Source organism: Melospiza georgiana, chromosome 11 (genome assembly GCF_028018845.1).
Source record: "Melospiza georgiana isolate bMelGeo1 chromosome 11, bMelGeo1.pri, whole genome shotgun sequence".
In the NCBI taxonomy this organism is placed as follows: Eukaryota; Metazoa; Chordata; class Aves; order Passeriformes; family Passerellidae; genus Melospiza; species Melospiza georgiana.
In genome coordinates this window covers 14,261,399-14,396,207 of record NC_080440.1, presented here as the reverse complement: position 1 = coordinate 14,396,207, position 134,809 = coordinate 14,261,399, and the positions used below count along the sequence as shown (strand labels likewise).

General features: G+C 57.1%; 11 protein-coding genes across 14 annotated transcripts in view; 4 read left to right on the top strand and 7 right to left on the bottom strand.

Annotated features, from left to right (window-relative positions):
• The window catches only part of SLC38A3 (solute carrier family 38 member 3), a 13,364-nt gene extending 5,827 nt beyond the window's left edge, over window positions 1–7,537 (bottom strand). Inside the window, exons 1-2 of one of the 2 annotated variants that reach the window (XM_058031857.1) lie at window positions 7,415–7,537; window positions 120–271 (exon numbers count right to left, since the gene is read on the bottom strand). In XM_058031857.1, the coding sequence (XP_057887840.1) occupies window positions 120–229 (110 nt within the window). In that variant the 5' untranslated portion in view covers window positions 230–271; window positions 7,415–7,537. Of the gene's footprint in view, window positions 1–119; window positions 272–628; window positions 691–7,414 lie in introns of those variants that run through there. The other variant, XM_058031856.1, reaches the window with a different exon arrangement.
• A 14,783-nt stretch (window positions 7,538–22,320) lies between these two features.
• SEMA3B (semaphorin 3B) lies at window positions 22,321–27,064 on the top strand. Its single transcript, XM_058031846.1, has 17 exons — window positions 22,321–22,423; window positions 23,254–23,411; window positions 23,492–23,554; window positions 23,643–23,762; window positions 23,836–23,929; window positions 24,018–24,137; window positions 24,450–24,595; window positions 24,696–24,810; window positions 24,896–24,965; window positions 25,051–25,195; window positions 25,304–25,523; window positions 25,613–25,704; window positions 25,855–25,896; window positions 25,989–26,146; window positions 26,261–26,316; window positions 26,391–26,530; window positions 26,624–27,064. Exons 1-17 carry the CDS (start codon window positions 22,324–22,326, stop codon window positions 27,062–27,064), a joined length of 2,280 nt encoding a protein of 759 aa, XP_057887829.1. The 5' UTR covers window positions 22,321–22,323.
• A 1,202-nt stretch (window positions 27,065–28,266) lies between these two features.
• On the bottom strand, window positions 28,267–30,464 carry LOC131088162 (2'-5'-oligoadenylate synthase 1-like). The gene is made up of 6 exons (XM_058032005.1): window positions 30,207–30,464; window positions 29,743–30,037; window positions 29,476–29,651; window positions 29,154–29,395; window positions 28,933–29,068; window positions 28,267–28,849 (listed from the first exon to the last, which is right to left on the bottom strand). The coding sequence occupies exons 1-6, from the start codon at window positions 30,399–30,401 to the stop codon at window positions 28,304–28,306; spliced, it is 1,590 nt and encodes a 529-aa protein (XP_057887988.1). The 5' UTR covers window positions 30,402–30,464; the 3' UTR covers window positions 28,267–28,303.
• A 3,070-nt stretch (window positions 30,465–33,534) lies between these two features.
• On the top strand, window positions 33,535–37,025 carry IFRD2 (interferon related developmental regulator 2). Its single transcript, XM_058031999.1, has 10 exons — window positions 33,535–33,793; window positions 33,908–34,032; window positions 34,111–34,268; window positions 34,495–34,545; window positions 34,882–35,051; window positions 35,164–35,269; window positions 35,486–35,623; window positions 35,751–35,879; window positions 35,953–36,048; window positions 36,190–37,025. The coding sequence occupies exons 1-10, from the start codon at window positions 33,633–33,635 to the stop codon at window positions 36,268–36,270; spliced, it is 1,215 nt and encodes a 404-aa protein (XP_057887982.1). The 5' UTR covers window positions 33,535–33,632; the 3' UTR covers window positions 36,271–37,025.
• Window positions 37,026–37,229: 204 nt separating this feature from the next.
• LSMEM2 (leucine rich single-pass membrane protein 2) lies at window positions 37,230–39,063 on the bottom strand. Its single transcript, XM_058031697.1, has 4 exons — window positions 39,042–39,063; window positions 37,743–37,883; window positions 37,452–37,661; window positions 37,230–37,366 (listed from the first exon to the last, which is right to left on the bottom strand). Exons 1-4 carry the CDS (start codon window positions 39,061–39,063, stop codon window positions 37,230–37,232), a joined length of 510 nt encoding a protein of 169 aa, XP_057887680.1.
• A 435-nt stretch (window positions 39,064–39,498) lies between these two features.
• HYAL3 (hyaluronidase 3) lies at window positions 39,499–41,168 on the bottom strand. The gene is made up of 3 exons (XM_058031859.1): window positions 40,259–41,168; window positions 40,062–40,151; window positions 39,499–39,933 (listed from the first exon to the last, which is right to left on the bottom strand). Exons 1-3 carry the CDS (start codon window positions 41,153–41,155, stop codon window positions 39,580–39,582), a joined length of 1,341 nt encoding a protein of 446 aa, XP_057887842.1. The 5' UTR covers window positions 41,156–41,168; the 3' UTR covers window positions 39,499–39,579.
• Window positions 41,169–42,361: 1,193 nt separating this feature from the next.
• Window positions 42,362–45,114, bottom strand: NAA80 (N-alpha-acetyltransferase 80, NatH catalytic subunit). The gene is made up of 3 exons (XM_058032241.1): window positions 45,011–45,114; window positions 44,838–44,896; window positions 42,362–43,093 (listed from the first exon to the last, which is right to left on the bottom strand). Exons 1-3 carry the CDS (start codon window positions 45,112–45,114, stop codon window positions 42,372–42,374), a joined length of 885 nt encoding a protein of 294 aa, XP_057888224.1. The 3' UTR covers window positions 42,362–42,371.
• Window positions 45,115–45,830: 716 nt separating this feature from the next.
• Window positions 45,831–49,341, top strand: RRP9 (ribosomal RNA processing 9, U3 small nucleolar RNA binding protein). Its single transcript, XM_058032240.1, has 15 exons — window positions 45,831–45,905; window positions 46,042–46,124; window positions 46,413–46,525; window positions 46,605–46,678; window positions 46,797–46,838; window positions 46,997–47,123; window positions 47,317–47,441; window positions 47,666–47,758; window positions 47,858–47,958; window positions 48,073–48,207; window positions 48,339–48,401; window positions 48,478–48,623; window positions 48,710–48,789; window positions 48,931–49,004; window positions 49,100–49,341. Exons 1-15 carry the CDS (start codon window positions 45,831–45,833, stop codon window positions 49,203–49,205), a joined length of 1,437 nt encoding a protein of 478 aa, XP_057888223.1. The 3' UTR covers window positions 49,206–49,341.
• Window positions 49,342–49,434: 93 nt separating this feature from the next.
• GRM2 (glutamate metabotropic receptor 2) lies at window positions 49,435–59,945 on the bottom strand. Its single transcript, XM_058031909.1, has 6 exons — window positions 59,848–59,945; window positions 56,324–56,943; window positions 53,764–54,601; window positions 51,996–53,059; window positions 50,971–51,145; window positions 49,435–50,524 (listed from the first exon to the last, which is right to left on the bottom strand). The coding sequence occupies exons 2-6, from the start codon at window positions 56,780–56,782 to the stop codon at window positions 50,451–50,453; spliced, it is 2,610 nt and encodes an 869-aa protein (XP_057887892.1). The 5' UTR covers window positions 56,783–56,943; window positions 59,848–59,945; the 3' UTR covers window positions 49,435–50,450.
• Window positions 59,946–62,190: 2,245 nt separating this feature from the next.
• Window positions 62,191–101,358, bottom strand: TEX264 (testis expressed 264, ER-phagy receptor). Its single transcript, XM_058032217.1, has 6 exons — window positions 101,300–101,358; window positions 100,281–100,348; window positions 98,859–99,150; window positions 93,099–93,320; window positions 69,633–69,804; window positions 62,191–63,031 (listed from the first exon to the last, which is right to left on the bottom strand). Exons 3-6 carry the CDS (start codon window positions 99,135–99,137, stop codon window positions 62,727–62,729), a joined length of 978 nt encoding a protein of 325 aa, XP_057888200.1. The 5' UTR covers window positions 99,138–99,150; window positions 100,281–100,348; window positions 101,300–101,358; the 3' UTR covers window positions 62,191–62,726.
• Window positions 101,359–114,398: 13,040 nt separating this feature from the next.
• The window catches only part of RHOA (ras homolog family member A), a 22,824-nt gene continuing 2,413 nt past the window's right edge, over window positions 114,399–134,809 (top strand). Inside the window, exons 1-5 of one of the 3 annotated variants that reach the window (XM_058031746.1) lie at window positions 114,429–114,492; window positions 115,511–115,597; window positions 121,543–121,672; window positions 131,216–131,373; window positions 134,045–134,165. In XM_058031746.1, coding sequence (XP_057887729.1) covers window positions 131,218–131,373; window positions 134,045–134,165 — 277 coding nt within the window. In that variant the 5' untranslated portion in view covers window positions 114,429–114,492; window positions 115,511–115,597; window positions 121,543–121,672; window positions 131,216–131,217. Of the gene's footprint in view, window positions 114,493–115,510; window positions 115,598–121,542; window positions 121,673–131,215; window positions 131,374–134,044; window positions 134,166–134,809 lie in introns of all 3 variants that reach the window. The other 2 variants (XM_058031745.1, XM_058031747.1) reach the window with 2 other exon arrangements.

Below are 134,809 nucleotides of genomic sequence, written 5' to 3'. Positions count from 1 at the left end.
AGAGGAGTGAAGGCAAAGCAGAGACAGGGACCATCCGCCCTGGCTGGTATCTCACGGGCAGGGAGCAGCTCGGGGGACCCCCCAAGTCCCTGCACCACCCCTTGCCCTGAGTGCCCTACCTGTCACCCGCCAGTGAGGGGACAGTGGAGGCGGTGAGTGCAGCCGTGTGCTTCCCGTTGGGCACCAGCTCCACCATCTCAGCCTGCAGGGGCACGTCCGTGGTATCCATGGCTGGGAGACAGCTGGGATTGCTATGGGCTCTGCTCAGGCTCTGCAAGAGGGAGGCAACAGCGGTCCAGCTCTGGGCAGGAGCAGCGGAGGGGCTGGCCTGGAGCCTCACAAGTCCTGCCTCCACCAGGGACTCTGGAGCTGGGCTCAGCACCAGCGCTGGTGGCACGGCAGGGATGGGAGGGTCACTGAGCCAGGCATCACGGTGGTGTGCTTCTTCTCCTCCCTTCTGCCTGCTCAGCACACGATGTCCCACGGAACTCAGCCCCAGCTCCAGTGCCCCACCAGAGCCCCAGTGTGCGGGTGCCCTCTCGCCCAGCCAGACATCCCACAGCCCACCCCGTCCCCTTGCTCACAGCACCGCCCAGCCCCAGAGTCCCCATGCACACCGCCCGCCCACCTCCACTCCCCTGCCCGCAGCTCTCGGCTCCATGACTCAGTTTCCCCTCCTGCAGGCGAGTGAGTGGGGGCGTTTGGGAGGGCGGCTGAGGACGGGGCAGGGAGCTCAGGGACCCCCCGGCCGCCGTTATGTAAAGCCCGTGGCGCTGCCCGGCGCGAAGGGCTCACCCGCGTCCCGCCGCTGCCGGGGTGCCAAGGCGGGGGGCTCGGGGGCACGTCAGGGCTGGACAAACGGAGCAGGAAAGAGCGCGGGGCCGGGAGACAGCTCCTTGGCAGGGGAAGGCGGCCGGGCTGCCGAGCGCGGGACGCCTTGGCACGCCGCACAAAGCCGCCTCTGTGCGAGCCCCGGCCCTCCCCGCCCCGCTGGGAAACGGCACAGGGTGGCTTTCTGGGGCAGGCTGGCAGCCGGGGCAGGGTCCCGCCACCCCCCACTGCCCCGAGGGGCTGGGGTCTTGTCCGGCTGGCCAGGGGGCTCCACACTGGGGCTATGTCCAGCCGAGGGCCGCTGCCACCCAGCTGGAGGTTAGGCCTGGCTGGGATGCAGCGTGGTCCCCAGTACCGGGAGGATGCTGCTGCCCCACCACCCCGCTGCCGGGGGTCGCCATGGGGTGAGCAGGGGACATGCCCATCTTTATGCTCCCAGGGGACTGGTGTCCCCAGAAATCTGAGGAGCCTTCCCACAGCACAGTCGGGTCCAGCAGTCCTGCTGGCACGCAAGGGAAGGATGACACGTCAGGGTGTGGGTGCCAGCACCTCCGGTCTCCTGAGCTGCTGCCCTGCTTGTCCCTGCCCATCCAGGCCACAAAGACCTGGCAGGGTCATCCCAGGCCACACACTGGCTGCTGGCACTGCCAGGGGGGCCGAACCCCTGCGGTTGGCCCGGGGTGGTGGGCACATATTTGGGCCACCCTACCTGCAGCACCCAGCCAGGTGGGGAGGCTGAGGCAGGACACAGGCCAGCAGGAACCAAAATGAGAAGGTTCAGCTATGCGGGGGACGAGAGGGAAGCGCAGGGCGGGTTCTGGGTGATGATTTATCCCCTCCACTAGGCCTCCGCTTGGGATGGATCCAGGCATGAACAAGGCTGCCAGCACGTCCAAAAGCCACCGTTAACTCTGCGCCTTCCCACCACCACGGGCAGGCATCGCCGAACCCACCGCTCACCCAGCGTGGGGTTGAGTGGGGGCACCAGACCTGTGAGGTTCCAACACCTCCCTAAGCCCCCCAGTGCCGCTGGGTTGCCTGCGGGCAGGGCTTCACCGCATCCCGCTGGTGGCACGCAGCATCTGCCCACTCCCCTGCCCGCTCCCCCACGGGCGCCAGCAAGGCTGGGCACTCTCGTCTGCAGCCCCTTTCTTCTCCCAGGTTATAATTACACCTCTCTGGGCAGCTCAGGAAATACCAACTTCTTCCCCCAAGCGTCTCTCGGAATAGCAAGCGGCACGACCGGGCTCATTCAGCATGCACCGGGCTTCGTGCTGCCACCCAGACGCTTCCTCCCGCCGGGCAGCCTGGCACAGCCCTGGCACAGCCCTGGCACGGGCCCAGCACCACTCACTGCCACTTCCCCAGCTGGCCCTGGCCTTTGCCCCCCGGCCAGGCTCTCCTGGTGGCAGTAGCCAGGGCAAGGGGGAGATGAAAGAGGAGGGAGCATGAGACGATTCGATCGGGCAGTGTGAGCCCTGCCTGCTGCTGTTTGCCTTGCGATAAGGCAGAACAGCAAATACAGAGTGACGGGCGGCCCTGAAGGGGTGGCTTGGTTCCCCTCCAGGTAGGGTTGGTGGGTTCACCACCTCACTGTGTGCCCCCCTTAGCTGGGAACTCTCTGCTCTGGGCAAGGAGCATCTCCTCAGGGATCTCCTCCCTCAGGGTGCCACCATGCAGATGGGATGCTGCCATCCCATCTTCCCTGCCATGTTGGGTAGCCACATGCTGCCCGGCATAATCCCACTCCTGACCAGCATCTCCAGTGCCCACTCACCCAGCTGATGGTGTGGACCTGGCCACATGCATGGGCACAGAACCCTGCAGGCTGTGGCACCCAGGGCAGCGTTCCTGGGGGTGCTGGGCAAGCTGCATCGATTTCCCAGCATGTGCCTCTCTGCTGCCTGCCGGGCTTTGGGACACAAGGACAGCGCTGCAGCCAGACCTCCCACCTCTGCCAGGCTGCTCCCTGGTGACACCCCACAACACTGCGGGGTGGCCAGGCAGCCTGGGCCGGGCCCCGGTGCTGTCCCGCAGCCCCGGCAGAAGAACACGGAGCCGGATGCGTGGGACGGCACGTCCCGTCCCGCCGGCCACGTCTGCGCTCCCGGGCAGGCTGCGCTCGGTCTGCACGCTCGTCCCGGCCAGCACGCAGCCTGCCCGCCCTCCCTGCCATGGGGACACGTGTGTGGGGCGGCCCGGCTCCCAAATCCCGGCCCTGCTCTGGCACACGGGCAGTCCTGGGCTCACCTCGGCCCCCGGCCAGCCTTCCTCGGGGACCAGGGCACCACGGGGAGGGTTTGGGTCCTGGAAGGGACCGCATCCCTCTCTCTGCCTCACACCTCGCTTCCACGCACCTCATTGAAAAGGTGGAAAATCCCCGCGGGAGGCGGGAGCTGGGGGCTGGGCAGGGGAGCTCTGTCGGCAGTGCCAGCAGATACGCAGGATGGGAGGTCCATTGCATCAGGCAACGCGGCCAGCAGGATGTGTATGACCCTGGGCCAGCCTGGCTCCTGCGCTGTGCCCGTTCCCCCGGTCAGAGCCCGGCACAGTCCCCAGCAGCACACACGGTCCCCAGCAGCACACACGGTGCCGGTGGGAGTGCAGCACACGTGGGGACAGGCAGCCAGTCCTGCCAGCCCTGCCTGTGCCACACAGTGACAGCCTGAGTGTCCCCACGGCCCGCAGCACCCACCTGCGAGCACCCACGGCTCCCACCTGTGCCCAGCGAGGGCACAGGGTGTCCCTGGCAGCAGGTGGGTGCTCCCCCAGGCCGGGGACCCCCACAGGGCACAGAGTCCCTCCCCATCTCCTCTCCTTGTAGATGAATCCTTGTTAATCCGGCCCAGCTGGAGCCGTGGGACTATTCCGGGTGGTAATCCGGCTTTAGCGGCAGCTGCCGGCCTGCCCTGCGTGCTGGCAGCCAGGTATCCCTCCCATCCCGCCGCTGTGCGCCGGGCACCGCAGCCCCCCCGGCCCAGGTGGCCGTTCGGGTTTCAGCAGAGCTGGCACACCGGTCTCATGTTCCCTGAGGCTGTGCTGGCGAGCGAGCCCTGCCAGAGAGATGGGCAGCAAGGGCAATGGGCAGGGATGGAACCAGCCGTGTTCCCCCGGTGCCATCAGCCCCAGCCCTGGGGTTCCCCCCAGCACTGAGCCCAGGGTGAGCCCAGCCTGGGGTCCCTGGTCAGCCTCTGGCACCGCTGTGGGCACAGGGGGGGTGTGGGCACAGCTGGGCAACAGCCCAAACTGGGGAGTCCCTGGGCAACCCCTACCCAGGGAAATTGACCCCAGCAGGGCACACAGCAGAGAAACCCCTCTCTCCTTGCCTTCCACTGAGAGCTGCTCTCCAGAGCTGCCCTGGGAATATCTTTGCCTTTCCCCTGAAGCACACACAAGCAAAGCTTTCCTCCCAGCCTGTCTTCCTAAAATTAGTAACCCAAACCTGGATTTAACCTGTGCTGTTCCACCCCCCACCTACCAGCCAAGCAAAGGCAGTGCCAGGGTGCCACCTCCCACAGAGGAAAGGGGCACCCAAAGGGGCAAATCCAGTCATTCAGGGGATGGCCAGGCACCCCACTTTGGGGCAAAAGTTCTGGGGGGTGCCCATGTGGGCATGGGATCCCCAGTAGCTGTGGGAAAAGACAACTGGAGGCAAAACCTGCCTGGTGCATGGCTGGAGAACCTCTCTGGGTAGCCCTGCTGTAGACCTTCCCCAAACAGATCTGTGGAGATTCTCCTGAGATAGATCCACCTGGGATCCTCTGGAGATGACAGCCCCACCAGCTGGTCATGCCAGCCAGCCCCACTCATGCCCCCAGCACAAGGTAGGTACAGTAGGCACTGGGCTCACCTCACCTCTTTCACCCCAAACACCACATCACGGCTCAGCCTCGGGGCAGGCAATCCCCCCAGTGCTCCAGCCAGGGCAGGACTGGCAGTAGCAAGTAGGAACAAGTGGCTCTGAAGGTGCTGTCCTGGCTAGCAGGGCTCTGGCAGCTGCCTGGGCACTTCTGGCCATCTCTGTTGCATCTCTGTCCATCCAGGTTCTTACCTCTAAGAGCACAAGTGGCATCTCTTTCCTGGGGGACAGCTGTACCTGAGCCTGGGAATGGGGTCTGGGACACATCAGGGAAGGGAAAGGCAGTTCCAGGAAGCCAAACATCATGGTGGGGCCATGGAGAGGGTTTCCAGTGCCAGAGCCATGGTGCAGCTCAGCCATGGCATCACCTGCCAGGCACACAACCCAGGATGGCTGCAGGTGTCAGCCATCACCATCCTGCCACATCCTCCAACATCCAAGCACCAGGACAAGGCAAGCTGGGAAAAGCAGTGAGGAAGCTGAGGCCAGGCAAGGGGAGTCATGTCCAGCACTGGGACAGCCCGGGCTGTTGCTGTCACCTGCCAGCTTGAGTCCATGTGGTACAAGGTCAGGTGGCAGGTACAGCTGGCAGCACGGGGATGGGGACAGGGTGGGCACAGCACGGGGCCGATGGCACTCAGTGTGGCTCTTGGGGAGGCTGGGTGAGACACCAGCTTGAGCCCAAAGCATCTCAGGCAGTGCTAGGCTGTATGATGAGTTTTGCTATAAACTTCAAACTCTCCCCTCCAGAAACACAGGGCCGCCCAGGGAAGGTGGTGGCACAGGTAGTGGCACTGCAGAGACTGATGGACAGACAGTGCCTGGAAAAGGACACGTCAGGTTTCCTACCACACCTCTGGAGGTCTGTTTTGCCTTGGAAGCAAGATGCTTTATAGGAGTTCACACTCTCCAAAACACAACCGGCCTGAGTGGGATGACACGGAGGGGTCAACAGCAAAACCTCCAAGGTTCCATTTGCTGCTGGCAGTGCTGGGGACTGTCCCTCCATCAGGAGGAACTGGCCTCAGCCACAGCCTCACGTGCCTCTGGCACCTCCAGCACAGCCTCCTGTGGCAATCAGGAGCCACGATTCGCCCAAGCCCCGTGGCACCACCGCTGTGCCTGCCCATGGCACTCTCACCATTGGACCAGCCGGACATTTGCTCCACAGGGCCAGCGGAACCGGGCTGGCCGTGCCCCGCTGGCATGGGGGACCCAGCCGGTCCCAGAGCTGCGTCAGCAGCTGGGGAGGCACGCGGCGGCCGAGACCCACGCGGCGAGGAGAGCCGGGGCACGGGGGTCCGTTCTGGCCCCGACCCGCCTCTGTTTTCTCAAGGGTTGCACTTCCAAAGGAGCCCGTGGGATTCCGCTCCTTCCCCCGTCCCCACGCGCCAAGGAAAATAGGCTCTGCCGGCCTTGTTTGTTTGCCGTGGCCGCGGCCCCGGCGTGTGATTACAGCTGCAGCACGGCCGGGTGCTGTGGGGCCCTTTGCGCCCCAGCCAGGGTCCAGCAGTGCCAGCACCCCCGTGCCACCCCCCAGTGGAACGGAGCGTCCCACTGCTCCTGAGCATCCCTGGCACCTGGGCCAAGGCACACGGGCACTCTGTTCTGGGATACGGGGCAGTGCTGCCAGGCAAAGGCGCCTTTCTCTGGGGTACCCCCTTGAAGCCACAGGGACCAGACAGGTCTAACACCTCATCTTGGGCCTGGTCCAGCACCAGTGGAAAATTCCCCATCTCCTGTGCGTCAGCTCAGTGCAGCCATGCCCTCCGCAGCCAGTCAGGGTTCTGCGTCCCTGCCATCCCACCTGTTGGGGACTTGCCAGGTCCCCTGTCTCACCTGTGCCACCACACGGCTTGGGGGGCACAAGTCCAGCAACCACCTGCCGTGGTTCAGTTTCCCTTGGGGACGGTTTCTCTCCAGTGGGACTTTCAGAGCTGACACGGCAGAGAGAGCCACCACACCACGCCGGCTGGCCCAGGACACGCGTGGCCGACAGGAACACAGTGTGCTGCCCGCCTTTCCACGCTGCGGGCCCGGCCAGCCAGGCTCTATTAATACCCCAGCCCGTGGAATCGCCGCACGCAGGCACGCACGCACGGCCGGCACCGCTCTCCCTGCCCGTGCCCCCCGCCCCGGCACCCCGGCACCCTGACACCCGATCCTGCCCACAGCCGCTTCCAGCCTTCAGAAACATATGTCATTCCCACGGGCGATTAAAAATTAAAGCAGAAAACAGGGAAAGTGAAGGGAGTTTGGGGGTTGGTGCCACTGTGAGGATCAGCGGAACGATGCACGCCGAAGCCCCCACACCGCGCTCCGGGCAGGGGCAGTGTCGGGGCGCTGGGCTCTGCCTCCCCCGGCACCCGCGGGATCTGTCACCCACCCGTGGGAAGGTGCCAGCCGCTGGCAAGCGGCAGGAGTACAGCAAAGCAAACAGCCCCGGGGCGTTAGCACCTGCCAGAGCTGCCGGGCCCCGGAGCCTTCCCCGTGCTGCCCGGAGCCGGGAGGAGGAGGAGGAGGAGGAAACGCAGGAGGAGAGAGAGACGGGCTGTGAGAGGAAAGCGGGGCCGGCGAGAGAGAGATGAGAGAAAGGACTGGATGGGGTGCGGAGGAGAATTAGGGGAGGTGAGGGGTCCGAGCGCCCGGCAGCCTCCAACCACGGAGCTGCAGGGAGGAGCGAGCCCGGGAGTGCGAGCGGCAGGGGAGAGCCGAGAGACCTACCTGCCCCTCTCCGCCGTGCCTCTGCTGCGGGCTGGGGCGAGCAGCCCCCGGTGGCCGGTGCCGCGGATTAGAGACTATCCTGCGACCGTAATCCGGCGGAGCCCGAGATTAAACCGGACCCGATCCCGCCCCCAGTGCGAAGGCTCCCAATCTGCTCTCCGCCGGGGCACGGGAGGAGCGCTGGGGAGCGACCGCCCCGCATCGACCGACCCCTGGCCCGCCCCGCCCCGCCCCGCTCCGGCGGGACCACCGCTCCCGGGCACGGCCGCCCCCCGGGCATCGCCCCCGCCGGGCGTCGGCGTCCCTGGGCATCGCCTCCCGCCAGTGAATCACCCCGCACCCCGCATCATCCCCTTCGGGCTGTCAGCGTCCAAGCAGCGCTGGCCTGTCTGGAACAGGGCAGTCACCAACATCCCCACGCACCGCACACGGCACCCGGTGACTGTGCCCCTCACGGCACCAGGTGCCTGTGCCCCTCACGGCACCCGGTGACTGTGCCCCTCACGGCACCAGGTGCCTGTGCCCCTCACGGCACCCGGTGACTGTGCCCCTCACGGCACCAGGTGTCTGTGCCCCTCACGGCACCAGGTGTCTGTGCCCCTCACGGCACCATCACTGTATGGGGCACCCCTATCCTGCCAGGTATTGACACCCCACCGGGCACCCCTGCCTACAGCAGCGAGGCTCCTGCAGGAGGCCAGGGGCCGCTTCCAAAGAAGCAGGGCTGGGGCAGCTGCTCTAATCTACCTGAAGGGATAAATCCAGTACATGCTGAGTGTGGGGACAGGGTTTTCCCCGTCCTTCAGTCAGATTCTCTCCCTGGCCTGGGACGCTCAGGCTGCTCCCACGTTGAGCCAGCCCAGCTGCCCGCCCTGCTCATGGTGCCTGCTGCCCCCAGAGTTCTCACCCCAGCATCTCAGCACACTGGGAGGAAACAACCCATGTGGACTCATCCCAACAAGACCCAGAGTAACTGGGCCAGCCCCCTTCCCCAGTCTCCATCAAACCTCCCCACCTGAGCTGAAAGATGTCTATTTTCATGAAGAAACAAACCCCCAGTTCCCCAAAGCAGAAATTTCTCCCAAGTGCATCCCATATGCTTCAGGGGGAGCCATGAGCTCTGGAGAGTCACCAGCTGTGTCCCCAAAGATTCCCTGTACCTTTACAAGGTCTGCCCCCCCTAAACTACCTCCTGCTCCTCTGTCCTGCCCAGCTTTTACTTCAGAGGAACATTTTGGGGCTCCACGCTTGGGAGTCCCCCCAGCTGCCATGCCGAGCTGCAAACCCTGCCCGGCTGCTGTGCTTGGGCAGAATGGCTCCTCACGCTGCTGGAAGGTTTTATTTGTGTTATGCATATCTTTCATAAATCCTTGCGGAGCCTCGGGCAGCCTGGGATGGAAACGGCTTTGCCAGCCAGCAGCGAGCGTCGCCATCGGGAGAAGAGGCACCCTCCCTCTCGCCTGGACATCGAGGGATGTTAAAAATTCAGTGGCAGCTCTGCCCTCCCGCTCCCGGCAATCCCGCGGCTCCTGTTACTGCCGCTCTCCTTTGGCTGCAGACATACATCCATTAACTAATTTCTAATAACAGCAGCATGCGTAAGTGCTGAACCAGCGCTGGCTGGCACGCCGGGGGACTGGAGGCAGCCAGGTTTGGCAGTGTGACGGGGGAGCCAGAGGCACCCAGAGGATGGGCATGGCTGGCCTCAGGCCATCACTTTAACCCTTTCCCTGCTCGGCTGAAGGCGGGTGCAGCCACGTGGCACCTGCGGAGAAGCGTCCCGGGCTGGGCGGCCACGCGTCCCAGCGGGGCTGGAAAAGGCGGCGGGAGCTCCCGCCCTGTGAGCAAACACAGCACAGGTGCTGGGCCTGGGGACAGCACTGTGGGCCCGTGGCACTGGGCGCAGCCACTGTTCTGGGGCTGCGTGCTGGAGGAGCTGTGGGAAGTGATTTGGAGGCTGTGTGCTCCTTCCCAGCCTCCAATGCCCTTCCCCTGCTATTGGCACAAATGCAGCCATGTCTGCTTTGTCCTGTCCCCTCTCTTGTCCGGCATGTGACAGCCTCACTGGTGTTCCCACTTTCCAGGTGGGCAGAGGACAAGGGCTCCACCGTGTCAAGCTGAAGCTTTGTGAAGAATCAAAGCAGTGAGGAGAGGGGGGAAAGAGAGTGAAGATGTCCCCAGAACCTGCCAAAGCCTGTCCCAGCACTCGGCACACGGTAGCTGCAGGCTCCTGCAGCCGGGCTGGCAGCACAGAGAGGAGCCATGAGAGGGGGGAGCTAAGACCCTGTCTCGACCCCTGAGCCCTCTGGTCACCAGGGCTGCCCCAGTGCAGCTCTGGCCAGTCCCACCAATGGCTCTGCTGGTGTCAGGGCTCCAGTGGATTGCAAAATTGCAGCCGTGTGGTTTTCTCCAGCTGGCTGGAAAGTTTGACGCCGGATTCCCGTATGTGAGGAGCCTTCAGGGGAGCACGGCCCAGCACGGCTCATCTCTCCAGCAGCCTCACCAATGGCAGGGAGCCGAGTGCTGTGCCAGAGCCTTGCCCTCAGCACAGCCCCGTGGGCTTTGCCTTCTCACCACTTCCCCCAGCCAAAAGCTGCCCAGTTTCTTATCCTTCAGCAGCGCTTCGAGATCAGAGATTAAAGGGAACCCATAAAACCCCGGGCCTCAAATGTCACAGCAGGGACAAGGCCAGCCCAGGAGCCGGGCACAGAGCAGTGGGTGCTGGGTATGGCCAGGACACGCTCTCCTTGTCACGCTCGGCTTCCTCCCCAGCCCTGAGCCCGCTGCTGCCTGCCGCCGCCCGCTGCTCCCAGGGCCCAGATGGCAGGAAGATAGGGCAGAGATAATGCTGACATTTGCAGCCCAAGCAGCTCCCCTCACCGCCACTGTGACCTCTCGAGCAAGAAGTGTTCTGGAGATTGCCCTTTCCAGGAACGTTCCAGAGGGTGCCTCTGTCCCCATCCCTGGGCATCCCACAGACACAGCGCCAGCACACACAGGGGCTCCAAGAGGGACCAGTTGCAGAGGGTTTGGCATCCTGGAGCATGAAGAAGTGAGGCAGAAAAGGAATGCTGACTGTAAGGGGAGAGGGATGCCTGTGGCCAGCAGCACGGGCTGGGTGGGCTCCAGAGTGACCCCAGGCCATGTCCAGGGCTGCAGCCTTGCTCCCCCAGCCCTCGCAGCTCAGAAAGAGCCCAGTGCTGGTGCCTGTGCCTGCACACAGAGGGGCAGGGGAGCAGCTGGTGCCCCCTGCCTCGCCCTTGGCCGCCTCCCTCGCGGCACATGCTGTCATGTGGCAGGGCACAACAACAACACGGGCTAATTGGTTAATGTGATTTCAAAACATGATTTGCAATTATAACTCACCAGAGAGCATTCAATGATCCCGCACATCGCAGAGTGGGTTTTTCTCCTTCGTTTGTTCCTGGAACCTCGAAACCAATTAACTTTACAGAAGCCAGAAGCAAAGCACTGCTCAGCAGACCTGAAGGGTGGGTTATCTCTGTGCTCAATCGCTCAATCTGGGAACCAAGGGCTGCAGGACGAGCCCCGGGGTAACCCCAGTGCTTCTCCCTGCACCACTGAGGGGTTTGGAGGGATCTACACAGGCTCCCCCAGCTCCAACCCATCAGGCACCATGGCTGCTTGGGAGCACTTGGGGACAGGAGGATGCCCTGAGCCATCAGGTGTGGGAATGAACTGCTCCTGTTGGCACGGGGACGCTGTCCCTTCAGTTCCCTCCAGAGGTGCTGGCACCTGCTGGCAGCCTGCTCGTCTCTGCCACCCACCCTGGGCAGCCGTGTCCCCACCATCCCCACAGGCAGCACCCACAGCCCCACCAGGGCCAGGGGCTTGGCTTCTGAGGCTTGACAATCCTGCAGCAAAGGCTTAAATGCTGTTAAGGTAATTAAGCAAGGATTTAGCAAGGACTTGGATGCCTTCAAATGCCTTTCAGGCCAAACAAACCCAAGTAGCCATGATGCTCCTGAAACATCCAGCACCCAGCTCCCCTGAGTCTTGGCTTGTTTCCCCAGTGACCCCAGTTGCTGGGCTCTGTTGCTCCCCACATCCCCCTGGAAAGGCAGACATGGGGCCAGCAGTACTTTCTCTTGGGTGGGCAAAGAGATGTTGGGTTCCATCAGCCTCTGGAGGGGTGATCTGGCAATTATCCCCCAGGATGGTGACCTGGCTCCACTCTGCAGGGGGACCCCTGCTCACAGGGGAACCCCCCCATGTGCACAGGGCCTGAGTCTCTCCGGGCTGGGAGCTGCCTTCCATCAGCTCCCCAAGCCTCAGGGAGCTCAGCATTGCACCCTGCAGCCACCCAGGCCTCCTGAGGACAGGGAGGGAGCTCAGGCAGCTGCCAGAACCTCTGGGGAGGCACAAGGTGATGGCCACAGTGCAGCATGGGGCAGTGGAAGGAAGCATGGGGCAGTGTTGGGGGGTCTCCAGTCCCTGGGGAGGGGCTCTCCTGCTCATCTCCAAGCTCCCTGCAAGCTGCCAGGAGTGTGCGAGCCCCTGGGGGATGCCAGGCACAGTGCCCAGGGCCTGGGCAGCAGGGTGGCAGATGGCTGGGGAGCTGGGGACCAGGGAGCAGGGGAGGAGCAGGGACACCTTTCAGCCCACACAACTGTAGCATCCTTGTTTAGAGTTATAAATAACTGGGCCAAAAATGGAGCTGTGGCCACAGCCGTGTCCCTCCTCTCCCCAGGGCGCTGTGGTCAGTCCAGAGCTGACCAAGGAGCAGATCTGGTCCCTGCAGCCCCAGTGAAAGGGCAGCCTGCTCTGGCTCCCTGCACAGGCACCCACAGGGCTGTCCTGAACCCCCTCCCCGGCTGGGGTGACTGTCAGTGCCAGGGCTAGACAGCCCACCACAGGCTCCTGCCTGGTGAGATCCAGCAGGAGAGGGGATAAAGGCCCTTTCATGGCCCTTTCGTGGCCCATCAGGGGAAAGGATTCAGAGAAAAGCACAAAAGCAGGTGCTGGCACTCAGGACTGAGGCTGCCATGTCCCACAGCACCGGGGCTCCTGAGCTGCCCCAGGGTGGATGTGGGTGCCAGCCGGGGAGCTGGGTCTGGCAGGCACCCCTGGGCCCCTGCTGGCACCACCCAGCCTTGTGTTTGGGTGGACTAAACGTGGTGCTGTTTCAGGCTGGGCAGTGCTGGCATGGTGGCCCTCTCTGGGGTTGGGAAAGCCCAGGGGCAGCTGCCCCTCTCCCTCCCCTCCGAGCTGTACAACAATTGGCTGCCCGAAGGACGCCGGCCTTGATCCGCGTTGCTGGCCGTCCCCAGGGCCGAGCAAACAGAGAGCAAAACAGCCCCGGCCGCTCCTGCCACCGCCGGCAGGCGGCCAGCCCGGCACCCCGGCCAGGGCTGCTGTCCCCGGAGCTCTGCCACGCTGCCCTGGCACCCTGCTCTGCCACCCTGCTCTGCCACACTGCTCTGCCACACTGCTCTGCCACACTGCTCTGGCACCCTGCTCTGCCACACTGCTCTGCCACCCAGCTCTGCCACCCGGAGCTCTGCCACGCTGCCCTGGCACCCTGCTCTGCCATGCTGCTCTGCCACGCTGCCCTGGCACCCCGCTCTGCCACCCTGCTCTGCCACACTGCTCTGCCACACTGCTCTGCCACCCTGCTCTGCCTGGTGCTGCCGAGGGGCAATGGTTACCGACCCACCCGCCCCACAGCCAGGAGTGAGCCCGGGGCTGCAGGGCTTGAGCCAGGAGGAGGAAACAGAAACCGGGATCAGCAGGCACGGCGCTGGCAGAGGGGCTGTCCCCAGCGGGGGAAGTGAGGCACAGCCAGGGTGGCGCTGTGACCGCTGGCCCTGGGCGCGGGGTCGTCCCTGCTCGCCCAGTCCAAGGGTCAGCTCGCCCACCTGAGCCCTGTTTGCCGTGGGGCTGGGCCAGTCCCGGGGCTGCAGGCTGGCCGGGGCAGCTGCTGGGCGGCAGGAGGCCCGCACAAGCCCAGGGCACGTGCCATGGCCTTGCCCAGCCGCCTCACATGTTTCCCCCACAGCCCAGCTCCCTGAAGCCTTTTCCCACCCGCAGAGCACGGTGCTTCACAGAAGTCCCCCTGGCACCCTTCCCAGAGCTCCCCCGCAGGAGAACCAGCCCAGCCCCACCAGATGCCAGGGGGATACCTGAGGCCAGCTCCAGTCCCATGTCCCTGGGCACATCCCACACCTTCCAAAGTCCTACCACCCACTCCGTGGCACTGCTGGGACCCCCACCGGCCTGTGAGCAGCAGGAGCCACGCTCCACCGGCCTGGTGGGCGGCAGGAAGTTCGGATGAGCGCTGGGATGGGACGGGGAATGGCATCACCAGCAGGAGCAGCCACCGTGGCGCAACGGTGACACAACGGTGACACCATAGCGGCGTGGGATGGGGATACAGGCCCCCAGCTGCCCCTGGGAAGGTCAGGCCATGGGTGCCAGGCCACGGGCGGCTGCTCCAGCTCCGCCGGTTCTGCCCTGAGCGCTGCCGCCGGCAAGGTCAGCGCGGTGCTACGGCAGCACCGGCCCCGCCATCCCCATCACCGGCCAGCCGCTCCCGGTTCCCACCGGCTGCAAGGACGGGCATGGCGTCGGTGACCCCACACCACCTACGCGGCACATGGCGGTCCCGTGACTCTGTGGGCTGGCGATGCCCTGCCTGGGAGCGCCGGGAGCAGCAGGAAGCGCCGGGGGCACCGGGGGCACCGGGGGCACCGGGGGCACCGGGGGCAGCGGCAGCGAGCGCGGGCGGAGCAGCAGGGCCGGCACCGCTGCGCCACCGCCCTCTGGCGGCCACCGGCGGCACAGCCGGGCCCGGCCCCGCCCCGCTCCGGCCCCTGCCCGGTGCCCGCACTCCGCCCACTGCCCATGCCCTGCCCACCGCCCGTGCCCTGCCTGCCCACCGCCCGTGCCCTGCCTGCCCACCGCCCGTGCCCTGCCTGCCCGCCCGCTGCCTGCCCACCCGCTGCCTGCCCCCTCCCACCCCCTGCCTGCCCACCGCCCGTGCCCTGCCCACCGCCCGTGCCCTGCCTGCCCACCCGCTGCCTGCCCCCTCCCACCCCCTGCCTGCCCACTGCCCGCACCCTGCCCACTTCTGCCCGCTCCGTGCCTGGGGCTTCCCCAGCACCCCCTGCGCTGTCACACCCATGTGACTCCAGCCCATGTTCCCCCAGATGTGTGTCCCAACAAGCCCTCTCGCCCCACTTGCACCCCAAAACTCTGGCTGCCCCTGTGTGGGACAGCCCCAGTCCTTCAATCTATCCCATGGGCGGTGGTGGCCGTCCTGCCTTGCACATCTCCAGTGTGTGTCATCTGTTTCCTGAGGCCTTTGGCCACCCCAGTGCTTTCCACGGAGCTCAACGCTGAGAGGTGCTCTGGGGTTTCACCCGGTACCACATGGCACAGCACAGTGATCCACTGTCATTTCTGCTCAGTCCTGTGGTGGCACTGACATGCCAGGATCATGTGCCCCAGCCCCTCTCCACCGGCATGGCCACAGCTGCCAGGAGGGAGGCTGGGGCTGGCACAGTTCAGGCAGAGTCCCTGGCTGTCCTGAGCCCACCCCAGTGCAGGAGGGGCTCAGCTGGTGCCGACTGCTTGCTTGGGCACAGATCCTCGTGGCTGGATGCTCTGCAGCCTCTGGCACAGCCGTGTCAGCACCTGGCCACTGCCACAGAAGAAAAACACATTCCCTTGCCTCCAGATGGAATTTCCTGTTTTGTTTTTTTTATTAGAATGGTGCCCATTGCTTCCCGTGCTGGGAGGCACTGCTGAACAAAGCCTTGCTCCCTTGCTCTCTCACCTCATGCCCTCTTGGAGGGCACATGGGCTGAGATCATCGTGTCCCTGCAGCAATGTGCTTGTGCCCAGCCCAGCGCTGCCCACTGCGTTCCGCCCAGCCAGCTCTGGGCACCCCAGCGTGTCCAGCCACGACGCGGACTCTCCTCCTCCCTCCTGCCCTGCCTGAGCGGCTCTTACTGCGGTAGAGCAGCAAAGAGCCGTAAGAGCCACTCGATCCCCTGCTCCCAGGATGCCGGGAAGGCAGGAGAAGTCATGCGGCTCAAACAGCCCCAGCCCAGCCGAGAACTTGTTACACATTTACCCCGCACTAATGAGGCGTCGCCGGCTGCTCGGCCTTCGGACCGCAGGGGCGCTTCCCCCGGCCCCACGGCAGCTATGGGGGTTCCGGGGTGTGAGTCCCCCCAGAACCGGCACCATGGCAGCAGCCGCATCCCCTTCCTCCCCCTGCAGCCCGGCTGGGCTGGACTTTGCAGGAGCAGCTGAGGCGCTGGGACGGTGATGAGTGCCCTCACCCTGGCGCTGCTCCAAGGCAGGAACGGGACCGAGCAGGCAGGAGCGGGAGCGTGGGGACATCGGGATGTAGCGCGGCTGTGATCGGGATTCCTGGGCTTGCTCGCACCTCTCCTCCCTTCCCAGGGCAGGCAGACGGGGTGGCAGCGCCCCGAGAGCCCCGCGCTCCCGAGGGGCTGTTCCCAGGCAGGTCCTTGGGTGCAGAGGGAGGACACGCGACACAGTCGCCTTTTGTTGGTGGCGGCCCCGGGAGCGGGACCGGGGCTCTGCATCCCCTCCCTCCACCCCCGCCGGCGGCGGGACTGGCTCCCAGCGCCGGGATTTGGGGTTTAAGGAGCCGGCGGCAGGCAGAGCCCAGCTGAACCGCGGGCGAGGAGGCAGAGGCACCGCTGCACACAGCAGGTGAGATGGGTTTGGGGAGCCGGGCCGGCCCGATGAGGGGGGCTGCGGCATTGGGGACCTGGGACAACGGGGCTCCCTGGGAAGCTGTGAGGTCCCTGAGTCCCCACAGCGGGTGCCAGCGGGCTCGGACGTGGTGCTGAGAGGGAAGTGAAGGCATCGCTGGGCAGGTGCCACCTCCTTGTTCCCGTCACCCCACAGCCGGGCAGGAACCCCCAAGCCCTGTCCCAGCGGGGGTGGCAGGGGTGAGCAGCAGCACGCTGGGAAGTTTCCCAAGCCGTGCTCCTTCCCTGGCACTGGTTTATGGAAGGGGAGCTGCCCTGCTGGCCTCCCACCTGCTGCTCATTCGCGGCACTCAGTGGCTCGGCCGAGGCAGGGGCTGGCACCTGGGCGAGCCCCGGGGCGATGGGCAAAGGGGGTGTCCTGCGGCTGGGCACGGGCTGGGCAGGAGCGGAGCGGGGCCAGCGCACAAGGCCCCATTGTGCCGTGCCGGCTCGGCCCTCAATGGTCCCATTATGCTCGGTGGCGGCCCCCGCAGCCTTCCCAGCCGGCACAGCCCCCCGGGAGCACCGTGGGAGGCAGGCTGAAGTGCCTGTTGTGCTGGGCTCCGGGGTGAGAGGAGCAGGGTGAGAGGAGAGGGCAGGGTGCCGGCACTGCTCCACGGCTGCCTGTCCGGGTGCTGCTGGGTGCCAGGAGTGCTGTGCTCCCTGCTGCCACCAGCTCTGGGGGCAATAAGCCCACGATAGGGAGCAGGCAGGCTCGGGGGGCAGCTGGACACCCCTGTCCTCTCTTCCCCACCCTCACCATCCCTCCAGGGCATTGCCTGTGCCCGAGGAGGCCGTGGCTGGGCTGCTTTGCCCCGGGGCGGGGAGGAGCAATGGGCAGCGAGGGGCTGACATCAGCCCTGTGTCCGTGGATGCAGCGGGGCCAGCAGGAGAAGATGAATGGATCAGCATGCTTCCCAACAAGACACACCCTGGCTAAAATTACTGACCCCATGGCAGGGACACCATCCTATTTTTAAAGCCTAAGGAGCTGGATGCCGCTGGTTGGTGTGGCTCAGGGCAGGGCCAAAGGGACGTGGGCAGGACAGCAGGCGGGGGGACTCAGCCAGCATCTCCCACTGCCCTCCTGCTGGGGTGGGAAGAGTGCTTGCATGGCGGCAGAAAGCCTGGGTGTCCTGCTCCTGCCCCACGTATGGCTTTGAGGAGCTTTGGTGGTTTTCAGTGCAGGGCAATGGCCCCTCTGCCTGTCCCAGAGCCTGGCTGCTGGCAGACACCAAGGCAAGGGCAAATGGTCACCTTGGTTAGGAGGATAGGATCCTATAAGACCAGGATCCCTCCCTTTCCCTTTCCCTTTCCAAAAAGCCACTGCCCTGCACCTGGAGGAGGGACACCCCCTTCTTCATCACCACCCCAAAGGTTCATCATGCACCCCATGGCTTGGTGCCACAGAAGGGACACACGATGGCAGCACCCCACAGGTGCTCAGGCACTGGGGTGCACACAAGGCCCCCATTCCCTGGGCAGCCCAGATCAGTCCAGAACAGGGTTGGGACAATTAAAAAGGGATTAGCTGGGCTACACCAGCATGGCACTGCCGGGAGCCGGCACCTAATCCCGGCAGGAATGCACTGGGGCCACTGGGCTCCCTGAGGCTGGGGTCTCACCAGCCTGCTGTGATGGGGGTGGACATAAGGTCAGGGTGTATCCACAGACAGGGTGTGAGCCCAGAGCTGGTGTCGCCCTGGGGCATTGCTGCATGCTGTGCTGCAAGGATGCAGCTGTCTCAGGCACGTTTGCTTGCTGCCAGCCAAGCCCTCACGATGGCCCACTTGGGATGCCATGAGCTCTGTCCCCTGCCTAGCACATCCTTCCCCTGTACCAGGAATGTGGCAGCCGTGCAAGGCCTGATGCCATCTCATGGCCCAACATTATGGATGTGGGCCACCACAGACAGACTCCCAAAGAAGTCCTAAAGCCACATCTTTAGTGCCATCACAAAGCACCAGCAGGTTTTTGGGGTGTCCAGACCCAGGGAGACTAGTTTGAGCAGCATATCCCTGTGCTTGGGTATGGGTGTAGGCTGGGGTGAGGATGCCACCACTCTCCTGCCCTGTGACGAGTTGGCAGTGTCACTAGCAGTGCTGGCAAGGCCACCCTGCTGCACAAACACATCTCCTGGCTGGGGAGCAGCGCCGTGCCCAGCCCATGTGTCACAGGGATGCCTATGGCACCAGCTGTCATGGCACAGCTCACCCTGACCCTTGGACCCAGGGATTGCTACGTCCCAGCCGTGATGGCTCCACCAGGCCTGAGGGAAGCGCTTTAGGCCCCAGGGACATGGGGAACCACCCTGCAGCACCCCTAGGGGAGTCACCCCACAGAATCAGGAGGGTTCCTCTGGTGAGGTACCATTCCTGTTCGGGATGCAGGATTGGTACCCATCCTCAGGGCTAGTGGATGCCAGTCCCAGCCCTCCTCCCTGCATGCAGGGCATCCAGCAGCTCCCGGTCACCCCGGGCACCTCCCGTGCCCTGCTGGCTCAGCCCGGCACGGGAGATGCCGGAGCCTCTGCGTGCCGCCGCCGGGCCCTGCGGGGGTGCGGGGGAGCCGTTTCCTCCCGCTGACACCTCCGCGGGCCCGGGCGCTGCCGGCCGAGCCGCAGATGCTCTCCGGAGCCGGAACCGCCGGGGGAGACTTGGCCGAGGCAGCGATCCCCGGGCGCGGATGTGCCAGCGGCAGGGTCGGGATCAAAGAGCGAGAGCGGCAGCACCTGCAGGTGCCGTGGGCAGCGACACCCCCGCGCTGGCGGGGAGCCAGGCCGCCGGCACCGGGCTGCGAAACCCTCGGCGGGCTGCGGAGCGCGGGGATGGGGGCGGGATGCCAGCGGCCGTGCCCGTTCCACACGGGCACCGCCACCGTGCCAGCGGCTCCCGGGCTGGCCAGGAACACCCCGTGGGGCGGGCAGGGGTGGCCGGCGGGCGACGTGGCGCATCCCTCCCGCGCCGCTTGTTCCGGGATGGAAGCCCGGCCCTCCTGACGCTTGATGGTTTCTCCAGGCGGAGCCGCTGCCAGCAAGGTCCCCTCAGGGCTCCGGGCGATGGTGACGTCACCCGGTCACCTCGCCACGCTTGCCGGGAGCGGCGGTAGCTGGAAAGGTCCCAACTGGGTGAAGGGAAACTGAGGCACGGCGCTGGAATAGGAAGGTGCCCACTGTGCAGGGCTGCGCACGACATCCCTGTCCCCACCATCTCAGCGCCGTGCTGTAACAGCGGGCACAGGGACGCAATGCCCGTGTGGGGCCACCCAGCCCAGAGTCCTGCCGGTGCCTGGTCAAAGTCTGACAGCAGAGTAACCCCTGCCGTACCGGTGCCAGCTCCCCTGCTGCCCCACCCGTCCCCTCGCTGTCTCTGTCCTCCTTGCTGCCATAAAGCTGGGCTGGGCTGGGCTGGGCTGAATGCCACTCAGCACCGCGGCACAGCCAGGAGAGGAACAAGATGTGGTGCTGGAACAGAGCCTGCCAGCACGCCAGAGTACCAGGGCTGGCAGCACGAGGGTTACTGGCAGCGGGACAGAAGGGCATTTCCCGGGCACCCTGCCTGGCACAGCTTCTGCCTACTGCATGGCTCTGGCTTCCTGCTGAACTCACTGCCTGCCTGTGCCAGCTGCCTGCCTGCACCTGCACCTGACCTGCCCGCACCCGCTGCCGGCCGCCCGCACTCCCTGCCAGCCCACCTGCGCTCGCTGCCTGCTGGCACCCACTGCCCGCACCTGTCCGCACCCGCTGCTGCCCGCGCTGCTGCTCCCCCTGCACCTGCCGGCACAGCCTGCTGCCCGCACCCCTGCCCGCCCGCAGCCCTGCCCGCCCGCCTGCAGCTCTGCCTCCCCACGCCTTCCGGACCCGCCTCCCTGCACCCCGCAGCCGCAGGTAGGGACAGTCGGGGGCACGGGGAGAGCGAGGCAGGTGCGGCCCCCGGGGCAGCTCCCGTTCCCCGCCCCGAGCCCTGCCCGCCGAGGCACGCGTGGCCCCGCTGCCGGCACCGCTCGGCACTTGCTATTCTTGGCAGCGGCAGCTGGAAAATGGGAGGCAGCGGAGGAATTTTGTTTGCTGCGGGCTGGGCCCGGGCCAGACATCTGGGCTGCAGCTGAGCGGGGCGCGGGACCGGCCCCCGGTACCCCCGGTACGGCCCCGGCACCCCCGGCACGGCCCCCACGCTCGGGCAGGCAAGTGCCTGTCCCGGAGAGGAGGGAGCCCCGGCACCGCTCGTGGGCTGGGCCACGCGTGTGCGGAGCCGGGCACCCTCAGCTCTGCCCCGGGGCGGCGGGTGTGCCCGTGGGTGTCCCCGTGGGTGTCACCCCGGGCCGCTGGGGGGTGGCAGCACGGCTGTGTGCGTCTCTGTCTGTGTGTGTGTGTGAGGGGCCGTGGGTGTTTGCCTGTGCGTGTGTGTGCGCACATGTGTGAGGTGCCCGCTCGTGAGCGTGTGCTCGCACACTCGTGTGCGTGTCCCTGTGCGCGCCCCCGGCCCCGCCCCGCCCCGCCCCGCGGGGCCGCCCCGCTCGCTCCCGGCGGACGCGGGCGGGGCCGGGCCGGACCGAGCCGAGCCGGGACACAGGTGGGTGCCGGGGCCGCGGGCCGGCGGGGTACGGGGGTGAGCGGGGAGTGTCCCGGGGTGACGGGGCCTCTGCGCTGCCGTCGGGGGGGCGGCCCGTGCTGGTGTTGGGGGGCTCGCGGCGGGGTTCGTGACCCCTCCGGCACCGGCGGGCACCGGCGGGCTGGCGTCGGGGTTGGCACGAGGAGTTTCGCGGGCTGGATGTGCCAGGGTTGGCACCGAGGGTCCGTGGTGCTGCCGCTGCTGCCCGCCCCCCGCCCGACCCCCGCGCCAGGCGGGTCGGAGCCACGCGGGTCCGTGCCCGGGGGTCTGCCCCGGCCGCTCCGTGAGTGAGGGCAGGCGGCAGCTCCCCCGTGCCCCGGCACGGCCCCGGCTGGCGGCAGAGCCCGGCGGGTCCCGCGCCTCATCCCGGCGCCTCTGTAAATGCCATTAGCGCCGATCGCCTCCGTGCCGGGACACCGGGCAGCCGTAGCCGGCACTGCGCCCAGCCAGGCCCTGCCCGCTGCCCGCTGCCCGCTGCCCGCCCCGGGCTCACCGGCCAGCCCAGAGGGGCTGCCCTGCCCGCAGGAGCCCCTTCCGTGCCGCGTGTGTGTGCGACCCTCCCGGCCAGCATCCACCAGCTCCCAGCTCAGGCAGGGCAGCAGAGCCTGGGGTGATTGCACCGAGCCCCGGGCTGTGGTGGGGCTTTGGCTGTCACCGGTGTCCTGGTGAGACCCCAGTGGCTGTGCCATGATCGGCATGGCTCAGTGTGTGCCTTGCACAAGGCACCGCAGCATGGCCGGGAGGCAAGGTGGGATCTGTGTTCTGGCACAGTGCCCTGATAACCATCGCCTCCCACTCCCCAGGGGAGAGCTGCTGCTGCCGGAGTCAGAGGAGGAGTTTCCTACCTCGTGGTGAGCACCCATCAGAGTGGCAGACACACCAGCACGGGTCCCTCTGGGTGCTGTGGGCACTTGCTCAGCCAGAGCCCCCAAATCCTGCTCTCATTTCTATGGTGGTACAAGAAAGGCCAAGGGCTAATGGTGGGGCTGTAGCAGCGGGGGAAACTGAGGCATGGGACCCCATGACTACCATCATGGACAGCTTGCCCAGTGCTCAGGAGCCCACTGACTGCCCAGCGTACCCTATTTGGTTGTCACCACTTCGGTGCTTGCTCTGTCCTTGTCCCCATTCCTAGCACAGCTCCGTGCGTGCAGGCAGGAATGAGCAGAGCCCGGCACACTCTGCTGATGGGCTCAGACAGGCATGGGCAGGGCTGGATGCTGCTCGGCTGGGCTGCCTCTGTTTCCCCACGGGCAGGAGCAGGAGGGGTGTTTCTGAAGCCCATTATGTTTGGGATTAGATTAATGGGGACTTTAACATAGGGAGGGACGTGGCTGGCTCACATCCCCTCCGACTACGAGGCCGAGCCCAGTGGGGGATCCCCTTGTGCCGTGCCTGGAGTTGCCCCGCGCTGATGCTCAGGGCTCTGCAGACACTCGGCAGCATCGGGGAGGGATCGTGGTCTGGGGGCTGTGGGGAGGGGGCTGTAACCCGAGCTGAGGTGTTGTTTCTGTGCCCCAGCCGCGGCGCCACCAGCCAGAGCCCGGCCATGAGCCGCACGCTGCTCCTGCTCCTGCTCCTGCTGCGCGGGCTCTCCGCGGGCCGGCCCCCGGCCGCTGCCACCCCCCGCCTCAAGCTGTCCTTCCCCGGTGAGCGCGGGACACGGGCAGGGCGGGGGTGCGGGGTCAGCTCTGGGTGCGCTGGTTCCGTGTCAGCACAGCCAGCACCATCACAGGGACGGGAGGGTCCGGGCCGGGGGCAGCACCGTGCCGTGGGTGCAAGCCAAGCAGTGGCACATCCCTGGCACTGCTGCCGCCCTCCCCGCGGGCTATCAGGTGTTGGAACTGCTCCTGACCTCATGCCAGCCCCTGCAGGGCCACCTGCCCGTCCTTAGGGCCACGCCGGTGCTTGGGACCTCGCTCCCATCCCCCGGCATGTGCAGGCGCAGGTGCCCCTTCCCTGTGTGCACCGTGGTGGCACTCCCTGGCCTCCGCTGTGCCATACCTGTCGGGAATGTTGTGCCAGCCGGAGAGCTGCTGCCGTGTCCCGACCGGCCGCTCCAGGGGCTCCAGCACGGCGCAGGGGGCTTTGTCCAGCGGCGGGGCTCAGCGAGAGCTCTCCTCGCAGCCTGACAAAGGGCTGTTTGTTCCCGCCACGGTGGGATTAGCTCCGCGGGGCAGGGAATGGCCCCTTCTCCCCCGCTGCCGGGTGAGCGGTGCAGGGATGGGTGCCGAGGGCATGGGAATCACTGCTGAGCGGTTTGGGGACACGGGGGTGGGTGTGGGGCTGGCATGGGGATGAATGCTGGGCAGGCAAGGGCTTGGTGAACCTGGTCGAGCCAGTGGGACAGGTTTGGGGGAGGGGATGGCAGGGCAGGGGGCCGTGGCCTGACCCGGGCTGCCTCGGAGCGTGTCCGGGGCAGCGGGGATGGACGGGCAGTGGCGGGGCCGGGCTGAGCAGCGCCGCTGGCTCCCGGCAGAGCTGCGGGCTCGCCATGGGCTGCACCTCTTCTCGCTGGAGCACTCCTGCTGCTACGAGGCCCTGCTGCTGGACGAGGAGCGCGGCCGTCTCTTCGTGGGCGCCAAGAACCACCTCCTCTCTCTGGCCCTGGATGACATCAGCCAGCGGGGCAGGAAGGTAACGGGGCAGGGGGGACAGGCTGGCAGGACAGTGCTGGGTGCTCCAGGTGTGGTGAGCATCCCCTTCTCCACCCGCAGATCTACTGGCCGGCTCCCGTGGAGTGGAGGGAAGAATGCAACTGGGCCGGCAAGGACATCACTGTGAGTTATGGGGAGTGTTGTGGGATGCCAGGACTGTGCCAGGGATCTGCCCCGGCACTACCTCACCCTTCATTCCCTCCATCCTCAGGCTGAGTGCATGAACTTTGTGAAGATCCTGCACCCCTACAACCGGACCCACCTATACGCCTGCGGCACTGGTGCCTTCCACCCAGTCTGTGCCTTCATCGAGGCTGGCCAGCATGCAGAAGTGAGCCTCCCCTGGCACCACCACAGCCTCCAGCTGCTGCCACCTGCCCACCTCCCATCCTTACCCTCTCCAGGAGCCCGTTTTCAAGCTGGACCCCCACCACACTGAGGACGGCAAGGGGAAGAGCCCGTATGACCCCCGGCACACAGCCGCCTCTGTCCTTGTGGGTAAGGGCATTCTGAGCCTGGTGCTGGGTGCAGCGTGGCACAGGGGTGCCAGGGGGGCCCCTATAACACTTCCCTCGGTGCCTGTCAGGCGAGGAGCTCTACTCTGGGGTGGCCACCGATCTGATGGGCCGTGACTTTACCATCTTCCGCAGCCTGGGCCGGCGTCCCTCCATCCGCACGGAGCAGCACGACTCTCGCTGGCTCAACGGTCAGTGCTGGGCACTGGGAGGGTGGGGGACAGGGAGGCCACTGGCACAGCAGTGCTGCTGCCTGGAGGCATCAGGGCAAGGACTCCTCCAGGCTCAGATATGTCTTTACTGCCTCCAGAGGGTGATTTCAGGGCTTCGTGTGCTGCCTCCAGACCCTCAATGTCTGGTGGAGTCCCATCCTCACTATGCCTCTACTCTGCAGCTGGGCAGGGTTGGTTCTGCACCCTCCCCTGGGACCCCAACAGTTGCTCCAGGGTCCCTGGGGAGCACAGCCAGTGGAGGCATTGGAAGCACCACCCCTCTGTCCCCAGAGCCCAAGTTCGTGGCTGTTTTTCTGGTGCCGGAGAGCGAGGACCCCGACGATGACAAGATCTACTTCTTCTTCCGTGAGACGGCGGTGGAACGGCAGCAGGGGCTGGGCAAGACCAGCTTCGCCCGCATCGGCCAAATCTGCCGGGTGAGAGCGGGCACGGGCAGGGGGGCTGGGGCCAGGGTGCCCAGGGGTGCCACCTGCTGCTGCTGCTGCTGCTGACACCGGTGTCCCCCTTGCCCTGCAGAACGACATGGGCGGGCAGCGCAGCCTGGTGAACAAGTGGACGACATTCCTGAAGGCTCGGCTGGTGTGCGCTGTGCCAGGGCCCGACGGGGCAGACACCCACTTTGATGAGCTCCGTGAGTGAACGGGGATGCGGCCCCAGCAGTGCAGCTTGGGCAGCACTGGCAGCACTGGCAGCACTGATGCCTTCCCTGCTTGCAGGGGATGTTTTCCTGTTGCAGACAAGAGACAAGCGCAACCCTCTGATCTACGCCATCTTCTCCACCTCCAGGTCAAGCCCCTTCCCCAGCACCCTGCACATACCCAGCGGTGCCCCCCCTTGCCCCCTCACATCTTTCCCCTCTCTCTCCCATCAGCTCTGTTTTCCAAGGCTCAGCTGTCTGTGTCTACACCATGGCTGACATCCGCCGGGCTTTCCTGGGCCCCTTTGCACACAAGGAAGGTCCCAACTACCAGTGGGTGTCATACCAGGGCCGGGTGCCATACCCCCGCCCAGGCATGGTACGTGGAGTAGGGGTGTCCTGGCTGCTGCCACCACTGGGATGCCACTACGTGGGGTGGGGACAGTGGGCTGTGAGACCCTGCTTAGCCACTGCTGTCTCCCTGCAGTGCCCCAGCAAAACCTTCGGCACCTTTGGCTCCACCAAGGACTTCCCAGACGAGGTGATTCAGTTTGCCCGTCACCACCCACTGATGTACAACCCTGTCCTGCCCCATGGCCAGCGCCCCCTGCTCCTGCAAGCCACTGTGCCCTACACTTTCACCCGCATAGCTGTGGACCGTGTCACCGCTGCCGATGGCCACTACGACGTCCTCTTCATTGGCACAGGCACGTGGTGACCCTAGGGATGGGGCAGTGAGGGAGAGCGGGGAGATGCTGGGGCTGGGACCTGTGGCCTCACCCCTCCCTGCCTGCAGATGTGGGCACAGTGCTGAAGGTGGTCTCAGTGCCCAAGGAGAGCTGGCACCGCATGGAGCCGCTGCTGCTGGAGGAGCTGCAGGTCTTCCAGGTGAGGGTCAGGGTTCCACATCCCACCTGTCAGACTTCCCTGCAGCATCCCCATGTGCTGTCCATGCTCTGGGTTGCATGTGGGAGCCAGGATGCTGCATCCCTAGGCTGCCCCATTCACCCTTAACTCCTGCCCATGCTCTGCCCACAGGATTCCTCCCCCATCATCAGCCTGCAGCTCTCCTCCAAGCGGGTAAGGGGGACCCCTGGGCATTCCCAGGTCCACCATGGCTCTGCCTAGCCCCGTGCCACAGCACGGGGTGCTCAGCTCTGCTCTTCCCCCAGCATCAGCTCTACGCTGGCTCAAGCACAGCGCTGGCCCAGCTGCCCCTGCACCGCTGCAGCGCCTATGGCAAAGCCTGTGCCGAGTGCTGCCTGGCCCGGGACCCGTACTGCGCCTGGGATGGCAACACCTGCACCCGCTACGTGCCCAACACCAAGAGGTAGGTGCCATGCCGTGCCGGGACGCAGTGCTGGGGCAGCCAGCCTGCTCCCAGGCCATGGCGAGGAGCACGGTCAGGCTGTGCAGCCCCTGCTCCTCCCTCGCCCTCCCACAGGCGTTTCCGCCGGCAGGACGTCCGCAACGGGGACCCCAACGTGCTCTGCTCTGAAGGTGAGCTGGGACCAGCCCGAGTCTGGGGCTGCCCTGCCGTGGTGGGGGCTGACAGCCAGGCTGTGTCCCCACAGATCCCAGGCGGGACACCGTGCCCCAGAAGCAGCTCTACGGGGTGGAGGGAAGCACCGTCTTTCTGGAGTGCATCCCCAAATCCCTGCAAGCCCACATCCTCTGGACATACCAGCGCACCCTGAATGATCCCCAGCGAGAGGTAGGCTCTCCCCGGCCAGGTACCGCCGGTGGGGCCGTGCCGTGCCGTGCCGTGCCGTGCCGAGCTGACCGCCCGTCCCCGCGGGTACTGCAGGTGCAGATGGACGAGCGGGTGGTGCGGACGGAGCGGGGTGTCTTGCTGCGCAGCGTGCAGCGCTCCGACGCCGGCCTCTACCTCTGCCACGCCACGGAGCACGGCTTCACGCAGCCCCTGCTGCGGCTCTCCCTGGAGGTGATCGGCGCCGGACAGGCCACGGGCGCGGCGTCTGCCGGGGACCCCCAGCTCGCCGCCGGGATCCCCGGCCGCAAGGTCTGGTACCGGGACTTCCTCCAGCTGGTGGAGCGCCCGCCGCTGGGAGCCGCGGACAAGGCGTGCCAGAGGCTGTGGAGCCGGGGCAGACCCCCGGCGCCGGCCCGCAGCCCCGCCGGGCCCCCCGGCCGCGGGCAGGGCTCGGAGCCGCGCAGGGCCCGCCGCCGGCGCACCCACGAGGGGCCGCGGGCAGAGCGGGGGCCCCGCAGCGCATCCCCCTGGTGACCCGGGCGCCGGCCCCGGGCGCCGGGCTCTGCCTAGGAGCGGGGCCGCGGGGGCACTGCCGGGGGCTGGCAGCGGCTCCGGGGCCGCAGGAGGGCAGCCGGGCTGAGCCGCCCCCCGAGGGGCTGCCGAGCGCCCTTGCCACCGGCTGCAACACCGGTGGGGACCCAGCCGGCTGCCGGCATCGCAGAGTCACCGAAATATTTATTAACGACTGTTACTATGAATGTAAACTGCGGGGCCAGGCGGTGCCCCCCCAGCACGGCACTGCGGGAGGACGGCACAGCAGGGTCACGCTCGGGTCCCGAAAGGGCCACGGGCAGCAGTGGGGGCACGGAGGGGCAGCACAGGCACTGGTGGGACGCAGGAGGAGGGGGGCATAAAGGGGAGATGTTGGGGGGCATAAAGGTGGCACCCACAGCTCTGGGTGTAGAACAGTGGCACAGGGGACCTTGTACTAATTGAGCACAATAAAGCAGATTCAGCCGCCCAGGCTCCCGCGTCTGACCCAGAGCCCCAGAAGCGCTCAGGGGCAGCCCGGTGCCCCACGGCACAGACCCACTCTGGCACCCCAGCCTGGAGGGGTGGGATGCCTGGCAACACTGGAGGGCTGAGGGGAGACAAGACCTGCAGGGACATTGCCAAGATTGATGGGTTTTCCCCAGACTTCCAGCTGCCCATGCTTTCAGCTCCACTTTGCTTTCTGGAAGATGAAAACCAAACTTCCCCGGTGCCAGCAGGCAGCAATTAAGGCAGTGACCGAAGGTGACCTCGGAGTCTGCTGCCTCCTGCTGTCTGTGCTGGCATCAGGACCCCTGGTGGCACTGGCCACGTCCCACGGCCTGCAGTGACACCATGCTACCAGCACAAACCATGTCCCAGCGCTGGTTGCCCCCCAGCCTGAGCACAGGCAGGCAGTGGTGCAGGCAGGAGCAGGCAGATAAAGCAGATGGTTTTTTCTCCTGAGGTCCAGCTGGCAGCAGGCTGGCATCCTTCACCCCACCAAGCACCCTGGGGTCAGGGAGCACTGCTTTACTGCACCTCTGTGTCCCTGTGCCATCCCGGCAGCTTGTGGCATTGAGGTCCCCCCTCAAAGTGTTGGCGACCCCAACCCCTTTGACTACCCCACGTGACACTTGTCACTGTCCCCAACAGAGCAAGCAGCACAAGGATCTAGTAAGTATTTATTTCCAGCATGACAGGAGGGTACACAGGGGCATGGGCTGGTGCTGAGGGCAGTGCTCAGGAGGTCAAGCAGGCAGGGAGCTGGGGGAGCTGGGGGAGCTGGGGGAGCTGGGGGCCTGCGCCCCCCCGGAGCCGCAGGAGCATGTAGATTGTGCTCATGGGCCTGATGTCGTAGTGCTGCAGCGTGTGCTGGTCCTGCAGCTCCCTGGAGCCGTAGGTCAGGCGCTGCTCGTTGGCAGAGGGCCCCTGCCGGGCCTGGATCTGCTCCTTCAGCTGTCGCACGGTGTCAGTGGGCAGCACCGTGTAGGTCGTGGTCCGGTTCCTATCGTCCTTGACCAGGACCTGCATCTTCTGGGGCTCAGTCTGCAGCAGCACCAGCGTGGTGTTGTAGAAGATGCTGTGCGTGGCCAGGGTATCGCTGTCCTGCAGGGTGATGTTGTTCCTGCCTGGCTCCTGCTGTGCCAGGCGCTGTTGGTATGGGGAGATGCCCCAGCTCTGGTGGATCATGTCCTTCAGCTGCCCGATGGTGGTGTAGGGGCTGACACGCTGCGTCAGCCTGGTGCCTGACAGCTGCATCACCTCAATGGTCACGGGCCGGGCTGGCTGCAGGGACGGGAGAGTGGGTGGGCAAAGACAGCAGGGACAGGGGTGGGGGACAAGATGCTCACAGGGTCAAGCAGCCTTACCTGCACATTCCAGGGCTGGACGTTTGCAAGGCAGGGCAGTGAGCGGCAGTAGCTGGCAGCTGCCTGCGCCATCAAGTTCCAGTCCTTGTCTTGGCCCAGGATCCCCGTGGGGTCAGCAGGGTCCAGGATGACAGGGCTGCAAACACAGAGTGGGCATTGCTGTCAGCCCTGGGCAGTACCATGGGGCCAGCAGGCACAATCCCACTGGGCACGGTCCTCACCGGGGACTGCTCAGCAAGCCCTTGACGTGGGCACCGATGTCTCCGTGCTGCAGTGAGTAGTACTTCTCCCAGTAGATGCAGATGTCCCGGTGCCGGCCCAGCAGCTCCAGCACTGTGCGGAAGCCCTGAGCCATGTCAAAGATGCAGGAGGAGCCTGTGCCCTCCTCCCAGGCATAGATGGTCAGCAGCTCCAGGGCATACTTAGGGGGCAGGTGTGCATCGGGGTACTGTGGCTTCAGCAGCTGGGGAGAAGAACAGATGGAGGTGAGAGCTGGCTGGGATGGGTGTCTGTTGGGAACTGGGAAAGCTGGGCAGCCCTCACCTTCTTGTACCAGTACTTGACCAGGCGCAGGAGGTCCTTCAGCTTGGCAGGGCGATGCTTCACAAACAGCTTCTGCAGCTCAGTGAAGCAGGGGGAAAACTCCCCGGGCTGGCTGTCGGCATGCAGGAGCCTCACATACACTTCTGGCTTTGGTGGGGCATCCTGGGTCACCTGCCCTGTGGGGTGAGAAGGAGGGTGAGAAGAAGGGTGAGAGCCATCCCAGCACTGACACCACTGCCTGTCCCTGTGCCAGCCTGCAGCCCTTACCCAAAGCATCATAGGCAGGCAGGATGTCCACATCAATGGACTCTCCAGTCTCCAGGGAGGACAGAGAAAGGCTGAGGGAGCGCGGTGTGCTGTCAGGACCTTTGTACCTGGGCTCACCAATGCACACATCGAACTGCAAGCTCTCCCTGCAGTCCTTCAGCCTTATCATGATCAAATCCAGGATAACCCTTCTGTTGTTCCTCTGGTCCTCGTAGCTGGGTAAGCAGCTGAGGAAGAGCACCACATCAGCATCAGAGCTGTTCTTCAGAGCTGTGCCCTTTCCTGCTGATCCACCCTGCAGAGAGAGGCCCTGCTTGCTCAGCACCACTGCCAGCACCAGGATCGGCTGCCACCACTCCTGGAGCTGCCAAGGGAAACTGAGGCAGGGCAGGAGCTGGAGCATGGAGCAGTGGGAAGGGTGGCAGCAGGGGTGTCAGCTAGCCCCCAAGTCAGGCAGCACTCACCTTGACGGTCTTTTGGACGTGGATATTATCCTCAAAGCACTTCCTTTTCAGGAATTCACAGATTTTCCACACTGTCCCCTTCACCTGCGCAGAGAACTCCGGGCTGGGCTGCAGGGTTCTGGCGATCCAGCCATCCAGCTCCCTGGCAGTTACTGTTCTCAGTCCGTCCATGGATGCCGCCGGGTCCACATCCATCCTGACAGGTGTATCGCTCCCTTTGCCCTCTTCTGATTTGCTGCCTCTTACCTCTACTCCTGCCCGCAGCACTCCACCCTCAGAGGCAGCTTCTGCCTGCAGCAGCTTTTAAACCTTCCCGGGCCGCCGCCCCGATGCGTCACCGCGGGGAACTTAAGGTGGCCCCTGGTCGTTTCCCCGGGATGCTCCGGGTGTCTCCGGTGCCACCCTGCGGGGGCTGGGAGGGGACTGCGGTCACCCTGACACCCAGCTCGGCTGGCCGTGGCAGAGAGGCAGCAGCCTGCAGGCTGGCCCTGGGGTGCCGTGGGGCTCATGGGCCGGTGCCTTCGGTGACACAGGGTCTCACAGCCCCGTGCCTTCGGTGACACAGGGTCTCACAGCCCCGTGCCTTCGGTGACATAGGGTCTCACAGCCCCTTCGGTGACACAGGGACTCACAGCCCCGTGCAGTGTCCAGGCTGGGGCACAGCCAGCGCTGGGACACGGCTCACGCTGTGCCATGGTGTGAGCAGGGCCAAGGGATGTGGCAGTGCCACCACGGGCAATGGAATGAGGCTGTCCCCAGTGCCAGCAGATGCCCGGCACTGCTGCAGGCAATGAGATGCAGACATAGCCAGTTTCTCCGAGGCTCCTGGTGGCAGCACCGTCGGTGGGACACGGCTGATGCCGGCATCCCCAGGGAGGCTGTGCCGTCCCCTGCAGGGGGATGCGGCCGGTGCAGCGCCAGCAGAGCCCCCGGAGCCCCTCGATGCCGGGAGCAGGCAGTACGTGTGGGATGTTTCAGCCCGTGCTGCCTTAAACCGGGAGATCGGGAGTTTCGGTTTCTGTTCCCGACGCAATTTTCAGTTTCTGGCTCTGCCAAGCTGGAAACGAAAGTGCGAAGGAGCCCGCGAGTGCCCCCGTGGTCCAAATAAACAAGGAAGAGCAAAATGACAGAAACACACCTGGGAGCTCGGCTCGGGGCCAGGCGGATGGGCGGGGGCTGTAACAGAGCGGGAAAGAGCAAAAAGGGGCAGGGAGTCGGGACATGGGCAGGAGACAGGCAGAGGCTGGGGAGAGGGAGGCAGGGAGGGAGGAGGACAAGGATGGGGCAGCAGCAGGGGCAGGGATATGAAGAAGAGTGAGATAGGGTCCATTTTGGGTCAGGGATTGGGACAGGGGTACAGATAGAACAGAGGGGAGATGGGCAGGGTTACAGGGATACAGTCAGGAGAAGGGACAAGGACAGGAGTAGAGATCCTGGATATTAGGAGAAAGTTTTTTACAGAAAGAGTGATAAAGTACTGGGGACATGGTGGAGTCACCATCCCTGGATGTGTTTAAAAAAAGGCTGGATGTGCCATGGTTTAGTTGAGGTGTTAGGGCTGGGTAGGACTTGGTGATATCAAAGGTCTCTTCCAACCCTGTGATTCTGTGGTTGGCAGCAGCAGCAAATGGCCAGGTCAGGGATGCAAGCAGGAGCAGGGAGGAGCGTCCCTGAGTATTGGGTGACAACAAGGCAGGAATACAGGCAGGGGCAGGGATATTAGGAGGAGAGGCAGGGAGGGGACCAGCACTGGGGACAGGGTTACAGGCAGGGGCAGAGCTGTGGGCAGGGACAGGTGTCATGAGCATTTCACACCTGAGGAGCAAGGCCAGGACACCAAGGTGAGCATGACAAGAGATGTTCTTTATTCACACCCAGGGGGTGTCCCAGCCAAACAGAGGCACCCGAATGTGGTTCACATGTGGGTCTCACACCCCTCAAGTGTTGGGGTACAACAAGGCTCCACAGATTGCCTGCTTGTCCCCATGGCTTTGTAAAGCCAGTGCAATTTGTGGCTTTGGCATCCTCCTTTCCTCGTTCTGGAGTCAGTATCACTATGCCAAGGGGTGCCTATCTGTGAGGCCAGATGGTGGGAGGACCCAGGGTGTGGGCCTTATCTGCCTGCCTACCCAACCACAGCAATGCAGTGTACAGCAGTACAGGGGATGTATAGATCTTAGTAAGGGCCAAACCATTTCATACTAGAAAGGCTAATTGGTACTTTACTTAGGGAATGAGATTTTCCTAATGAGATGCAAGCAGGGACAGGGACAGAAGAAGGGATACAGGCAGGGATAGTGAGTAGCTAGAGATGAAGATAGAGTAAGGACACAGACAGGGCAGGGATGTGCAGAAAATCACATTAGGAGATGCCAGTGTCCATAAAGGAGAGAGGAGTCCTGCAACTTTATTCAAATAAAGGGAGAGACTCCATTGGGCCATATCCCCACGGAATTTCTCTTCCGACGTTCACGATGCAGCATGCTTTTATCCTAACTCCCAGCTGCTTGTTGTCCTCTTCCTTTCCCCATTGGCTGAGGTACTAGGAAGGTACAGCCTTCCCGGACCGCCTACCACGTGTTCCGCCCCTAAACCTGTCATTTGCCCCTGAAGTTCAGAAGTTCAGGCTGAGTTCTGCAAGAGACTTTGTGCTGACCCAATTGTCTATTGCCTTAAAGTTCAGGAATTCGAGCTGTAGTCAGACTGTCTGGGTTCTGTACCAAACCTGTGTGGCTTGAGCTTAGAAGAGACATTAAGACCCATTTCAAATACATGAACACCGATTTCTCCTAAAGACCCGCACCCATCAAATTGTTTTAAAGACATCAGTAGGCACCTTTCTTATCAGGGACCAGGGATGAAGATAGCGTCAGGACAGGAGAGGGGCAGGGATGCTGAGGGAGCAGGGATGAACATAGCGCCTGGACAGGGAGAAGGGCAGGTAGAGTGTCAGAGAAAAGGGCAGGGAGGCGACCAAGGACAAGGAGAGGGACCAGGACAGGGACAGGGGACTCGGGCAGGTCCCGCGGCGCATGCGCAGATAGCGGGGGCGCTCTCGGGGGCGGGGCGTGGGCGGGGCGTGGGCGGGGCTCTCCCGGCGGGGGCGGGGCGCGGGGTCCGCGCGCGCCGGCCATGCCGCGCTCCCGCCGCGCCGCGCGCCGTGAGTGAGGGGGCCCGGGACAGGGGACCGGGGGTCGGGTCTGAGTGTGACATGGCCGGGCTGGCAGCGCCGGGCTCACAGCGCCGGGCTGGCAGCGCCGGGCTCACACGAGTCTGCTCCCAACCCCGCAGGCGGCACCGGCGGCGCCCGGGCGAGCTCGCCCGGCAGCGAGGAGGAGGCCGGCAGCGAGGTGCTGAGCCACTGCAGCAGTGCCAGCGAGAGCGCCGGCCCCGCTGAGGAGGGAGCAGGTGAGGCACGCGGAGCCCATGGTGACCCCCACGTGGGTCGCGGTGTGCCCGCCCTCGGCCTTCCCGGCTTCACGTGGTGCCGCCCGGGCAGGGAGCGAGGCGGCGAGTGAGCACGGCCAGGAGGAGGAGGAGGCGGAGGACAGGCTGAAGGAGCACATGGACACCCTCCTGGACAAGAGGTGAGGAGCGGTGTCCCCCCGCGGGCGGGCGCTCCGGGCGCGCTGCCAGCCGCGGGCAGGGACGTGCCCGGTGCCGGGACAGCCCAGCCCGTGACGTGCCGCGGTGTCTCGCAGCGCCAAGGCGCGGCAGGCGGCCCTGCAGGGCCTGCGCCTGGCCCTGTCCTCCAGAACCCTGTCCGAGTTCCTGCTGGAGCGCCGCCTCACGCTCACCGACTCCCTGGAGAAGTGCCTCAAGAAAGGTCAGGGGCCGGGCGGCCGGGCGGGGGCGGCGGGGCCGCTGGGCCGTGTCTGAGGCAGGTCTCTGGTGCTGCCCACAGGTAAAGGGGAAGAACAGGCGCTGGCGGGCAGCGTCCTCACCCTCCTCTGCCTCCAGATGGGCTCCGGCCCGGAGGGAGAAGAGTTGTTCCGCAGCCTGAAGCCTCTGCTCGTCAGCGTCCTGACAGACAGCACAGCCAGCCCCAGCGCCCGGCAGAGCGTAAGCCTGGCCCCTTTCCTCCTGGGGACACCTCCGTGCTGGGGAGAGCTCAGGCAATGCCTTTGGGAGCCCCTGCAGTGCCGGGAGGGTGACAGGATTGGGTGCTGTGGAGTGCGCTGGGGCAAAGCAGGGGCAGTCCAACCCGGCTGCCCCTTGGCTGGGTGCTGGATCAGGCCTGGCATGATCCTGGGCCCGATCTAACTGTTTCCCTGACTTCTCTTGCCAGTGTGCCATGGCCCTGGGCATGTGCTGCTACATTGCTGCTGCTGACCTCGAGGTAACTGCGCCTGGGTGTTGTCTGTACCCCTGCAAGAGGGCACCCTGGGGCTGCCATGCCACCCGCCCTCAGCCCACAGTGCCAGAGCAGCCTGGAGCTGAGCTGGAGTAGGGGTACGGGGACATGAGTGACAGCCCAGCCCCCTTCCCTGGGCAGCCTGGAGCTGAGCTGGGGGGAGCCAGCAGGTGGGGTGTTGTGGGTGGAGTAGCCTCCCCTGTCCCAAGGGGCTCCTGGCACCTCTTGGTATAGTGTGTCCCCCTTTGGTCTCCAGTGCACAGCTCAGTGTGGCATCTCCATGGCAGCTGTGGTCTGACTGGCACAGTTTCTCTCCTCCAGGACCTGGTTTCATGCCTGTCCTGCTTGGAGGGCATCTTCAGCACCCCCAGCACAGGCGAAGGGGGCTCAGCACCTGCCCAGCACGGGCCTCTGCACTGCAGCGCGCTCCAGTCATGGTCCCTGCTCCTCACCATCTGCCCCCCCTCCCACCTCAGGAGCATTTTGGACAAGTGAGTGGGGTGTGAAGTGAGTGGAGGCTGGTGTGGGGCAGCCAGCTGTGGAGCACACAGCCCTTGGGGCAGTGCTTGGCCTCTCTGATGCCCTCTTGCCTCCCTGTCCCAGTCGCTGGCTGCAGCTGCCCCCACTGCTGACCAGCAGCAGCGTTGCCCTGCGCATCCTGGCTGGAGAAACCATTGCGCTGCTCTTCGAGCTGGCCCAGGACCTGGAGGTAAGGCATGGGCTCTGGCATGGAGCAGTGGGTGGGCACGAAGCAGGCAGCAGGGAGGGAGCTGCTGTGACACCCTGACGTGCCCCGGCTGAGCTGGCATTGACCAGCAGGCACCCAGGCAGAGGGGCTGGCCCCAGTGATCCCCCAGCCCTGCCCTGGCCATGGCAGTGGGCAGTGCCTGGAGGTCATCCCTCTAAATCCCCTGCTTTTTGGCAGGAGGACTTGTGCCACCAAGATACAGAGTTCCTGTGTACCCAGCTCAAGGTCCTGGCTACTGAGAGCAACAAGTACCGAGCCAAGACAGACCGACGGAGGCAGCGATCCATCTTCCGGGACATCCTGCGTTTCATCGAGGTACCGGAGCCTGGGGCTGCCCTGCTCTGCCCCTGCTTCCCAGCTGCCTGATGGTTCCTCTCTGGAGAGCCAGGGGACACACAGGGCTGGTGCCCAGGTTATTGCTGATGCCCCTCTCTCTGCTCAGACTGGAGAGTACCAGGAGGAGACCGTCCGATTTGGCCTGGAGTGCATGTACCTGGACAGCTGGGCACGCCAGCGCACCTACCAAGCCTTTAAGGAGGTGCTGGGCTCCGGCATCCACCACCACCTCCAGGTATGGGCTGGCAGATGCACCAGGGAGTGCTGGGCTGGTGCTGGTGGGCGTTGACAGACCCCTGCTTTCACAGAACAATGAGCTGCTACGGGAGATCTTCGGCCTCGGGCCCCCCTTGGTGCTGGATGCGGCTGCTCTGAAAGCCAGCAAGGTCTCCCGCTTCGAGAAGGTGCGTGCCGCCTCCCACATTTGTGCCCACAGTCCCCTCCTCTGCCACCAGGGGTTCCAGCTGAGTGCCTGTGTGGGTGCTGCTGGGGAGGTGAGCAGAGGGGCATTCCCAACCCTCATCTCTCCTTCCCTCTCCTTGCAGCACCTCTACAACTCAGCTGCCTTCAAAGCGCGCACGAAAGCGCGGAGCCGCGTGCGGGACAAGCGGGCGGATGTGCTGTGATGGGCACGGGGGGCAGAGCCCCCAGCCCACCTGGACTGCAGACCCTGCACTGTGAGGGGCAGGTGCCCCCAGCCCTCGGGCTTTTATTCATGTACAGCAGAGTATTTAATGCCTGGAGCTGCCCCAAGGGGGGGCTGCCCCCTCTTTTATTTTTTTAACCAAAAATAGGAAGGATAAAAGAAGAGCAGAGGGAGGTGGTGGCCTGCTGCCGTGTGCCTGCTCTGTGGCTGGGCATCCATGTGGCACAGTGGGAGGGGGTCTCACCCAGGCTTCTGCAGCCACTTTCAGTGGCAGGGCTTGTGTATACTCTCCCTAGACCTGCAGGGGCACCAGGGTGGCTTGGCACAGCCTGAAGAGTGGGTGGGAGGGCAGAGCTGTGCAGGGCTGCAGAGCAGCTGGTCCTGGTGTCTGTGCCTGTGGCAGGAGCGTTCTCCCCACCCTGCCATGCTGGGTACAGCCCCTACCTCCCCAGCCAGCCTGGCATCAGTGATGGTGGCGGAGCAGTGTGGAGTGGGAAGCTCTGCCCAGTCCTGCCAGCTGCCTACTCTCAATCCTTTTGCAGCCAAATGCTTTATATGAAATAGTAATCTTGTGGGAAATTAATTACGGGGGGGCCACTGCCCAGGCGGACATGGGGCCATGCCAGTTGGCAGTGCCTGCCACCCTGGGAATGTATCTATCATGGTGATTTTCTAAGACTTTGATTGTAAGAGGTAATTAAAAGGCTAAAAAAAGTATGCCTTCTGCCTTGTTGAGAGGAAGGGCTGTCACTGGGGCGGATGAAGGTCCTTACAGCCCAGTTTCTTTCTCTCACAGCCTGGGGCAGGGTCTGGGATTGCCTCTATGCCCCAAGGGGTAATGCTGCCAGGTCTCAGTGGGTAAGGCTGCCGCTCCCCCCTCCTGCCCTTCGGTGCCCCTTCCCGCGGCGGCCCAGAGCCCGTGGCGGGGCCAGGGGCAGCTCAGCGGTGCCCGCCCGGCTGGGCACTGGCGTTGAGGCGAGCCCAGAGCTGCCTGCTGGCTGCCCGCAGCTGGTGCACGGCGTCCTCCTGGCTCTGCAGCCACTGGGCCAGCGCCCTCACCGACTGGCTCTGCAGGACTGCGGGGACAGGACGGGAGCGTGTTGAGCGGGGGCACTTTGGTGCCCCACATTCCCTGTCTCCCACCCTGCCGGTGCCACGTACCACTCAGGTAGATGGCCAGCGTGGCCAGGACCAGGCTGGACAGTGCCAGGAGCGCCAGCAGGGCCAGCAGCAGGGGGTGGCCGGGGCCGAGGCAGGGGCAGGGGCTGGCGGGGGGCACGGGGCGCAGGGTGGGCAGGAGCGGCGGGGGCACGGGGGACACGGGCCGAGCTGGGGGCCACTGCAGGCTGCTGGAGGGAGCCGGCCCATTGCCTGCAGCAGGGGAGAGAAGGGGTCAGAGCCTGGCCACGGGCACAGCCCGGCCTTGCACAGCCCCCCTGCCCCTCCTCTCACCCTCTGTGCCCTTGTGCCCGCCCGAGGCCCAGTACAGATCGCTGATGGACTCCACGGGGCGCAGGCTGATGGCTCCAGACTCGCTGCTCTCGGGGTCCCCAGGCTCTGCTGGTGCAGCACCCTCAGCCCTTCCCATGGTGTCTGCTGGAACAGAGGCAAAGGGTCAGCCTGTGCCCTGCCCTGGGCACCCCTGTGGGACCAGAGCCCTGCTGGGGGGATCTCGGCCACAGCAGCCCGGTGCTGTACAGGGCGGGCAGCCAAGGCTGGTGCTCCCTTGGCCCAGCCCCGCAGCCACCGTGGGCAAGCCCTGGCTGTGCCCCCCCGGCCCCACCGCTGTCATCGCAGCAGTTAGCGGGTGCCTGGTGGCCACGATCCCGGAGCCTTGTTAGTGGGGCTGGAATCTGGCCCTGGCTTGGGGGCAGGAATGTGCCACCCCCCAGCCAGGATAGCCCAGGCACTGTGGGACTGGCTGGGGCTCCAAGGGCCAGCTGGAAGCCGGTGGGCAGGTGCAGGGCAGTGCCAGTCTGCCATGTGGCCCGGCTTGCCCTGCAGGTACCTGTGCTGCTTGGGGTGCACAGATGGAGATGTTGGGTATATGCTGTGCCAGGAGGCCCTGGTGCCCATTGCCCTAGTGAGCATGTCACACGGGACTGAGAGGGCTTTTTGGAAGTAGGCATTCCTCCAGCACTGTTTTGGGAAGCAACCATGCCTGCATTGGGGTAGAGGGAAAAGACTATTTTCTAGGTGTTTGTGTATTTTTGAGTGGTGTGCAGGGCCCACGCACTGTGCCCTTGGCAGAGCATGGCAGGCTGGCAGTGTGCCCACCCCCAATCCCTCCCGGGAGTGGCGTGTCGCAGGGCAGCGTGGCGCCGTGCTGCTGCTGTCCAGACTGTGTGTCACCCACAGGCTGGCAGGCATCAGGGTTGGGGGGCCTCAGCCGGTACCCAGGGCCCCCTCAGACCCTCCCCACAGCCCTACCCTTGGCCAGGGACTGCTGCACACATACCCACATCACCCCTGCACCCACTTGCCCCAGGTATGGGGGCACAGCTGGTCACGTAGGTTTGCTGCATGGGGCTGTGTGTGCCAGCTGCCTGTACCCTCCCTAAACCCTGCCGCCCTACACCTGCAGCCCTCCAGGACCCCTTTCTTCCCTGGGCAGGCATCTCTGCCCACAGCCCCCATGGCAGAGGGCACCATCTGTCCACTGCTCCCATGCCAACCCCACAGCCTTGCATCGCCCAGTATCCCCTGGGGTGCCAGAGCCCCTGCCAGCCCCAAGCCCACTCCCCTGAGTACCTTCTGCAGCCTCCCTGGGCATGGCTGCCTGTGCTGGGCAGCGTGAGCGGGCAGTGAGGTGGTGCAGGGCCCCCAGGAGCCGGGCACTGGGCTCCCGGTGCGCCAACTGCGCCGCTTAAAATAGGACAGTGAGAAACACGGTTGGGGGGCGATAAAAATAGCTGTGGGGAGGGGGGCCTGGTGGCGTGGACAGAGCTGCGGGCAGCACAGTGCCAGTGGCAAAGGGACAGCAGGTTGTGGCAGTGCCCCATGCCCCCTTTCCCAGGGTAAAGCTGCTGCCAGCTCACGGGATCAGGGCAGAGCCCATGCAGGAAAACTGATGCACTGTTGGACCCATCCAGAGCCAAACTGGGGGCTGTGCTGCCTCTCAGCAGCAATGGCAACTGTGCCCAGCGTGGGGACACCACAGAGTCCCCCAGCTTTGCCCACAAAGACCATGCCAGCTGTGCCAGGAGAATTTATTTATGTTAATGGGACCAGAGGAAGTGCCAGCAGCAGCACTGCCGGGGTAGGGGACCGTGGTGGCCCCTGGCCTTTGTCACCAGCCCCACGTGCCCCGTGGCAGGCAGGTGTCAGAGGATGTGAGATCCTTGTGCCCATAGAGGCTGTGAGCGTGGGCGGGCACCTGGCAGGAGGTGGGAGGGCTGAGCCATACCCGCTGGGCACAGCCCTCCCCTGCCCAGCCACGGTAGCAGTGGCAGCGGAAAGCAGCCCACGGGCTGGCACCGGGGCCGAGGTGCAGGAGGGTGCCCAGCTCATGGGGCTGCCGGCGCACACAGCGCCCGTGCCCGTGGCACTGCCCGTAGCTGCACTCTCGGGCTGCTGCCGTCACGTTGGCCACGTAGGGACCCAGGGTGGACACGAGGTAGTGGTGCAGGCTGGCACAGCTTTCCTGGCGAGGAAGCACCAGTGAGAACCCATCCCAGCCACAGAGACCTGGGCAGCCCACCCTGGTGGGCACGGGGGATGTGGCCACCCCATACATCCCGCAGCCTCTGGCGCTGCAGGGGCCATACTCACAGCCGAGTGGGAGTAGGACAGGTCTCCCCAGAGCACGAGTCCAGCCGCTCCCAGCGCCGCGCTCTCCCCGATGGTGTGCACCAGGTCAGCCTGCCAGGAACACAGACGTGACCCATCTGGGGGACACGGCCTGTGTCCCTGCGCCAAGCAGAACCCCGCGTGGCACCCGCAGCCAGCTCCGGCCCCACAGTGCTCACCAGCTGCAGGAAGCGCGCGGAGCGGCGGAAGGAGAGGCGGGAGTAGGGGATCACGGGCAGGAGGCCGCGGGCCCCGCGGGTAGCCACGCGCAGGGCCTCGCGCAGCCGGTGGTGCACGAAGCGGCGGCGCAGCGCGGGCGGCAGCGCCAGCGGCAGGTAGATGCTGGGGTACAGGGCAGAAGAGGCGGCCCAGAGCCAGCCCAGACGGTTGTTCCGCTGCACCTCCGCCGGCTGGCACTGCCCGGTGTAGTTTGCCTCCTTGGCCCAGTTGCCATTGAGGCAGTCGGGAAAGCGGTAGAAACCCCAGAGCCCCCTGGGGCGCAGGGCTCGGCCCACCAGAAGCGTCTCCTCCATCAGAGCCTGTGCCGCCTGCTCGAACTCCAGCTGGGCCAGCCGGAGCTGCTGCCGTGCCGGCAGGAAGCCGTGCTGCTCCCGCACCCACTGCTCCGAGGCTGTCCGGTATATCCTTTTGGCTCCCCAGTTCTGGGCCCACAGGGGCCTCCACTCCTCCCAGTCCACCACAGCCAGGCCATGGAAAGCAGGTCGCAGGAGGAGGTGGATGTCCTCAGCCACCCTGTTGATGTGGGCGTTGAGGGAGACACGCTGGGGGAGGCCCCCGTTATGGGGCACACCGTGCTGTGACAGGTAGGGGTACAGCCCAAACTTGTTCTTGTAGAAGATGGTGATGTTCTGGCCGGCAAAGTGGCCACCCTGGTTCTCCACGATGCCGTAGTCGCCGAGGGGCAGCCCTATGCCAAAGCGGCGCTGGCAGCGCTCGGTGGGGACGTTCCACACCACGGCAAAGGGCTGCCCGCCTGCCAGGGGCTCGGGTGCCGGGCTCTCCTCGCTGGCTGTGCCCAGTGCCAGGCAGGCCCACAGTGCCAGCACCAGCACCATCCCGCCTCACCAGCTGCTTGCGGGGCCGGCACCCTGCGAGGAAAGGAGAGCCGTGGGGATGAGGCTGTGGGATGCAGTGGGCATTCCAGCAATGCAGGCACTGCCCCCCGGCACATGGTGGACTAGGACTGGCCACAGGGGCTGGGCTGTCCTGCAAGCACATGCTGCCCCCCCAAAACCTGACAGGACTGGGTACACTTGGGGCTTTGAGATCCCTCCTGCCTCAGCACTGCCAGTGTTACCCTATGCCTGCTGCTCTCTGGTGCTGTGATCCTACTTGCACCACCACAGCCATGGCACAGCTCTGGAGTGGCACTGCAAGCCACTGACCCTTGTGCCTCAATTTCCCTGCTGGCTCCCAGTCCTGCCTGTAGTGGAGGCACCAAGACTTCCTGGTCCCCATTTCAGCACAGTGCTGAGCCAGGCTGGCTGACCTGCTGAAGGACCGAGTCCCACCAAGAGGCATGGTGTGGGGCCAAAGGGACAGCTCTGTCCCTCACAGCCCAGGCAGGGCCAGAGGGGTCTGGTGCCCCTGCCCAGCACTGGCCAGCTGCCCAGAATGAGGGGATTAGGCGGGGAATGGGCCCAGGGCCGCGTGACACAGCAAGGACAGCGCTAATCCCTCGCTGCCAGGCCGGACACTCTCTCTGACCTTCCCGCTCCCATGCCTGTCCCTCACTGACACCCGCTGCCTTAGCGGGGTTTGGCCACCTGCCCCCCTCGCTGTGCAGTGCAGGGGACCCAATTCTGCAGCCCCACCACCATGCCCTACTCCCACAGTGCCCCCCCAGCCATCCTGTGCCTCAGTTTCCCCAGACTGCTCAGTGAGGACAGCTGTGGCCATGCTGGAGGCCACCACTTCCATCAGCCCCAGCTGCCCCACAGCAAATCCTGAGTGGAGGACACAACTGGTGGGACTGGGCAGTGCTCCTGGGGACTAGTGCCAACCCCACAGCCTGCGGTGGGCCTGGCTCCCCACCATGCTGGTGGTCCCAGAGCCCCAGCCAGGCGAGCTGGGGGCCAGGCAGGAGCAGAGGTAGCGTGCCCAGGTAGGGCAGAGTACGGGAACTCTGCCCATTCCCTGCCCCAGCAATGGGGCCAGGGTGAACCACAGAGGCTGGAGGAGCTGGTGCCAGCCCTGAAGAATGGCAGCAGTCAGGCAGGGCTGCGGCGGGCAGCTCCCACCCGCACTGCTTTAATCACTGCTCGGGGCCCCTCAGATGTCCTTCTTCATCCAGAAGATGGGGAGCCCTTTGGCATCGCGGTGCGGGGTCTGCAGGAGGCTCTGCTGCTCGCCGCCCTCAGCCAGGACACCCCTCGCCCAGATCACAGTGGGTGGGGGAGGCGGCGGGGGCACAGCGAGGGGCGGCGGGGGGACCGCGGGTACCCACGGCCTGGCGCTGGTGGCAGCGGCAGCCCCAGAAGGGGCGGAGAAGAGCCGCAGCACCTCAGAGGATATCGCCGGGCTGAGAAAGGCCACGCTCTGCACCGGCTCGCCCAGGACATAGCCCAGGTGCGCATAGAAATGCTGCTTGTCGTGGGTGGTGAGGCGCAGGCAGCGAAAGCCCCGGGCCCGGGCCCACTGCTCAGCGGCCTCCATCAGCCGGCGCCCGTAGCCCCGGCCCCGCAGCGCCCGCGCCACCACCACGCTCTCCACGAAGAGGTCACGGGGACGGCTGAGCACGCGCGACAGTCGCACGTGGCCCACGAGCTCGCAGGGCCCCTGCCGGGTGGCAGGGCTGTCGCTGGGGCCGCGGCTCCGCAGCAGCAGCAGGCAGGCGGGAAAGGCGTCCGAGGAGCGCTGCAGCGAGTGCAGCCGCGACGCACGGCTCTTCCCCCACTCCTCGCCCAGCAGCTCCGCACAGGCTTCCAGCAGCTCCGGCCTCTGGTGCAAGGGGACCAAGCTGAGCTCCTCTGACACAGAACCCATTCTTCTCACTGACAGGAAACCAAGCAGGTCACAGCTTAGAGGCAGTAAGGCACAGACCGTGTGTGTGTGTGTTCCCCCCGGCCTGCCACTGGCCCCAGTACAGGCACAGTGAGAGCCCCAGCAGCACAGCCAGATGAGTTCATGGAGGTTTGGCAGGTCCAAGAACAAACAAGAGACTCATGACAGGGAAGTGGCACATGGTGCCAGCTCCAGGAAATCATGCCATGAGACCTACAGAAAGGTCTAGCACTGCCAAATCAGCTGCGCGGCAGGAGGCACAGTGCTTCCTCCCCAGCCCCTGCCACTACGTCCTGCCACCTTGGCACCCATCAGACCAGCTAGCTCATCACACATGTCCTCAGTCAGGGTTCTGAGGAGCCCAAATAGCCTCTGAGGGGTCAGAAAACCCCTATCCTACACCATGCCGTGGGGTCCCCTCTCTCAGCCTGGCAGTTCCCCTTGCAAACAAGCCACAGGCAGAAGGCAGGAGCAACCACCACGCCAGTTGATTAACTAGGATTGAGCAAACTGCCCCACTTCCTCTCTGGGGGTTGGGGAGGGCCTGAGTCTGCCCTCCCACACCCAAGGTTCTTCTAGGAGACATGGTGGGGTCACCCTCCTAGCTCCAAGACTCCTGACTCACAGCCCAGCCTGCACTGTCCCCTTCAGAGGCCAGACCCCACCAGCACTCCTGAGGAGGTGATGGTTTCCTTCTGCCTGCCCAGCAAAGCCACGCCATGACCTCAACAGCATCTGCCTGCCACCCACCTGCCCACATCACCCTGCCTTCACCCACCCACCCTGTCTGCACCCACCCTGCTCACATTCACCCTGCTCAGTCACTGCTCACACCCACCCTGCTCACGCTCACCCTGCTCACACTCACCCTGCCCGCTGCTGCTGGCTCCTTTGCCCTGGGTGCCAGCGCAGCAGGAAGCAGCCCAGGCTCATGACCAACCACAGCGCCTCGTTCTGCTTCCCCGGTGTGAATGACACGTCTGTCCAGGGCCCCACAGAGCACCCCCCACTTCCCACGCTGCACCCCCACACGGGGCACTCAGCCTGCCTGCACCCCGATTGCTCCACACCACACAGCACTCACACACAGACAGCAGCTGATCGCTGCTCCCACCTCATGGCTGCACCTCCTGAACACGGGTCCCCACCCCACCACTGACCCAACAGTCACCTCACTACTGACCTGTCGTTTGACCTGCCATTGACCCCATCGCTGACCCCACCACTGACCTCGCACCAACCCGTCATTGACCCTATCATTGACCCTATCAGGGACCGCAGCATTGACCCATCACTGACCCATCACTGACCCCTTCACTGAACCATCACTGACCCCCATCACTGACCCTCCACCAACCTGTCATTGACCCTGCCAGTGACCGCAGAATTGACCCACCACTGACCCCATCACTGACCCCCACGCTCACCCATCACTGTCGCATCAGTGACCCCCCCACCAACCCGTCATTGACGCCAGCATTGACCCAGCACTGACCCACCTATGACTCCACCACTCACCCAACACGGACCCACCACTGACCCCACCACTGACCCCTCACCAACCCGTCATTGACCCCACCACTGACCCCACCACTGACCCCTCACCAACCCGTCATTGACCCTACCAGTGACCCCATCACTGACCCATCACTGGCCCATCCCTGGGGCACGGCCGAGCCCCCGTCCCTGCCCGTCTCCCCGCTCTGTCCCTGCCCAGCCCGGTCCCGCCCGTACCGCTCTCCGGCCCCGCCGCCGCCGTCACTTCCTGGGCCCGGCCGGCCCGCCCGCGCCCTCTGGCGGCCGGAGGGCGCACGGCCCGTGCCCCAGCGCTGCCGCCCGGCTCCGGCCGCTCCCGCACGGACACACCGACCCACCCCGGGCCGCGGCAGGACGGCGGCACATCCTACCCCGACTTGGCTGGGGACACCCAGCCCCACTGGGCAGACGTGCGGTGCTGCATCTCCGCTCCCTTCTGGAGCTGGGCGGCCCGAGGCTGTTTTGGGATGTCCATCTTTACGCTCCCCTCTCCCCAAGGAGTGATACACTGCACGGGAGCTCTCCATCCCGCTCCTTCACGTCGCGATGGGGCTTACAGAGGGCAGCACCTAGAAGATTTCTGCACAAAAGCGGTTTTTAGCTCTTCAGAGCACTATCCATCCCCAACAGAGAGACGCTACCCCAGCATGGCCAAGGACGGGTCCCTGGCACTCCACAAAGGACATGGGAAGGGAGCAGAGGCCATGCCCGGCAGTGGAGGCTGGTTAAGGGTCCCTGAGGGGCAGGACGAGCTGATCATGGTTTCGGAAGCACCAACCCACTGCCACTGTCACCACGGGGGCTGCCAGCTGCGGGACGGGGCCCGAAGGGCCATGGGGGCAGAGGAGCCAGCCTGGGGGCCCGGGGGCTCTGACAGCCGCTCCGAGCTGCGGGTCCCCGGCACGAGTGGCCGGTCCCGGCAGCAGGGACCGCCGGTACCGGTACTGGAGGGACAGGCGGCCAAACCATGGAGGCGTGGTTATGTCAGAGGGCGGAGCTAACACGTGACGTCACGCTGGAGTGACAGCGCGGCCGTCGGACGGGGACAGGGCGGGGCGCGCTTCCGGGACCGGGAGGCGGTGCCGCGGGACCGATAGGAGGCGGGATCCTGCCGGCCACAGCCAATAGGCGCTGTCGGGGGCGTGGCCTGGGTCCCGGTGGCGGCCGGGGGCGCCCACGTGCGGCGGCAGCATGGCGGCGGCGGCGGGCGGCAGGCGGGCCAAGGCCCCGCGCGGGGCGGCGGCGCGGCGGCGGCCACGGCCGGCGGTAAGGACCGGGCCGGACGGAGATAGCGAGGCCGGCGAGGAAGGGCTGCCCCGCTGGGGTCCCCGCCGTGGGGCTTTCGCTGCGCCCGTCCCCATCCCCATTCCCGTCCCGTCGATCGCCCCATTTTGTTCCGCAGGCACCGGGCACCGATGGGAGACCGCGGGCGACGGCCGGTCGGCCCGCCGACGAGGAAGTGTCCAGCGATTCCGAGACAGAGAGGTAAGGGCTGCGCCTGGCAAGTGCCGCTACCGCAGCGGGGCGCCGGTACCGGGGGATGCCTGTACCGGAGAGATGCTGGGCCGGGGGATGCCTGTACCGGAGGGGGTGTCTGACCGGGGACGCCTGTACCGGAGGGGGTGTCTGACCGGGGACGCCTGTACCGGAGGGGGTGTTGGACCGGGGGATGCCTGTACCGGAGACATCCCGGACCAGGGGATGCCTGTACCGGAGGTGTGCCGGTACCTGTGGGGTGCCGGTACCGGTGCTCCCGCACACGTGTCCCCGCAGCCCGTTGTTGGGGCGGCGGCGGCGAGAGGCAGCGGAGGAGGAGGTGGAGGAGACGCCGCAGGAGAAGAAGCTGCGCTTGGCCAAGCAGTACCTGGAGGAGCTCCGGCAGCTCGGTGAGTCCCGCCCGGTACCGGTGCCCCGCGGGGCGGCCCCGGGCGCTGAGGCCGAGCCTCACGCACTGTCCCGCCGCAGAGGAGGAGCGGGCGGAGGACGAGGAGGAGCTCGAGCCGGCGGATCTCATCGGCGACCGCCTGAAGGAGGACGTGGTGAGCGGGGAGGCGGGCGCGGCCTCTCGGTCCCCTGGGCGGCAGCGGGCTCGGTCCCCGTCCCGCGGGACCGGGACTGAGGCCGCCCCCTCTGCTGAACGTGCCCCTTCTTCCCCAGCTGGAGCAGAGAGGCCGGCTGCAGCGCCTGGTCGCCAAAGATGTGAGTGCCAGACTGCCAGTGCCAGCCTCGGGGACACTGGGGCACGGCCGGCACAGTGCAGCCTCTGTCCCTGGAGCAGTCAGGGCGCTGTGCTCCGGTGCTGCTATGCGCGGGGAGGGATCCTGGGCAGCCCGGCTCACGTCCTGCTCTTCCTGCAGGTACAGCCCCCAGATCCAGCCAGGATCCGTGTGCTGCGGGGACACCAGCTGCCCGTTACCTGCCTCGTCATCTCTCCTGATGACAAATTCATTTTTTCTGCTTCCAAGGACGGCTCCCTCATCAAATGCAAGTGTTCACCTGGGGCTGTGACTGGCTGTTGCCAAGCCCAACCCCTGCAGGGACCCAGGTGCCCTCTGAGGTGGCTCGGCCCTTGATTATTCTTAGATTGTGCATAATTCCAGGCTCTGTGGAAGGCTCGTTGACACTTTTGGGAGTGGTGGGAGGCTCCCAGAGGGTGATTGTGATGATTTTCCCACAGGGGAGGTGGACAGTGGGAAGAGGCTGTGCGTGGTGCCCGGGGGGAAGAAGGGCACGGAGGAGCGGCACATGGGGCACGCGTCCCAGGTCCTTTGCATGGCCATTTCATCGGACGGCAAGTACCTGGTACGGGCACAGAGGGGAGAGATGGCCCTGGGGAGTGTTCTCCCTGGGTTCTGGGGGCACAGCCTCATGCCCAGATGTGCCTTGCTGGGTTAAAGCAGCCCCTATCCCCTGCTGGGTCAGGAATAGGTCCCTGGGACAGCCGCAGCCCAGGAGTGGGAGTGGAGGCAGGGGTGGGCTGTGGGTCTCCAGGGTGCAGGTCTCAGGTGTCCCCTGCTGCCTGCCAGGCTACGGGAGACAGGAACAAGCTGATCATGATCTGGGATGCCGCCACCTGCAAGCGCCTGCACATCTTCACGGGGCACCGCGACGCCGTCTCGGTGAGCTGGGGGTGTTCTGGGCACAGTGTCTGTGGGGCCAGGCAGCTGTGTCCTGCTCGGCATCCTCACTGCTGTGCCGTGTCTGTCTGTCTGTCCCAGGGCCTGTCCTTCCGAAAGGGCACACACCAGCTGTACAGCGCTTCCCACGACCGCTGCGTCAAGGTCTGGGACGTGGCTGAGAACGCATACGTGGAGACCCTGTAAGACCTGGGGAAATCCCACTGACCCCTCCAGGGGGTGCCCAGCAGCCCTGGGGAGTGAGGGGGCAGAGGGCCCTGCTTGCCAGAGCTGTTTGTCATCATCTCCTTGTGCAGGTTTGGACACCAGGACGTCATCACAGGGCTGGACAGCCTGAGCCGGGAGTGCTGTGTGACTGCGGGGGGACGGGACGGCACCGTGCGGCTCTGGAAGATCCCCGAGGAGTCACAGCTCGTCTTCTCTGGGCACCAGTAGGTCTGGGGTGGCAGAGGGGGCTGTGGGCAGGTGTGTCCAGCTGGGGCAGTGCTGTGTGGGTGCCAGGAGCCCTGCAGGATCCCAAAGCACACCTGTAACTGCTGGCACTTACCTCTTCTCTTCGCAGGGGCTCCATCGACTGTATCCAGCTCATCAACGAGGAGCACATGGTGTCTGGTGCAGATGATGGGTGAGCACGGGGCCAGGATGATGCCTGGGGTGGGCAGGGTGCCCCCTCAGCCCCCTCATCCCTCCCATCCCTGCAGGTCTGTAGCCCTGTGGGGGCTGACGAAGAAGAAGCCGCTGGCGCTGGCTCGGCAGGCGCACGGCGAGCAGGGCACCGAGGGCCTGCAGCAGCCCTGCTGGGTCTCAGCCGTGGCTGCCCTGCGCAACAGTGACCTCCTGGCCACAGGTGTGTGGGGTGGCAGCCTGGGGGGACACCAGTCCTGCTCCCACCCCTGGGCTGGGGTGCATGACAGGCTCCTCTCTGTGCCCCAGGGTCCCACAGCGGCAGCGTGAAACTCTGGAAGTGTGGGGAAGGATTTCGGAAGCTGGAGCACCTCTTGGACATCCCCTTGGTATGGATGGATGGGCAGGCTGGGAATTCTGGAGCTGGGCTGGAGGGTCTCTGAGCAGGGATTGCCCTTCTTGGGCAGCAGGAGAAGCTGTGGGAGCCCCTCACCCTGCCCTGTCCTTTTACCCTGCCCTGTTCCCTCCAGGTGGGTTTTGTGAACAGCCTCAAGTTCTCAGCAGCTGGTGACTTCCTGGTGGCTGGCATCGGGCAGGAGCACCGGTACTGTCACCCCTCCCTGGTGCTGCCTGTGGGTGCAGTTTCCCCCTCCTCTGGGTCTTGTTGGATGGTGACCCCCTCATCTCTCTCACCCACAGGCTTGGACGGTGGTGGAGAATCAAAGAAGCCAAAAACAGTATCTACATCATCCCCCTGAAGCAGAAGACCACAACCTCCAGCCCTGAATCCCCTGGCAGCTCCTAGCCCTCTGTCCCTGGAGCCACTGGAGCAGGTCATTCTGTCCCTGGAGCTGTGCCCCCATCCTTGGTGCAGCCACCACCGTGCTCAGCAGGATGTGAGTGGGGGTTGTCCCATGGCCCCTGATTCTGCTGGCCCCCATGTCTTGATGTGGCTCTGCCCTCTGCGAGGGTCTGTTCCCTTCTCTCAGGTTTGGCTGTACCTGAGCTCTGGAACAATCCGTTTTGTAAAAAAAAAAACAACACCAAAACCACTTTATTTACATAAATTACAAAAAAAAAAAAAAAGTCACACTTTTGTTCACAGAAAAAGTCTACTGTTAAAAACTTGGTTGGGCTCAAATACCTGGGTCCTGTTACTTGCCCTGAGCCTCCAATGCCCCCTTGGGCTCTGCAGGGGCTGGGGTCAGCAGGAGTTTGTCTGCCCCCACTCGTGCCCTGTCTCCCAGTAAGGGATGAGAAGCGCCACACCCAGTGAGGGAAGCGATGGGGGAGGCTTAGGCCCAGCCCAGCCACGCTCGGTGGCTCTCCTGAGGCCAAAACCAGGAGGAAAACATGAAAATGCAAAGCACTGGGGAAAGGGTGATGTGATCCAAGGCTTGGCACAGGAGGTGATGGCAAAGGCATCCCTGGGAAGCTGGGGTGGGCTTTGGGGCACAGGCTGTGTGTGGCACCGCAGTGAGGGAGTGGGATGGGTGCAAGCCAAAAGCAGGAGGTGGAACGTGGCTGGAGAGGGAGTGGAGGTGTGCCCAGGGCTGGGGACAAGGGCCAGGGGCTGTGTCTGCACCAGGGCTCAGTGCAAGGGACAGGGACGGGGTATTTGTGCACAGCTCAGTGCGAGGTCCGTGCCATGTGCGCCACGGCTCGGTGCAGGGCTGGGGGACATGGGGACATTCACCATGGCTCAGTGCAGGGCTGTGGGGGCACATGGCTCAGTGCAGGTGACACAGAGGGACGTGCCATGGCTCAGGGCTGGGGACCTGGGGATGTGCGCCGTGGCTCAGCTCAGGGAGGGGGTGTTCACCAAGGCTCGGTGCAGGGTGTGGAGGACAGGGTACATGTAAGGTGGCTCAGTGCAAGGGGGGGTGACACGTACCATGACCCGACATGTGGGATGTGTAGCTCGTGCTGGGGCAGGGACTGAGCCTCCCGGCTGCACCTGGCACCTCAGCAGGCCGTGCTGTGGGCACTGCCCTCCCTGGGGAGCAGTGGGGGTGCTGTGTGGCAGCACCACAGCCTGGCCCCCTGTTCTTCACAAGGATGACGTTGTGGAATCCACCACCTCACGGCCATTGCACACCGTGGGCACGTACGGCGAGGCTGAGCCTGCACAGGAAGGCAGCAGTCAGGGCTGGGCTGGGGTCTGGCAGCAGCACTGCCCAGCATCCCATGGCTGTGGTGCCCAGGGAGTTGGGGTGGAGGGTGCCCAGGATGGCCATGTCCCCCCTGGAGCTAAAGGGGAGAGTGCCTCGGGTAGTGACAGGCACATGGGGGCAGCTGAACCCCCTGTGTGGGGTGGAGAGTGTCCCCTCAGGGCAATGAGGGCCCCCAGGAGCAGAGTCCCTCTGGCAGCTGTGCTGTGCTGGGAGATGAGGGACAGAGGACAGGGAAGAGCCCCTGGGGGCACATCCACCATTTCCCCCCATTTCCCGCTTTGCCCTACCCCTCACCCCCTTTTCTTCAGGAGCCCATGCTGGGGTGCCCACACCCCTCCCAGCAGGACAGGGGTGCTGTCCCCAGCCCTGCCCCAGCCCCAGCCCCAGCGTGCTCACCGTGGGACTGGCTGGAGCTGGCGGCTGCCACGCTGAACCGGGCGGTGCCCACGCGGTGGCTGGCCACGTTCTTCTGCGGCTGGAAGAGGATGATGTGCAGCTTGGGGGTGAAGAGGCAGCCGAGGACCACGGTGCCGCTGAGGCTCACCGAGATGCACATGGTGGTGGTCTGGACCTGGAGACAGGGGTGGGCATCAGGTGCTCCACCCGTCAGCCCTCTGCCCCAAGCAGGGCAGGATGAAGCCCATGCTGTGGCGCTGGCCAGCCCCACTGGGCACAGGCTGCACCCTGCAGGCACATGCCACCCCACACCACATCCCTCTGTCAGGGTGGCCCTGCAGGAGACCCATGGGCAGAGTATGGACACTGCCCTGGTGGGGACAAGTTGCCCCTGCAAAGCAGGTACACCCCAGCCCTGCCAACATGCTGCTCTGTGGCACTGCCCAGGGCCAGAGCCCGCACTCCCCCACCCCGGTGCCCACTCTCTCTGGGGGTGCAGGTCCTCTCTGGGAGCCCCTGACTAACTGCCCCATCAAGTCCTCAAGGCCCATTCAGGATGTGTTTGGTTGTCCATGCCAGGATGTGCCACATGCTACCCAGTTCCTGGCACTGCTTCCAGCCCAGGGACCAGGCTCTCCCTGGGGCTGGCACTCATGCCCTGGGCTGTGGTGTCTGGGTGAGCCAGGGGCTGTCTCACCAGGCTGAAGGATGACTATCATTGCTCCATGATAGTCATGGCTATGGGGGATCTCTGGAGCTCTCAGGGCATTTCCCATCCTCATCCTAGCAAAGCAGGGAGAGGGCCAGGTCCTCTCTCCAGGACTCATTGCCCCATCAGCCACAGCCCTTCAGGACCCTCCACCTGGTCCTGAGTTACCCAGTGCAAAGGTGACCATCACCAGGTGTGTGGATGCAGACCACTCTCCTGGCCCATGCATCTCCTAATCATGGACCCTGCGTGGCCCAGATCTCCAGGACCACTTAGACCAAGCCCTGTCAGAGCCCCTCAGAGCTCCAGCTCTTACACGGTAGTCGCTGGAGGTCACGTAGAAGATGGGCAGGAAGGCCAGCCAGATGATGCAGGTCGTGTACATGGTGAACCCAATGAACTTGGCCTCGTTGAAGTTTTCGGGACATTTCCGTGTCTTGAAGGCGTAGACCGTGCAGAGGACAATCAAGAGGACATTATAGGTGAGCGAAATGAGCATGTTGGAGTCCCGGTTGTTGCACTTGAGGGTGACAATGTACCTCTTGTCAGGCTCAGTCTCCTTGCCCGTGCCAGGGGTCTCCACCAGCAGCCAGATGATGACGATGATCAGCTGGCAGGAGATGAGGGCCATGCAGATGACCACCTGTGACGTCGGGCTGATGAAGCGGGGGCGCTGGACGCCCTCCTTCACCCCGCTGAAGATCCTGGCGATGCGATTCGTCTTGGTCAGGAGGGCCGAGTAGCAGACGGCGAAGGAGGTGCCCAGCCCCAGGCGCCGCAGCGTGCACACGCCCGTGGAGGGCTTGGCGATGAAGATGAAGGTCATGCTGTAGCACATGAGCACCCCGGTCAGCAGAATGTAGCACAGCTCTCGTCCAGAGGCCTTCACGATGGGAGTGTCGTTGTTCTTCACAAAGACCCCGATAACGAAGAGGGTGGAGATAAAGCCCAGGCAGGCGATAGTCACGGGACCGATGGCCCAGACGTCTTTCCAGCGGATGTACTCCTGGGGCAGCTCGTAGCAGCCGTTCAGGGTCTCGTTGGGCCAGTAACCAAGGCCGCAGTCCATGCAGGTGAACTCGTCCAGCAGGTACTCGTAGGGCTGGCAGGGGATGCAGATCCAGCAGCAAATGTCTCCGGGCTGCATGCTCTTGATCTCGTTTTTCTTGCAGGGGTCGCTGCACTGGGACACGGGAATGGAGGTGTCAGCCCAGGGGATGAGGCTGGTGTCCAGCATGAGCCCCTCTGCCCAGTAGCCCACTTTCTGGTACCGGTACCGCCCCTCCGTGTGGTGGTAGTTGAAGATGTTGTAGCGCCCGATGCCGTCGCCGTAGCGGTCAAACCGAACGACGCTCTCAGTGTCCGCTGGCCTGAAAGGAGCTGCAGGGAGGAGAGGGGGAGACAGTCACTGCCCCAGGGCAGGAGAACACTCACTCCAGCCTCGAGGCAGGGCTCATCCAAAGGGTCACATCCCACCACGGCCACAGGAAAATGCCCAGCCTGGTTCCTGCCTTCACTCCCATCCTTGCTGCCTGTGCACGTCAGGGGCAGGAAAGCAAAGGTGGAGAACCACCGACCTGCCTGAGAGCCTGTGAGCCCCAGCCAGCTCTGCAGGGACAGAGGGTGGTTGTGTAGCCTCCATGGCTCTCAGTGACTCCTGGGAGCCAAGACATCCTCAGCCCAAGTCACAGAGGACATGCTTCTAATGCACCCCAAACTACATGGGTTCCCTGATCAAGGGTATCCCACCAGTCTAATCCCTGAAATGTAAATAAATCATGATGGTTGGAAGGACCCTGTTCTCGAGGCTCCCTGGGGCTGGGTGGGGCTGGTCCCACCCAGCTGTAGCAGGATGGAGCTGGTGGCCAGCTTCTCCATGTTTCCACTGGGGACAGAAGGCCTGGATTGCCTCCCAAGGGTGATGGTGGGCTGGCTGTTGGCACCTCAGGACAGCCACAGCCCTGAGCATGAGCAGGCTGGAGGAACTGGAGGGTTTTGGGTCAAATTTGGGACTCCGTGTTTCCTATTCTTCACCCATCCCTTTCCAGTTTGGCAGCCAAACCCCATCTCCACTTTGGACTCACCATCAAAATTAACATTGAGTATAAAGTCCTTGTAAAACCTCTTGCCATTGACAGGCTTCATGGCATCACAGAGCTTGGTGGAGTTGGGGCACAGTGTCCTGTGCATGTTGTGCAGAGAGTGAGCCATGGCATAGACTGCATTGACCACAAACGTGATCTTGGACTCTGGCTCAAACTTGCCTGTCTTGAGGGAGTACCGGCTACAGTCCTGCGTGTGGAAGCTGCACCTGAACTTCTGCTCCCAAAACTCCCGGAACCAGGGATTTCGGCTGTTATTGTAGGGGTGGAGGCTACGGAAGTAGGAAGCAAACTCCTTGATGGGGTAGGCTGCCAGTTCAATGGTGATGGCTCCCTCTGCCACCGCTTCACTCCCGGCCACCACGCTCTCCAGGGCTCCCCACCCATCACTGGCCACCCACATGAAGGACACGTTGGCTCTCTGGGCAGCTGCCAGCAGCTCCCGGGCATCTTCACTGCGGGTGAACAGCACGACCACTCTGGCATTGGGCTTCTGCAGCAGAGCCTGCACCACCCCATCGTAGGTCTTCTTGTTCATGGAGCGCCCCACCTTCTCGGAGGTGGCGATGCAGATGTTGCGCATGCGGGCCTCCTGCTCGAAGGCCTCGATCCCCGTCTCGCCGTAGTCGCCCTCGGAGGCCACAGTGGACACGTAGGTCCAGTTGAAGAAGCGGAGGATCTCTGCCATGGCCTTGGCTTGGTAGAAGTCTGGAGGGACGGTGCGGGCGAAGTAGTCATAGCGGGACTTGTCGCTGAGCTTGGCGCTGGTGGAGGCGTAGCTGATCTGCGGGATCTGGAAGAGCCGCAGCAGGTTGGCCACCTGCGTGCAGGAGGAGAGGTGAGTGCCTGAAGGGGTGGCCAGCAAGGGGGACATTCCTGTGGGGGGACCCCCACCCTGTACCCAGTGCTGCACGATGCTCCCAAACACAACCATTGGGCTGAGGAGCAGCTCATGCCATCCCAGAGAATCCTGATCTGTGGAGGGACTGGAGAAGAATGGATGGCACATTCACAGAGTGCCTGAGCCCTCAGACATGCTCATTAATCTTTATTTTTATATATTTTTTAGTGTTTCAAGCACTACACTTTGAAATTTTGGTCTGGGGATGGGACAAAAGCAGAAAGTCTGCCATAGGTGACCTGTGGGAGATTCTCAATGGCAAGGAGAAAGCCAGGATGCCTGGCAGCCCTACAGCACAGGGGAAAGGGTTTTAGGGGCTGGGAGCCAGGGCAGAGTCCCCCCAGCAGGCTGGGGGATGCTGCAGAAGTGGGCCAGGGGAGCGGCGCCTGCGCATCCCACATCAGGAGCTCAGTGGGACTGGCACCTTCCAGCACTCAGCAGAATCCTCGTTAGCTTCAAAGGGGAAAAATCCCCACTAATGAGGCTGTTAAACCCAGGCTCTGGGGGCAGCAAGGGGACCTCGGGTGTGCCAGCGGGGCTGCCAAGCCTGCCCACATCTCACTGCTCCCCAGGCAGGAGACGCGGCTTAATTAACGTGGACAAATGATCCTGACGACAAATTCCCCTAATGGCAAGAGTGTCCCTGAGTGCAATGATGCTGCTGCCTGTCCTCACCATGCATGGGAGCTGCCAGCCTGCCATGCCCCTCCAGTGCCCCTTGAGCTGCCCAGCCAGCCCACATTCTGCCCCTGCTCACCCTGCCTGCCCGGAACTGGGACATGGGGACATGATGAGTTCGCAGCAAGGCAAGGGACAAGTGCCCAGGTGGGCTGGGATGCTGCCTCCATCACGCAGTCCCAGCTTTTTCTACCCCATGTTGGGGAATGCAGGGACCCCAGGGACCAGGACACATAGTCTGGCACATGCTGGGGACTCATTAAATCTCAGCAAGCATGTGGCCCACCGGCCACCCCTGTGACCCAGCTGGTCCTGCTGAGTCCTGCATCCTCAGGGGATGCTCTTCTCCCTGCTGAAACCAGCCTCAAGATCCACAGAGCTGTGGGTTTGGGGACTGAGATGCACCCCAGGCAGGGTCACAGCCAGGTCTGAAGCTTGAGGTGCCTGTGGGATCACTGGGGACACAGGGGCACTCATCCTCTGAGCACAGCCTGCCTTGGCCAGGCAGCCCTATGGCTGAGCCCCTCTGAGGTGCATGTCCCTTGCAGCACCTCATGGGCTGACCTTTGGGAGGGAAAGGGGGACAGTGCCCCCTCACACTGGTCTGCCCTGCCTGGCACAGTCTGGACATGAGCTGGGCTGAGGAGCTGCACTTGCCGCCTTGAACCCAGGAGAGGAATAAACACCTGTCCCCATGTGAGGCTTGGCTCCTGTGGCTAATGGAATGTTGGGGGATTTATGCAGCCCCCAGGGGTCCCTGGGCACATCCCCCACAGTCACAGAGATGGCTCATTCAGGTGCCCACCTAGCATTCCCCCCCTGCTGGAGGAAGGGGCAGAGCATCACCGTGAGGGATGAGCGAGCTTCCCTGTGCCACACTGCACTGCTGCCAAGGTTTTACCCCTCTCCCCCACTTCAAAGCCCCAGCCCCACGAGAGCCCCTGTTGCCCCTCAGGGAGGTACCTGGATGGAGACGTCACTGTAGGAGCCGCCGATGACGCCGGTGATGGCAGTGGGAACGTCATCGTGGACGGCGTAGGAGCCATCGGGGCAGATGTGCTCAGAACCATCCACCCTGGTCAGGGAGGCACGCACGAAGTCAAGGGACTGCTCTAGGGCATAGGTGTCCTTGGAGCAGGTGTCCAGGATGTGAGCACCCAGCTTCACCCCCGGCAGGATGCTCCCGTCCCTGTTGATCTCGTCCAGGGCGAAGAGCATGGCCTCCAGGCGCTGGATGCCCCGGTGCTCGTTTATCTTGCCGCAGTCTTCGCTCCCCACTCCCTTCTCATGCACGGGGAAGAGGCCCCCGATCACCAGGTCCCCATCCATGCTGATCTCCTTCTTGCCAGCCATGCCGTGCCCAGCAGCCAGACAGGTGGCCAGGTGCATCAGCCCCAGCCAGGCGGCCAGGGGCACCGCCATGGGGGTGCTGGTGCTGGCTGGGGGACCCACGCCACCCCGCGTCACCCGCTGCCACCCGTCAAGGCCAGGGCCGGCAGTCCCCAGGCATCGGGTGGTGGGGGGTGGCACGGCGTGGTGTCGGTGAGAGAGAGGTGGTGTCACCCCAGCAGAGCCCTCGGCACCTGGAAAAGCAAAGGGAAAAGCTGCTGGGTCTGTGGGATGCAAGGGATGACAGGGACTGGGACAGTCAGTGCTGCACGGGAGAGCCAGGCCATGAGCCTGCCTGTGCCCCCCATGTGGGATGCCCTTAAGAAGAAATCCCCTGCTGAAAGGCAAGATAAAGAGCTGCAATAGCTCCCACAGTGACCCAGAACCCCCAGGACACACACAGGTGGCACAGATCTCAGGGCACATAGAGGGGCACAGGGACAAGCCTCCCCACAGCACTCCCAGGGACACACTGGCATAGGGTGGGCACAGAGCTGGCCCCCCTGGCAGCATCAGGCAGAGCAGCCTGCAGGGGGACAGCTTGACAGCCCTAAAATATCGTGCAGGGGGAAAGAGCCAGGGATGTCACCTGGCACAGGCAGACCAGGCTGGGCACGCAGAGCCAAGGCCGGCTCCAAGCCGAGCCCCCGACCCACGCAGCAGCATCGGGGGTGCTGACAGATGCCACCCTCTAGCCGACAGCCCTGCCAAAAGCAGCCAGCCACGAGCCCACAGTGCCCACAGCACCCAGTGCCCACAGTATTTTAATGTCCATCCCACAGCCGTGGGGCTGCTGCTGCCCCCAGAGGTGTCCGTGGCACCGGGCTGGAGCAGGGACTCTCCGCTGGCTTCACCCTCACACGGCAAGGCGCAGGTTCTGGCAGCCGCGGTGCTTCAGAGTCTGTTCTCTCACCACCGCCCCTTCCTTCCCTGTATACTAAATTCAGAGATTTCAGTAAAAGTAAGAGCCAGGTTTGCTGACTCCCTCTGCAGAAAGCACGGAGGCGCGGGGGAATCAAAGGCTTTTGCAGCAGGCAGGCCTTGTTTTGGCAGAGGATGCAGTGCCCTCCGAGATTGGTTGTCTTTTCCCAAATCACAGGAGAGATTTGTTTCCCATTTGAAGCTGACTGCTGAAATCCCTCGGGGCTGGCATTTCAGGGACCACGGGAGAAGGAGACCCCTTGGCAGTCCAGAAGCCTCAGGCTGCTCTGAACGGGAAGCTGCTGATGCTGTGCCTGGACCACGGCCTCCTCCACAGCCCAGCAGCGCTTGTGGGGGCACAGAGGGTGGGAGGGGGATGCCAGGGAGTGCTGCCCCCCTGCAGTTCCCTGCAGCTGTACTGAGGCTGCTCTCCCTGAGCAGCAGGAGGGGACCCCCTGATGCCCCTGTGCTGCTCCCAGACAGGTGATGGCTGTGCTGGGGAGCCCTCCAGCAAGCAGCCAGAGCTGGCAGTGATGCCCAGGGGGCTGCAGGCAGCAGTGTGGCACAGAGCCTAAAGGGGTGGGGTGGGGTGACACTGGCTGACCTCCTCCTCTTCCTGCATGCCCCTAATTGCCTATTCTCAGGTGCTGTCTGCTGCTGCTGAGTCCCCATCTGTCTCAGGGCATCTCCTACCTGACCCTGCAGTGTGAAGGACTTTGGAGATGAGAGAAGGAAGGGTCCCTGCCTTATTTCAGGAATAAATGCTTCTAAGGGACCCGGGGTCTCCTCAGGCAGGGGAGAGGCCACGGGCACATGGATTATTGATGGAGCCCATCAGTGGCAGGCTGAGCCTGGCACAGGGGCCCGGTGGTACTGGGAACCCGGGTCCCTGTGATCCAGATCGTTTGGGGCAGCTGACAGGACCCACCAGATGAAAGGCACCTTCAGGCCAAGCTCCTGTGAAGGGCAAACCACCATCCCCCGGCAGCGAGCCACGGTGGGCAGCGAGCAGGGCTCCCGCCATTCCCGCAGCTGCTCCCCTCGGCTGGTTCAGTGCCGGGGCTTTGACAGCCCGCGGGAGCCGCTGGAGAACGGCCGGGGAATGGAAGCACCGGGCAGGGCAGAGCCAAGTCCAGCCCGACAGCCGCGGAACGGCGGGCAGCTCCAGCGGGCAGCCTCTCCTCGCACCGCGAGCGGGCTGGGTGAGAAGGGGCCGCGACTCCGCCGTGCTCGGAGCGCTTCCCACCCGTGCCGGGAGCCCCGACCCCGCCGACACCGCATCCCAGGGCTGTGCGACACCTGGGGGACACCGCATCCCAGGGGCTGTGCGACACCTGGGGACACCGCATCCCAGGGGCCGTGCGACACCTGGGGGACACCGCATCCCAGGGGCCGTGCGACACCTGGGGCGTGTGCGAGAACGGCGGGGCTGCGGGGGCGCAGGGACAGTGTCGCCTCCCGCGGAGGTCCCGGAGGTCCCAGGGCCACCGAGCTCTGCCGGGAGTCCCCAGCTGTCCCCTGCTCAAGGGCTGCCAGCCCCGAGACCCCGCGGGGCCGAGCCGCTTCTCCAGGGCGCGCCCCCCGCCCCGCATCCCGTCCCGAGCGCGCCCCGAGATCCGGCTGCGCCCCCACAGCCCCCTCCAAGCCCCGGCTCTCCCCGGGCCGGACAGACGGACGGGAGACCGGGGGAACAGCAGGGACCGGGGTCTGTCCCCGCCGGGCCGGGCGGTGACCCTGCGTCCCTGCCCCGGTGCCGGCGGGCAGCCCCGGCCGGGAGCAGCGGGTCCTGCTGAGCGCCACTGCGGGCTCGGGGCTGCCGGATCACCGGGGGACCAGAACCCCCCAAGCCGCTCTCCCGGAGCGCCGCGTCTTGCGCCGGGCAGGGGTGAGCGGCGGGAGCAGCCCCGGTGCCACCCCGACCGCCCGCATCCCCGGCCCCGCCTGTGCCCGTGCCCGTGCCCGTGCTCTGCTCTCGTCCCGCAGCTCCGGGAGCCCCGGCACCGGGCACCGGGCTCCGAGCCCCGCCGTGGCGCGACCCCGACGGCAGCGGGATGTCGCCGGTCTCCGTGCGGCTCCACCGCCGGCACCGGGGCTCTGGAGACGGAGACGCGCGGCGGGACACGGCGCGAACCGAGGTCACGGCGATGGGAGTGCCGGGGTGGGAGCGCAGCCCTTACCTGGGCCCGGCGGACTGTGCCGGGAGCCGGTGCCGGTGCCGGTGCCGCGGCTGTCTCGGAGCTGCGGCTGCCACCGCCTCCCGCCGCCGCCTCTGACACTCCGCCAGCCCCAGCAGAGCGGAGCCGCTCCGCCCCCCGCCCGGCCCGGCCCGGCCCCCGCCCCGGTCCGGCCCGGCCCGGCCCGGTGGGCAGCGGCAGCGCCGGGGCCGCCCCGACTGCCCCCCGCTCGCTCCGGCACCGGCCGAGCCGGGCAGGGCACGGCCGGTATGGGGCAAAGCCAGGGGCAGGGGGCCGGGTCCGGACAGAGCACGGGCGGGACACGAACAGAGAAGATAAAACACAGGCAAGACACAGCCAGGCCCAGCAAGGGATGGTCAGACTGGGCCAGAACACCGTCAGGATGCAGGCAGGACATGGCCAGAGCAGGCAGGACACGGGCAGAGCAGGCAGGACACGGGCAGAGCAGGCAGGACACGGGCAGAGCAGGATGACATGGCCAGAGCAGGAGGACATGGCCAGAGCAGGCAGGAATTGCTCTGCACACTGACAGACCTGTCAGGGCACAGCTCGGCACCTGCTCCCCTGGCCCCAGAGCCCCCAGCTCATTCCCAGACAGTGAGGGGGACCCAGCCCCAAACCAATCCCACAGCCACAAGCTGGTGCCCCAGGGTTTGTTCCCCCCTTGCCCGGCCTGCCCTCTGCTCCCCAAGTCCTTGTGAGGGTTTGAGGCGCCCGGCGTTACCCCACTGCCCAGCTCTGCATTCCACACAGCCCCAGCACTCCCTGGCAGCCCAAGCACCCGGCTGGGGAAGGCTCTGGGCCATACAAAAAGAGGCACGGGCAGGGCAGGGCTGTGTCCCAGATCTCCACCAATCGCCCAAACTCTTCCTAGAGCCGTTCAGCTGCCCAGGATCCTGCAGCATTGCATCCTCAGAGCTCCATCACTCAGAGACAAGAAGGGGACAGGGGATGACACAGGGAACAAGGGTCCTTCTGGGCACTGCCCCGAGTAACCACCTCACCACCGTGTGCCTCAGTTTCCCCTCTGCCAGCTTCTGCACTCGCAGGCTGTGGGTTAAGGGCACTGCAGTGAGTCAGACACTGCTGGACCCCCTTCCCTCCGGCAATCCTGGTTTGGGGAGGGATAATATGGAACATCCACAGCAGCAGGACCCCAGACCACACCAGCCCTGTCCTTTCAGGACTGTTGGCACAGACAGGGTGGGACACTGGGCAGAGGAGGGTGTCTGGGCTGGGGGAGCTCACCACTGCAGGCCAGGGTGGGCAGAGGTGGTGAGGAGGACTGGAGGTGTGCTGTGCCAAGGGATGTGGCACTGCCGTGGTCCCACCTCCCCCCAGCAGGTGGGTGCTGGCTCCAGCCACACCGGCTGCTGCTCCAGAACGATGGCAAAGCCCCCTGGTGCCCAGCTTCAGTGGGGTTAGGGGACAAGCACCGTCAGTATCCATCCACTGCCTGGCTCCAATCCCCCGGGAGCCTCAGCCAAGCATAAATATTTCAGGGGGCTTGGCAGTTTTGTAATAACCAGCAACAAAGATAAACACCGGGAAGAGCAATATTTTTCCATGTGGGCTGGAGGAGTTTAATATTTTATCACTCAGAGCACAAAATATTTATGAACAATCCCGTGTCAATCACTGGCTGAGGACTAATCATGACCTTTCCAAGCCAGGGAGGACACATTCCCACCATGGAGAGACAGTCACACCTCCCCCAGCCCTGACACCCCCAACCCAAGTCCCAGTTTTGGGCTGCCACATTTGACCGCCAGGAACAATCCCTGGGCTGCTGGAGGCACCCAGGGCACTCAGCAGGAGCTCTGGCACCTGGCATTGCCCCGTGGCACTGTCACCATGATGTCCAGGCTGCTCCCTTGCCCCAAGCTGAGAGACAGGGAACAGGGACCACCCCAGGCAGCCCTCCCTGCCTGCATTCCACAGCAGCAGGACAGACAGGCGGGATGTCAGGAAGGCACAGTGCAGACAACCTGGTGTCCCCTGCCACAGGAGGAGGCCCAGCAGCAGCTTTATATCTGGCTTTATACTGGTTTTACTCTCCACCGGTTCCCAGGAGTGGGGATGCCACCTCCCTCCAGCTCTGCCCAGCTCAGCAGAGCAGCTGGGACCCTCCTTCCCCTGCAGCTGGCACAAGCTGGGTTGCCCAGGCAGGGAGAAAGCCTGAGCAGCAGGGATGCAGAGCCCCTGGGCAGCTCTTTGGCTCAGCTGAGGGCTGTGGGGGCAGCTCCCACCCACAGCCCACTCCCCACCATGGGACAGGATGGCACAATTGGCCAAAGGACAAGTCAGCAATGCACCAGCCACCAGTGAGGAAAAGCATCCACTTTATTACAGATCCCAAAGTGCCCGTGGCAGTGCCAGGAGGACCACATTTACACAGGATGTTTCCATTGCTCAGCAAGGGGAAGAGAAGAGGGGAACAAACCCAACTGACCCAACTCACAGCTCTTTGGTGCTAGAAAACGTGGTGGTGCAGCAGAGAGAAGCTGTGGGTGAGAGGGGCACCAGCAGAGACGAGGGGGGACATCCCTGACATCCACCACCATCCCCCAGACACCTGCAAGGATCCTGCCACGTGCCTGGACACACACACACACAGAGCAAATGCATTTCATGTCCCCCCAGCCTGCACCTAACCCTGCGCCACCAAGCACCACAGAAATCCCCCCCCCCACCTCCCAGCACCCCCAAAAACAGTCAAACACCCTTTCTGCAAAGAGGGAGAGCAGGTCCTGGGGGGAATCAGCAGCCAAAATCTCTTGGCTGGAGAGGAAGGAGGTGGGAAAGGCAACTGGTTCCCATAACTCAGACCCCGGAGGGAGGCGAGGCAGCCGGGTCTCTCTTCACTCCTCTCCTCTCTCAGCAGCAATGGGCTCCTTGGTCCACTTGTCTGTGAGCTCCTGGCTGCCCGCGTCAGGCAGCAGCCCCGGGGCTCCCTCCCCGTCGCCGGCAGCCTCCAGGTCGAGCTCCTCGAAGGAGGAGCCGCTGGCCCCGGACTCGCTGTAGCTGTGCTCGCTGCGCGTGTCCGCCTCCTCCCGGCCGCGGCTGCCGGCCAGGGGCAGCAGGATGGACGTGGCCACCGACGTGTCCCTGCTGTCAGTCGTGGCCTCCACGCTGATGGAGCTCGTCTCGCTCATGGTGTCCACCCCTGGCATGGAGAGAGAATGGGGAACAGTGAGTGCTGTGGGAAGATGGGGCCACAGCCTTCGAAGCCACCAGAAGCCTCTGAGCTATCAGAGACCAGCTCCTACCTCTTGTCCCTCCTATGCCTTTGAGACATGACCAAGTCAAGCGTGGGCTGAGCTCAAACTGCTCCCTGAAATCAGGAACCCCCAAAGAAGCACCAGCCTCCAGCCATACCCTGGCCTGGCCACACCATGGCCCCACAGCTGCTCCTTGTGCACACAGCAAGGACCTGCCAAGCCCTTCCTTGGGGAGAATGCAAGCCTGTCTCTGGCTTGGCACCAGCAATGAGACAAAGGGCAGGAAGGACACTGTGCTGTGAGGGTGCTGTGAAGCTACAGCACTGTTTAAACACTCCAGGGGATGATGGTACAAGTGCAAATACTCAAATGTCCTGCTGTCAGGAGCAGGTATGGATGTCCAGCCTCATGCCAGGGCATCCTGGTGCCTCCAGCACCTGACAGGCTGCTCCCACTCCCTCCATGGCTCCCCCAGAGCCGGCAGCCCTGGCAGCAGTGTGAAGATAGGCAGGGGAGCAGCAGACAGGTCTCGGGGTGCCAGAGGACAGGGGGAGCCTTCCCAGCTCATTCTGTGCTTCTGCACATGACCTGGCTGCCAGCCAACCCCATCTCATGGCCAGGCCCCCGGGGCTGTCCCTGCCTGCCCAGGTGGGGCCCTCGGCCCAGCTCCCCCTCCCCAGATCCCTGCCTCATTAGCTCCATCGACAGTACAATTAAGGAGTCCACAAGGAGAGGAATGTGTCAGATTGAGACCAGCAGCTCGGTGCTGTTGCCAGAGCAACCAGCCAGGAGACAAAACCCTCCTGTCTGTTAAACATTAATTATTGTTAATTATGACATCACAGATCCACGTGGTTTATTATGACATCACAGATCCTCATTGTTAATTACAATACAGGCTTCCATCATGGCCCTGCCTGCTCTATCTCCTCCCTGCCTGCCTTGCATCAGTGGGAAGTGAGTGCCAGGCTCTGTCACTTCCCAGCACCTCCATCCATGCTGGACTGAACACCCCTGTTGAGGATCATGCCCAACACCAGAAGGGAAACCAGGAGGAGCAGCAGCACTCCTGGAGGACTGGGGCCTGCCACCAGCAGGGCTGGGAAGTGTCAAAGGGGAGCATCACCATCCTAGGTGGGAGAGGAGAGCCCTTTTCTCCACACTGTCTCCTGCTGGTGCAGCTCCATCCTCAGCTGCTGCCATGGGGCTGCCTTGGGCTCCCACAGGAGTTTCCAGCCTCCCCCAGCTCCTGCAGCCAGGCTGCTTGCTCTCCTGCAGCTGTGTGGCAGCCACTGATCTCCTGAAGGAGATTCACCACGGAGGGAACTTTCCTTCCAAACATCCTTGAAACCTTTTTCTGCGCTGTTTTTCTTCCCAGCCTGGGCAGCTGCCAGCAGAGCTGCTTGTAAATGGCAGAACTCTGCCTCCTGAGCAGCAGCATCATCATCCCACGGCCCTGAGTGACGGCTGCTCCCAGGACCCAGCAGTGGCAGCAGGATCAGGGGCAGCCAGAAAAGATCCACAGACACAGTGCTTCATCCCACCTGGATGGCTTCATCCTGGAAAGGAACCTGAGCCTCACCCTCTCACCTTGGCAATGCTTTGGGCAGCTGGCACAAACCGAGCCCTCAGCCCAGGCAATGCCGGCTGACCCCTCCCATGGAAAGGAGGAAAAAACCACTGCCCACTGACACACACTGCCTTTGCTGCAGCATCAGGGAGCAGCTGACATGGAAACTACATTTACTCTAAGTTAAAAAGGATGTTGTGCTCGCTGAAGGGGACAGCAGCCACTGAGTGGGCAGCAGGAAGGTGGGAGATGCTGTCCTGTCCCACCTGACAGGAGCTCAGCAGGGCACTGGGTCAGCAGGGAGCCTCTGGGAAGACTGAGAGCTGTGGGGGATGAAAGGGAGATGAAGACCCTGAGCCTTGAAGACAAATTAGGGTTTGCAAGGTCTTTAGTGGTCATCTGAAAAGAAGAAATAATCTGATTTGGCCAAATTGGTGGCCTGAGGTGGCATGGACATGTTCCCACCACGGCTTCATGACAGCTCATATCATGTGTGGCCATCCTGTGTCCCTCTAAGATCCCAGGGGACAGGAGTGACACCAGGCCCCCAAGCAGTGCCCTTCCTGCTCAGCACCTCTCCCCTGGCACCCCAGGGAACATTTTGGCTCAGAATTTGTCATGTAACCCCATGACACAGAGCAAAGAAGCTCCTGAGGAGAGGAGCAGCAGCTCAGGAAGAAGAAGACAGGGATGAAGCTGACCTACACACTGCTCCAAGCCACCACTGTGGGAAAGCTCTGCTGTCCTTGCTCTCATGGCCACCTTCCCGTCCCTTGCTCCAAGGGTGACAGTAAATCCAGTCCTGTTTCCCTTCAGCCAGCCACTTTGTCACTGCTCTGTCACTTCTGATCATGTTCGAGCAGCCTCAGCTGGCAAATCTGCCCAGTTCAGCAGCCTTGCTCTCCCCTGCACAGGAAAGGGTGGCTCTGGCACGGCCCCTGAGCCTGGCCAGCATAAATGCCTGGGGTGGGCAGGGCAGCAGAGCTGCTGCTGCCAGGGACCATGTGGGGCCAGCTGTGGCAGGGGAACGTGGCAGGAACACCCAGCTGTCCCAGAAGGGAGGCCAGGCAGGCAGGGCAAGGGGCTCTGAGAGGGCAACCAGAGCCCTGGGGGAGGGCAAGCAGGGATCCAGCCCCCATCTCACAGCTCACCCTTCCAGCAGCTGTTACACCCACTTGTCCATCCTCCCACACACCTTGTTTGTCCTCCCATGGCCCATTCCTTGCATCCACCTTCCCAAGGCTGGTCCTTACACCAGGAACCAGTCCAGCACCCTGACCCAGCATGGCTGTTCCCTCTGGCACTCTGTGAGGCAGCAGCCATCCTCTATTGAAACTCACCCCTGACCTTGCTCCCTCAAGGATGGCAGAGCCATCCCACTGCACTCTCACTCAGCAGGAACATGGGACCCAGGAGTTTTCATTTGGGAAACAGAGGCAGAGCCTGGGCTGAAGCCATGGCAGGGTGTTAAGGAGTCCCCAAAAGCCAGGAAGAAGGGGTATCAAGCAGCCAACTCCAAGAGACCAGCCAGGGGTGGGTGCAATGGGAACCACTCACCCCACTCTGCCAATGAGCCTGGTGGGGAGCTGCCTCCCCAGACAGCTCAGCCCTGTGCCATACCAGGCACTGACATTCCCAAATCCAGAATGAGGGCAAGCACAACCTGTGCCACACTGATGCCTGAGCAGGGCTCCACTCCTGGTGCTCCTGGGCCCTTTCCTTCCCCTCATTCCATCAAACATTCATCACCCCTAATACAGTGTGCTGCCAGGGGGCACAGCTCGTCCATGACTGCTGAAGCTCACACACAAGCCACCAGGAGAGGGACTGGGCCCTTCCCAGGATGCAGAGCAGGCAGGAACAGGCAGGGCTCTCTGAAGGATGGAAGCAAGCAAGGATGAGGCAGAACACACCAGGAAAGTTGCTCCTCTGTGGCACTGGAGCTCAGTGTGTGATGCCATCAGTTGTACCTGAATGCCGTGGGACAGACTCTGCCCCATGAAAATGAGCACCTGAGGTTCTGGGCAAAGCCACATGCTCGGGAACCATCTGTGTTCATGCCAGCCCGTGTGGAGAGGCTGCTTTAGTTTGCTTCCACCTTCCATGCACAGCAGCAGGGTCAGTGCAGAGCGCTGGGAGGGAGCTCACAGCCAGGACCCGCCCCAGACAACAATTAAATACAAAACAACTGATCCTGATTGACACTGCCCCCTGCAGACCCATCAGCCGCCTTCAGAAAACGCTCCCTGTCTTTCCAATCACCCTGAGCATGGCGAAGAAGGGACGGAATTGGTGCAGAGGCAGCCACAGCCCCCGGCCCCTGCCCTGTGTGTTGAGTGTGTGTGTCCTCAGCAGAGCTGGCAGCACCCTGGCACAGAAAGCAGAGAGCCCAGACCATGTCCCACAGCCTTTGTGCCACCCGCTCACAGCCACAGGCACCCAGCACCTCCCAGGGTGAGCTCAGGAGCAAGGACAGCAGGTGACAGCCTAAATGGAGAGATGTGCTCCAAGGTCAGGAGGCTCGAGAAAACAAATCCAAGCTTTTCTTACACTTCCAAGGCGCTTGGTAGCGTCTGGCACCAGCCACAGTGACAGGTGAGGAGAAATGGCAACACCTTCCACTGGATACTTCTCAAGTCTTTAATTCAAAGAAAGCAAAATCCAGCTGCTGGTGGGGAGTTTCTTGAGCTGTGACTGACCAATGGTGTGCTCACACAGAGTGTTACTCAACATGATGTCCATGCTGAAATCACACTCAGTGCCCTTATCTCAGTATTTTGGGAGGGGGAAAGAGGAGGCTTCCTTTGCTACCACATGAGGACACATAGGCCAAAGCTTCTGTGCACAGAGCAGCCTCAGCTACCTTTGGGAGAGGAAATGGGGCTCAGAGCCTTCCCAGTCTCCACTTACCCACTGAGGCACAACGGGGTATCAAAGCCCCACACCTGGATTTGTGCAGCTCTGGCACAGCCAGAGGATCTGAGAGCCACCATCAGGGATTGCCACCTGCCCCCACTGTCCCAGGAGCACTTCCTGAGCCTCCAGCGGAGCAGGACCATTTGAAACATCCATTCAAACCTGAGAAGGATCAAGAAATAACCCAAATACAAGCAACTGGGGTTGAGCAGAGATCATATTGACAGGCAGATGGGGACGTTGCTGTGCCCACCCTCCAATTGGCAGAGAAAAGCTTGAAAACTGTCATAGACATCCGGGGATCTCCTGGGTCACCAAGATCTCATGTCCATCATGCCTGTTGAAGGGGCTGTGACTAAGCAGAGCTTGCTTCCTGCCCAGGGAGGAAGGCTAAAAAGGATGGGAAAAGAGGCTTCTCTTTCTCCAACTCAGGGGTGGTTGCACAGATCCCAGCACATAAAATTGTTGGGAAGGGAGGATCAGTCTCATTCCATAAGGTGTAATCTTCATGGGACCACCAAATCCCTCAGGCAGGAGCTGCACAAGCCACCCATAGGCTTGCCAGAGCAAGGATGTGACACCCCATCAGATGTGGTTGTGCCACTGTGCCCAGCAGTGACAATCACAGTGCAACATCCAAGCCCAGCTCTTTAGTCTCACAGGCAGGGCCAACCTCATAGGTATTATTATAATTTGAAGTTGGTTTTGTGCAGACTCAGCAGATGGCACTGCATCAGATTGCACTGACAAAAGTTCATCTTTGTGCCTGGAAGGGAAGGGTGGTGGAAGAGCTGGCCCAGAGCTGCTGCTGGGGATCCTGGCCCAGAGTGAGAAAGTCCAGGGTAATTTGCCTTCTAAAACTGGGAAGATCTTCCTAGCCCTTCTTCCAGCAGGGCAGGGGACTCCCCACTGTGGGCATGCTGGCAGTGGCACCCCAGGGAAAGCAGTGAGAGCCACAGGGCAGTGGCTGCTCTGAGCACCCCTGGCTGTGCTGTGGGACCTTGCACCCCCTGAGCAGGCACATGAGCACACACAGCTATGGAGGCACCACCCTCGAGCTGCTTTTGCTCCCATGGATCCTGCCATCCCTCTCCAAACCAAGGGGAAGCTGTCAGAGTGAGTGGCCTTTGGGCACCTCTGCTCAAGCAGGGCTGGTGCTGCCCCAACACAAGGCAGACAAAGAGGAGAAGAGCCAAGTGAGCACCGTGCTAACAGGGGCCCTGGAAGGGCTGGGAAACAGCTCCAATTATACTCCTCATTGCAACACTAAATGGACACAGCTCCCAGAAAGCAATTCCCAGGCTTGCTTTTATGTGATTAAGAATTAAAGCGACCCAAACCTGGAGATGTGCTGAAGCAAATGACCCAAGTGCCCGTGAGGCGAGCACAGCCCTCATGGTTTTTTCATGCCCATTACACAAGTGTGGCCAACCCGTGGGGCAGGAGGGAGGCCCCTGCCAGCAGCCAGCTCAGATGTGCTGTCCAGTGCCTGGGAATGCTTGGACAGCCAGCTCTTACATCTCACAGGCACGGGAGCATGTGGGCTGCTGAAGGCAAGCAGCATTTTGGGTTACTATAGCACTGCTGCTCTGCGCCTACAGCCATTGTGGTCCCTTCCTGTATGAATACATCCAGGCTCCAACAAATCTTGCTGAGCAGATGCTCCCAGGCAACTCCACCACGAGCTACAGCAACCTGGTATTTAAGCTCTTTGCAATCCCAACATGTAACAGATGAAGATGAGATCAAGGAAGATGTATATGACAAAGAGAAAAACAAGCCCAGCTGCAACTAAAAGCTGTGAGATCCAGCTCTGTGCTAACAACAGTGGCTTAACCCAAAACTGCAAGGGTTCCTGGGTGCTCCCCAAGGCATGCCATGATATCTCAGATCCCTAGGGATCAGCACAGGGTGAGGGGAAGAGGTGTGCTGAGACTCTGGCTGGGTACCAGGTGGGCACAGGCCAGTCCCTCTCTGCCCAGGCAGCAGGACTGGGGACACCAGGACCCCAACTCTGTGAGGGATGATGAAGAGGGAGCCTGTGCACAAGCCATGGATACCTGTGATGTCTGTCTGGGCGTCCTCAGCCACAGCTGCAGCAGCCCTGCTCTTCCTCTCCAGTTCTTTCATTTCAGGCACATAGAAGTCTCCTTGGCGGGCAAGGGGACACACGAAGTAGATGCGGTCCTGCTTGTAGATCTCGATCCGGGGGTGGGCACACAGCTTCCTCTCCTGGAAGACACAAAGCAGCCATGGGCAGGGATGTGTCCTTGCCCCCCACCCCAGCAGCTGCCCCACCACACTGACCTGCCAGCCAGGTCAGCCTGGTCCTCTTTGCCCACAGGTGTGGAGACCTAGTGAGGAGCAGAGGGTGCCATCCCAAACCACGGTGCTGCTTTCCCTACCACAGCAGCCCCAGGTACCAGGGCAGGCAGGTTTGGCCCTGAAGGTAAGCAGCCAGCTGGGCTCCAGGGGGAGATGCTGAAGACCCCCAGCTGAGCCTTGGTTTTGATGTGCTTATTTTGGGCTGGAGGGAGAGGTTTTGGGGAGCCAGGCAGCTGCTTCACACAGACCTGCCAGATCTCCAGCTCCTGCTGGCAGCACAGCCCCACAAACAGCACAGCCCCACGAGCAGCACAGCCCCACGAACAGGCACTTCTCTGCTAATTAATATAATCCAGAGCCGACAGCTCCAGCAGCTCCTTTAAGAACCACGAGGGCAGGGGGAGTGGGAGATGAATCCCTGGCATTTCAGACAAGTCCCCCTCCTCCTTTTCCTCACCCCAGCTCCCCCTGGCAGTGCCCCTCAAGACCCCAGGCTGTCAGGGCCCCCTGACAGGGGCTGAGCCGGGGCTCTGGGGACTCCTGGGGTGCCAGGGCTGGGTGAGGAGCAGCTGGACCCTCCTGCCACCCCCTCCTCGCCCGCCCGCCCGCCAGCTGCTCGCTGGCAGAGGGGGCGGCTGATTACAAGCCGGGTGAGAAAGGAGAGTGTCTCTTTAGCGGGTTTTCTTTTTCTTTCTTTCCCCTTTTCAAATCACTGACAGCTTTTATTTAACCCTGCAACCACCTTAGTTAACATCCTCCTCCTCCTGCTCCTCCTCCTCCCTGCCCCAGCTATTCTCTTCCTCCCTCTTGCCCTGATTATCCTCTTCTTCTTCCTTGACCCAGTGATTTTCCTCTCTGCCTCAACTATTCTCCTCTGTCATGGCCTGTTGGTGTGGCTTGTTTGCACATCCTCCAGCAGGGTCCACATCCTTCTGGGGCTCTCTGTTGCCAGAGCTGGCCCCACACCAAGAGTGAGCTCTATGGACACATCAATCATGACCTTAGAAAAAACCTGACTCCTTTCAGCCCTGGGGATGGATGAATGTGATTTAAGAATCATTTATTTCCCAGACTAATGCTGGCACCAGGCAGGATCCACAACAGACATGAGCCAACACTGACCCTCTCCTGGTGCTGGCAGCTGTACCACCTGAAGAGCCACCTTCACACTGCCAGGATGCTGTACCAGAAATACAGGCAGAAATCCCACAGGAGCAGTTTTTGGGTCCATTTTCCTGGGAAAGCCTGCAGGATCTGGCAATGCAGAGGCCCAGTTTACCCAGAAACACCTCAGTGGCAGGAACATGACCCCAAGAGAAGCTTCACCTGTCCCATCCCAATGCCTCCCAGCCTGAATTTCAGCAGTGTCTCCTCCAGCCGAGGAGGAACCACGTTTCCTATCCCATGCTGCAGGGACACGCAGGGACGCAGGCGGGCTTCCAGGGCACTTGGAGTTTGGAGTTCCCACTTGCAGGCAGGTGAAACACTGGGGCCTGCAGATCAAAACTGCATTAAATAACAACAAGCTGGGTTGTTTTTAGCAGCAGAGCAGAGGCGGCTCATATCACTGCTGCTTTTTCAGCAGCAAGGCAGACAGGAGCCCTCCCCGCCACTCTGCCCCTTGCTCTGCCAACCACAAGCCCATCCACCAACCCCCAGCTCAGCTCCCTAATTTAGGTTACTGCAACACACACCAGAGATAGGTACCTCCAGGATTTGCAGGGTTTTTTGGACAAATCCAGTTGGCCCTCCATCACTTCATGCAGACAAGGACAACTCAAAGGATCTTAGAGCAAAGAGACTTTCATTAACTTCATGTGACATCTCCAACCAGTCCAGATCCTCAGGGCTCCAGTCTGGCCTTCAAGACATCCCAAGCTGACTTTCCAAACCCCCTCCTAAGGTTTCAAAAGAATGGATCTGGGACATACCCTCTCCATACAATCTACTCTACACTGCTACAATTTGCAATTATACCATCATAGCAGTGGCACCCCCAAAACACAAACAACACCCCCTCTTGCCCATACAAAATGTGGGAATCTTGGCTTTTTAAGGAATAAAAATGTGCACATGAATGAAGAGCAGGACTGGCTCTTGAGCCAAATGCTGCTTCACACTCAAGATTATCCTACAAGAGAGACAAGGGTGCTCCACCCTGCCAGGAGCAGCTCTGTGTCCCTGAAGCCAGACCAGCCCAGGTGTCCAGCCCAAAGCCCATGGCTGGGGACCATGGTGGGGCCATGCCAAAGTGGCTGGACACTCCCTGTCAATACCCATGCCTGCCTCATTAGGGACAGCTGCAATACTTGCTTTCTTCCCAATTCATCCAAGGTTTTCCCAAAATTAAATGGAGGGAAACCAGAGCCTGAGAGTGCTAGTTTATGTCTGTACAAATCAAGCTGGAAGCCAGGCCAGTGAGCTGGCCTCTGCTTCTGTGCTTCTTCCCAGAGAAACCCAGCCTGTGGCAGGGCTGCTGCAGAGCTCAGCACTGGCAGGTGGGCTCAGGAGAGCACAATGTCCCCAAGGAGGAGCAGGGATGTTGAACCTGGGGACGCTGTCCTGTCCAGCCTGGATGAGGCTGCATAAAGACTTGAGAAATGAGCCATGAGGTGGGGAGCCATGACAATGGAAATGGATAAGGGGATCATCTAAAGGGGGTGGGATATCAGCCCTGTGATCATACCAAAGGAGATTAGGAAGCAGGCAGAGGCCAGGCAAGAATAGTGCAGCAAAGTGCAAAAGAGACTGGTGACACAGTGAGTTTGGGATTATCCCCACGGAGAGAAACACTGCAATGAAAAGAAACAACCCAGAGAGACTGGAGAGCAGAGCCCAAAGGCAAAGGTGTGGGAAGAGAGCGAATTAGCAAAGGCTCAACAACATGGCAAAACAACAGAAAGGCTCAACAGGCAGCATAGCACTGCCACTGAGAAGGGAGCCCCTGGCTGGCTGTGCCACCAAGCCAACAGATGGAGCAGCAAGGGGAATGTGGAGTTTGCAAGGCAGAGCCCTCCAGTCAAATCCAAAGCAGTCTCACACGGGTGGAGGAGCTCAGCGAGAGCTGAACAGTGGGACACTGTCAGTGTCAGGCTGCTGGCTGTGACAACAGGACCAGTAAGTGGGGCAGGAAAGAGGACTTGTCCCTCTGCAAGGTCGTGCAGGGCCACCTCCCTCCTCAGCCTCTGCCAGCAGCTCTCCCTTCCCATGGCCAGCAAAGACAGAGGCAGCAGTGCAGCATTCAGGGCTCATTTCTGTGCAGGACCCTCCCCATGGCACCTGAAACGGGGGATTGATTCATTGCACATAATCCATGCAGCCCATCTACACACACAAATGCACCCAGAGTCCACAAGTTCAGTTCTGACAGAAGAGCAGCTCCAGCACACTCCTGCCACATCAGACCCATGCTTCCCATGAAGCCAACTCCTTCTCAGCCCATCTGAGGAATGTGGTGGGGTGCTGCTCACCACCTTCTCGGGAGCAAGGCGTTACGTAAGGGAAGACTCCTGCACTCCTCTTTCCCAGATGGAACAGCACCTCGCCCAATCTTTAACCTCGGGTTCCATATCACCTCCCACCACGTACTGACTGCAGGATTTCCTCCAGGTCACTCTCATCCTGCTAGGAATGGAGCATCCCCATGCCTCATGCATCAGAAAGGACGGGGTTATGCAATGGCCAGGTTTTTGGGAGACCTTCCCCAGCAGCAGGAGGTGCCAGCTATTCATCAGCACAAATCCTCCTCCCCCTACTCGTCCACAAGGTCTCAATGTGTGTTCATGATATGTCTTGGGCACAGCCTCCCAGGGGGAAGAGGCCCCCACTTTCCTGGGTGAGCATGAGAGCAGTCCCAGGGCTGCAGAGGACATGACAAGGTGTCCGAGCCATGACCTGCAGTCATTAAAATCCAGGCAGAATTGTGCAAAGGCAGAAGGAGGTGGCAGGGTGCTCGTGTCACACCATGGCCCTCAGCACCTGCTGGGAAGCAGAAGATGAGCTGGGGCACTGCAGGGACTGTCTTTGTCACTCTGCCAGGTTCAACTGCTCAGGAATTCAAATGTCACCAACTGGATTTGCTTCATCTCCCACTGCTGCAAGAATTCATCTTGTTAGGAGACCACAAACGAGCCTTGTGGATGCTCTCTGGCTCCTCGCCATGCACGGGCACGCTGGCAATCAGGCTCCAGCTGAACCCACAACACTTCCAGTGTTGCCAGGAAGGCAGTGGGGAGGCAGCTGCTCTCCTCACCCCACTTCACCCCACAGGTTCCCTGTCACCCTCGACTCCTTACTGTGACCTCTTGGAATCACTTACAAGGTGATTGTTAAGTGACACCAGCCTGCAGAGTCCCTGTTTCAGGACTGATGCTGTAGGAGCAGTTGAGGAGAGGCTTTTCATGCCACCACCAAGCTTCCTGCTGGAGCAGAGCTGGAGGCTGAGCTGTTCATGCTGCCCAGCAGCTCCTGGCTCCACTGCAGAGATGTCTACTTCATGCTCCAGCCACCTGTGTGCCACAGGAACACAGCCATTGCTTGTGCCTGGCACCCATCCCTGCCAGAGCACCTTCTGCCTGCAACATGTGAAAAACGTGCCTGTTAAACCCCAGCCAGGACTGGAAAAACCATGGGGAGCAAGCAACTGGTCACCCAGCAGATAAAAACCCTCTTCTCCCTTAGGGGAACCAGGCAGCCCCAAGCTGGAGGCACTGGGAAAGCCAACAGTGCTGACAGTGCAGGGTGCAGCCTCAGCACTGCCTGCTCTCTGCACAGAGCCAGTCCAGAGAACTTCCCAGAGGGGCCAATGGACATGTGGCCAGGAGGGCCAGACTCAAGGAGAAGCTCTGGGTTGTTCACAGGGATTGTCTAAACTTCATTTTGGCACAGTGTGCCAGTAAGTCAGTGCAACTGTGCCTAGAACCCTTGTTCCTGTTGTGAGAGGACGTGCTGCTGCCATTGCAGGGAAGCAGAAGGGCACATGGAGCTACTCCCATCCACATCCTGGCTGTGACACTGGAGCAACACCAACCATGTGAGGAGCTTTTCCACAGGCAGCTGGGCTCAGTCCCTTCCCTTTACTATGCTGCCACACCTGAAGAAGTGCAAACACACAGGGGGCTTGTGACCACCGCTGGGGACTGCTCCCTGTTGGGAGGGCTCACCAGCATCCCCCCAGCCAGCCAGGGCACCACCACAGCCTCAGTGCCACAAGGCTCCCCTTGCCTGTGCTGCTGGCACTGGGGCTGCTCTGGGCACTGCCAGCAAGTCAGCTGGCACCTGGGAGAGTGTGGGGAGACCCCCAGGAGACCCACCAGCCCTGTCCTCACACGCCAGACAACACAACTCCCCCACACCTTCCTTCCAGCTGGAGGCAGCCATCCTCTCCATCTCCCAGCGATGGAGTCGGACGCTTCAGTCCCAGGGATTTTAAAGGAACAACAAAACTGCGTGGAGCTGAACGGCCCTAAATCAGTTGCTAAAATTAAAAGCTGAAACTGAGCCACCAGCTAGGACTGGGGGGAGCTGTGCTGTGTGCCACATCCTCCTCGCTTCCTCACACGCTCCATGCTCGGTGTGTCATCCCTGCTTATCTTAGAACACGGGTGCTAGGTAGTCCTGAGAGGCTTTGCAATTCATTTGCACAGCACTCAGCCCTCTCTGGTGTTCTCCTCCTTGCTGGGCCATCCTTCTGTCCCAGGCTCAGACTGGGAATGTCCCTGTTTCCATTCCTCTTTGCTCAGACAGCAGCTTGAGGTCAGACATTGCTTCAAGTCATCCACATGAGCTGATGAAAGCAAAGAAACAGAGGCACCCCTTCCCCCTGGGGTGAAGGGTCTCCTGGGCTGCACTACAAGTGGTGTGGACAGATGTTTCCCCTCAGTTCTGCTCTTGTAATTCCACCTGGAATATTGCCTCCAGCTCTGGGGACCCCTGCATGAGACAGCCATGGACATGCCAGGGCAGGTCCAGAGGAGGCCACAGAAACAGTCCAAGGGCTGGAACAACTCTGCCATGGAGACAGGCTGAGAGAGTTGTGGTTGTTCAGCCTGGAGAGGAGAAGCCTTTGAGGAGCCCCGAAGTGTGCTTGTAAGAGATGTAGATTTTTTACCAGGGCCTGTAGTGACAGGGCAAGGGGCAGTGGGCTTAAAGCAAAAGCTAGGAGGTTAGACTGGACATAAAATGCCTTGTGCTGAAGGTTGTTAGGCACTGGAAGAGGTTGTCCAGAGAAGCTGTGGATGCCCCATCCCTGGACGTAGCCAGGAGCTCAAGGCCAGGCTGGATGGGGCTTTAAGCAAACTGTGCTAGTGAAAGATGTCCCTGCCCACTGCAGGGGGACTGGACTGGATGACCTTTAAATGTCCCCTCCAAACCCAACCCAGATTCTGGTCCTCTCTGCTGGGCCACAGCCTGGGTGCTCAGGGCTGCTCAATGAAGGGCAGCCAGAGGCTGGGGCAGAGCCATTGGCCCCAGAGATGGCTGGGCAGAAGCAAACTGCTGGAGGGAGAGGCAGGCAGACATGCTTTACACCAGTAATACCTCAAACATCAAGGAAACCCCAACATCTCAGCTTGCAGCTCCAGCAGGGTGCACATGGAGCCAGGCAGGCCAGAGCCAGCTCCAGCACATGGCACAGCAGCACCAGGCTGCCAAGGGCTGGGGAACAGCTGCTGCCTCCCAGCCTGGAGAAACTCACACTTCAGGGCTGGTGAGACTGCTCCCACGCACGTGCACTTTACTTTCAAATCCTCTGGGCTGTGAGGTGTTTCAGAAACAGAAGGTGATATTATTGCAATCAGGAAAAGGCCGTTTCCATCAGGCAGCAGGAAGAACGGGTGCCACCACCAGCACTACGGCAGCGGAAAACAAAGTCTCGCCAAAGGATAACAAATCCTCCAGGTAGCAGAATGCAGAGCCTGGCAATTAGCACCTCCCACAGCACCAGCATCCTTGCCTGCCCTCAGCACACTTCCCCCTTCCCACGGCAGGCCCCCCATCCTGCCTGCCACCAGGACACCCTGCCCTGCTGATGTGGCAGTGCCATGGCTCCAGGACAGGCAGGAGAGAACCAGCCCCCGAGATCCTCCCTGCAGCAGTGAGAGGGAGTGGGAGGGCATTTGGACCGTGGGAGCTGTGAAACACTGGGCTTGATAGCTTGGGAGAGTTTTTCATTTTCACCTCAGCGAAGGCAGCCCGCCATGCAATTTACACCTTGCCCGCCCGCGCTTCCCAGGCCCAGCCACCCAGCTGCTGCCAGGGCTCCTCCAGGCAGCACCTGCGGAGTGGCAGCTGCCAGGCACGGACAAACTGAGAGCTAAAGGAGTGAGCCCGGGGCAGTTGGTGGGTGCAGGAGATCCCAGCACCCTGGGACAGCTGGCAGGGACCAGGCACAGGCTCCCAGGTCATGCTGGCAGCTACTGCAAGAGTCATGAACACTGTTCTCCTCCCTGGCATGGAGATTCCATTTTATTCTCCAGCAAAAGGAAATAAGCTCCAGCCCTACCTCACTAGAGGCCCTGACACACTCTGGATCTTTCCCTCTTCCAGCACCCACTTGAGCTGCAAGAGAAATCCTGCAGCACACAAAGAGGCCTCCATCATGTTCAGAGATGAGCCAGGTAGCAAGTCCCAGCGAGATAAAACCTCTCAGAAAGTAGCCAGAGGCAGTCAGAGCCCCCAGTGGGGGCAGGACAAGCCTTGGACAAACTGCCAGCCCATTCAGGGCAGACACATTCAGGTACATCAATCTGTGTGCTTCCAGGGATGGATGGTACTGCCCCCAACTATGGGAATGTCACCTGCAGAATAAAGAGCAGATGGTGCAAACAAACACAATTCATGGGGCTTGGGTCCCCCCTGGTGTTACGGTTATTTGTTGGTAATTAGCCCCGAGGCAGAGAGTTGCAGAAGTAAAGGAAACTTTTGCACTATAAAAAGTTAGTTTTCCTAAAGACTCAGTGCTTTCCACTTTCCCAAGTTCTGCCTTGCTCCAGTACCCACAATGGATAAAATACCAGATGGGGAGATGGTACTCACCAGCTTCCCAGAGCTCCATAATAACATTCTCACACTCTTCCTCCTACCCGACCCCACCACCTCCCATCTTCTCCTCCTCCTTCCCCATCACAGCCACGCACAAGCTCTCTGAAGGGGACTTTGATTTTAACCATCCTGAAGCTCAAACACCAGATTTTCATCACAAGACAAGGAATCTGTGTAAATCCACATAATCTCTCCTCTCCTGAGGAACCAGTGCTGGGTTCCTGTCCCAGGTCCTAGGAACTCCATCACTATGGGAGCACATGGATCAACAGCTGCACACGAAAGGAGGAGGATGAGACTGTGGGAGAGGAGGACCACAGCTGGAGAGGGCTGCCTCTGCTTCAGAGAGAGGATCTCCAGGGACCAACACACTCCTCCCAGCCCTCACAGGATGCTTCTCCAGCTTTAATCACAATGCTGAAGGGGTTGATGCAATGATCTCTGCCACCACGGATGACTGGAGCAATGCTAAATCGCTTTGCCTGCTCTGCTGCCTTGGCAAGGCTGCCAGGAGCAGCAGCTGTGGCAATTTCTCTGTCTCCTGTCAAGACAGGGCCTTTCAGGAAAGGGATCATCATCCAAGACCATCTCCTGTTGTTCTGCTTCAGCCAGGCAGCCCTCTGCAGCCTCCCACCCTGCATGGGACACCACACAGGTAAAAAGAGCCTCTCCAAAACTTGTGTCTTTGTCATGTTCCTCACAGGGAGAGTAAATCCTAATCTAGAGTGACCTGCTTCACCCTGCCATGAGACTCTTGTGGTGACAGATCTTCTTGCATGGATAGCTTGGAGAGGTCCTCATCCAGGTGGACATTCCCAACCCACCTTGATGGCTTGCTCTCCTGGGCCACCATTCACTTGAGTACTTGTCCTTCTGCAACAAGAATGTCCAGAGAGGCTGGAGGTTTGTGGTTCACAGCCTTCTCACACATGTCCTCACCTGCAACAAGTCCTGCCATGAAATCCTGTTGCAGCAAAGCCAAAGCAACAGCCATGGAGCAGGAGCAGCAGTGCCTGGTGCCCACAGCACATGGGGGCTCTCAGTCTCCTGAGACAAGCTCTGAGCTGCCCCTTCCAAACCTCAACCCTTTACTCTTTGGATTGCAGGCATCTCTAGCTGCTCTTCCACAGCCTCAATCACCAGGCAAACTCTGGTGCCACATCAATGGCCCCAGGAGGAAAATGGTCGAGTGGAATAAATACCCTCCTGTCCCTTCCTACCTCCTTGAACAACCTTGTCTTTCTGCAACGCCCCCAGCTCCCAGGCTTCATGGAATATATTTCACGATGAGCTAAGCTCAGCCTCACACCATCCCTTCACAGCTGAGAAAGCCAAAAAGGGAAGCTGAAGAACTTAACCTTGTTGAACTTGCACAGATAAAGCCACCAGCAGCCCAGGGCAAAGCCACGATGCAACTGCCTGATTCCCAGACAAAATAGTCCTCCCTCCCCACCCACAGGGACTTACTGTCAGGCTTATTGGCCTCATTTGGAAGGCAAGAAGATCCAGAGGAAGAGATCAAGTGGGTTTCAGCCTGGTTTGCTGAGGAGGAATAGGCAAGCTGATCACGACATCCCTAAGCACATCTCAATTACAACACATTGACAAATCTGATGTCAGAAAGCAAGTTTCCAGGACAGAGGGATCTTCAAAGCTATCAGTTATGTGCAGCCAACTATGCAGAAAGATCGTTTGAGCTCTGGATTAGGGAAACCCTGCATTCACAGGCTTGTCTTGGGTGACAGGGATCCCAACCAGGCTCTCTGTAGGGCAGACACCCATGGGCCATCGGTTACCTTTGGCTCACTGCCCCTCCTGCTCCTCCTTCTCTTGCCCCAGCGACAGCTATCTCCACATTTTAAATGCAAGCCAGGGCTTGGAACAAGTTCCTTCCTGAATGTTTATAAATGAACAAGAGGCATTTCCCTGCAGGCTTCCAGCAAAGCCACCTTCAAACCCCCACATCCAAGAGCTTGCACCTCTCTTCCCCAAAAACCTGGCAAAGGGCAAAGCGAATGCGACTCCGGCGGGCTCCTGTGCGCTGACAACTCTGTGCTGACAATTCTGTGCTGCCAATCCCCGGGTGAGCTGGGCTAATGAAGCCCCCGGAGCCCTCAGCGCTGCAGCCGCGGGCGGTACCGATGGCCCGGGGAAATCCCAGCGCACCCACAGAGCCGGCGGGCACGGAGCGAACACGGAGCGAACGCGGCCGGGCGGGCTGAGGCTCTGCAATGCGGGACGAGCTGGGGAGCAGGGCTGTGAGGGAGGCCAAGCAGTGGTACCAGGCAGAATCACCAGGGGCAGCTCCAGGTGTCCCCACACACGCCATTTCAGCGGCCACACGTGCTGGCCGCCCTTCTCCATCGGCCCCTCTGCGAGCGGGCATGGCAAGGCAAGGCAAGGCAAGGCAAGGCAAGGCAAGGCAAGGCAAGGCAAGGCAAGGCGAGGCAAGGCAAGGCGAGGTGAGGCTGCCTTTCCTCTGCAGCTTTCACCTCCTCCTCGGTTCACCAGGGACCCTGTGCAGTCCCAGCGGGCTCATTACCTTGGTGTGGAGAGCAGAGCACCCGCTGAGCAGCACAGAGCAGGGAGGCAGCAGGGACACGAGCTGAGCGCCTCCAGGCCGGGCTCCGCTGCCGGCAGCACGGGCAGCAGGGGAGGGAGGGGAGCAGCTGCTGCCAGCGACCTTTGCAGGCTGGCAACTGCTCCTCTGCCAGCACAGAATCGTGAGTTTGACTGTGCAGATCAATCAGGAGGAGAAATCAAAGCAGTTAGGCAAGGACAGAGCCCAGCCTGACTCTGTCCTTCCACAATGATCCCATATGTTCCCAGATGTGCTCCATGAGCTGGTAATGCTCTGGAGATGCATCAAACCACTCAGCTTTCCAGATCTTTCTATCCTGGGAAGCCAACTCCCCATCTGTACCACTGCTCTGCCCTCTCAGGTAGCCCAAACCATACACAGCCCTGTGTAACACCACTGATGGCAGCACAGCAGCCAAACCTGCAGCCACCAGAGCTGCCCCACATCCTCATTAGTGCCCTGAGACCTGGAGGACATCCCTCCTCTTCCCAGTGCTGATGCCTCTCCTCACACTCTGGGTACCTGGAGGATGGGGAGGCCTTTGGGGAAGCATATCTACACCTCTGTCCCATTGTGCCCTTCCCCAAGCAGCCACAGCTTGCCATGGGCAGGCAGTGTGCTCTGCCTGGGCAGCTCTGTCCCAGGACACTGGTCCTGTGCCTCAGGGCACAGCAGAAAGCCAGAGCTGAGTCAATGCTATGGGTCCCAAAGTAGCTCCCACCAGGAGAAACAGCTTTGAAGGTCAACTGCTGGGAGATGAAGGCAGTGGCTTCTTGGGGTGGCAGGACCTGGGCAGGACAAGTGAACTTGGCACTAGAGATGCACGTGAGAGAGGAGGAGGAAGATGCAACAACAGAGAGGAGCTGATGGCTGTGTTCCTCCACTGTGAGCCCACAACATCTGGCAGCTCCTGCAGCCACAGCACCACTCTGCTTTGCTCATTCCTGTACTGAGAAGTACCTGAGCAAGTCTTTCTCCACACTGACCTCCTGATAAGCTTTTGCCAACTCACGGGCTGGTTACTGAATCACTGGGAGGACCTTACCCCAAGCTGTGAATCTGCACAGCGTGAAGAGCAGAGCAGCTGGCCCCAGCAGATGATAGATATCTACCTTCCTGCATGTCAAGGACCTGCCAGCAGCTCCAGGCAGAAATAAACCCCTGAGTTAATGACAGCAACTGGCCATCCAGGAGCAGGGAAAAAATGCAGGTGTCCACAGTGGGAATGAGGCCATTGTTTCCCTCCCAGAGTGCTGTTGTGTTACAGCCCTACAGAGTGGGAACAGAGCCTGTCAGCAATGCTGAATGAAGCCAACAGGCAGCTGCAGACAGGGCCACTCTGCGATCAGCCATGGCACATTCTCTTCCTCCCCCAGGGCCAGGACACTCCTTCAGGTTTCATTTGAAAGGCAACAGCCCCCAGTGCTGGGACTGGGGCTCCCAGACCAACCACTCTCCCAGCTGCCTTAGACCTCCACCTCTGACCTTCAAGCAGCCCCTTTGCTGAGTCCATCCCTGTGAAGATAAGGGAAAGAGACACAGTAGCAATTTAAAATGTACTAGGAGATTTTCTGGTTGGTGGTGTGTGGAATGGGAGAACAGAAACAGAAATTTCCAGGGGTTGTGTGATGCAAATGTGCCCATCCACAAGTTACCACTGTGATAAGCAGCCAGAGCTGGGGACTCAGAGCAGCTACTAACTTGCTGTCTCCACTGTACTGAGCTCTGTCACTCCTCTTCATCCCTGCAGGGTTGTTATAATTCCTCCCATTAGCAGAAGATGCAGGTAAAACCATCTGTCTGTGGAGCAAGCACCCGGTGGTCATTGTACAAGCCGCCAAAAAAAAAAAAAAATCATTCCAATTACTCCATAGCGACAGCAAGTCCCAGGCATCCTTCTGCTCTGAGCCTTTGAAATGTAAAGCCATGCTGTTTGGTGTCATTTAATTTGGAGCTCAGCCTCAGATCAGCAGAGCCTTGCTGAGCTTTAGGAGGAGGCAGCCATGCAAAACATACATGTGCAAGATTCAGATGTCAGTGGCCTGGAAGACAAGCACACTCCAAGCTTCATCAGTAACTCCATTTCATGGCCCCAGCATCTCTCTTTTGCCATCCCAGTGCAGAGGGAGGCACTGGGAGGAGGCTGATTCTGTCCTTAAAGCTGTATTGAGCCTTTGCTCCAAATCAGTACTAGTTTCTCTCTGGTACCCAGGAGAGCTGACTTCCCATCATCATCTCCCCTCTTAGGAAGGTTTGTTCCTCTCCTTCATACTGGAAGCACATTCTTTTTTGGATTATGTGCCCAGCCGAGCTGACCTGGCAGGGCAGAGGCATTCCACCTAAGAGAGAGCTTGTCTCTGACAAACCCAGCAGAAATGCATCTGCTCAAGCCAGGTGTGAGCCTCTGCCTCCTCACACCCACCACAGCACTGAGGAGCCCAAGAAAGGTGAATGTTGGGTGGGCTGGGGACAAAGAAATGGGGTGGACTAGAGGCACCATCAGGTGCTGATCACTCTTGAGGGTAAACAGGCACCTTCCATCTCTTACCAACACCAGGCACTGCACTGGATCCTGAGAGAAATCAGCTCAAGGGTGACAGAGGACAAGCACTGGCTTGTGCTCCCGAGGCAGACTGGCCCCTCTGCCCACTGTGGTCTGACAATAGGGGAACAGATGCCTTTCCTTGTTCCCATGCACTCAGAGAGGTGCCAGGTGACCCACCCAGCACAAGGGCCATGAAGGTGAAGAGAGCTGCCATGACTTGTTGCTCACTTGGAATGGAGCAGGGGAAGCAGCTCAGGAAGCTTGGACATCCTGCCATGCTGCAGACCTCCATCAGCTGCCTCAGGGCAGTTCTGATCTGGAGTAATTCCTTCCAGCCCCAGGCATGAGTGGTGGAGTTAGAAACTGTCAACATTTCTATTACAGGCTCTGATTTTCCCTGGTGTGGCTGAAGCACAGGCTGAAATCAACTGCCACATGCTGGAAAAGACACAGAAGGAGTTCTAGACTGAGGGCTCACAGGCACTCTCCAAAAGCCTGCAAGGCAATAATTAAGCATAGCTCAACCTTCCACTTTCAAGGAGCTCACAGACCAGCCTGCAAACTGCTCTGGAGCCCTCAACAGCTGAGGCAGCTGGATACCATGAAGATGAACCCAGTCCTGGCAAATCCAGAGGAGTTCAGAGGGCCAGGATTTGGCAGCCCACTGGGACAATCCAAGTTGTCCTGACAATAAACAGGCAGTGGGGGTTTGCTCCTCAAAGCAGGATGGGATATACTGGCTGTGTGTAGGTCTGCACTGAACCATACCCTGCATCCACTCCCCAAAGGCCCTGAGGGTTCAGGCAGAGTGACAGCCAGCAGGCAACAGCACAGAGAGAGAAAAGCACATCCTGAGCCCATGAAGGCCTCCCCAGGATGTGAGCAGCTCCACAGAACTCCACACCTGTCACTGCCATGAGGAGTGGCCACTCTGGACACCTCCAGGCTGCTGCCTCTGCCCAGGGCCACCAGCACACAGCAGCATCAATTCAAACAGCATCCACAGGGCAGCAGCTGCTGCAGGCAGGCAGAGCTGACAGAGCTCTGTGTGTGTGTGTGTATCTCCTGTGTATCTCCTGTGAAACAAAGAGACCCTGAGGGACTCCCAGTGTGACCCTTTGCTTCAGAGCAAACAGCTGGGCTCTGCCACCTCACTGGTGCCCCAGCCTCTGGTGCAGCCCCAAAGCTGTGCCTTGCCTATGGCACACAGGCTCTAGGCAGGAGGAGGAGGAAGAACTGATTCTGTTCTTTCATCCCTGTGATCTGATCACCACCCAACCTCGCGACTCATCCATCCATATTTTGACTCACTGCAGAAGAGAAATGTTTTCACTCTTCTGCTCTCTCCAAAGCGGGGCCTTTCCTACCGTTTTATACTTAACTAGAATTGAAAAAGTGCAAGTTAGTCATAGCACAATGGTCCCTTTTCTGGAGGTAAAAATGCCACTGCTTTCAAGTGTATTATCTGCCTGCTCCACAGGTTTCAAAGTGGGAGCTTCACAGCCAGGGAAACTGGGCCAACAGCATTTGTTGGAAAAGAGCAATATTTCTGTGAAGCTGTTTCTCATTTGATCGGGTTCATTTTCCTATTTCTTAAGCCTGGCACAGCTGGCAAGGTCTGGCTCAGAGGGCTATGGGGAAGAACCTGTCCAGACAAAACTCATTAGGACTCAGATAAAATAATTGCAGAGAGGCAAATCAATCTCATCCTTGAATTAATTGACTAGCTGTCCAGAAGGGAAGACCCCAAGGTTCAGGACACTGTGGCTGCTGGAAAGAGCTGGACACGTCTCCAATGCTTGACAAAGAAAACCTTTCGAACCGATTGCATCCTCTGGGATTCTCTATAAATACATCTGGGCAGAGCACACGTACAGATCAAGTCGATAAAGAGATCTGACAGAAAAGCACTGTAGTGTTTTACTCTCCCTCCTTGCCCAAGGCAAACCATCTCAGTTCTTTCTCTTCCTTGGACAGCTGTATGAAATATCCCCGGCTTCTCCCGTGATCATTAATCCTCGCTGCAAACAAGGGGAAGCAAATCTTTTGTCTGAGAAGATTCATCTCTGTGAGAATCTTGCAAGGTTGAGCAAGTCATTCCAAGGCTGCTCTCCCAACTTTCCAAAGCAACAGCTTGGGAAGGTGAGGTGGATTCCTACTCCCTCCTGGGACCAAAATGCCTCCAAACAGGACCACTGAGTGACAGCCAACAGGGGTCCAGGCTTTTGGCTGCCAGGCCATCAGGGATGCCCACACAGTTTGGCATGCATGGGAGGGCAGGCACTGGAAGTTCACTCTTCTCCCAGGAGCTGCCTTTGGAAATGTTCCTGAAAAAGGAGCTGGGATAGCAATAGGCTCAAAATGCTGGATGTCACAGGAAAGTGCCCACTGTGGCAGCAATCTGGGGCTGAGCTGCCAGCTGGAGAAACCTCCACAGGAATGTGGTGGAGGCCCCATAGCCAGAGGCTTTCAAGGTGCAATTGGGTGCTACATAACCACACACCCTTTCCTATAAAAGGCTGTACCAGACTCTCTTTGCAAGCCCCTTCTAACCTGGTCTGTTCCCATTTTGTGATCAATTAGAACTGGGAGGCCACGGTGGCAGGAGCCTGCATCCCACACATGTGCATCCCACACCCTGCTTCCCTAGAATCAGGACTCCCCTGTCTGCTGCTAGGACAGACTCTTGCACAGAGTCAACAAAAAGTTGAGGAAAACCTGGGAGATTTCACACATGCCACAAGCTGCAGAGGCAGGGAAGGAGCCTTTTTAACTACCAAAACTCAAAACTGGTCAGCAAACCTCTCCTGCTCAAAGCAGCAATGCTGTCAGAGCTGCAGTTTGCACCTGCTCCCGTGCAGGAGCCGAATAGCAGAGCTGAAACAGAAGCTGCACAGTTTGCTTGCAGGAGGAAAGGTGTGTGCAGGCACAGGCAGCAGGAATGGCACCAGCACAGACTGGGAAACCAGCACACACTGACTGGTGCACACCGACGTGCCTGGCACAGGCAGCACTGAACATGAAGCATGGTCAGTGTTAATTCACAGCCTGCCCACAAGGACCAGGGAGAAGGTGACAGCAGATGAGTAGTGGCCTGGGGCTGCCACATTCCTCTGGGGAAGGGACAGTGGGGCTGCCTGCTGCGGGTGGCAGGAGCTGTGACGCAGAGCCCCGGGCCCCATATGTTCCATTAGCTGCACAGGAGGAGCGCAGTCCCTGCAGACACAGGTTAAACAGACCTGCTCCAAAGCACTGCACAACCCTGCCCACCAAACCCCCTCCACCTGGCTCAGCCCCCAGCCTGGTCTCGTGGGCATCCTGCTCTCCCCTGCCCGCTCCACGCTGAGGGCGAGGTCGCTCACGCTCGCGGGACTGAAACATCTTTGGGTGGTTTTGTTTTGTCGCTAAAAATATTTAATAACTAAAAGCTGCTGTGAACGTGAGAACTGATGTGATGTGACATCCAGCTGGGGGGTGCCAACCAGCAGTGAGCAGGCTGTGCTGCAGAGAGCCCACTGAAAACCAGCTGTCAGTGCAGGTCAGCGAGAGAAGAACGCGCCCGCACAGGCACAGACACCCCGGGGTCTCTGCACTCCCTGCCACTGCATGTCACCTTTGGGACAGGCTGGAGCATCACAGTGCCCACCCGTCACCTGCTCCTCCTGCCCAGCCCGAGATCCAGAGCTTCACTGCTCCTGGCAGAGAGCACACACCAGCCAAGGGTGCTTTCTAGCACTGCACAAGCCACTCTGGTCCTTGTCCTCAACATCAGCCAAGAAGGGTCCATGAATAGTGCACAAGCCACATGTGACATGACCTACAGCCCAGCTTGGGACCATGCAAGGGCTCCCAAAACACTTTCCCTGGAGCCTCTATCCTTACTCCAAATATATGACAGCCCACAGCCAAGCAGCCTGTCACACTGTCAGCTCTGGTCTCGTCCCTGACATCAACAGAAGATGGACACATCAAATCCTCTATGACTCTCTAGGATTTTTCCCCCATTATTATTTGATGTGTGAGGATCATTTCCCAGCAGTGTCAGGTAACCTCCTGTTTCCCGGGGAACCCTGAAGACCTACACCCATGAGCACATGGGCTTAAAGTGAGGGTCATCCCACCCAGCCAGGCAGCTGTGCCACCACCCCTAACCCCAGCACCCTCTTCAAGCTTATCAATTCCCACAGTCACACTGGGGCATGGGAAAAAGGCAGGAGAAAGATCCAGGGCTCCATTTCCCAGAAATTCACTGGCATATTCTGCAGGGTAAGCCATTGATGCAAAGAGGAAGAAGAACATCAACTGCATGAGTCTTGCCAGACCCACATGATGAGACACTGAGGGCAGCAAAGCCCCAGGTTATAGGTGATAAGTTTGGATAAAGGTGTCCTGCTCCTCCTTCTCTCTAGAGATGTGCATATGTGGCTTTGAGTGGCCCTGGCTCAGCAAGGGCTCCACCTTGGGCAGCAGTCTTCAGCCTCTGGTCCCCAGGGCTTGCAGGAGAGCCAAGGAGCTCACGAGGACAAATGAAGCTGTGGTCCAAGAACACAGGACTGAGCATCTGTTAGTAATTCCTGGACCTCTGGAGGAAAATTCAGGCAGCAGTGGATTGGCTGAAGCTGCCACTGCGATCAGCTCTCACGCACGTGCAGACTGAAGCCTGAGCTGCTCACACACGACAAGCTGGCATTTAAAAATGCTTCATGCACAGAGCCCGGAATAAATAAACTAAATCATCCAGGAGAAAGAATTTAAGTGGAAAAACATCCCAATAATTGAGTCCTTTTTGTAAATGTTTTATCAGCTCCCAACCCCCAATCCCAGCCTCCCAACACAGCCAAGCAAAAGGATGGCCTTTAAAGCACAGACCACCTGGGATGGGAACACAGCTCCACAGACCTTCCTTCATTTAAAACTGCTGGGAGAAAAGGATTTTCAACAGATCTGAGCAAAGGCAGCAGGCTCAGCAGCGTGGTCAGGGGAGCCAGAGGGGAAAGATGAGGTGCAGCCTCACAAGGGTGCTGAGGCTCAGCTGCCATAAAGGATCATTTAAGCTCCCACTCCCCCCAGACAGAGGTATCCATGTTCTGGAGCTGTTTGGGGCACTAGGTAGGGGAGAAGTGTCTGAAGGATGGCACAGACCCTGGACAGGTCAGCCAGGGGAAACCTCAGCAGCACCAGTGAGAAGGGAGGAGTGTTCACTGAATATTTCTGCACTGAAATTAGGACAGAGTCAGACGACATGGGCAGAGGATGTGGGTGAAATGTTTGTTCTTCCATGACAAGATAAAACACATGGCTCGCAGGCCCAGATAACACACATTTCAACACGCTGAACTCCCTGCTGACAAGCTGTCCACATGTCAAAGGGTGATCTCTGGCCAGCTGGAGATGCTAAAAAGTCCCAGGAGAGACAGCAGCCTGTACCTGCCAACATTCAATGGGTAAATAACTGACTTGAACAAGCACAGACTGCCCAGGCAAAGCCAGCCAAGACAAAATACACGGATGGCTGCAACTGGGCCAGATCACCAGGAAGCAAAGGAGATCAGCATAATTAATGCCAACCAATACTTGTTTACAGCTGTCAGATCCTGTTGGCAAACAGGATTTGTTTTAGTGGGGAGGGAGGGCTTGACTGATAAACAAACCAGCATTTGCGCCATTCAATCCAGCTCAGAGGAGATGCAGGGCTTGGCATCATTTCCCATCTTTAACTGAGGAACCACAACTCCATCAAAGGGCAGAGGCACGTGTCTGAGGCTGCTATTAGATCAAACCCAGGACTGGGGGTCTGTGGCAGGGGACAAGGTCTCCACCAGAGATTCATGTGCTACAGCAATATGACCATTGCTGAAATAAAAGCATCTGCCTGAGCTACTGACAAGTCACAGAAGTTTTTAAGCTCAAAACAGGTCCAAAAAAGAAACTGGAAATTAAGGTCAGAAAATATGGAAAACATTGGAAAATGTGGGAACTTTAAAAGGTTTTTGTATTTAGCTTAGCAAAGAGAGAGGTAAGAGGTGACCACATCCTAAACTGCCATAGCTGACAAGGGGACAAAAGCTTGCTCCAAGCTGATGGTCCAAGGAATAACACATTTCCCTGGCTGTAAACAGGAACAAGCCACATCTTTCCAGCACCTTGTGGAGCTCCTTTCGTGGGGAGCTGAGGTGTGGAGGAACACGACAGCCTCTGTCAGGCAGGAGCCAACCTGACAGTTCCCAAAGATCTCCTGGCATCACAGAGTCCATGCCAGACATTCTTGCCTGAGATCTGCATTGTAAAGGAGTGATTCACAAGCCCATGGAAGTGGGAAACTTGTGATTACAGAGACCAGGGGAAGGAAAAAAGCTGGGAGTTTAGCTGAACTTGGAGGATACCTTTAAAAGACCACCCAAAGAGATAAAACCCCAGTTTTCCAAGTTAGGCAGTCAGAGTTTGAGGTCAGTCAGCTGGTGCTCTGGAGGGTGCAAAGCAGCCAGAATGATACTGGCATCCACTTCCACATCTGCCTTGGCTGAAGATCACAAAACTGACCCCAAAAAAATCACAAAAAGAGACCATGTTGAGGCAGGCACTTCTAGGGCTGTAGTGAAAGACACCTGCCAGCTCTGCCTGGGATGCAATTAGCCACCTCTCTATGCCAGAGGAGACCAACAGCCAGGAGGGCCCAGCAGGTGCCAGAATGGATGCAGAGAGATGCAGGGACACACAGCCCACCACAGAGAGCTCATTATAGCTAAAGCAGAAGAAACACTCCTTGAAATGGCAGGAGGTTGCAGGGGAATAAGCTGCTCCCAGAGCTGTCAGAAAGAGTCCCCACCAGAGAAGAGCTTTCTCCTTTGCTCCCAGGAGCTGGGAGTGCCTGGTCTGACAGGCAGCTGTGGTGTGGGCCAGGAGTGCACATCCCAGGAAAGCAGGGCATACCTGCCTGGAGGCAGAGAGAAGCAACATCAGAGGTTATTAGGGAGGAAATGCTTTTAAGGGACGCTAAATAACCCCAGCCTATGCCTTAAATAACCCATGTTCACAGTAATGAGCCAGCAGCCCCTCCTGGCCTCCTCAGAAGGCAATTCTAGCCAGTAACTCACTGCCAGTCTGCCATTGAGGGGAAGGATGTCCTCTTACCTGCAAAGGATGGCTGCAACCATTTCCCCACAGCTCCCAAAAGCCAGGCCTGCACCTAAAGTCTGACAGAAATGCCAGCTCCTGTGCTCACAAGAGTCAGGGGGGCAGAGATGCAGGCTGCAAGGACAGCCTGGACATGAGACCTCCTGCTCCATGCCAGCTCATCTCCCTTCCCACCCTTAATGAAAGGAGACTGTCACCCTACTGCTCTTTTTAAATTCCTGTAATAAATTTGTTTCTAACTTTTCCTGTCCCTCCAAAGCCATGGCAGACTGGGAAACACAAAGTTCAGACTGCCAAAAGCCAGCACCACTGCACCCCGACTGCTTGGGAAACACAAGCCACAAACACTCCTGGTAACTTCTGCACAGCAGCAGCAGCAAGCCCAGAGGGAGCCACAGGTCTCATCCAGCAGCCTTTGGGATTGCATGTCCCCAAGTTAACCCCACAGATGCCATGGGAAGGCTGCTGGAGTGCCATCTGTGCTAAGGCTTCTTTCAACTCCGGCCCAGAGTTCCCCCCCAGCTCTCACTGCCCTGTTTCCTAAGCTGGACCCCAAACCCTCAGTTCCTTTGCCCAACATAACCCCCTCCAGTCCCCTTCTCCTCCCATTCCTCTTCTCTATTTTCAGCATCTCCAAAGCTTTCTCCACCCTCCCTCCCCACCTTGCAACTTTCTTCCTGCCTCCTTCAGCTCCCTCTCCATCCCCAGCTCTCCCACACCTTCTTTCTAGGACTAGGCAGCCATGTCATCCTCCCTCCACTTCAGCTAATTCTCTCTCTCCATGGGAGCCAGCATTTCATCCCTGCCACTGAGTCCCCTTTCATGCCTCATGGCTTTTGCCTTCCAACCTCCTGAGATGGGAGAGCTGTGAGGGACCTGCTCTTGGCAGGCCTGACCCCCAGCTCTCATGAACAGCACCTTTCCCAAAGCAGGCACACAGGAAATAAATAAATAAATAAATAAATAAAGCAAATCTGTCTCGCTGCTCTCTCGGGTTGCTTAAGGGAGTTGGGCTCTGGGGGTGGGATGAAGGATGCTATTTGGAGAAGCTGTCTCCATGGCAACCCCCATTCCCACCACTGAGCGGGCACAGGTCACCTGTTTCCATGAAAGTTTCCCCTTCCCTCCCCATCCCTCCACCCCAGGAAGTGCCAGCACAGCCCCAGGGGTGCAGACAGTCCAGGCTGAGGGAGAAGTGGCAGGGATGCTGCTGGCAGGGCTGCAAACAGTCTCCTGAGTGCCCTGTGCCACACTGGGGAAAGGCAGGGCATCCCCAGGGTGCAGTGTGCAGGGAGCAGCAGCACCCACTGCCCTCTGCCCCTCCTGGCATGGCAAACCCACCCTCCTCCTGCCTGTGTCCCCATGGTCAGTGCCAGATGGGCAGGGCCTGATCCTCAGTCCTGATCCCATTGTGCTGCAGGACATTCAGACAGACACAGGCACCCTGACCCCCGTGCTGCTGGGACTGGGCCAAGATCAGAATGTGTCCCCTCCCTCTGCAAGTGCCCGTGGGTGTCCGTTTCCCTATGATTTCAGTTATTGTAAATGGAAATGGACCACTCCCATTACACAGTGCCAGGTGCTCCCAGAGCAGCCTGTGGTTCCCTTTTGAGCTCTCACAGCTCCATCTCCCCCGTGACAGATGTGCTGCTGGGCCCTTCCCCAGCTCAGGCAGCCTCAGCCCGGTGTCTCCGAGCGCTCCCGCCCGCTCAGCCCCCTCCGTGCACGCCCGCCACAGGGCTGGCAGCTCTGCCTGGTGCCCCCACAGAGAAACGGGCACAGCTCCAGCAGGAGACACACAGCCTGAGAACAGGGGATGGGCTCTGCTTCCCACAATGGGGGGAACAGCAGTGTCACCTACTGCCAGCACTAATGCACGCTCCCCCAGGAGCAGCGGGCAGCTCCCTGTGGCTGGGGTGGACAAGAGGGTCGGCAGAGAGCCCCCAGCTGAAGTTCCAGGATTGGCACCCAGGCAGCCATGCTGCAGCACAGCGCAGGCTGGAGGGATTCACACGGTTCCCCCACAAGGCTGGGAGTTTCGCCAGGAAAAGCAAGTTTATAAATAGTGTGTTTCAACACGAACAAACCAAAGCGTCAGAACTCGACAGTCAGATAAGCCAAGGGCTGACATGGCCCCTCCACAGCATCCTCCCCCACTGGGAAGGACAGTCCCTTCCCTCCAGCATCCAGCTAGCCAGGACCTTCCATGCTCTCTGGAAAGCCTGCATCTGGAGGTGTCTGTGGCAGATGTGCTGCTTGGGAACACCCCTGCCCCAGCTGCCCTGGCAGCCAGAGCAAGGCAGCAGAGCTGGCTTCAAAAGGACCACAAGCAGCAGGGATGGCCACTCAGGGCAAGGGCAAACACAGCCCACAGCAGCCAGCTGCCCAGCCAGGGCCAAGGCCCACAGATTTCAATGTACTGCTTGAAAGAAAGTTTTCATAAGCCCACAGGCCAGAAAGTTTCTAACTTTTCCTCCTGTTCCTGAAGAAGACAAGCTGCCCCACTGGTGAGGCTGGCACTCAAAACAGAAGCTCCATAGCACGAAGCATTACACCGAAGGGCACGTAACTGCCAGATCCTAACAACAAGAAAGAAACTCAAGGGGAAAATCAGCTTTTATCTCTGTGTTAAGGAGAAAAACAGCAAGTTATTAGACAAGAACTTGTTTCTCATAAACACGAAACAGCAGAAAAGACACCCCTGTGCCTACCAAGCGAATGGAAGGACATCCCTGCTGGGGAACTACCTGCCAGATTGCAAAAGGAGGAGATCTTGATGGTAGTGCCCAAGGGAAAATATCAAGACATGGCACGTCAGAGCAGCCCCATCAGCTGTCAGGAAGAGAAGCCTCTGACAGCCCACTGAACACCGGCAACGCTCCTCACGCCACACTCGCTTACCTTGATGTAAGTGTCAAGGGCTGGGTGGACACGGTTGACTGCCAGATGGATGGACAACGGTGTAGTGAAGGGGAAGGTGGCCATGACCACGTGGCTGGGAGCAGGGAAGCTGAAGATCTTGAAGCCATACTTCTGGAACCGTTTGATCTGCTCCTCCGACGGCTTCGCGTCCCCCTCGCTCAGGATGCGGCCGATGGCGAAGCGGCACTTCTCCGGAGACACCTGATGGAAGGGGACAGACAGACAGACAGTGTCAGAAGACAGAGGCTTGGAACTGGCCAAAACTTCAGCTTGTTGAGGTTGGAGGCAGGATATGACCATAAACCAAGTAAAAGCAATGTGCCCTGCAATCAGGCACACCAAAGCAGGTGCCCAGTCCTAACCCAGGCTGATCCAGGCCTAAATAATCTACATTCCTCCCAGCCTAAATGCACAGCCCAGTGGGGAAGGTGCTGCTTCTCTCCTTGGAGTGTAGATGGACTTGCAGCAGAGAAGAGCTAAACCCCACCAAGCTGCTCACTCAAACCTGTCCCAGGTGACAGTCCCTGCAGGAAGTGTCTCTCCTGATCTCACATCAGACACCTTTCTGTCAACAACTTGTCACAGCCATCCCCTTCTGCAGGACACCCCTGCAGCTCAGGGAGGGGGCTTAGAGATGTGATCACAGCTTGCCAAGTTTGCCTCCATCCCACTCTTGAGAAAGTCCCCTGCAGCCATGTGCACATGCCACCAACCACCATGGGCCACAGGCACTAAGCTGGAGAGAAATCCAGAGGCCCCCGGGTCCTTCCAAGGTAGGCACACCCAGTATGGCAGTTTTGGGGTGGGGAAACTGAGGCAGGTAAAACCTGCATGCAGTCACCCAGCTGTTTGTAGCAACACAAAGAGAAATATATTCACTTCTATCCTGAACCCCAACAACATAGGAAACCTAGAGCATGCTCTCTTTACAGATTTGAGGATGCCTCCCATTAAGACAGGGGGTGCAGCCCAGCAATGGGGGTGCTCAAAGCCCTGCCACCAGCACAGTGAGGGCCCACAGGACTCCAGCAGTCTCCACACCAAAGCTGACCCATGCACAACTTTCATTTCTAGTTTTCAACAGAATCCCACCACTTGAGTTCAAGCTTACCCACAGCCCTGGGCAGGAATGTGGGAGGGGGCTGGACAACCCAGCCACTTTCCGTGATATAACCTAGGGCCACAAAGGTGTGACAAAACTCCCACAGGGACGATGTGAAGCAGATAGAGGATGCATCAAGGCCAGCGTTTTACAGGTTCCCATCCCCATGCAACACCACAAGGGGATCTGTGCTCCCTGATCCCATCCCTAACTCTGCTGTACTAAAGCCCACCAAAGCTTCCTCCTGCAGTGCGACCACCCTCTCTGCACTCCCTGCCTTGCCTTTCCCCTAAACACCTTCTGATGTCGCAGGGCAGGAGCATTCCAGAGGGAACACGAGCAGCTGTGAGTGGAGGGAGGAGAGCAGCCTGCGGAGCAGCATCCACCAGGCTGGGGACGGTCTCACGGCTCGCTCTTGCCCTCCTGTGCTGCAAGAGGGAGCTGCATCGGGGCTGCGCCCAGCATCCATCACTGCTCCGGGCAGGGAAGCAGAAGCAGATCCACCCCAAAGACAGCAAGAGGCAGCCATAAATGGCATCCCTGGGAAAAGAGCCAGATGAAACTAGGAGATATGGAAATCTAGATTAAATTCCTTTAAACATTCAATCTCCATTTATGTCCTGAGCAAAAACAGCTCAATCCCACCCCTGGAGCAACCGTCAGAGGGACCAGAGCTGCTGGAGTGGGCAGCAATGCTAGGCCAGGCATGTTTGCTTCCTCCCTCCTCCTTCTACCTTTCCTTTTCACAGCATGTAGCTCCACAGACATCTTTCCAAGGGTAGCAACAAGGCAGATTTGCCTTCTTGGAATGGAACAGAAAGGAAAAGGGAAAGGAAAAGGAAAAAAGGAAAGAAAGGAAAAGGAAAGAAAGGAAAAGGAAAGAAAGGAAAAGGAAAAAAAGGAAAGGAAAAAAAAGGAAAGGGAAAAAAGGAAAAGGAAAAGGAAAAGGAAAAAAAGGAAAAGGAAAAAAAGGAAAAAAGGAAAAGGAAAAAAAGGAAAAAAGGAAAAGGAAAAAAAGGAAAAGGAAAAAAGGAAAAGGAAAAAAAGGAAAAGGAAAAAAGGAAAAGGAAAAAAGGAAAAGGAAAAAAGGAAAAGGAAAAAGCTCCATTTGAAACCAGCCTTTCCCTAACAGATTTGTCTTTTCCAGTAGGCAGGTGCTGATCAAAGCCTCTGGTCCCCCAAGCATCCTGACAGAGGAGTTCTGGAAATTATTGCTTAACCTATCCATCAGCTTTGCCAGTTGGAACAAAACCTATTTCTGCATTCACAGAGCATTTTGGTCTTATCCATCCAACGCTTGGGCACGGGCTTGTGGCTGAGCACATGGACTGCAGGAAAAGTCCCTGGCATGTGCCCACAGCTATATGTGAGCAGGAGCTTGGCTGGAGCTGAGCACAAACCCACCCGCCACATCCACTCCTTGCTGAGGAGTTATTTTTATTCCTGACAGAGGTGGGAAAAGGAGGGACAAGTCCTCTGGGCTGCTAAATATTAAATAAAAAGGAAAAAGAAAAAAAAATGACGCTTAAATTAATATTAATCTCGTCCATTAACACATAAACATGGCTGGCAGGGTTCTGGCAGCACTCGGGGAGCATCCTTGTGTGAATGCTGGGAGAGGCAGGAGTCAGCAGGGAGCCCCAGGGACGCTGGTGGCAGTGGCTGCCCTGAGGACTGGCATGACCCTGAGGCAGCCCACATGCTCCAGGCCACGGGGCTCCCCCCAGCCCCACTCCCAGCCAAGAGCAGCACACTGCTGCTGCTCTCCAGCTCAGCATTCCCACCCTTTCTCCTAGCCAGAGCTTCCTTTGACCACAAATCAACCAGCACAGTAATTGCCACTTGCTGGCCACCAGCCCCTTCCTTCCCAGTGCTGGGGGCACCAAATCCCCCATGAGCCATGGCTGGGGTGGATGTCTGGCCAGAGCCCCCCAGTGCTCCACCCCGACACCACAGGACACAGGACTCAGCCAGCACCTTCTGCTGCCTGATGACAAAGGTCTATTTTTAGAGACAAGTCAACATCCGTGGCAAGTGGCCAGCTCTGGGCGGGCCAGCTCTGCCAGAGGGTGCTTCACCGAGGTCAGCAGAGCACTGAGAATGAGGAGGAAGAGGAGGAAATAATCTCTTCCTCCCAGGGGAAAGGCAGCCTGGGTGAGCAATCCCACCCTGTGGAACCTCCAGGAATGAGGAGCCAGCAGTGCACAGCATCTCCCAGGCCATCATGGCTCAGTGGACAGGAGCACACAGGGAGCCCCATGGGACACTGGGGTGTCTGCACCTGAGCAGCACATCAGGTACGAGCACTGCAGTCTCCACCCAAGAGACCAAGCCACAGCTGGCCCTTTCTTCACCTGCCCAGAGGCAAGAGAACCACCTGCCCAAACACATTCTCACTCCCAGCACCCTGCCTGGCCTGACCTGCCTGTGGGTGAGATGTGGATCTCTGTGGGGAGCCAAAGATCAGCACGTGGAAGGTCCCACCAGCACCCCAGCTGCTCCAGCACTGTGCTCACCACTGTGCTCATGGATGGCAGGCAAGGCTCCTGTCACTATGCAGAGCTGCAGGCACTGCAGCTGTATCCTGCACAGCCCCCCTGCGCCCCAGCCACCACAGTGGCTACAGGGACAGGAGGCTCAGGCCAGTGTCACCTGCTCAGTGCCATGAGCAAAGGACGCTGGTACAGAGAGGGGCAAGGTCCGTGGGGCTGCCTGCCAAGCCTGGAGGGCAGGTTAGACTCTTGCACAAGGAGCAACAGTTGGCTTCCAAAGCCCTGGATGGCCACCAGAGACAAGGCCTGGAGCCCCACTGCCTTCTCCAGCCACCGGGTAAAAGCAGAGATGCAGCAGGTGCAGGAACAGGAGAAAAAAAGACAAGACCTGGAAGGGGAGGCAGTTTGACCATGCACTGACAGCCCAAATTTTCAGGGTCGGGTCAGAGTCACTCCTTCCTAGCCTCACCTGGTGCTAGCAGGGAAAGAAGGCATTCCCTGTGCCAGCCAGGGCAGGAGTTAGCACAAATAGCCTTATCAGTATCCATGAGCCAGTACAGAACAGGCTTTTACTGGCCCAGGCTTTAGCAAACAAAGAGCCAAGGCCCTTGATACAATGTCAGCTGAAAGGCTGCAGGGCAACCACAGGCATGTGCACACCATATCCCTGGAGCAGGACAGCACTGGGAATGGACACTGAGCCCTTCCCACCGCACTGACTGCATGCTCTGTGCCCAGAGACCATGGCAGAACAAGCAGCACCATCAGAGTTCTCAGCTCCAGGTGAGACCCTCAACACAAGGAGACAAATCAGTGGCAATGAAATGGCCACTCTGACCACATGGGCACCACGGCTCCAGCTCCAAACCTGACAATTCCTCCAGACAAAAGTGTCCAAGCGCATCTAGCCAAACCCTGCCTCTGCTCAGCTCATCCTAAGAAGTCATCCTTGCCATCATCCTTCCCAGGCCAGGAAGAGGCACCATGGTGTCTTCTCTGCCTCCCTGTCAGGGCACCACAGGACACAAGGAGGCTGGACACAGCAGGCTCCTTCTGTGCACAGCCAAGCTCAGTGCTTTCTCACCTCCAATATCCTCCTGTCACAGCTCACTCAGTACTGTGTTTTCATGGACAAGTTCTTCCCTCAAAGCAGGTCCAATCCTTGGGAGAACCATCTTGCAAGCAACAAAACAAAGTTTCTAAAACAGGACAGACACCCCCAGAGCAGAAGCACTGGGTGAGAGCTATCAGCCCAAGCCCTGTGCCCTGCACCAGCCCCCAGCACATGAGCCCAAGCACACATGCACAGCTGCTGGCCACTCTTTTGTCCCTCCTCCCCACGGATTCCTCCACGGTCACACGAGCTACTGCAGAATTACCAGGGAGCCAGGCTGTCTGCCCCAGACAAATGCCCACATGCCATTATTTGAAAACCCCAGAGTCATTCAGCATCAGCAGCCAGGTTCCACCCCCCCAGCAAGTTCTGATGCACTTTTGTTTGTTCCTTGTCTTTAACTGTTCCCATGGAGTACTGGGCCCTGGCTGGCAGCCACCAGGCAGGGTGCTGCTTTCTGGTGGCTGCCTCAGCCCAGGAGCATCATGGAGCAACTGTTTCATCAGACAGGAGCCCTCAGCACGCAGCACCTGAGCTTTCAATAAGAACTCTCAGGGGATGGAAGAACTACAGGGAAGCTCAGAAACACATGAGAACACTAGAAATGAGAGAAGAAGTATGGATGAGAACAGACCGAGCCTTTGAGAAGTGACCATCTGCTTTCAACCACAGAGCTGCAAGTCCAGAAGGAGCCTTGGCTGCACTTCCAAGGAACATGCCAAGGAATGCCTCACCTTGGGGTCGTGAACACTGGTTTCTGTTCCATAATCAGCTCTGTTATCCTGCTGATAGCCTCTGCTGAACAGGGTATCAGAAGATACCAAGCTTTGCTCACCCAATGCCTTTCAATCAGGATTATGCAAATCCTGATGCAAATTTCAGGTGCTTTTCCCCACACAGGGTGCTCTGTAGATCTGGGAGACCCTGTGAACCCCAGTGCTCACCTACAGAGGATGAGCTGCACGTGCCTGAAGCACATTTAGGGAGCATCCCAAGCTGGGAGCCATGAGAGCATGCGGGGCACACCTTACCGTGTGAGGGTTGTCATAGTAGACCCCGATGGAGCAGAGCTTCGAGGAGATGCTGCAGCCGTCCGTGAAGAGCTGCCCGGACTCTCCATAGGGGCCCACCCTGAACTTGTAGGCCAGAGTCATGCTGCCCACAGGGGGGGAGCCAGCACTCACAACCACCTCGGTGAAGAGCCCCGAGTAGACGACGAAGCCGAAGACGGTGAGCAGCAGCAGCACGACCAGCGCCGCAATCAGGCCCAGCAGCACCCAGTCGGTCATGATGGACACCTGGGGCACCATGGCTCCTCTGGCACTGCAGCGAGAGCAGAGGAGAAAAGAAGGGCAGTCAAGCTACCACTTGGGCAAAGGATTGCTTTCTAAAATTATTTATTTGCAGCAAAATGCACTCTCTTGCAGTTGTTCTTATGCGTGAAGCTTAACAGAGTGGAAGTCCTCCAGAAGCCTGCTGTATATTAGTGCTACATTGCATCAGCCTGCTCCAATTGGTCACCAGGTACAAATTATATTGCTTCAGTGCCACTTGGGAATGAGGTGGTTTGAAAGGGAGGACAGAGAGGCATCATCTCCAGCTCCTCAAAACTGTTCAAATCCAGTTTTGTATCCAGGAGAAACCAAAAAACCACCCTGGGAGCCTGCATCATACAACAGATAACACATACACAGCACTGGGCTAAAGATCAGGGAACCATAACAAAATAATTTATCATTTATGGGTACCAGGCCCACTCCAAGCAGGGCAGCCCCTTTGTCAATACATCCAGAAGCCCAGACCTTCCTGCCATGATCCAAATGTCCAGATTCAAGCACCCAGAGAGGCTCAGAGGAAGCTGAAAACTCAGCTAGAAAAAGCATTTCCAACACACTCAGGTACAATGAATTACTGGTATTTCTTTTAGAGGGCTTTTTTTAAACTAAAAGAGTTTTTATAACTTCAACAAAGGCTTCCTGTTTTGTTTGGCATATTTTCTCTTGTGCTGACTGTGGGACACAGCAGCCTGGTGAATGCCTTCTGCTTGTTTTCACCCACCAAGTGCAACCACTCTGGGGAGTTGCAACCCCAACCATTCCAGAAGAGTTGTTTGTGTTTTACACTCCTTTGAGACACAGCTCTGGTCACACAGGGAACGGTTGCGATGCTCCCCTGGGACTTTCACAGAAGGCAGGCTTGGGAGTGAGCGCTGAAGTAAACAATCCACCTTTACCTCTGTGTGTTATAAACACACTTCGTCCACAAAGTGTCGTTCACCGAGGCTGCTGCTTGTTCACTCAGGTTTACAAGAGAAAAGCCACATCCTGGTAGGAAGCGCAGGCAGCTCTGCTTTGGCCCGGCAAGCAGATACACGGCAAAACCAAACCCTGCTGAGCCCAAACTGGGGCCACGCTCCTGGGCCAGGCACCATCTCGCACCATGACCCCACTCACCTGAAAAACCAGCTCAGCCCAGAAACGCTTCAAGACATCTGATCCACTGGGGTGCAGGATCTGTGGCGCTGCAGCAGGAAAAAATAAGGATCATTGCTTCCTCTCAAACTCACAGGACCAAAGGCAACACAGCTGCGGCAGAGCAGCCGAAAGGCGCCCGGTCACCTCCGACCTGCTCCCCACAGGAGGGGTGTCCCGAGGAGAACCTGCTCCTGCAGAAGCACGCAGGCCAAGGTTTCTTCCCAAAACTCTGCGGCTGAATGCACGGGCACCAAGAAACGTGGAAACGGGGAACGAACGGTGAAAGAGGACGATGTCCTGCCTCTGCTGGGTGTCCCAGCCCGGCCGCCCCCGGGGACACCGGAGCCTCGGCCGGAGCCGCTCCCGGGTGCCCTGGCAGCAGAGAGCTCCCGGAGGGACACAGCCGCTCCCGCAGCGCCTCCGCTGCTCCCGGTAACCAACACAGAGCCGGCACTCCAATCACGGCCCGGTGATTCCCCCGAGCTGCCAGCCCCACGCCCAGCCCCGGGGCCCTGATGGCAGCCGCCCCAGAGGAGAGCAGGGTATTTTTGGCCGTTCTTCCCGGTTCCCGTGGCTCGTTCGCCGCCGGCACTAGCAGGCACTGCCGGTTCCCCCCAGCCCTCATCACGGGCCGGGGATGTCACCTCCCCTTTCGGCCCTGGATGCCGACCCTCCCGGTGCCCGTGCCCGGCCGAGGCTGGGGGTCTGCCCCGAGCGGCCCCGCAGTCCGGCCTGCCTGCCGGGAGCCGCAGCCCTGGGCCCCGCCTGCCCGCAGGCAGCGTCCCTCGCACCGGCACCGGTGCAGCCCCCGCCACGGGCGCGCCCACCGCCGGAGACGCTGCGGGACCCGGCCGGCGCCCTCCGGCTCCAAGCAGGCCGCAGCCTGGGGGGACCGGACCGGATCGGCGCGGCGCTGCCCGCCGGGCCCCGCGGATCCCCGCAGAGCCGCCCCCGCCGCGGTGCCGGGCGGGGTCCCCGGGCACCCCCCGCGCTCTCACCGGGGCTCCCGGCGCGGCCGGCCCGGAGCGATCCCGGCGCCGCCCCGCCCCGCCCCGCCGCCAGGGGGCGGCTGCGCGCCGGGCCTGGGGGCGGGGCCGGCGGGATGGGCGGGGCGTACGGCCGCTGTACCAGCGGGAGGGGCGGGGCTTCCTGAGGGGGCGGGGCTTGGGCGGGGCAGCCCGAGGGTTTGCCCGCCCCGCGGGGAGTGCGCCCTCTGGCGGACGGGCGGCGCCACGGCCCGGCCTCAGCGTGGCCACGGGTTCGAGCCCCCCGAGGCTCCTCACAGTTCCCGGCTGCTCACCGAGCCCTCCGGTGCCTCGCCGGCTGCCCAGCCCTGCAGCCCGGGAGCCGAGCAGGAGGGCTGTGGATGGAGGGCTCTCCTCCCGCCTCCCCTCTCAGCCGTGCGCCCTGCAGGGCACCGCTGATCGCCAACGAACGCCGTGTCCTGCAGCCTGCCGGGGCTGCGGCATCCCGCGGCTCGTCCCTGCCGGCTGAGCCGTGCCTCAGGCTCCCCAGGCCTGGTGAGGATCCCCTGGCCCTTCCTTCCTTCCCCCTGGACAAGCAGGGGCCCTGGACAAGCAGGGGCCCTGAGCCTGCAGCCGAGTCAGGGCCCTGAGCACACGGCCTGGCCGGTTCGGGCTGCGGGCAGAGCTGCTCTGCAGCACCCAAACCCTTCCCAACAAACCCTGAGAGGGTTTTCAGCAGCTGCTCGCAGGTTCCATCGCTGGGGCTGTTGCAACCTGGCAGAAATATCTTGGCTTCTGCCTGTGCTGGGGTTTTCCCATTGCCCAGCTGGAAGGAAAATCAGCCAGACATCTCAGATAGCAGTGCCCACCAAGGGGAGCACCAGCAGGGCACAGAAGCAAACTTAACACCTCTGAACTGTCTTCAGCCCCTTCAAGCCTCCAAGTTTGCCCTATGTTGGTCCATGAGCAACCTCCAGATGCAGCAACAAGGAGCAGTGGAGTTTGCTGTGGCCTCTCCTGTTGTGGTTTCACATCCATTTCCCTGCATCCCAAGCCCCTTCACTGGGGTTGGGGTTTTTTTGTTTTGTTTGCAGAGGGAGCCCAGCCACTGCTTTTCACCAATGTGCTCATTTACAAACAGCAGTGTGAAATACTGCAGTACTTCAATACTTGCCTTTCTCCAGCAGCTTCCTTGTGAGGATCTCGAGGCTTTCCATAACCTGCAATTAGTTCAACCTCAGAGGCCCTCCTTGTATTTGGCATTATAACTCTTTTGCAGCTGGAAGAAAATATTCCAGCTTGGTTACGTGTCTTGCCTGGAGCCATGCAGTGAATCACTGGCAAGAGGAACAGAACCCAAAAGCCCTGCAGCTGCCAGCTCTGGCCATCAGACACCTCTCCTTCCTCCAGCCTTAAAGTTCTTTAAATCTACACACATTTAGTACATAACACGTATGTTTCTCCATTACAACAGCTAACACTAAAATTTGGGTCTCATTTAACAGCTCCGTGCCTTCACTCTGAACCAGTACATTGGGGAGAGGTGAGGCAGGTAAAATGTGCTCTCCAGCACATGGCAGGAGAGGTCTCAGCAGATTTGTTTGAGCCCTAACATCTCTAACAGGGGATGCAGATCAGCCAATTCTCATTTGAATGCTAAGTGGCAGTCAGAATTGGAGGTGGGTTGTGAGCAGAAGCAGATGTGGGCAGATGTGGGCGAGCAAATGTGGCTCCAGCCAACATTTCTCCATCTCCTGTAGCCTCTCTATGGAGGGACTCCAGCTTCATCCCAGCATTAGCAGGCAGAAATGATGTTTAATAGGGCAGTGACCTCATCTGACTCCTGCAATACTCCACAGTTGCCTCAGCAGGGTACCTGTGCTGGGATATTCAGCTCAGCCTTGGCCCAGTCCTTGGCTTTCCAGTTCTGCTCACACCTGCTGGACCCTCTATCCTCTGCTCCAGGACAAGATACTTCATTGTCCTTCCTCTCTCAATTGCCTTCACTGCTGGACAAGGTGAGCTGAGCTTTGCAAAGGTCACTTCAGGTTTGCAGTAAGCAAATAGATGTGATAAGGATACTGATCACCCTGGGAACATGGCAAAACACAAAGGGCTCTGACTAACTCTGCATGGAAATACCCTCCCTAGAGGGGCAGGCAAGAGGCCAGAAGAGATCACACAGCCCTGAGCAATTTCCATCAGCACAGACACAGATGGGCTCCACTCCCAAGTCCTTCCTGGAGGCCCATAACAGCAACTCTGCATTACTGTTGATGAACCAAGACTGGCACATTGTTCCTTGCAACCAAAGGAGACCATCAGTTGTGGGAAAAACTGGAAGGAAGGCAGCACAGGCACATGGAAATGCTCCCTGGTAGGTCCCCTTCAGAGGAGAGACACTGCAGAGGGAGGGACTGTGCTGTGTGGACAGAGTGAGGACACAAAGGGCTGTTTGGGGGCTGCCAGGACCAGGGTGTGGCTCACTCAAGTCAGTATGGTTTTGGCCACTGGCCTCCCTAAACACAGGGTTAGTGGTGCTGGGAGCAGGAAGCTCCCTGGGAATCCCTCACAAAGGCTGCACAAGACAGGACAGGTTTGCTCCTCTGCATAACGGATTTTATCCCTCTAAGCACCCAGTACTCAAACATAAACTCTTAATATTTGCCACTGTGGAGCTTCTTGTGCAATCCATCCATTTTCTAAAAGATCATTCCTTTGTTGAAATGCAGCTGCTGTTGATGGGAAAACCTCAAGGTGAGACCAGGAAGGGCTCACAAACAACCTGGCATCCCATAAGGGCCAGGCCTGTGAAAGGCAAACAGCATGAAGAGCTCAGCAGCACTTCAGCCCCTGACCTTTTGGTGCCTCTGCTAACACAAAAGAGATGCACTGAAGGATTAAGTGTTGGTCCATTGGCTTGCCCTCAGATTTACATTCATTTCCCACTGCAGGACAGAAATGTTTCTTTCTCATGAGAGGAATAAAAATTTCAGCGTTACAGAGTAAGAAAAGGCACACATATCTTTTCAGACAAACTTAAAAGTTAAGAAATATGCAAATTATTCTTATGGCTAAATGTCTATTTAGGTCACAAATGCTAAACAGCAAACTATTTCCCCCCAGGATCTATTAGCAAAAATGGTCTCATAATTAAAAGCAGTTTTTAAGGTATGAAGGACAGACACATAACCTTTCCTACCTCCTGCCTTTGGAAACCAGAAGGGTCAAGTTTAGATTCTCACCTTGTGTTCAGATCCCAGCCCTGAACCACACAAACTTGGGTGTTGTAGGATCCAGTAAAACAAAACTAGCCACCAAACCAAACAGAATGGATGGCAGTGACAGGCAAAACACTCAGTAATGCCATGACACAGAGTGGCAGGACAAGTAATTCTGTCATGGGGAATTTCCATGGATACTACAAGCAAACTTCCATAAAGTTATGGAAGAAAAACACCTGTAGGTTGTAGCCTATGAGCTCCTCTTTTTGCTACCAAAGCCCTAAACTGCAGATTGGAATTCTGCACCTCTGATCATATCTACTTAGCAAGATACTGAGGTGGTTTTTATTTAACAAATTGCAATGGAGCTTTCATCTCTTCCTTTCAGATGTCACATCATCTCTGGTAGCTGCTGTGAATGACAAGGAGTCATTCAGACTCCTGTCCCCAAGGCCAGCAACTACCTTTGTACATTGCTTTGATTTTCTGTGAATAAAAGATCACTTACAAGCCTGAAGAGATGCATTATTCATCTTTAAACTCCCCTGAAAATCATTTTAAGCTGTTTATAGCTCCAGTCACTTGGAAGTTTGGTGCACAGCTTTGACTCATGACCAAACAGGTCTGGCCAAATTCCTCCTGAGGTGCCAGGCAGGGGCCATGCTCAGGAGGATCTGTTCTTTCCTTGGTGGCAATGCTTCTCACAGACACCTGTGTTTGATCCAGAGCACAGCACCTCCCTTTGCCCATGCTGGGAATATTGCTACCTCCTACTGCACTGTCACACACACACAGAGCACGGGGCTATCCACACCTTTTCCTGGTGAAAAATGTATTTTATAGGGACATTTACATTGAAATATTCTCTTGTTTCTCCTCCTGTGGCATGCCTTCAACTTGCATTGCCTTAGCAGCAACTGTGTACTTCCTTCTTTACCCTGAGGAATATCTTCCATTGGCTTTGAGCTACAGAATACACATTAACTCACCAGGCCAACCAGGCCCTTCCTTCCTCTTTTTTCTTCACCTCCTCTCTAGTACATGAAGTCTAGATTAAGTTTATGGTGTTTTTCTTGCTGAAAACATGAGATAGTTTACCCAGAGTGTTTTTCCATTTTCCACCCAGACAGAACCAAGAAGGGAATCAGGAACACACCACACTTTGTCTCTCTGGGTTTGCAAACTGTGCTCATAAAAAGTGCTGGGTTTAATGTGGGCTTGTCAACAAGCTCATTCTCTGCAGCAAGTGACAATTTAGACTGTCTTCCAGAATTTTTAATGAGGAATCCCCTAACAGGATTCAGGGATCTCAGCAGGATTTAAAAGCCTTACACAATGTCATTGTAGCCAGAGTCTGGCACTCCACAAAGCAAAGCAGCCCAGCAGTAATGATACCAACAGAGCTTTCATGTCAATGGCTCTCCTTTAGTTTTACTAGAGTGACTGCAGAAGAAACAACAAGCAGGAACATTTGTTCCAACCTTAATTGCTAGCTTCAAAACCAGAAAATTAATTTCTTATAGCCATGTTGTGCTCCTGTTTTTAATACACATGTATAAATAGTGCTTTTTAAAACCTCTCTGGCAGCTCTCTGAAGAACTACATTGCAACAACAGCTCCAAATTTAAAGTCAAAAGACATTTTTGGTATAAGATTTTCATCTCCTTTCTGGCAAAGAAAAACTGTCTTGCAAAAATACTTCTGAGACTCCTCCAACTACAGAACATCTGTGGAGAGCTGCTGTGAATCTGAGGAGGGGGAAGGCTTCCAAAAGGACTTTGAGAAACACTGATTATTTGTACTCTCATATTTCCCTTTCTCTTCCTACTACCTCATGGTGTAGTGGACACACCATTCATAATAAAAGCTATTAAACATAGAGGATTTCTGACATTATTCCACCTCAATGTGACCTCCTTCCTCTCCTCCAAGTGTCACAGCCATGGGCTTAACTTTGCATATTTTGATTTTTTTTTTTTTTTGTTTCTGGTCCTGCTACCAGTCAAGGATCAGTCAGCCACGTCTGAGCAACCCTTACAGAATCACTTTGAAAGTGCAGGAGGGTCTCCAGCCTTGGGATATGGACTCATATTTAATTTACTCCTAAGTAAATGAAAAGGAGGTACTGAGCTGCAGCATTTAACTCCGAACCATCCACATCACCTCACACCCAGTTTGCTCCCCCTTTCCCAGTGCATTTCCCCTACATTTTCCTCTGTTTACTCCAGTACCAGCAAAGGTCCTATTTTTGTAAAGAAATGCAACACTGTGCAGAGGCTGGGGAGGGCGAGTCACACAGATCCCACAGGAGCTTCTGCCAAAACTCAGAAGCCCAAAATCAAGTCTTTTTTCCATTTAATTATGAAACCTCTGTTCCTTGCATACAAGAGGGGAAGTTTTATGCCTGTGGAGTGTTTGCTCCTGTAACTTTTTCCTCTTGTCCAAAAAAAGAAAAAAAAATACCCAATGAAAGGGCCACATCAAGTCTGTCACTGAGAAAAGCAATATTTTCCAGATAGATACAGCCCTTTCCTGGGTTACTGAGGCTAAAATATTCTTTAAAAAATCTCTCCATGAACTTAAGAGATTAAATCTCAAGTTTATACTTTCATTTTTCTTTGGGAGATTTTTGTGCAACTCTCCATTAGTCTGAGCTAGATACCTAGCTAATACCTAGAACAAAGACTCCTACTGGTTCAAGTGATCAATTTTAAATTCTTCTCAAACTGAAGAGTCTGTCAAGACTCTCTGTACAATCCTCACATTTCAGTACGAACAATTTTAGAGGAAAATGTCCAGAAATTGTCATTCTGAGTTGCAAAAGCTTTGAATTCACAAATATTTCAGTGTGTCAGGGACAGTTCTCTGGCAAACTTGAGTGTTATTTTTCTTGGAATAAGTGATCAAATGAGCTGATGTGAGTCAGTCCCTGCTGTTCACAACACACAACGTTTTTCATTAATCCAGACCAGATCAGAACATTAAGTTGATGCTGGTACATTAAGTGGGGCAGAGGAAAGGCTGCTGGTTTCTAGCACCAGTTCCTGGGGGAAAGAAGGATTTGGGATTGGAGGACTCACTGGGGCTGGGAAGAGATTCCATTTCCTACAGCGTTTGCTATTACCTCCACATTTAGCCTTGGCTGAGTAACAATCCATCTTTCTTGGGCACAAAGCAACACACCAAACTCAGAACCACAACAAAGAGAGTGTGTGCTCCTAAATCATCAGGTCAGGGTCTCACTGCAATTTAAAATGGAGTCATCTGACAGGGATTATCTCTGTGGCTTGAGAAATAAAGGACAATACCCTGGGTGGGAAGACATACTTTCAATCTTTGTCACCTAACTGCTGCCAGAGGACAAGCATGGTGGAAACCAGTCCCAAACATGTAACACAGACACCACATTTCCTCACTGCCCTTTTTCCAAGGGCCAGCAAGTGAACGCCTGTGACTCGCAGAAACTGGGGCTGAGCCACATTTCTGAAGGCAGAAAGACTGCAGAAACACAGCTCCAGCATGAAGGAGAAAAAGATCTTTGTGGCAAACCGAATCTAGCAACGTCACTGGGAGCTCCTGACTTAACCCTGCTCTGCCTGGCTGCACGCTCCAACCACCACCACCCCACGTACCTGCCAAACCAGCCCCATCCAGCCCACTTGGAGCCCTGCCACCAGCAGCTGGACAGGAGATGACTGATGCAGTTGTAAAGCAACATCTAATGAAGAAATTATTTTCATTTCAGGGCTGTAATTAAGCCATACCTCGCAACACTGCCACTGGCTGAGGCAGGAAGGCTGCTGTGGGTTGTACCAGGAGAAGCAGGAGATGGAATCAGGTTGTTATTCCACTTCAGACCAGTCCACGTTGGCTTGAGCCAGCCTCAGACCAGTTTAATGTAGCTGTTTCCTTGCCTGTTTCTGCTGCCTGGCAGGTCTCCCAGCTAAAAGGGCTGCTTGCATTGCTGTGGCACAGAGGAGGGTGGTCTGGCTCTGGTCAGGAAGGTGCTGTTCAGGTTTCTGGGGACTCTTGGTACAATGGAAGGGGACACTGCTACACAGAAACTGCAAGGTGCCACTGCCAAACGTTGCCCCTCCAAACAGCTGCTCAGCCCCACTGCTCCCACTGTCCCTGCAGACCCACGGCTGCGGTTCCATTGTACAGGGACACAAACACTCCATGCATGCACTTACAGCAGAAGACTTAAGCCCTTCCAAATCAGCTCCATCTCCTGCACATCAAGCCGAACACGTCCCTCCAGCGGGCTGCCCGGACAGCTTAGGCAGCTCCCAGGTGGGCACCGCTGCCTGCTGAAATGCTCAACGCTGAGCTGACAGCTCCCTCCTCTGACAGAAAGTAATACAAGCGGCCTGAAGTCTGTCCGAGCGTCCCTCGGAGCAGGGCACCTGAATAACCGAGGATATTATGCATTTTCTCCCATTTTTTGAATGCAGGCAGAGAAGTCTCCAGAACAGCTTCCCGGTGGTAGAGGACTCCCCAGCCAAACACAACCAGCTCTTAAAACTGCAGCTCTCATCCTGCCCTGCTGCAGCTGACCAGGGGGAACCTCCCACGGCAGCAGGGCATGGCCAGGCCCTCCAGCTGTGTCAGCACACGCCAGGGCTCCAGCTGTGGTCCTGCTGTGCTTTGGCTTCTCCAGGATGCAGCAGGAGACAGCAGAGCACAGGCAGAGTCCTGCTCAGGCAGGACTGCAGGCTCCCGTGGTCACTGGCAGCTCTGTCTGTCCTTCCCACTGTTTCACACTGAGGGGGTACCACCGGTCCTCTGCTTCTGACTGTGAGGGAAATACTTGATTTAATGAGCATTTAATGGCAGGACAAAATCACATAAGAAAACTCAGCTGTTTTCCCTGATGTGCCCCCTCTGCTAGGATTAAGTCAAGTGTTGCATGTGCTGAATGTTCGTGCCCCACACTTAACCAGTTTTTTGCTGGTTCTTGAAACAAAACTGGAAAAGGGGAGCATGGGCACTTCACAGAAAAAACAGCTTTGGCATAATAGAATGTTGTAGAAATCTAATTATTTCAGGATCAAGTTGCATCATTATGTTCTCTTCTGTTTACCCTTCAAAACTAAAAGGGAAAGGGGTTTTACTTCACTTTTATTTCCAGCACAATTTACTAGAGCTCTTCCAAGTATTTCTAAATTTAGAAAAGAGGAAGAAAAATTATCTCAAAGTGCACAGAAAGTTTTTAATATTAAATGCCTTACTGTACAATTGAAATATATTCCCTTTCTATTCTATAGTCTTTTGTTTTACAAAGCATTAATATTTGTCTAATAGAGTTATTGCTGGATTCTACAAAATATCTCTGAATTTTCTGTGTTCTGCTCCATTTACAAACTCAAAGGTCTGGAATTATTTTGGGTTTGATCATAAACTGAACTCCACTGGTCTTGTTTGCTGCCTATTAGTCAAACTACACTTCTCTGACAGGGTTTTTTAAGTCAATTAAGTTTCTCTGAACATCCCACAAAGTAAAGTTATTGCCATTTCATTTTCTTGCCACAGCAGCTACTGCTCACTGAAAGACAGCAAAATGCCATGTACAAGCTTAAAGCAAAGCTGCTGGTGGTGTGAAATAAACTACATTATTCAGCTTTCAACTGAGAGACAAGCTAAAAAGAATTGTGTAGAAAAATAAATGACTTGCAACAAGATGATAGTGGACTACAGGAAAGGCTTTCAGAGCTGCAGGAGGAGCCTGTGCCCTATTTGTGGAACACAGGAAGGTGGGTCACACCAGGATTAAGGGATGAGCTCGTGCAAGTCACTGCAGTCTGGAGCTGTTGAGCCCAAGGGCCAGCCAGGGTCCCTGAGGGGTGCAGCCTCCTGGATGCACATTCCCAGGTAGGGACAAAATAACTTTCAGTTCAGGCAGTAAATCACCTTCACACGAGGAGACCAGCAGGAGCCCACACTGGCACAGGGAACACAGACCCCAGAGTGCTCTAATGCCTTGGCTGCAGGATTTTAGAGTGCTGGCTGCCCCCATGGAGGCAGAGGAGACACACAGTCCTTGGGAGGCTGGTGTTCCTCTGAGCCTCAAGGCCTTCCAACCAGGATTCTCTCAGCAGGAGCACAGAGCTGCTTTCTCCTGCAACAGGAGGTGCCAATGCCACCTTGGAGGTGCCTGAGCCAGACACTTCAGCAGCACTGATCTGGGGCTCTGGGCAGCCTGTCCCCAGCCACTGCTAGAGACAGCAAAGTTTTGGAGCTTCTACTCCCCCTCTGCATATCAAAGGCTTTGGAATTCATATCTGTGTGAACAGTAAAATTTTCTTCTGTTAAAATCCTATCCACAGCACAGGACTCTCCCTTCACCAGGGCTGTCATGACAGCAACACATCAAAGCACCCATGGGCCCAGCAAATACCACCCATGGGCAGACACAAGTGAGCTAATTGCTACAGCAGGAGGGAAGGAGGAGGCTAAAGGACTGGCTTTCAAGGTGGCCACTTCCTTTAGGACTTCAGACAGGTGACTTGCCCTTCAGGATTCTTTATCTGTGAGGCAGATCAAAAACTAAATCCATCAAGGCCTGCACTTGGCCTAAATGTGGTGTAGGCTATGCAGAGAGGAAGACTGACGGCCTACATAGAAGAAATAGACCTCCTTTTGGTTTGGACTCTGCTGGTTTTACTTTTTTTTTTATTGGCACCATTGGGAAAGTTCCCATTTGCTTAATTAGGCCACATATGAGGAAAGAGGAAAGACACTTGGCATATTTGGCTTGACCTGCTAATTTTCATTGTTTATTAATCTGAGCCACCTGGGTTCAGATAAAAGTTCTTGACAGTAGGAGCTGGATATCCAAATCAGCTGGGAAGGATAGGTGTTGGGGATTTTGGGTTGGTTTTGTTTTTTCTACAGCAGACACAAACCCTCATTTTTATTGTGGTAGACAAGATGCTTTACACTGCCCAGCTTATAGCCCCAGAACAAAGACAACATTGACATACCATCAGGTTTGGCTGGCAAACACTTCTAGATACTACTCCCAGTTTCTGACAAGACTTTTAAAAACAAATTACAATGCAATTAACTAATGGGCAAGTTATGGAAGCATTCTTAGTAAATCATGTGAATGCTGTGGTGTTTGAAGGAAGCTCTCAGTTCCCTGGCACAGAAATTACATTTACTCTTCAGTCAAGTGTATAGCTTGACCAAAAATATAACTCATGGTATATTCCCTAAGGGAAAAAAAAAAACTTATCAGCTACTGTATGCTATTATTTCTTCTCAGTCCTTGTTTTTGGCTTCTTTTCTTTTTCTGATAGCTGTAAACACACTTGAAAGACTGTCTGAGTTAAGCAGAACTGATTGCAAAAGATATCTCTGCAATAAAAATATCTGCAAAAGATATTCAGGGGTGTTTTAGCTATTCAGTTAATAAACCATTTTTCCCCCTGTATGGGCCCTTACCTTGGCAAAAAAAATAAATTGAGGGGAGGAGGACAGAGGGAGGGAGGGGCTTATGTTTATGACCAAACTAATAGTTTCAGAATACATTGCCTTTAATTTATAAACAAAGTCTCCAAATTTGTGTGAGAAGAGCTGCACTTCTGCAGCTTGTCTGCAACTTTCTCACCCTTGACACAGAAAACTTACTGGGTCCTGGCCATCGTGAAAGTCAGGATGAAAACTGTTTTCAACAGTAACACAAGACAAGAGAAGGTGGCAAGCTCACACTACAGACACCTTCAGAAGGTGTGGTTTACAGAGAGATAGACGGAGGATCCTCATTGCTGGCAGTAGAGCTTGTTGGCCACCTTGATTAAAATCAGTTTTGAATTCATCGAGAGCTACCTATTCACCAAACTGGGAAAAGTCAGCTCCTGAAGTACTTTCATTAACATCATGCCCAAACAGTACCCACCTGAGAGAGCAGGACCTGGGGCCACAGAACCGTCCAAATTCAGTGAGTGCTCTCCCTTGGGCAAGGAGCCACTGCCAGGAAAAGGAAGCACACACACTGTGATCAAAACACCTGACAGTGTTTTGTAAACAAAGCCAAATTTCCCAATGGATCATGAAAAATAACCAGTAGGCCACAAGGATCTCTATCAACAGTAATAAAAACAATTATGAAAAGAACCTATGGCCTAGAAATAACTGATTTCTGGTTGAAGCCTCACCAACCCAGTGTCCAAATCACAGGTAATTTCCCTATGGACTTCAGGAAAATGAACTTCTGTCTCAGCATAAGAGGTGGAGGTGTATTGGTCAGCCACAGAATAAACCATCATGTGCCTCAAAGTGTGCACACTGTCAGTCATCCACCAAGAACTGGTGCCAAGCTGTAAAAACCATTTACCCCATTGAATCAAATGTCTGCTTGGTAAGGAAAAGTCCCCTTCCTTGGAATGCTCTACAGAACAAGCCAGTCCCGGGGGGCTGCTTACTGAGAGGAGCCAAGCAGCACCACAGGCACCAGAGTAGCCCATAAAAAGGTCAGGCTAAAGTTAGCTGGAAATGCAAATGTTGTCAAATAATGGAATGGGGACAAACACTGCAGATCACACATCAGAGGCAGCACAGCACCAGTTTGTTACAGTGCCCAGCTTACACAGGCCATCCCCAGGTGCCAGCTGAAAGCTGCTGTGCCTGTTCACAAGGGAGCCCTGAGACACAGCAGAGGCTTTTTGTTATCAACCCTCCTCCATGCACACATTCCCTTTGCAGTGATGTCCCCACCCTGGGTCCTCTGAGGCCAGTTCCACATGTTGAACCTTCTCAGGGGGGCAAGGAAGGAAATGATGAAGTAGTACCCTTCCTCCAGGGCATCAGCTACAGGGCTCTGCACCCTGGGATGAGGGCAATCCTTGGCTCTAAGCTCACCACAGACATGCTCAGGAGATGCTGTCAGTGAGTCCAACCATTGCAGGCCCTGCTTTGCGCTGCCTGTGAGCCCCTCAGCTTTCTCTAGCCAAGAGCACAGCTCAGTGCCTGCTAGAAGCAGAGCTCATCTCCTCCACGGGAACAATAAGGTCCAGAGACAAACAGGACACTTTGATACCACTGCCCCCACCCACTTTTAACTGAATCAATTAGGTTGTAAAAGACCCGAGGTCATCAAATCCAACCGATGAGCAAACTCCTGGATGTGAGCCAGACCATGGCAGAGTGCCACAGCCAGCCTTTCCTTAAACACCTCCAGGAACAGTGACCCCACATCTCCCTGAGCAGCCTGTTCCAAGGTCTGATCACCTTTGCTGTGAAGAAATTCTTCCTATGTCCAGCACAGAGCAGTTCAAGACTACATCCTCTCACCCCATCATGAGGTCCCAGGCAGGGGAGGCCAATTCCCACCTGGCACAGCTTTCTGCCAGGAGCTGTGCAGGGTGGCAGAGTCATCCCTGAGCCTCCTTTTCTCCAGGCTAAACACCCCCAGCTGCTCCTGACAGGACTTGTGCTCCAGACCCCTCCCCAGCTTCTCTGCCCTTCTCTGGACCTGCTCCAGCCCCTTAAATCTTCTTCTGAGCTGAGGGCCCAGAACGACGCACGGGACCTGCGGTGAGACGCCGCCGGAAGAAAGGGGGAAACGAACCACCCATAGGCAAACTGGGCATCGCGATTCAGGCCCCCACCAAGCCGCCTTTCCCTCAGTAGGTGCGGAGGAGCCGTGCCCAGCATCGAGAGCTCCTCTCACGGTAGGCACCGATGAGGCCGCAAGGAGGCGGGCAGCTCCCCGATGAGCCACCCACAACCCAACCCAGCCGCCACCCAACTGGCGCGATGTAAATAGCACCGGCGTTTTTATAGCGGCCCTTCCCGGCAGCCCCCGCGCGCGGCCGCGCCGATTGGCCGGGGGGCGGGCGGGCGCGCGCGGCCGGGCGGGGCGGCTCGGGAGCGCGGCGCGCGCGGGGGGCCGGGAGCGCGCACGGCCCGCCCCGCCCCGCCCGTTTCCGCCGCCGCCGCCGCTCGCGCTCGGGCCTGTGGAGCAGGAGGCGGCGGGAGCCGGACCAGCGCAGGCCGCAGGTACCGGGGGGCTCTCGGCCGACCGGAGGGCGCGGGGGGGAGCGGATCGCCGGTTTCTCTTCTCCCTTCCCCCCTTCCCGCCGCCGTCGCCGGGTGGGGCCCGCCCGCCCCCGCCGGGAGTCCGCGGCCTGCGGGCGGGGGCGGCCGGGCCCGGCCGGGCCTCTCGCCGCCACCGCCGCGCACAAAAGGGGAGGGCTGGCTGGGGTGGTCTCTCCGCGAGTTCCCGGGGCCGGTAACGGGGCCTTTTCCGGGCCGCGGGAGCGGGGGAGGGGAGGAAGGGGCGCGGCCCCGGGGCTCTCCCGCGGGAGCCGCCCGCGCCCCGCCCGGGCCCCGGTACCGCCGCCCGGCCGTGGGCGGCGCGCAGGGAGGCGGCGGCGGCGCTGCCCCGGCCCCGCGGGGTGACACGGGCGGCACCGGGGCTGCCCCGGTGAGTGGCGGCGTTGTGTGACGTCACCCGCGGCGGGCCGCGCCCCGGGGGTCGCAGGCGGGGGTCGCGCCGGGGCCCCCGCGGCACACGGGGCCGGGCCCGGGTCCCTGCGGAAGGGCTGCCGGGATCCGTGCGCCGCTGAACTTTTATCTTGGGGAGGAATCGGCCTTTGGAGCGAAACTGGAAAGTTTGGGCGGTGTTTTTCGGTGGGGCGGCTGCACAGGCCGGGAAACGCCGGGGGTGGTTTGACACGGCCGGAGCCCCCAGGGCCTCACCTGGCTGAGGACTGCCCGGTGTTCAACGAAATCTGCACAAAGCTTTTCTGCCAGGAAACCCACTCCTTCGAGGGCGAGAGGAACCTCGAGACCGCTGTTTGGGTTTTAAAAATAAAACCTAAAAACTTCTCCCAGAGGTCTGGGGAGTTAGTTACTGCAGATCCTCAGGATGAAGTATTGTTCCCAGTCCAATGGTACCACATCTGCTTTGGTATCCCTTTAAGAGGTGTCTGGAACGGGCGTTTGTTTGTTTTTATTTGCTGCCTCATATCCAGCTTTTGTTTCTCTCCTGGTACAGTTCACCTGTTTGTTGCAGGGAACCCTTGAGGAGTGGTGGTTCCCACCCACCCTTTCTCTGTGTGATACAGTATTTGGACAAAATCAAACACTAAGCCCTCCATAGGTAATGTTAAGTTTGTTGTTGCCTTTTCCTCCCTCTCCAGAGCTTAGCCTAAGTGTCAATTCTGCCATCTGTGTGACTTTGAAATGGTGAACTTCTCCAAGAAGCAGACTTCTGTTGATCTTCTTTTTATCTCAGAGATCTCAAAAGTTAATTTTATGTGCCCTAAATGTTGTTTGTGACTCAAAGATTAAGTTCTCTGATGGCTTTATTTGGGGATTTTTTTCCCAGTATGGAAATATTAAGTCTTTCCCTCCCTGAAAAGACTGTTTGTGAAAATATTTGCTTGCTGTTTAAAGCTTTTCTGATAGATGTGTGCTTTCTCCCTGCCCTCTTCTGGTCTTATCCAGGTCTCCACACAGCCACACAGCACTGGCATTTCTCATTCAAATATTGAGTCTAATTCTGGCACTGATTTGGACCAAGGCTGCATGTTTAAAAAAAGAAAAACCTTAGCCTTATTTCCCTTTAATTAGTTCACTGGAATGTTTAACAGCATATTCAGCATAAATGTTTGACATAAATTTGAGTGATTTGTACAATCACCCGTAAATTTGGGTGCTTTGTATCATTTAACACTAGAATACATGGATTTTTCCAAACTAATTTTTCAAGACATGAATGCAGTGTCACACCAGGGGCAGAATGAATCCAGGCCCTGGCCGAGTGCCACAGCAGCCAAGCGCCAGAGGCGGGGAGTTCTCCGAGCCAGGAATTGACAGTAAAAACATCCTAAATGATCTTAACTGCCACCAGGATGTAGGGCTGGGGATGGCTCTTCAGATAAGCAAATTCCAAATTGAAAACCTTTTGGAGGGGTCTTGGGAGTACCATAATCTTTCCTCATTTTTCTGACAGTAACTCTTGGGTTTTCTGGTTTTTTACACTTAATCTTTTTCTCTCAATTTATTTAAGTTGCCCAGAACCCTGTGGGCTCTTCTTCACACCATGTCTGTGGTCTGCTCTGTGCTAGATATTTCTGACCTTGGCTACCTTTTCATTAGCCCAGTGTACCTTCTCAGTTTCTCTAACATTTTATTCCCTGCTGCTGTGGCATCTTCAGGTTCTTTCCAATTCTCCACTCAGCCACCATCTTTTACCTTTAATACTAAATCTCATCTCTCTCTTGTTCTGCTCTGTTGCCTTACAGAGTGTCTTTAAATGCAGTTTGAACTGTGGAGGAGAAGTGCAATTGAGTGAGTTTGAGGAAGTGAGCATGTTGATAAAGTACAGCAAGTGTGCCCTTGAAATTTTAATTTAATCCCTGATGAGATTGTCCTAGTAAAACACATAATAAGGGTGAAACTCTATAATAGAGAACAGTGCAATGCAAAATAAATGTGCCAAATGACAGCTGACCTTCATTCCATTCCCAGGGTACAGCTATGCACCTGCACACACCTGAGTGCATGATGAAAATCCTCTGCTCCTTGCCTTTTGGTATAGTTCCTCTCCTGCTATAAATAGTGGGTAGCTAAATAGAAAGAGGTAGTTGCTTATTACTTTTTGGTAAATCTCAAAAATAAGCAAAAATATCCCAAAATACTGCCTGTGGTACACTGGTTAAGTTACTACTACTTTTACACTCCTGTTTGGTGTCTGGTGCCTTCTGGTCTTGGTGGGATCTGTTACCACTCATTCTGAACAGTGAATAAAGTAACAAAGGCTAATTGGAATTGGTAGAGTGACACTGCCCTGTCCCTCCTCTCTTCTGTCCTTTTCCTATCACCATATTTTCATTTGGAAAGGACATTTGAGATTATAAAAGTTGAATTAAAATATCTATAGACCACCTTTTAATTAAGATATTTGCCATCCACACAACTAACAGCCAGTCCTTCTAAGTGAGTCAGCTAATTAAACTAATCAGAAGAAGGTTTGCTGTCTTTCTGTGACCACCTTTCATGACCAAGGTCCCTTGTAAAACAAACAGATGGAGAGTCACAAGTATACCCAGTAAAATTGGGCAGTACACCAAATATGAGGTTTTGCTTTCCTCAGGCTCTGACAGTTGTGGGTTTTCTGCTTGCTTTTTTATTGTTGTTTTTTAATCAGAAACAGAGCTCAATTCAGTCTCTCTGCTCAGTTAATTAGCAGTGTTTTGCAACCATAAATAGTTCTGTCTCACCTGGCCTGAACTGTCACATTTGGAGCAGGTTGCTAGTGTGGATGTGTACAAAGGGATTCCTCCTCCTCATCTTCACAGTTTTAAGGAAGATTGTCTTTGCATGTGTCAGTGATTTGAAAGAACTAGCAGCTGTCCAAGTACCAGTTATCTCTGCTTGCATTCTTTGCTAGCATTTCATTTTTCTTATATTTTACACCTGGAGATTCTTTACTCTTCACCTCCCGTTTGCTCTGTTGAAACTGTGTGAAGTGAGAAGGCTGTCTCAGAGTGGGATCTTGACTGGGTGCTGACCAAGTGAATTGGCTCATTTTTTGAACCTCAGTCCAAGAGCTGTTTGGAAAGGCTGGGTTCCATGTAAACCACAGCAGAACTAGGCTTCTGCGCTTGAAATTGGAAATGTTGTTGGGAGGATTTTAAATTATACTGTGGAATGTTGACAGATGAGAATGAGCATGCAGTTTGGGATAAAGAAAGTATTAGAAATAAGAATACAGCCTTCAGAAAGTTTAAGTCATGAAGTTGACCAGAAAAGTAAATAAGAACCTGAAGTCTGGCAAGTCAAATGAAAAATACAAGGATACAAGGACCTGTCAGAGAGACTCTGAGAAACAACATACTAAAAAAAAAAAATTTCCAAGTTCATCAGAAACAAGAAAGGTTCAGGATTCTGGAGGGCCGATAGATGGAAAAGTGAAAGAAATATTTGATGATGAAGCCATGAGTAGGAAGATGACTTATTCCTGTTTCCTGTGGAGGAGTCCAGGAGTCCAAAGAGTTCCCTGTGCCAGATATTCTCGTTATGGAGAACAGGACTCATTGGAAGATCTGTCTCTGCTTGAATTGTCAGCAAAGTAATTTATAGAGCAAAGTAATAAATACAGTTACAAGATGCCAAGACCAGATGGTGCTTGCCCAAGGGTTCCAAAGGAAACTCAGGCCTGAAATGACCGAATTACTAATTACACTGTGTAACTTCTCAATACCTTGAAGCCACAGAAATATAGGAGGATTTATGTGGTAGCAGTTCTTAAAGATAGTTCAGCAGGATATCACAATTCAGTGCCTTTTTAAAAAGTAGAAAACAAAAAAAAAAAAGCTAACCAGATGGACCAACAACTTAAGAGTAGCAGAAAGCCAGTTGGCTTTTGCAAAGGAAATGGTGCAGCTCATAGCTGCTGGAGGTTTGTAATTACTTGAGAAGCACAAAGAAGGGAAGTTTGGGAGAAGAGAAGAAGAGGGATCTGTGTTACATCTCTACTGTTCAGCATATGCATAAATGATCTGGTGAGAAAGGTGTTGAGGATGAAGGGAGGAAAAGACCAATGCTGATTAGGAAGAATTGCAGCTTGTCCTTCTCTCACTGAATTACAGGCAGCAAAATGCCAAATGAAATTTGTTCCAGATAAATACAAAGCAGGGGGATAGTCTTAATTTGTTTATGCACTGATGGGTTGAAAGTTAATTATTGTCACTTAGAAGGAAGAGCTTGCCATAATTCTGTGAAAATGGAAGTTTAGTGTTCAACAGTGATCATATGAGTTTGTATGAGGGGCTTTGGGAAAGGAATATAAAAAGGAAGACAGGAATAGCATCATGGCTCTTAGTCCTCAACACACTGATTACAGTGGGGTGCCACAGAGAAAGATGTGCTTTGAGATACACTGCAACTGGAAAAGCAAAGATGAGGCTGGAAATAGTGATCAGAGATAAGGAATGGATTCCATACAAGGGATGCTTAAAAAGATTTGAACTCCTCAGCTTGGCAAAGACATGACCAAGCAGTCTGGTCTAGATCAAACCTGAGGTGCCTCTCCCTCAGTCTGCACTGAGGCCACAGAGTGCTTTGAATGACAGTGATTTACACGGCTCCAGAACCAAACAGGTGGAATGACAGCAGAAAACACTGTCAAATGTTGGGCTGTTGGGCATAAAGAATAAAAATAAATAATTACCCCCAAGCTGTCTACTGAGAAAATACACTTGTGGTGGTATCAGTGCATTTGCTCCTTTTACTCTGACATACCTGCAGTGTCAGGCAGTGGTGTTTGATCTGAACCAGTGCAGTTTCAACAGATGTCTTGTGGTGGGAGAAGAGGAGGAAGGAGCACAGCTGAGTGTCAGTTGTGGGTGCAAGTGGCTGTCTGGAGAAGTTAGTGTTAGTTTTTCTTGTCCATATGTGCTTTGCTGCCAGCACCTGAAGACAGAGCCACCACACCCAAGCAGAAGCCTGCCTTGCTCAGCATGAGGTGCCCCACATCCCATCTGACATGCAGCAGGTGTCTGGGAGGAGAGGACAACAAGAAAAAACTGGCTGAAATGCAAAGCTTTTTGCAGATTACACAGGCATGGAAATCCACAGATCTACTATAATTACCTCAATATTAAGCCCTAATCTCATTTTGTGCAGAGTAATCTTGGGACTCGGTATTGCATAAGAGAAGTGCTCTCGTAAGTCGTGCCTGCAGATAGCAAAGATGGAGTCAGTGGGGGCAAATGAGCAAGAATGTTCCATGGGGGGAGCAAGGACAGCAACAGCAGCCACAGATCCTGAGGACAGAATCCTTCTTTCTGCCCCCAAAATCCAAACTTTGCCTTCAGCCTTGGAGAGGGACTTGTCATGGTAGAGGAAGGCAAGGGAGAAATGCTCGAATTAGTCTTCTTCCCTGGGTTCTGAAATGGTGTTGATTTACCAATTATGTACCAGTAGGGAGGTGAACAGTATAGGGGTGAACTTTGCAGGCAGTTGTCAGGAGCACCCTGCTAAGTTTGTTGTTAACAAAACAGGATGCATGTTGACAATGTTAAGACAGAGTTTTGCTTGCACATATTGCTGGTTTAGTTTTTAAAAAAAATGACTTAAACGTGCTTTAAAAAGGTCTTTCAGGAACCTTCTTTTGCAGTGTTTTTCTCCTTCCAAGTGTTGAATGTGAATTAAATAACCTGGCTTGGAAAGGAAATGAAGGCATCTGTTTTGTTCACACTTAAAAAAAAGTGCAAGAAAGCCCTACAGATGAAATAAGAGAAAAGTAGTAACTGACCATAGAAAATAGAAAACAGAAGCTCAAAATTGTAGAAAGTAACTGGGAGGAAAAAGGAGCTCAAATAACCATGAAATTATGGATCTAAAAAGTAGAAATGTGGTGAGGCCTTGCCATGTGTCCTGCTGGGAGGCCTGCCTGCCTTTGCTTTCAAGCTGGCTCATCCCATTTGCTCTTGTCCTTGTTTCAGGCCCCAGCTTTGCTCACTGCTCTTTAGGGTCTGAGAGAAGCATCCAGTTGTTTTCTTCTGTGGCTGTGTCTCTTCCAGACTGTCCTTTTCCCAGTCCTGCTGTAGTTGTTCCTCATATGGTCACTGCTGTGTAGTTTAATCATCCGTGTGCCCTGCTCTGAGTCATTTCCAGTTCATTTATAGCCTTTTGACATGGGAGGATCACAGCTGCACACATCAGAAGATGCAGTCATGCGATGGATTCCGACAGCATCTTAATGGTTTCTGGTTTGTTCCTTTTCTCCTAGTTCTTAATACTGGAATCTTTAAAATTGTGGCACTTTGGAGTATTGAGCTTTTATTTTAAAGGAATTAACTATATAACCTTTGAATGCTGTCCCTGAGTGGCAGTGGTCAGCTCCCAGTCCATCATTTTGTATAGAAAGTTGAGTCTGGTTTTTGCATTGCATATCACTTCACATTTCTCTCTTTCAAATTTTATTGCCAAGGCACAGAGCCTGTTAAAGTTCTGAAATCCATCACAGTTAACCCTTGCCTTTATTGACATCACCAGTACATTTTGTTGTATAGCTATTTTTCTTCGCTTTTTCAGGTCATTTATGAACGTTGAGCTGTGCAGGTTCCACGGGTGTTTTTCTGAGAGCGCTGAGCATTTCCTTCTGCCTGGTTTCCTATCTTTTGGCACTTATTTATCTATACACAGAGAACTTCCGTGTAATCAGGTATTCTGATTATCTCATTAAGTTTAAAAGAAAAACGTTGAATGATATTGCACTCCTAATCTGACCAGATTTGGTAATTGACACCTGTTTTGATGTATATCTTAGCTCTGAAGATCTCTGGCCTGAAAATTGAGGGGGGCAATGTAATTTTTTTTCCAGAAAGCTCTTTACATACTGCAGCAGTTTGAGTTTGAAAGAATGCTAATGTGCAGTAATAATAAAGACAACTAGGACAATCTTAATGATTGTAATCCCATCGGATTTAAGACATCAATCCCAGGTACAATAATGGAATAAGTAACAAAGTGTTCAGGAAAGAATTAAGGCAGTGTCACTCAGCCTGGACTGGGGGAAATAGAAACAAGAGGTGTTAATTGTTTTAGTTCGGTTCTTAAGTACAAATGTTCATCTTTACCTTCAGTTAGTACTTGACAGTAATTACATGTCGTTTTCAGTGAGAAAAGAATCCAGAACAAAATCAATATGGTTCATATTAAATTTAGTAGAAAGGCAAGTGGAGGCTCAAGTGAGTCTGTGTGTAGTGACAGCATGAAGGAGTTGGACTCTTGGGCTGTGCTTTTGAGTGGTCACCAGGAAGAAATGCAAAATGCCAGTAATGGGAAATTTGCAGAGGCTGAAGAAGTGAGGAAGTGACTTCATCATAATGCAGAAAATGTAGTTGGCTGCTGGAGCGAGGAGCATGGTGTATGGCATTCTCTGTTACTGCTATTTTAAAGTCAAGATGATCTGCACTTGAATTAATGCACGGGGTGAAATGTGCTGGGGAATGACCAAGCAGTGGCTTGTTTGCACTTGAAACGCATCTCAGGGCGTGGTTCTCTGATACTGAGTGAATTTAAGGCTCCTCTCCTGGAGCTGGGCTGCAGCAGCCCTGGGGCGTTTGGAGCTGGGATGGATAATGTGGGATGGTGACACCTCTACCACTTTGTTACTCCTTATAGCAGGAATAGACAGGCACTCCTGTCAAAGGTGTAAAGGTAATTAAAAAAACCCAGAAAACAAAAAACAACCAGCTCATTGCTAGGGTGCTGCAGTCTGGAAAGGCTGTTATGTGAGCAGCAGGAAGATGGTGAGCGGAGGCAAATTGTTCACTCCCTTTCCATTTCGGAATTAAGAGGCAGTAAAGAAACTAATAGGGACAATCTTGAATTTGAAGGAAGTGGCTTTAGACAATGTGTAATTAAATTGTGGGAACTCCCTCCACAGGATGTTTTGTGTGCTGGAAGTTTACATGGGTTCAAAGGGAGTCTGGACAAGCTCATGGAGGAGAAATCTGTTTGAGGTTACCAAATTCATGGGAACCACATCTGACCCAAGAAGCTCCTGAGCTGAAGGCTGGAGAACATGCAGGGAGAAGCTTCTTGTTCATTTTTCCTCTTCTTTAGTGCAAGAATCCAGTGCTGAGTTTATCTGAAATGCCAGGCACTGAGGTGGAGAGCCCCAACTCCTAAGTCCATGTCCCCATTTCCATGTGTGTAGACCTGCAGTAACAGATGGTCTGTGAGTCTCTAGGTGTAAGTTTAGGTGCAGAAACAAGTTGGTCCAGTGGTCAGTGTCCATGTTGGAGGTGCTTGTGGGACACAGTGCTGGGTGTAGAGGGTTGCCCAGGTCATGATTTGGGTATTTTCACAGAAGATAGTTTGTGTGTTCCTGGGAGCACTTGGCAGTGCTGAGGCTCGTTCCTGTAAAGCACGGGCAGGTGCTCTGTACAGGGAAGGAGAGCAAAGCAAAATGTTTTCAAGCAAATTTATTAGAATCCAAAACAATTTTCTTCTCTGAGAGGAGGATGAATTGTGGAAGATGAATTGTTGTCACACAGGATTTTTCCTGAAGAGGAAGGCAAGGGCAAAGGCTGTAATTTGATAGGATGAATCCTACTTTGAGGCTTCACATGATATCTCAGATTAGACGTGCTGTGTCCGCATGACACTCAGCACGGATCTAGTGCTGACAGCTGATTCAGGTTTCCTCCCAAACATTGCACTGGCAGCTTTATACTGCATGAGGAACCTCCTGCCCCATCACAGCCATTGCAGAGGCAGCATGAACAGCACTCTGTGTCCTTAACGAAGATTCACTGTATGCCCCTGCCTGTAAAACACCTGTTGTGTACTTTTGGATAACTCTTAATGACTGTATAAAATTAATCAGTCATTAAGGGTTCACTGGGGCTGGCAACCAGTGTTGCTAAGACCTAATGCAGTTAAGCTGACCCTGTTCCCAGTTGTGGTGATGTAGTACAAAGAGGCTTGAGCTGGTTATTTGTGGAGTTAGCTGAGACCTGGGGAGGTTTATTAGCTGGGGCTGAGCACAGCTATGCTGCTCTGGATTTAAAGCTGCCTCTGGAAATGTACAGCTCTATTTGCAAGACCTTTTTTCCAAGCTAGTAAAACATGCCAGACTTGAGCCTGGTTGATGTAGGCTGAATGAACTGTTATCAGAAAGCTGAACACTCAGCTTGCCTTGTCCAAAGACCTTCCCCAAGGACCTGTGTTTAGTGTTTAATCCTGTTGGATACTATGCTGACCTTCTGTGTCAGTTTTTCAATTGTACTTCAGTCTTACAACAGAAAAATTCTATTTCTGTGTGGGTTGAATTTCTTGTGCAATATCAGTAGCCTGCCCTATGCTTTGCCACCTTTGGAACTTTTTTCAAATGTTAGATTTCATATGTAACCCTCCCCAAAAGCCCCAGCAGATCTCTTTTTCTCACCAACTGCTCCCACATAGTGCTGTAGTTAGAAATAGGTCTATTTTGCAGTACTGTCAAACTGCTTTATGTACTGGCTGCAGTAAGGAATATAATTATAGCTATTTCTCAAAGGTCTTGTTAGCAACACTTTAAATAATGTGGCTTTTTGGTTTATGAGTGGAGGTGTCCACAGGCAGACTTGCACAGAATTAAGAAAATCTCAACCATTATAATGAAATGTATTGACCATATTCATGTTTTTAGTGTTTTGATTCTGGTGGCTTGGAATTGAACTGAGGTTCCATCCCAGTAATGCTTGGTTTCAGGTTGTTCATGGTGTCAGAAGAGCAGATCACTCTGAGCTCAGTGTGTCTGGCTGTACAGATCAGTTCAGACAGTAAATAAGTGGTCACTTGCTGCATGTTTTGGGGTATGTACATCTTCCAGGATCTTTTAGGAACCCTGGAACAGAAACATGGTTTCTATCTGACTCCTTTATGTGACTGAGTCATGTTTTTCCATATTTTTTTTCTTACTTTTATTTCAGTCCCAAGGCTGTTGATTTCCCAGTTTGCAGCTTCTCTAAGAGGTGAATTTGGGTCACAGTTTCTTTTACTTCACAACTATTGCTATGGAAGAGCAGAGCCATCCTGTGTTGGTTATGTGGGGAAAAGTGGCAAGATAGCACACATAGGCTTACATAGGCTGAAGGAAGCTGATTTAAGGTAGCAGGATTAGTATTTCAGCAGCAAGCTGCAGTATTTCTGGTATTTGTTTATATGTGCTTTCACTAATGAGAAGTGAGCAGCAAAAAAGGATTATAGAATGTATAGTTGCTGGCATTCTCCATTGGGACTTTAGTGGAGGAGGAGATTGAGACTCTTGCCTGCTGTTGGAGATGTGGGAATCCTGGATTGTGCTCTAGAGGAGTGGTTACATCCTTCTGCTCTTTCCTCCTGGCCTGTTTGTCTGACCCCTTCCCTGGTCATAGTCTTTGGGCCACTTCACCCACTCAGATGCTCTGTGTTCAGTCTCTTTCTTCACTGTACACAGCTGCTGTAAAATCAGGCCTGTTTGCTTTGGGGCTGATCTACTTTGGGCTCCAAACTGCTTTGCCAGTTCTCAGTGTTAATGCCCAACCTTGCTAAATGGCCAGAAGAAAACTGAGAAAAGCCTGCTCACCCCCTCTTGATCCCTGGAGTCTTTGAGGAAAACTCTTCATTCCTCCACCTCAGACTTGAACAAAAGTGAGAATATTTTAGGAGTGAATGTGGGCACTGAGGCAGAAGCAGCTGAGGGCTGGGGCAGAGTCAGTTCTCCCCTGTGGTAGGTAGAGGGCAGGGCCTCACTGGTCAGGGTGGGAGACACTTGAGCAGGGTTTCTTCTTCTGGTCCCTCAGCCCAGCTCTTGTTCCTCCTGCTGCCCAGGGCAGGGCTGACTGAATGAAGGGAAGCACAGCAAGTGAGAAGAGTGCCAGGCTGTGATTCACTCAGCAGCAAACTGCTTCAGTACTGTGTAGAGGAGTCAGCAGCAAGGCAGTCTTTCTCAGATTTCAAAACCTTTGCCTTCCAACATTTTGGTTTTAAGAACTTCAGCAAGATTAAGTGGGAAAGAATTTAAAGGATGTTCTCCCCCCATCCCCTGCAGCATCCTTACTGCAAGCTGAACTGCTTCTGAACTGCATCTGCTGAGTTCTTGCTGACGTGCAATAATCCAGAATTATGTTTTTACAAAATTCTGTATTATGCCAAGGGTCTGCCTGTATAGCATAGCAGGCAACATAAAGTTACTAGTAGTTAATTGGTAATTGAAATTAAATATAGTTGTGGTACCTATGTGATGGTAAAGGGCTGTTTCTTCCATCAGTTACTTTCTCCAGGATGAGATCCAGAGTGAGACAGACAAACCTGGCATGTTTGTTGTCAGCCTATCCAACTTCAGAATGTCAGCAGTGTCCACAGTCCTCACTCATGCTGTGTGGCCCTGGGACCTGCCAGAGAGGTGGCACTAGAAAAGTTGTTCCTTGGAAAAACAAATAGCATGCTGAAGAGGCAAATTCCCTTGCAGTAAAGAGTAATACTTGGGGGGAGTGTGTTTAAAACATGTAAAAAATATTTTCCCCATTTCTAATTCTTCTGGAGTATTTGGTGGATTCCCTTAACAAGCAGGGCTTTATGCTGCAGGAGTCTTGGAGCCTCACTGCACTTAGAAACAGCAGCCTCCTGTAACAAGGATATTAGTGTGGCAACTCTGCAAACAGGAGCTCCTTGTGTTGTAACCTCCTGTGATGTTAGTGGGATTGAGCAAATGATGTCTAAAGCTCCTGTAATACCTGTGAAAGACACTGGCTGAGGCTGGGGAAATGTCATAATTGAATCTCTTCCATTCAGATGAGTCACTTGAGTCATGTTGTGAGAGTTTCCACTTTGAATCTAGCAGCCTAGCTGGTTTTGAGAATCCTGTAAATGCAAAGGAAGAGGGGAGAGTGGTTTATTTAAGGGTAGGAAAAATTGCAGATCTCTTGCCTTGCTGCAGAAGACAGCACAGATTCTCCTAGAAGATCACTGCAGCCATTCTGCTACACTAATTGGGTTAAATTATTTCTTGCTCAATGTTGTGTGTGCATCATCAGTGATGCAGTTCCAGCAGCTTTCTGGGTTTATTGGACTCTCCCTGCTCTGTGTGTTGTGTAAAAGGATGAATGTACTTTCATTCAGTTACAGGAGGCAGTAGTAGCTGTTTGTTACAGCCTCTCAGGTAGCTCATGGAGGTTTTTTAGCACTGGTGAAAAGCTGTGCTGCAGCAAATAGTAAATTGTGTGTAATGTGCATCTTAAATGAAACTCTTCAGGCCAACAAAGAGCTTTGATTCTCACATACTGCTGGTAGAAATTTGATGTATTTCCATGTTTCAGAATACTTGATGAAGAAAAGCAGAGCATGTCAGAGTGCAGCAGAAAGACCCAGCTGCTGTGAATGCTGTTAGTGTTGTCTTGCTACATGCACCACTAAGATGCAGCTCCATTCCAACAATCCATTTTTTTCTCTATTGTGCTACCAAGATGTTGTTTTTCTGAATCTTTGCCAGACATGACAACCCCTTACAGCTGTCCACTGGAAAGGAGTGTATTTATTTTAGCTAAAAATAACTAGCTGAAATATGCTGATCTGTACACTGAATCCTCTAAATTAGGAAATTCAAGGAATTCCTAAATTAGAAAGTGTTGGATGAGGCTTTGAGCAGCCTGGTCTGGTGAAAGCTGTCCCTGCCTGTGTCAGGGGTTGGAATTATATGATCTTGGAGGTTCCTTCCAGCCCAAACCTTCTGTGGTTCATTGATAGTGATAAGTAGAAAGAAGTGGTTGTGATGTTTGGTGACTTCCTTCCGAGGTGAGTGGAGGTGATCAGAGCTGACATCCTGAGGTGTTTATATCTACCCAGCATTTATAATCTGGGCTGCTTCTGAAAATTGGAGATTTTTAGTGGTGATCTTTGCCTCCTGAATTGAATTTTATACAACACACTTGTTCTAGAAGGAATTGTTTTGTGGTAATGCTGTGGAAGGTGAAACTAAAGTAAAAAATACAAGGATGCCATAGGTCACCAAAAATGATAATGTGGTTGAGGCTTTATGAGATGGTCCAGAAGGATCCTCTAGAAGCTGATGCTGAGGGAATTTTAATTCCCTGGATTTTGAATGTACTAGATGGAGGGAACTGAGGGCAGGTTTGATCTGTCCTGGTGATGGTCCTGCACAGAACTGTGAGCTGGAGAGCCTCATGGGGCAGGTGCTGAGCAGTGGGAAGGAAGTGGTTGAGCTCACATTGCTGAAGGGCGTCTTGGGTCCAAATGATATCAGCACATCTCAGGAAGCATTCAGGCAGAGAGTTTTATGGTAGGATTTTCTCAGGAAAAACAAAGGAGATAAATTAAAGCTCCTGAAATAGTTTTGATAAATATATATCCATAAATTTTCCAAGCTTTTTTGGGGAAGGATTTTTAGAAAGATCTACATTAAATAATGGGTTTGTGGGAGTTTTTTTACACAATTGTAGTTTCCTTGTAGACCTTAGGCATAGGTATGTAGCAGGCCAAAACATAAAATTTAACTGGGAAGGAATACTTAAAAAATAATGTGAGTGAAAGTATTTAGAAGAAGATAGAGTTGATGTGATAATCCATTGAAAAATACAGTTATCTGTAGGTGATGCCAAAAGGTCCCCTACCCTGGATGATCCTGCAGGGAACTCAAGGCGTCCCAGGCCAGGCCCAGCCACCAGCCCAGAAGGGAGAAGGAGGGAGGGTGGCAGGGAAGGACAGGTTTTGTCAGCCACCCACTGTGTCTCCAGGGTGGTTTCATCAGTGGCCTGGATAATTATCTGGGGATCACTGCTATTAAACTTGCATCCAACAGACCGTGGTTAAACTGGAGGACAGGGCTAGAACCTGAAGGCAGAATAAACAATCAGTCACTGTAAGGATAAATAAAAGTGTGGCAGTGGATACTCAGCTGTGTGAAGAGAGAACTATTCACTATAGAGACATCTGAATGAAAAAAAGTCTGGGAGCTATCAGGAATTAAAAGCTGACTGTATCAACAGTGTTGTCTTCAGGGGAGAGCAAGAAGAAAGAGAAAGACACATAATTCCAGATTGGTGTTTAAGCAGGGTATCCCAGAAGATCAATGAAATTATTCCTTCAGCTCTGGGCACTCTTCACAGAGCCCTAGGAGAAATACTGGATTCAGCTTTTGGGCTCCACACTTGGGTACATTTGTGCCAGTTGGACTCTGCCCAGAAGGGAGCAATGGGAAAGCCTAGGAAATATGATTTACAGAGGAGGCTTGAATAAACTGGCATTGTTTTGCCTGAAGAGAAGACTAAATGAAGGCATGTATTCTCAGCTGCACTGGGGAAAGGGAATAATCAATTTCCTTATGGCCACAAAAACCAGCATAAACAGTAATGGGCTTATATTACATCAAAGAAGGGCAGGGGTACTCACTGAGGGACATTTTCTCTTTGTAAATATTGTGGAGCACATGAGTAGATTGCTTCAGAGGTTTTGTAGGACTTGAAGGGCAGATTAGCCAAAACTGACATTAAATAAAAGTTACAAGTAGTTGATCTTGAGTTGGTACAGACAACAGATAATTTCCAGTTCTGTAAAATTCAAATACTACCATTGCTAGAAAGGATTCCAAAGCATCTCAAACAATGGAAGGAAAACTTTTATAAGGCTTGGATCATTTAAAACCTTCCACAAATGTAAAAATTGCCCCAAGTCCCTAAAGTAAATAACTTTAACTTGTGTACATATATGTTTGCAAGGTGAAAGAAACTCACTTTAGACTTGGATTTGGATCACTTGAGCAGTGGTGTCTGACAGGGCTGTCCTTGACCCCTGCTGCTTGGTGGGTTGAAATGGTACCTGGAACATTCTCTGTACCTGGAGCAGAAGTACAGAATCTCTCAGTAATATCCAATGCTTCTTCACCACCTAACAGTACCAAAGTTTGCTTTTAGATGGTAGTTTTACCTTTTTACTTCATTTCATGAGGCAAAAGAAGAGGTGAAAAGGATAAAAAGTTTTTGCTGTGTCCTCTAAATCTCTCCTGTGCTTCTTTGAGGCCTTCTCCCCTTGCCAGCAGCCATGATCATCCTCATAGATCTTTGTTCTGGGTTTGTCATGGCAAAAGTGACCTCACAGGGTGCTCCCTCTGTGCTGTTTTGGTCGTGCAGCCATAGGCATTGTGGTGGGGTTGCCGTTTGCTCCATTTCCAGGAAGCTTCATGGGATGACTAAGCGGCTTCCCCTGGAGTGCCTTTGTGTTCTGGAGAGGAAAGTCCTCCTGGCTCTGTCCTCAGTGCACTCTGCTGCAGGCAGGTCACTCCCTGAATCCCTGGCTTGTCACAAATAAACACCTGGAGGAAAGAGAGAGCAGGCACATACATAGTGCTGCTTTTGTTTGCTTTGCCAGATCCAAAACAACCATCTCCTTTGGCCCCACCCTGACTCCAGGCTTGCCTTAGAGCTTTCCAGGCTCTTGTACTGGCTTTTTGAGGCCAGGTTTGCTCATGAGCAGGACATGGATTTGTGTGGTCCTGATACAGACCAATCAATTAATCATTGATCATTTCATTGCACAGCAGAGATCTGCATGGAGTATCACAGGGGTCTCCACTTCTGAGTACCCCCTTCTCTCAGTGCCAGCTGACAGCAGGCTGTTAACCTGGGAGCAGGTTAATATCCAGGAAAGGGGGTTGAGGAGTGAAATGTGTCCTGCCAAAATCCTTTGCAGAGTGGTGATTGTAATCTGAGGAACTGGTTACCTTGAGATCCTTCTGTTGGTGCTCTGAGGTGGCAGCAGGTGCTCCTCAGTGCAGCTGACTGGCACTTTGTGGTTAACACAGCTCAGTGTGATAAGAAAATGTTACTGCCCTTCAGTTGCAGCATCCTGTATATGATTACCTGGAATCCACTTCTGAGAGGGTACCCTGGGACAGTGCTGCTCACACACTCACTGTCTCTGGGTGCTGCCATCTCAGCCTTTAGGACAGATCAATAAATGCTAAACCAGGCCCATCTCTTCTCCTGTCTATTATTCTTGCATTAGTGGGCTCACTGGTGTGTTTGTAAGTGCTGGGGAATGTTTTTTCTTAAAAGAATGGGAATCTGAACTTACTCAAGTCCAGATTTGTCTGTCTCTCTAACAGTCATGTATAACCAATTTAAAAGGTCTTATTAATTGAAGACTTGGTGTTTATTAATTATTAGCATCTCGGTTAAAAGCTGTACCAGTTGAATTAACAAGTCATTGTTTTGTTTTTCAGCTATGGCAGCCATTCGAAAAAAGCTGGTTATAGTGGGAGATGGTGCCTGTGGAAAGACCTGTCTGCTGATTGTATTTAGCAAAGACCAGTTCCCTGAAGTGTATGTTCCCACTGTCTTTGAAAATTACGTAGCAGATATTGAAGTGGATGGAAAGCAGGTATGTGAACCCTTCCCTAAGAGCCAGAATGAACTGGTGTTTGTTCAGAATAGCATGGACATCTCCACACTTACTTCATTTTTAAAAATATATTTACAATATAAGCACTAGCCACATATTAAGGATGTTCCTGTGGAAAAAAATACTGGCCTTGCTAGAACGTGCTCATATCCAGTGTCTGTCTAACAAGGTGCTTCCAGCTGTACACAAGCTGAGGTTCTAAAAGCCATGCAATCAGTGTGAGGAGAATGCTGCAGCAGGTGGGAGGGGATGGAGCAATGCAAAGATGCTGAGGGCACTGGGGCTCCTGGCCTTTGGAACAGAGTCCCTGTTTTAATAAGGACCTGATATTGTAATTACAAAGACTAATTCCTTGAGAGGATTTTTTTAATACCTACTCCTGGCAACATCCAGCATCATTCTGAGAACAGATGACAGACAGGTTGATAAGGGGGTTGATTTTTGTAGTGTACATCAGCATCACCTGTCCTGGTTGTCTGAAGGACCACAATTCTTAGCACCCAAGTGTAGCCACAGCTCACTGAGCTTCATCTTCAGCTTGTACTTCAGTAAACTAATTATTAAAATATTTCATTTTAGTTTTAAATATTTTGAAAATCAGATTTTAATTGGGGGAACCTCTGGAGTCCTTTTGTTAGGCAGACATGTCACACACCTGCTCCAGGGGCAGCTGTAGGTGCTGATCTCTGGGTAGGTTGCCTTCTGCACTTCTGTCAGCAGGGTGCTGGGTGATGTGCAAAATTGTCACTTTCCAGGCTGCTCCAGAAGCACACAAAGCAGGAGCTTTGCACCTTGAAAGCTCAGCTGTTGCCAAACCCTGTCAGGCAGGCACAGCCTGTGTCTGTTTGGGTGCTGTGAGCACACAGAGCTGACTCTGCCATGGGACTGCAGCTCAGGCAGGTGCCAGCTCTTGGTGCTGCTGGTGCTGAGCTCCCCTGTTTTGTCCCCAAGGGACATTGCCTTGGCTCTGGCCTCAGCTACAGCCAGGACATTTTTCAGTCCATTCCAGTTCAGATGCAGTGACTGTCAATCCTGACTGGAGAAAAAGAAGTTTTTGAGCTAGTTTTGGACTTTATGTTAAATTTAATTTCCTGGTGTTGCAGGGATGGGTTATTTATAGATTTAGTCATGATAGCTCTTGCTACTTGAGTTTAAAAAGAGCTTTCCTCTCCCATAATGTGAATCAGTAAAATAAAATTTACTTTTAGACTAATATTAGGACATGTTTTTTCCCTAAGTGACAGGTTCTACAGTTTCTATATTGTATTTTAGACTCTAAGGACTATTGTTTGAAATATGTATGATATCCATTTCTCTGTCTCATCACCAAGTCTAACTTCCTCATTCCTTTCTGCCTGAATCTCTGCATCTCTGAATGAGAGAACAGGGAGTCATGCCCTATCAGCTAGATGCAGCCAGTAGCTAAAGGAAAATAGCATCAGCAGCTTGAGCAGTATCAGCTGATTTTATTTTTGTAACTAGAGGATATATTTTACCTAAGCTCTTGGTCTTCAAGGAATTTGATGACAAAAGTTTGTAGGAGAGCTTAAACCTCTTCTGTTTGACAGCCACTTACCTCTGTCTTCCTAGAAAAGCATTCCCAGAAATGTCCAGAAGTCATATGAAGACAAAGAGGTGATGGTAGGAGATGTGGTGTTTTAGGAGCTGATTCCAGCATCATAGACATCACTTTAAAAATATCAACATTTGCCCCAGAATTCACATTTGCAGCTGCAGAGGTGACTCTGAGAGGAGGAGTATTTCTGACTGAAATACAGAAGATTATTTTTGTATATGTGTGCACTCAAGGCTTTGTCTCTTCACAGTTCAAACAGACATGCAGGCTCACATTTGGGTCCCAGTTCTGCCCATCTGTCTTTATCTGAGCTTCTGTGGACCTTTTTCATGGAATTTTTGAATGCAAGAGTTTAAAGAAGGCACCCAGTCCATTGTGAAGGCAGACACATCAGAGAATCTGAAGCAAGAGTATATGTACCTAAAGAGCTTGATTATAGTTTTTAAAGTTCTTTGCTTTAAATGTTGGCTAGTCCTTCTACAGTTTTAAACAATCCTGTTGGGGTGTTCTCACCTAGCTCCAGCAAAAGTAGAAAAATTGAGAACATTAAGTACTTTACTTCTTAGTAACAAGAAACTTTACACACAAATCAGTTTTGTTAAATTTGTGCACAAATAAGTACGATCTTGACATTTCTTAGTCACTAAATGTTCCAGCTGTAAACCCATTGAAAATGTGCATAATCCTAAAAAGCATATACTTAGTCCACTTTCACTGAAAACTGGTATTTCTGGGATGGTTGTCAGAGAGCTCCCAGCCCTTTGAAGCTGATTCCCTTCAATTCTTTTGTCTTGCTTTCCTGCTGGTAGCTTTTATGGTCATAGGTATAAAGAAAATACTCATAAGCCTTTTAGTGGTCATAGGTATAAAGAAAATACTCATAAGCAGCAATAAGTTGGTTTTTGGAGTTACAGAATGTAAAATGCCTAATAGTTCTCCTTGCAAAGGAGAACTTGCAGTCTCCTCCTTTTGAGTGGTATTGACTGAAATATTTTATTCACTCCTGTTGTGTTCCTGGCTTCTGAATCAGAACTTTGCTGGTGATCTGACTAACCCCTTATCTTAACTTTGCAGGTTGAGTTGGCTTTGTGGGATACAGCAGGACAGGAAGACTACGATCGACTTAGACCGCTTTCTTATCCAGATACTGATGTTATACTTATGTGTTTTTCAATTGATAGTCCTGATAGTTTAGGTAAGTAGATCTCTAACTGAATCAGAACCACTTCTCTATATCAATATATTCCCCTTGGAAGTTGCACTGTAGAATGCATTTTCCCTTGGGGGGTTTTCCTAGTTTCAGAATTGCTGCTGCTTTGAGCTTGTAGTTTTCAGACATTAGGGAATTCTGCAGCAACACTGAGAGCTGCAGCAGCTCTGTTTGCCCAGATTGTAACAATTCTCTTCCCTCTCCTCCCTTCCTGCTCACCACCACCAGTGTCTGGGTGCCAGGGTCCCTAGGAGCAGTGAACTGCCAGGCAGCTTTTCAGGTGTGCAGCATCTAGAGGCCAGCACACCTGAGCACTCCAGGTGCAGCTGCAGAATTGGTATTTTGGCTGTAGTGCAAAAACTGTCTTCAAAACCCTTGTTTAAGTTGTTCCTTCAAGCAAGAAAATATGCCATATTACATAATAGTGAATGTCTCTTCAAAAGCTGAATGGAATTTCATGAAGATAAAAAGTGGTTATGCAGCCTGCAGGTACATCCACTGGTGAATCTCAAATGTCTAAGAGCTTATGAAAGCACAGCCAGATGTTTTAGGCTGCTCAGCACTTCCTGCTGTACAGAACTTGTGAAGGTTTTGCTTTCAAAAGCCCCCAAGTCCTCCTTTCACAAAAA

Bases quoted from the DNA above. Each gene is read 5' to 3' on its own strand.
- SEMA3B (XM_058031846.1), top strand. From the start codon at position 22,324: ATGAGCCGCACGCTGCTCCTGCTCCTGCTCCTGCTGCGCGGGCTCTCC. The intron at 23,555-23,642 runs GTGAGTTATGGG...CTCCATCCTCAG, and splicing joins GGGCCGGCAAGGACATCACT to GCTGAGTGCATGAACTTTGT. The intron at 24,811-24,895 runs GTGAGTGAACGG...CCCTGCTTGCAG, and splicing joins CACCCACTTTGATGAGCTCC to GGGATGTTTTCCTGTTGCAG.
- LOC131088162 (XM_058032005.1), bottom strand. From the start codon at position 30,401: ATGGATGTGGACCCGGCGGCATCCATGGACGGACTGAGAACAGTAACT. The intron at 30,038-30,206 runs GTGAGTGCTGCC...CTCTCTCTGCAG, and splicing joins ACGTCCAAAAGACCGTCAAG to GGTGGATCAGCAGGAAAGGG. The intron at 29,069-29,153 runs GTGAGGACCGTG...CTGTGTTTGCAG, and splicing joins GGCTTGCTGAGCAGTCCCCG to CCCTGTCATCCTGGACCCTG.
- IFRD2 (XM_058031999.1), top strand. From the start codon at position 33,633: ATGGTGACCCCCACGTGGGTCGCGGTGTGCCCGCCCTCGGCCTTCCCG. The intron at 34,033-34,110 runs GTCAGGGGCCGG...TGCTGCCCACAG, and splicing joins GGAGAAGTGCCTCAAGAAAG to GTAAAGGGGAAGAACAGGCG. The intron at 34,269-34,494 runs GTAAGCCTGGCC...TTCTCTTGCCAG, and splicing joins GCCCCAGCGCCCGGCAGAGC to TGTGCCATGGCCCTGGGCAT.
- LSMEM2 (XM_058031697.1), bottom strand. From the start codon at position 39,063: ATGCCCAGGGAGGCTGCAGAAG. The intron at 37,884-39,041 runs GTACTCAGGGGA...CTGTTCCAGCAG, and splicing joins GCCCAGGGAGGCTGCAGAAG to ACACCATGGGAAGGGCTGAG. The intron at 37,662-37,742 runs GTGAGAGGAGGG...CCCCTGCTGCAG, and splicing joins CGGGCACAAGGGCACAGAGG to GCAATGGGCCGGCTCCCTCC.
- HYAL3 (XM_058031859.1), bottom strand. From the start codon at position 41,155: ATGGTGCTGGTGCTGGCACTGTGGGCCTGCCTGGCACTGGGCACAGCC. The intron at 40,152-40,258 runs GTGAGCACTGTG...TGTTCCTGGCAG, and splicing joins CCGCGCGCTTCCTGCAGCTG to GCTGACCTGGTGCACACCAT. The intron at 39,934-40,061 runs GTGAGTATGGCC...CTTCCTCGCCAG, and splicing joins TGTCCTACTCCCACTCGGCT to GAAAGCTGTGCCAGCCTGCA.
- NAA80 (XM_058032241.1), bottom strand. From the start codon at position 45,114: ATGGACATCCCAAAACAGCCTCGGGCCGCCCAGCTCCAGAAGGGAGCG. The intron at 44,897-45,010 runs GTAGGATGTGCC...TCCGGCCGCCAG, and splicing joins GTGTCCCCAGCCAAGTCGGG to AGGGCGCGGGCGGGCCGGCC. The intron at 43,094-44,837 runs GTACGGGCGGGA...GTTTCCTGTCAG, and splicing joins GGCGGCGGGGCCGGAGAGCG to TGAGAAGAATGGGTTCTGTG.
- RRP9 (XM_058032240.1), top strand. From the start codon at position 45,831: ATGGCGGCGGCGGCGGGCGGCAGGCGGGCCAAGGCCCCGCGCGGGGCG. The intron at 46,526-46,604 runs GTGAGTCCCGCC...GTCCCGCCGCAG, and splicing joins GGAGGAGCTCCGGCAGCTCG to AGGAGGAGCGGGCGGAGGAC. The intron at 49,005-49,099 runs GTACTGTCACCC...TCTCACCCACAG, and splicing joins GGCATCGGGCAGGAGCACCG to GCTTGGACGGTGGTGGAGAA.
- GRM2 (XM_058031909.1), bottom strand. From the start codon at position 56,782: ATGGCGGTGCCCCTGGCCGCCTGGCTGGGGCTGATGCACCTGGCCACC. The intron at 54,602-56,323 runs GTACCTCCCTGA...TCCTGCACGCAG, and splicing joins ACAGTGACGTCTCCATCCAG to GTGGCCAACCTGCTGCGGCT. The intron at 51,146-51,995 runs GTAAGAGCTGGA...CCCTGTCTCCAG, and splicing joins TGACCTCCAGCGACTACCGT to GTCCAGACCACCACCATGTG.
- TEX264 (XM_058032217.1), bottom strand. From the start codon at position 99,137: ATGGTGCCCCAGGTGTCCATCATGACCGACTGGGTGCTGCTGGGCCTG. The intron at 93,321-98,858 runs GTAAGGTGTGCC...CCCTTCCATCAG, and splicing joins ACTATGACAACCCTCACACG to GTGTCTCCGGAGAAGTGCCG. The intron at 69,805-93,098 runs GTAAGCGAGTGT...TGTGTCTTCCAG, and splicing joins CCCTTGACACTTACATCAAG to GAGAGGAAGCTGTGTGCCCA.